Source organism: Mauremys mutica, chromosome 2, assembly GCF_020497125.1.
Source record: "Mauremys mutica isolate MM-2020 ecotype Southern chromosome 2, ASM2049712v1, whole genome shotgun sequence".
Classification (NCBI taxonomy): Eukaryota; Metazoa; Chordata; order Testudines; family Geoemydidae; genus Mauremys; species Mauremys mutica.
Window position 1 is genome coordinate 3,158,507 of NC_059073.1, and position 133,267 is coordinate 3,291,773.

General features: G+C 63.0%; 2 protein-coding genes across 5 annotated transcripts; both read right to left on the reverse strand.

Moving 5' to 3' along the window:
• Positions 1-19,308: 19,308 nt before the first annotated feature.
• LOC123364828 (microtubule-actin cross-linking factor 1-like) lies at positions 19,309-110,190 on the reverse strand. 4 transcript variants are annotated; one of them, XR_006577293.1, is made up of 34 exons: positions 109,952-110,190; positions 105,505-105,624; positions 102,456-102,563; positions 102,006-102,224; positions 92,079-92,282; positions 91,455-91,686; positions 90,104-90,330; positions 83,912-84,034; positions 81,436-81,537; positions 77,972-78,073; positions 77,290-77,436; positions 74,945-75,100; positions 74,014-74,211; positions 72,198-72,326; positions 69,958-70,128; positions 69,223-69,378; positions 68,035-68,241; positions 67,815-67,934; positions 57,427-57,596; positions 37,848-38,007; positions 36,072-36,269; positions 34,682-34,807; positions 33,207-33,350; positions 31,966-32,154; positions 30,903-31,017; positions 28,656-28,825; positions 27,763-27,925; positions 27,251-27,405; positions 25,123-25,197; positions 23,085-23,202; positions 20,740-20,924; positions 20,403-20,517; positions 20,053-20,273; positions 19,821-19,833 (listed from the first exon to the last, which is right to left on the reverse strand). XR_006577293.1 is itself a non-coding variant. In XM_045007275.1 (33 exons), exons 1-33 carry the CDS (start codon positions 110,162-110,164, stop codon positions 20,248-20,250), a joined length of 5,037 nt encoding a protein of 1,678 aa, XP_044863210.1. In that variant the 5' UTR covers positions 110,165-110,190; the 3' UTR covers positions 19,309-20,247. The 4 variants fall into 4 exon arrangements, 3 of the variants coding, with proteins under 3 accessions (XP_044863210.1, XP_044863208.1, XP_044863211.1); XM_045007275.1 differs by having other exon boundaries at positions 19,309-20,273; positions 74,945-75,094; XM_045007273.1 differs by having other exon boundaries at positions 19,309-20,273.
• Positions 110,191-111,809: 1,619 nt separating this feature from the next.
• LOC123365135 (microtubule-actin cross-linking factor 1, isoforms 1/2/3/5-like) lies at positions 111,810-121,197 on the reverse strand. Its single transcript, XM_045007791.1, has 5 exons — positions 120,631-121,197; positions 117,849-118,019; positions 117,129-117,295; positions 112,187-112,346; positions 111,810-111,965 (listed from the first exon to the last, which is right to left on the reverse strand). Exons 1-5 carry the CDS (start codon positions 121,147-121,149, stop codon positions 111,810-111,812), a joined length of 1,173 nt encoding a protein of 390 aa, XP_044863726.1. The 5' UTR covers positions 121,150-121,197.
• Between the last annotated feature and the right edge of the window lie 12,070 nt (positions 121,198-133,267).

Here is a 133,267-nt window from a genome sequence, read left to right on the forward strand (position 1 = left end):
CAAGGGGAGCATACAGGTGTTACCTACTAACAGTGTGGAAATTTGTAGCAAGAAGGAAAAGATTCCTGAGCTTGTGTGTGGCAAAGGGAAGGAGAAGGCTTCTGACTTTTTGACTATGAAATCTAGGAGTTTGCCTGAAAGGGGATTGTGTAGGAACCCGCCTGATGAGCCCAAGGTGATCCTGAATGTACGTAAGACCCAGAAGGAGTCTGTGCTGGCTCAGGGAAGTGTTCCTTTAGAGCAAGCCCTAGGTGAAGAGGGGAAGGGCAGAATTTCTGTGAGGGGTGAATAGTTGCTTAAAGAAGTTCCTGGGGAAAGGAATCCTCATGGTAACCTGTGCAAGCAGTGATTTAATCAAGGAAGTTTCAGTTCCTAACAGCCAGAAATTTTCTGTTGTGAATGGATCCACTAACTTTCCTTTTGAGAGATCCAGTGTGAGTAGCTCTGAGAAGGTCTCAAATGGAGTAAAAGCTGTTAAGAAATTTAAACAGCCCTATGACCAAATGGCTGTGTTTGACCAGCTTGTTGGGAAGACAATGGTGTTGGGACAGGAATGTCTCCATGCTAATTCTTTAAATGAGCAGTCTATGCTTCAGGGGCTGAGGACAGATTTGGTTACAGGTGTTTCAGAGCAGAACATTTTTATGGCTGAATGCTCAAGGATGCAGGGGAGAGCACGCAAACTCTCACCCTTAGGTACTTTGAATTGCTTTGGTATGCTTTAAAACAGAGTCCAGTCTCTAAATTGCTCGGGGTGGTAGATTAACAAGCAAGCATGCAGGAGAGTATCTGTGTAGATGTTTAAAATACAGAGGGTTTGTAGTTGGTAAACACACCTAGCCAGTGAAGAAATTCCTGTGAGCAGGAAGTTTCAGTTTTCAACCTTCTAGAAAAATGGGTGCGTGGGGAAAGAACCCAATCCTGCAGAAGGGAAGAATGAGTGTCCAGCCTTGAAATTGGTAGCAGCCGAGAATTTAAAAGCTAATGTTTGTGTTGATGCAAATTACCTGACTGACTAGGGGGAGAAAGACTTGTTAATAGCTGACAGGTTTCAGAGTAGCAGCCCTGTTAGAATTGTTGAAGAAAAACTCAGTTCTCACTTTTTGGTTGGGTGCAGCAAAATCAAATACTTCATTTTCTCTTTACAATTGTATAGAGGAAGGGAGTGCGCTAGGACATAGGGTTGCCCCAGTCCCAGGCAGGTCTCTCTATAGGTAAACAATTCCAGCAGCATTTATACCTTTTGTTACATACAATACTGAGCAACAGCTGCATTTTGTTTATACATAGGCCATCTTGATATCTTATTTTTCTTGCTTCTATTTAGACGCCAGTCTACATTCCTCATTATCGACACAAGGTTGCAACAACTTCTCCCACAGTTCTTTCCCCTCGCCTCACACAATCCTCGCTTCTACAAATCTCCCGTTAGTAGGGTTACTGCTAGCCTGACCCTTGCTAACAGAGACTGTCATGCACTGACATCCCTGCCAGTTCTTGCTCTACTTCCACAGTCTGTATCTGCAAAAAGAACAAGAGTCCTTGTGGCACCTTAGCGACTAACACGTTTATTTCAGCAGAAGCTTTGCGCTGTAGCCCATGAAGACTTATGCTCAAATAAATGTGTTAGTCTCTAAGGTGCCACAAGGACTCCTGCTCTTTTTGCTGACAGCTGTTAGCACAGAGGGCCCACCTTGTCAGCCAGTGAACTCTGTTAAGCAAGAGAAACCAGGGGTTGATCCTACAGGACAAGGAGAAAAAAGAAAACTTAATTTTGCAAAGGGAAGCCATAGAGTAACCCTAAAAGGCCCAAACCCCAATGGTATTGAGCCAAAGGTGTGGCATGACAAACATGATTGTAGATGGACACTTGCAATGGATTTGTTGTTATTGCTGAGGGTGATTTTTGTAACTAATGTGTTGCTGTTACCAATAACTGTAAGAATGTACAATGTGCCTAATCTTGTGGAAAATCCCTTGAACATGTTGAAAGGGATACATGAGAACACACTTTATGTTAAAAGGCCTTGTAATGCTGATGTTTCACAGTTAATGCCTGTAAACAGTATTGGAACTTTTCACAGGGGAAAAGACAGTCCAGACCTGATGTGCTGTATGAAAAGGGAAACTGAGGCACACTACCATATTGCTTGCATGGCTAAATGCCAAGATTCCTGTACTATGAACAACATTAGTATCTGCATTGACTCAATGTTAAGTGGGTTCCAAACATTGGCCAGAGCTTGTATGGATAAATTAGCTGTTTTCTTTAGCTCTTGGCAAGATCACATGAGACATACAGGAACCACACTGCAAGAGCAGATCCAATCCACTATTGTTCTTGTGATGCAGTAGGGACTGTCTGCATGCGGGATGGGAGAGCAGGGGAGGACTTTAGGTGATGGACAATACCTGAGCCTGTAACCTGAGCTTGGAAGTGTCAACACCTTTCCCCAGGAAGCTAGACAAAGGCAGGGAGCCGGCTGGAGAGGGTTGGGTCAGTTTCGGTTTGGGGCTGGGGGGTGCAGTGTAGGGAATCCCAAGCTGAGAACTAAGCTCCCTGCACCCCCAGAAGGACCAGATTGAGGGGTCCTGGCTGTGCCCACAAGTTCTGCTGTAGCCTGTGTTCCTGTTGTCCAATAAACCTTCTGTTTTACTGGCTGGCTGAAAGTCACTGTGAGTCCCAGGAAGAGGGGTGCAGAGCCGGACTCCCCCACACTCCGTGACAACTGGTGGCAGTGGCGGGAGATACTGCACCCCGTGGACGGCGCTTCCTGCAGTAAGTGACTGGGGAGCAGTAAAACGAAGGGACTATTTTAGGGGTGATTAACCCTTGGGAGTGTGTGCCCAGTGAGAAGGACTTTGCAGTAACAGGGTCCCCCGGGGGATTGCAGCGAGCGGTCCCAGGGGCGGAGGAGTCTGCAGCTCGATCCTGGCAGAGAGGTGGTGACCTCAAGGACTGGCACACTAGGGGTCCCCCTGGAACCCGTGGGGAGCGGCGAGCACCCCGGCCTGTGAGTGGCCAGCAGGAAGATGTTTGCCAAGCGGCGCAAGTGTGACCTGGTGGAGCTGTGCAAGCGGAGGGGGCTGCGCAGTGGGAAGCTCACCAAGGACCAGCTGATTGCCCAGCTGGAGGAGGGAGATTGCTTGAATGAACTGATCCCTGTCCCTGAGGGAAGCAGCCTGGCAGATGCAGCGCAGGCACCAGTGTCTGTCCCCGCTGGGAGTGGTCAGCCGGCGGCTGAGGTCTTCCTGAGACCCCACCTTCCTATGCCTAGGGGGAGGAGGAGCCCAGCTACCGAGGGCACCGTGACCCCCCCGGCCAGCAGGGGATCCTCCCGACGAAGCTCACCGCCCAGCAGGGGATCGTCCCGGCGATGCTCGGCATCCGTGGAGCGCAAGCGGCTGGAATGGGAGAAAGAGATACAACTGAGAGAGCTGGAGGATCGTGAGAGACAGAGAGAACATGAAGCGAGACAGAAGGAACATGAGGCGCAACAGAGGGAGCGGGAACTGGAGGAGAAAGAGCGACAGCGTCATCATGAGCTGGACCTGGCGAGGCTGGGGGGCAGCAGGCCCCGGGCGGCGGTGAGTGAGGGGGGGCCCAGGACTGCGCGGAGCTTTGATAAGTCCATCCTGGCCCCGCGCAAGGAGGGGGAGGACATGGATGACTTCCTGGATGCCTTTGAGACAGCCTGCGAGCTGCACCAGGTGGATCCTGCGGACAGGCTCCGGGTTCTCACCCCCTTACTGGACCCCAAAGCCGTGGCATTGTACGGCCAGCTGGGAGAGGAGGAGAAAGGGAACTACGACCCATTCAAGCAGGCCCTGCTGCGCGAGTTTGGGCTGACCCCTGAGATGTACCGGGAGAGGTTCCGGAGTCAGGATAAAACCCCTGAGGTCTCCTATCTGCAGCTGGCCGTCTGCATGGAGGGGTACGCCAGCAAGTGGGCAGATGGGGCCCAGACGAAGGGGGACCTGGTTAAACTGCTGGTACTGGAGCAGCTGTATGAGCGGTGCCCATCCGACCTGAGGCTGTGGTTGAGGGACCAAAAGCCAGAGAACCCGCGACAGGCAGGGCGGCTGGCTGATGACTATGTGAAGAGCCGGTTGGGGGGGTGGCAGGGAGGAGCCCCGAAGGAACAGGCCCGTCGCGATGCAGAGACAGAGTCACCCTGGGACCTCCCAAAGGGGGAATAGGGAGAACCCCCTCCCAAGGGGAACGGCCAGCGCCAGGGACAACCGACCGGTCCGAGGGGACCAACGGGACATGAGCTGCTATCACTGTGGCCAGAGGGGCCACATACGGGCCCAGTGCCCCAGGCTCAAGGACAGACTGAGCAGACCGACCCCACACCGGGTTAACTTGGTAGAGACCCAGTCGGATGAGGGGCAGCGTTCGCAGTAAAGGGGGGCTGGACGCATACCGCCTGCGAAGGAGGGAGGAGGGCCCCAGCTCAGCTCCTCCGAGGGGCTGGATGCTCCCCGCCCTGAGTTTTTGGTTTACAGGGTGGGCACGAGGCTGCCCCTCCGGAGCGAGTGCCTTGTTCCCCTGGAGGTAGACGGGAGGGAGGTCACTAGGTACTGGGACACAGGCGCAGAAGTGACCGTGGCCTGGCCTGAGGTGGTGGCCCCAGATCGGATGGTGCCCAACACCTACTTGACCCTGATGGGTGTGGGCGGGACCCCATTCAAGGTGCCTGTAGCGAGGGTACACCTGAAGTGGGGGGTCAAGGAGGGCCCCAAGGATGTGGGGGTGCACCCCCATTTGCCCACGGAGGTGTTAATCGGGGGGGACCTGGAGGTCTGGCCAAGCAACGCCCAGGGTGCCCTGGTCATGACCCGTAGTCAGAGTCAGCGCAGGGCACTACGCCCTGACAACGGGGAAGGTACCCTGCCCGAGGCGCAGGACCCTAACCTGGTGGGGAGGGAACGCCCAGGGACATGGCTCAGAGAGGCTGCGGCCTCAGACCCAGTCAGCGGGAGAGAGCAGGTCCCCATCCCTGTCCCAGCTGCTGAGTTCCAGGCCGAGTTGCAGAAAGATCCCTCCTTGCGGAGGCCCAGGGACCTGGCCAACCTCAGTGCGGTACAGACCATGAGGAGAGGTTTCAAGGAGAGGTTCCTTTGGGAGAAGGGGTTCCTGTACCGAGAATGGGCTCCCCCCGGGGAAGTGGAGTCATGGGGGATCAGGAGGCAGCTGGTGGTTCCCCAGAAGTTTCGCCACAAGCTCCTGTACCTGGCCCATGACATCCCCCTCGCAGGGCACCAGGGAATCCGGCGCACCAGGCAGAGGCTGCTACAGAACTTTTACTGGCCTGGGGTTTTTACCCATGTCCGACAGTACTGCCAATCCTGTGACACCTGCCAGCGGGTGGGGAAGGCCCGGGACAAGGGGAAAGCAGCTTTGAGGCCTTTACCCGTCATAGAAGAACCTTTCCAGAAGGTGGCCATGGACATAATGGGACCTCTCAGCAAGGCGACCCGGTCGGGGAAGAAATACATCCTGGTGGTGGTAGATTTCGCCACTCGCTACCCCGAGGCGGTGGCCTTGTCCTCTATCAAAGCAGACACCATGGCAGATACGCTGCTGACCATTTTCAGCCGGGTGGGGTTCCCCAAGGAAGTCTTAACGGACCAGGGGTCCAACTTCATGTCGACCCTGCTCCAGTCCCTGTGGGAGAAATGTCGGGTCCGGCACAACTGGGCCTCAGCGTATCAACCCCAGACCAATGGGCTGGTGGAGAGGTTCAACGGGACGCTAAAGATGATGCTAAAAACATTTATGAACCAGAACCTGCAGGACTGGGACAAGTACTTACCTCACCTGCTGTTCGCGTACAGGGAGGTACCCCAGGAATCTACTGGGTTTTCGCCTTTCGAACTGTTGTATGGAAGGCGGGTAAGGGGGCCCCTGGACCTGATGAGAGACGAATGGGAGGGGAAGACCGCTCCCGATGGGGAGTCAGTGGTGGAGTATGTCCTGACCTTCTGGGAAAGACTTGCCAAGCTCATGGGCCTGGCCAGGGAGAATCTGGCCCGAGCCCAGAGGAAGCAGAAGGTCTGGTACGACCGCACGGCGCGGGCCCGTGCCTTCGCCACCGGGGATCCTCCCGACGAAGCTCACCCCCCAGCAGGGGATCGTTCTCATCCCCGTGAGGAAAAACAAACTCCAGGCTGCCTGGGAAGGGCCCTTCAAGGTTATCAAGCAACTACATGAGGTAAACTATGTGGTGCTGTCGAACCGGGCGCACCACCGCCGGGTGTACCATGTGAATATGATGAAGCCATACTATGACAGGGGGAATGTGGTGTTGGCCGTGTGTGGACATTGGGAGGAGCAGGGAGATGACCCTTTAGTGGATCTATTCCCTGGGACAAAAGCTGGTCCCCCCCTGGAGGTGCTTCCCCTCTCTGATCAGCTGACCTCGGCCCAGCACACTGAGATCAGAGGGGTTCTGCATCTGTACCGACAGCTGTTTTCCAACCAGCCTGGGTGCACTAATTTGACTGTCCACCGGGTGGAGACCGGGTCACATCCCCCTATACGATGCTCCCCTTTTCGGGTCACCGGGAAAACTGCCCAGGACCTAGAAAGAGAGGTCAGGGACATGCTGGCTTTAGGGGTGATCCAGCCGTCCGCCAGCCCTTGTGCCTCGCCGGTGGTGCTGGTCCCCAAGAAGGACGGGTCGATCTGGTTCTGTGTGGACTATCGAAAGCTCAATGCCATCACCGTATCTGATGCCTACCCCATGCCCAGGCCTGACGAGCGCCTAGATAAGCTGGGAGGTGCTCGGTACCTCACCACCATGGATCTTACAAAGGGCTACTGGCAAGTGCCACTGGACGCAGATGCCCGGCTGAAATTGGCCTTTATCACCCCTCTGGGGCTCTACGAGTTTCTGACCCTGCCCTTCGGCCTCAAGGGAGCGCCGGCCAACTTCCAGTGCCTGGTGGATCAGCTACTGCGGGGGATGGAGAGTTTTGCCGTGGCGTATATTGACGACATCTGCGTCTTCAGCCAGACCTGGGAAGACCACGTGTCCCAAGTTAAACAAGTGCTGGACCGACTCTGAGAGGCTGGGTTAACCGTAAAGGCTGAGAAGTGCAAGGTGGGGATGGCTGAAGTATCTTACCTGGGCCATCGGGTGGGGAGCGGCTGCCTAAAGCCGGAACCAGCCAAGGTGGAGGTGATCAGAGACTGGCCCGCTCCCCAAACCAAAAAGCAGGTCCAGGCCTTTATCGGGATGGCGGGGTACTATCGAAGGTTCGTGCCCCACTTTAGCGCCATAGCCGCCCCATCACTGAGCTGTGCAAGAAGGGGAAGCCAGACAAGGTGGTCTGGACCGAGGAGTGCCAAGAGGCTCTCCGGGCACTGAAGGAGACTCTGGTTAGTGGCCCAGTTCTGGCAAACCCAGACTTTGACAAGCCCTTTATGGTGTTCACCGATGCCTCAGACACAGGACTGGGGGTGGTGTTGATGCAGGAGGATGAAAAGGGGGAGAGACACCCCATCGTGTACCTGAGCAAGAAGTTGCTACCCCGGAAGCAGAACTATGCGGCCATCGAGAAGGAATGCCTGGCCATGGTGTGGGCCCTTAAGAAACTGGAGCCGTATCTCTTTGGGCGCCACTTCACCGTGTACACCGACCACTCTCCCCTGACCTGGCTGCACCAGATGAAAGGAGCCAACGCCAAGCTCCTGAGGTGGAGCCTGCTCCTGCAGGACTATGACATGGACGTGGTCCATGTGAAGGGAAGTGCCAACCTGATAGCGGACGCGCTGTCCCGGAGAGGAGGCCCTGAACTTCCCCAGGTCACTGGGCAGAGTGACCCCGCTCAGTTCAGTCTCGAAGGGGGGAGAGGTGTGATGGAGCAGGGACTGTCTGTGTGGGGGATGGGAGAGCCGGGGAGGACGTTAGGTGAGGGACAGGACCTGAGCCTGTAACCTGAGCCAGGCAGGGGGGAGGGGAGGTCAACACCTCTGCCCGGGAAGCTAGACAAAGGCAGGGAGCCGGCTGGAGAGGGTTGGGTCAGTTTCGGTTTGGGGCTGGGGGGTGCAGTGCAGGGAATCCCAAGCTGGCAACTAAGCTCCCTGCACCCCCAGAAGGACCAGATTGAGGGGTCCTGGCTGTATCTCCAAGCTCTGCTGTAGCCTGTGTTCCTGTTGTCCAATAAACCTTCTGTTTTACTGGCTGGCTGAGAGTCACTGTGAGTCCCAGGAAGAGGGGTGCAGGGCCGGACTCCCCCACACTCCGTGACAGTTCTAACCAGGTATTACCTTGAGTTTGTAAAGAGATTCAATCATGTTATGGAACATGACTTTGATAAACCATTTCTGTTATACACTGGTACGGCCTCTAACCCAACACTAGCTGTAGTGAGACAGAACCCAGGATGGGGAGCTCTTGGGATGCAGTCAGTGATGTTTGTGTCATCTGTGCAGCGGCGGGAGCTGCGGGGGCAGTGCTCTGTACTGTGTCAGGAGCTGGGGGGGCAGTGCTCTGTGCTGTGTCAGGAGCTGGGGGGGCGGTGCTCTGTACTGTGTCAGGAGCTGGGGGGACAGTGCTCTGTGCTGTGTCAGGAGCTGGGGGGGCAGTGCTCTGTACTGTGTCAGGAGCTGGGGGGGCGGTGCTCTGTACTGTGTCAGGAGCTGGGGGGGCAGTGCTCTGTACTGTGTCAGGAGCTGGGGGGGCGGTGCTCTGTGCAGCGGTGGGAGCTGGGGGGGCTGTGCTCTGTACTGTGTCAGGAGCTGGGGGGGCAGTGCTCTGTGTGGTGGTGGGAGCTGGGGGGGCGGTGCTCTGTGCGGCGGTGGGAGCTGCGGGGGCAGTGCTCTGTGCTGTGTCAGGAGCTGGGGGGCACTGCTCTGTGCGGCGGTGGGAGCTGCGGGGGCAGTGCTCTGTACTGTGTCAGGAGCTGGGGGGGCAGTGCTCTGTGTGGTGGTGGGAGCTGGGGGGGTAGTGCTCTGTACTGTGTCAGGAGCTGGGGGGGGCGGTGCTCTGTGTGGTGGTGGGAGCTGGTGGGGCGGTGCTCTGTACTGTGTCAGGAGCTGGGGGGGCGGTGCTCTGTACTGTGTCAGGAGCTGGGGGGCAGTGATCTGTGTGGTGGTGGGAGCTGGGGGGGCGGTGCTGTGTGTGGCAGGAGCTGTGGGGCAGTGTGCTGTGGGGAGGTGCTCTGTGCGGCAATGGGAGCTGTGGGGCAGTGATCTGTGCGGTGGGAGCTGGGGGGGCGGTGCTCTGTACTGTGTCAGGAGCTGGGGGGGCGGTGCTCTGTGTGGTGGTGGGACCTGGGGGGCGGTGCTGTGTGCGGTGGGAGCTGGGGGGGCGGTGCTCTGTGCGGCGACAGGAGCTGTGGGGTGGTGATCTGTGTGGTGGGAGCTGGGGGGCGGTGCCGTGTGTGGCAGGAGCTGTGCAGTGGGAGCTGGGGGGCAGTGCTCTGTGCGGCGACGGGAGCTGTGGGGTGGTGATCTGTGCGGTGGGAGCTGGGGGACGGTGCTTTGTACTGTGTCAGGAGCTGTGGGGTGGTGCTCTGGGGGGCGGCGGGAGCTGGGGGCGGTGCTCTGTGTGGTGGGAGCTGGGGGGGGTGGGGCTGTGTGCAGTGGCAGGACCTGGGGGGCGGTGCTCTGTGTGCTGATGGGACCTGGGGGGCGGTGCTCTGTGCGGCGACAGGAGCTGTGGGGTGGTGATCTGTGTGGTGGGAGCTGGGGGACAGTGCTCTGTACTGTGTCAGGAGCTGGGGGGGCGGTGCTGTGTGGTGGGAGCTGGGGGGGTGGGGCTGTGTGCAGTGGCGGGAGCTGTGGGGCGGTGATCTGTGGTGGTGGGAGCTGGGGGGGCGGTGCTCTGTGTGGTGGTGGGAGCTGGGGGACGGTGCTTTGTACTGTGTCAGGAGCTGGGGGGGCAGTGCTCTGGGGGGCGGCGGGAGCTGTGGGGCGGTGATCTGTGCGGTGGGAGCTGGGGGGGCGGTGCTCTGTGTGGTGGTGGGACCTGGGGGGCGGTGCTCTGTGTGGTGGGAGCTGGGGGGCGGTGCTCTGTGCGGCGACGGGAGCTGGGGGGCGGTGATCTGTGCGGTGGGAGCTGGGGGACGGTGCTTTGTACTGTGTCAGGAGCTGGGGGGGCGGTGCTCTGGGGGGCGGCGGGAGCTGTGGGGCGGTGCCGTGTGGTGGGAGCTGGGGGGGGCGGTGCTCTGTGCGGCGACAGGAGCTGTGGGGTGGTGATCTGTGCGGTGGGAGCTGGGGGACGGTGCTCTGTACTGTGTCAGGAGCTGGGGGGCGGTGCTCTGGGGGGCAGCGGGAGCTGGGGGGCGGTGCTCTGTGCGGCGACAGGAGCTGTGGGGCGGTGATCTGTGCGGTGGGAGCTGGGGGACGGTGCTCTGTGCGGCGACAGGAGCTGGGGGGCGGTGCTCTGGGGGGCGGCGGGAGCTGGGGGGCGGTGCCGTGTGGTGGGAGCTGGGGGGGCGGTGCTCTGTGTGGTGGTGGGACCTGGGGGGCGGTGCTCTGTGCGGTGGGAGCTGGGGGGGCAGTGCTCTGTGTGGTGGTGGGACCTGGGGGGCGGTGCTGTGTGGCGGGAGCTGGGGGGGTGGGGCTGTGTGGTGGGAGCTGGGAGGGTTGGGGCTGTGTGCAGTGGCGGGAGCTGGGGGGCGGTGCTCTGTGCGGTGGGAGCTGGGGGACGGTGCTCTGTACTGTGTCAGGAGCTGGGGGCGGTGCTCTGGGGGGCGGTGGGAGCTGGGGGGCGGTGCTCTGTGCGGCGGAAGCTGGGGGGATGGTGCTGTGTGCAGCACGAGGCTTGGGGGCTCTGGCTCTCAGGTGCTCGTCGGGCTGGCTCTTGCGCCCCTGCTTCGGGGCTGAGGCTCCCCCTCTCTGTGGTAGGGACAGAGCCTCCCCGCCTGCCCCTCCCCCATACCGCAGTGACCTTCCTTGGGCCCAGGGGGTTTTCACCAGCTGCTGGAGCCTGGGGTGTGGGTCCAGCTCAGTAACTGCCCCCTCCAGTCCCGCTGCATCAGCCGCCCTCGGGCGTGGTCTGTAAGTGCCGGCATTGGCCCAAGGGCCGTCTCCGGAGGCCGTCAAGCCGGCCAGGCTGCGGCACGTCAGCGGCTGTTGACGTTCTCACTTGCACTCCACCCTGTGCAGGGGCCGGTGCCAGGACTCGGGCGGCAGATGACACAGGGGAACTGCACTGCCGGGTTTGCCAGGCGTAGTGAGCTGTGCCCGGGCTTCCCAGCAGCAGGGCGGGGTGCGCTCGCTGGCTAATGCCTCCAGGGCTGCCGCGGCCTGTCCTGCCCAGCTCTGCCAAGCACTAAGCCTCTGTACAAACATTCACAGCTCTCGCGAGCAGGGGCTTAGCAGGGCTCACAGCGAAGCCAGGCGAGGAACATCCTTAGCCATGAAGCCGTCCCTGTGGGCATTGCATGGCCAGCCAGCACGGGGCTGCATCGCTGCTCGGAAGGGGCAGGGGCGGGCACAGGGAGGACACGCAGAGGGCAGGGGCTGGTACAGAGAAGGGGCAGGGGGCAGGGGTTGGCAAAGGGAGGACGCACAAAAAACAGGGGCTGGCACAAAAGGGGGCAGGGCTGGCACAGGGCAGGGGGCAGGGCTGGCACAAGGGAGCAGGGGTTGGCAAAGGGAGGATGCATTGTGACGAAGTGGGACTGTTCGTACTGGGGGCTGGGAATGCTGGGTGCAGTTCTTAAGTATCTAGCAAAGCAGAAGGCCAGTGCAACCGAATGCCTGACACTCTGTCTCCTAGCAACTGATGGCCTGGGCCTCTCCCCTGCAAAGGTGCAACTAAAGGTGTTGGAGACAAAGGGGTCAGGTGACCTCCTGGCCCGGGAAAGGGGCTGAGCAGAGAGGAGGGGCCGGAGGGGGTTGGGCAGACTGGAGCTGGCTGGGGGAGGAAGGGAAGCAGGGACAGGGCTCTGATCCCCAATGGGGGCTGTGGGGCTCCTGGGGCCCCAAGATGGACCTAACAGGGGGGATCCTGTTATCTGTGCCTGCAAGACCTGTGTTGGACTGTGCTCCTGTCGTCTAAATAAACCTTCTGCTTTACTGGCTGGCTGAGAGTCCTGGTGAATCGCAGGGAGCCCGGGGGTGCAGGGCCCTGACTCCCCCACACTCCGTGACAACTGGTGGTAGCGGTGGGATCTACTGCACCCCATGGACGGCGCTTCCTGCAGTAAGTGACTGGGGAGCAGTAAAACGAAGGGGCGATTGTAGGGGTGATTAACCCCTGGGAGTGTGTGCCCAGCGAGAAGGACTTTGCAGTAACAGGGTCCCCCGGGGGATCGCAGCGAGCGGTCCCAGGGGCGGAGGAGTCTGCAGCTCGACCCTGGCAGAGAGGTGGTGACCTCAAGGACCTCAAGGACCTCCCCCTGGAACCTGTGGGGAGCGGCGAACACCCCGGCCTGTGAACGGCCAGCAGGAAGATCTTTGCCAAGCAGCGCAAGTGCGACCTGGTGGAGCTGTGCAAGCGGAGGGGGCTGCGCAGTGGGAAGCTCACCAAGGACAAGCTGATTGCCCGGCTGGAGGACGAAGATCGCGTGAATGAACCGGTCCCTGTCTCTGAGGGAAGCAGCCTGGCAGAGGCAGCGCAGGCACCAGTGTCTGTCCCCGCTGGGAGTGGTCAGCCGGCCGCTGAGGGCTTCCCGAGACCTCCCACCCCTAGGCCTAGGGGGAGGGGGAGGAGGAGCCCAGCGACTACCGAGGGCACCGTGACCCCCCCGGCCAGCATGGGATCCTCCCGGCGACGCTCGGCATCTGTGGAGCACATGCGGCTGGAATGGGAGAGAGAGATAAAACTGAGAGAGCTGGAGGATCGTGAGAAACAGAGGGAACGTGAGGAGAAACAGAGGGAACGTGAGGAGAGACAAAGCCAGCAGGAGCGGGAGGAGAAGGAGAAGCAGCGTAAACACGAGATGGACCTGGCCCAGCTGAAAAGCAGGGAGGCCCCGGCTGCAGTGAGTGAGGGGGGACCCAAGCCTACAAAGAGCTTTGATAAGAGCTTCCTGGCCCGGCGTAAGGAGGGGGAGGACATAGACACCTTCCTGACGGCCTTTGAGAATGCCTGTGAGCTGCACCGGGTTGACCCTGCAGACAGGATCCCGTTTCTCATCCCCTTACTGGACTCCACCGCCGTGGAGGTGTACAGCCGAATGAAAGGGGCGGAGGCAGGGAACTACGAACGGTTCAAACAGGCCCTGCTCCGCGAGTTTGGGCTGACCCCGGAGATGTACCGGAAGAGGTTCCGGAGTCAACATAAGACCCGGGAGGTCACATACCTACAACTGGTCAACCGGGCGCAGGGGTACGCCCGCAAGTGGACAGCCGGGGCCCAAACTAGAGAGGACCTGCTTGACCTATTCGTACTGGAGCACCTGTATGCGCAGTGCCCATCCGACCTGCGGCTCTGGTTGATGGACCAGAAGCCGGAGAACCCGCAGCACGCAGGCCAGCTGGCCGACCAATATGTGGACAGTTGGGCAGGGGATGGCAGGGAGGAGTCTCGAAGGAGCAGGCCTGCCTCAACGCAGAGAGAAAGTCACCACGGGACGTCCCAGCGGGGCCCTATGGAGAACCCCCACCAAAGGGGAACATCCAGCGTCAGGTCCACCCGACCCCCGCGAGGGGACCCACGAGACATGGGCTGCTTTCACTGTGGCCAGCAAGGCCACATACGGGCCCAGTGCCCCAAGCTCAGAGACAGACCGAGCAGACCCAACCCGCAGAGGGTTGACTGGGTAAAGACCCAATCGGAGGAGGGGCAACATGCCCAAGAGAGGGGGGCTGGCAGCGTCCCACCTGGGAAGGAGGGAGGAGGGCCCCAGGTCAGCGCCTCTGGGGGGCTGGATGCTCCGGACACAAGGTTCTGCTACAGGGTGGCCACGGGGCTGCCCCTCCGGAAACAGTGCCTGGTTCCCCTGGAGGTGGATGGGAGGAAGGTCACGGGGTACTGGGACACAGGCGCAGAGGTGACGCTGGCCCGGCCCGGGGTGGTGGCCCCAGATCGGATGGTGCCTGATACCTACCTGACCCTGAGGGGTGTGAGCGGGACCTGTCATAAACAAATAGTTAAGGGTTAAGGTCTGTTTTACCTGTAAAGGGTTAACATGTAGTACCTGGTGACCACCTGACCAGAGGACCAATCAGAGATAAGATTTTTTCAAATCTCTGTGGAGGGAAGCCTTTGTCTGGGTGAGAACTGGTTTTGGATTTAACAGAAGACAGTCATGTCTCCAAGTTCTCCTGGAGTAGTTTCTACTAATTAATAGTGAGTATTAATTAGAAAGGCGAATTAGTCTTATGATTTGATTTCTATATTTGCAATTGTGTGTTTGCTAAAGGAAATGCTTTTATTCCTGTTTGCTGAATATTGCTTTTACTGAGAAAAGGGGGAGAGGGGATTCTCTCCAGAGATTGATAAGGTTATATCCCTATGAGTGTCCAGCTTGAATTCATAGAGATTCTGTATTTTTTCTTTTTATTCTTTAATAAATTCTTTTCTTTTCTTTGGACTTGGTTAATTCCTTCCCTTGGGGAAATTCAGGGGAAGGGGAGGGGGAAGTGGGCTGCTTCCCTGTGTGTGTGAGATTCAAGGAGTTGAATCAGGGGGGAGGGGGAAGGTTCCTCCTCTGTGAATTGATCTGTGTTCCCCAAGGAGGGAAACAGGGTGTCCCGGCCCACGGAATTGACCGGGTTGGTGGCAGCCGAAGGGGAGACCTACCCTAGGATTTTGGGGTGGGGGAAGACATGCGGGTCCTCACTTTGAAACCGCCCAGTTTCAAGTGAGGGTAGACCCTGACATGGTGGCAGTGGTGTTTCGGACCCAGAGAGAGAGGCAAGGCTTTTCTACCAGAGGCACTCTGAGGCAGTTTCAGGGTTACAAGTATTTTCAGTTTTTTGCAGGGCTTTCTGTTACAGTACTTGCGTCCATTGTGATACGAGGTACCACTCAGGATTCCTGAGGTGGGGACCCCATTCAAGGTGCCCGTGGCAAGGGTACACCTGAAGTGGGGAGCCAAGGAGGGCCCCAAGGACGTGGGGGTACACCCACATTTGCCCACGGAGGTGTTAATGGGGGGGGACCTTGAGGACTGGCCAAGTAACACCAGGGGTACCATGGTCGTGACCCGTAGTCAGACCGCAGGGCACGGCGCTCGGACACCGGGGAAGGTACTCTGCCCGAGGCGCAAGACCCTAACCTGGTGGGGAGGGAACGCCCAGGGACAGGGCTCAGAGAGGCTGCGGCCACAGACCCAGCCGGTGAGAGAGAGCAGATCCCCGTCCCTGCCCCAGCTGCTGAGTTCCAGGCCGAGGTGCAGAAAGACCCCTCCTTGCGGAAGATAAGGGACCTGGCCGACCTCGGTGGGGGACAGACCCTGGGGGGAGGTGGCCGGAAAAGGTTCCTGTAGGAGAAGAGGTTCCTGTACCGAGAATGGGCTCCCCCAGGGAAAGTGGAGTCAGGGGGGATCAGGAGGCAGCTGGTGGTACCCCGGAAGTATCGCCGCCGGCTGCTGTGCCAGGCCTATGACATCCCCCTTGCAGGGCACCAGGGAGCCTGGCGTACCCAGCAGAGGCTGCTACGGAGCTTTTACTGGCCTGGGGTCTTTGCCCATGTCCGGCAGCACTGCCGCGCCTGTGCCCCCTGCCAGAGGGGGAGGAAGGCCCGGGACAGGGGGAAAATGGCTGTAGGACCCTGGCCCAGCACAGAGGAGCCTTTCCAGAGGGGGGCCAGGATCAGAAGGGGGGCTCTGAACCAAGGGAGCCCAAATCACAGCCCCCCAGACTGGAACGCAGGGAGAAGCCCCCAGCCCAGCTTGAACCCCAGGGGTACTGGGGTGGGGAAAGGGCACGAGCTGCATAAGCCTTCCCAGCTGCAAACTGTGAGTGCCCTTGAGTCCCCCCGACCTACAGGGGGGCAGGAAACTGGAATGACCTGGGGTGACTCTTCCCCCAGAACGGGGGGGACCCTGGGGCCTCTGTGGGAATGTAGGTGGGTTCGAACTTCCCCAGGTCACTGGCTGGAGTGACCCCGCTCAGTTCGGTCTCGAAGGGGGGAGAGGTGTGACGAAGTGGGACTGTTCGCACTGGGGGCTGGGAATGCTGGGTGCCGGCCTCTAAGTATCTAGCAAAGCAACTGGCCAGTGCAACCGAATGCCTGACACTGTCTCCTAGCAACGGATGGCCGGGCCCCTCCCCTGCAAAGGTGCAACTAAAGGAGACATGCACAGAGGGCAGGGGCTGGCACAGGGCAGGGGGCTGGCACAGAAGGGGGCAGGGCTGGCACAGGGCAGGGGTTGGCAAAGGGAGGATGCACAGAGGGCTGGGAGGAGATTAACAGCACGTGCTACAGTCTGGGCCTGGCGCTGGGGTGATCAGGGAGCGGCAGCATTCGCAGCTGGCACCGCATGATTTAGGTCAGTGGCGAGGGCGGCTCTCCGGGGGACCTGACCAAGCTGGGTGAGCGGGCGGCTCCCTGGCCGCTGGCACGGGGGTGGCAGGATGCCCTGACAGCCCACCCCACGCTGGGCCTGGGGAGCCGAGGGGCCAGCCCCCGCTCAGTGCGCAGCCGGGTGGGGTGGGGGAGCGTCCTGTACATGGGTGGGATGCTGCACCCGTGGGGGGCACCACGGCTCAGGGGGTGCAGAACTGGGCAACGGGATGGTTGGGGCTGACAAGGCCCCTGACTGGGAGAGCCAACACCTGGGGCTGTGCAGCTGAGACAGGGGCCGGGATGGAGAGACACACAATAGTGACTGGGCCCGTCTCACGCCCGGGCCCCTGCCTGAGGCTGGGCTGGATTCGCTCGTCACTGCCCAGCAAGGAGTGGGGCAAGGCGGGCTGCAGTCTGGGCTCTGTGCAGCTGGTGCAGCCCCTGGGCAATGACACGTGTAAGTACCTGCCTGCGATTGTGATGATCCCAAAGCACCGTTTGCATGGGCGGGATGTTACTCCTCAGGCACCGCCCGCGTGGCTGGCTCCTGCTCACTACCCCTCGCTGCCTGGGGGGCAATGGGGCCGTGCCCTAGAGAACCGGCCGCTGCCGTGCAGGGGTGGGGGGTGGCTGTGTATGGAGGGCTGGGCTCCGGGTCTCTCGGGGCCCTGCTGCTGCAGTCGCCGGTCAGTCTGACGGCAGGGATGGCCGTGCACCCGCATGAGTGGCAGGCCCAGCCGCTGGCTCCATCCCTGCCTGAGCCCCTGGGGGAAAGGCAGGTGCAGAGCCCAGGGGGAAGCTGGGGCCCTGGCCGAGAGCCGGGCTGCGCGGGACCCCTGGCCCCGGCGAGCGGAGCTGCGGGAAGGCAGCCGCCGTTGGCTTGCAGTCCCAGCTCCTGGGCACTGAGCAGGCAGCCTGGTGCCTGCCCGGCACAACCGAGGGGCCTGATCCTGCCTCCTCCCTCCCTGCCGCACCCGGCTCCACCAGACCCACAGAAGCCCCAGCGTCAAGCTGCTCTCGTAGCAGCCCCCTGCCCCCAGGAGCCTCATCCCCTGGCACCCCCCAGGCCCGTCTGCCCCACTGCAGCTGGGCGCAGGGCATGCTGCCCATCGGGTGAAGTTAGCGGCCACATGCAAATTGGGTAATTCAATCAGCTGCGTGAGGTTCACCGGGAGCAGAACTTTTGGTTACCCCTGAAGGCTCTTTGGAGCCCTGGTGCCGGGGTGGGTGTGGCTGCAGGCCTCCGGGGCCAGGCTGCCCACAGACCCATTGAGTCCTGGGCCCCTTGTCATTGCTCTGTGGTGCCATGCGGGTGGGAGGCACAGCAGGGCTGGTGCACGGCCCAGGACGCTGGGGTTCCAGGCCGTGCCGGTGGCCGCCTAGCTCAGGTTCCTGTCCTGGGCGGGGAGCTGTCGGCTCTGGTGCGAGAGCCGTGCAGCCACAGGGCCCGAGGCGCAGGTGCCGGCTGGGCTGAGAAGCAGCAACGCCTCTTTCACAGGAATCGCAGCGATGTTTGCCTTGGCAACCGGATGAATAAGAGCCGCCGAGCACGTCTGCACCAGCCACCCGCCCGGGGCTTGGCAGTCCCTGCCCCAGTGCCGGCCCCGAGGGCAGTAGCATGTGTGGGCACGGCGCACTGGCCAGCCACAGGCACTGCTGCTCATGCAGCTCTCGCCGAGCTCCAGGCTGCAGGGCCCAGCGCTGTGCCAGCCCCAGGGAGTGCGGTGCCATCGCCGAGGGCTTCCTCCCGCCGTCATGCCCTGCTGGCGGGGCACCAGCACGAAGCGCAGGCCGGTTCTGCTTGGAGCCCTGGGCTAAGCGCAGCCTCTGCCCCCCAGCTTCCCCACAGGGGCCCGCCCGGGGCAGAGCTGGCCTGAGCCCTGAGGCCCCTAACGGCTCCCGTGACCCGGCCTCTGCAGCAGGCCTGGCTCCCACGTCTCTGCGGGCCCCAGGCGGAGCGCGAGCGGGAGCAGCTGGACACACAAACGCGCCGGGCGGCGCCGTGGGGCCAATAGAAAAACCTGCTTTATTGTCCCTGGCTGGGGCGTGGTTACATTCAGCGCTGGTGCTGGCAGGGCAGCGGGCGACGGAGAACAGGCTCGAGGCAGTGGGGGGCCCTGCTGCCAGGGGTCAGTGCTGCAGGCAGGGGCGGGGGCATGGGCTCCGGGCTGGACCCGCTGTGGGTGCAGCAGGGGGATTGGAGGGTGGCTGGTCGCCCTAGCTCAGTGGGGGGTGGGGGGGAACCCAAGGGGGCCAGAGAGGGGTTAGCACCAGATATGGGCCCTGCAGCTGGGCTGGGACTCCAGGCTCTGCCTGCAGCAGGCTCGGGGTTAGCGTCTGACCGGAGCGCAGGCTGCAGGGCTGGGGCTCTGATGCCCCCCCGCCCCCGGGACCTATTACTGGCTACCCCACACCAGGCGGGGAGGGGGTCAGGCAGCAGCTTCACTGACGGTGGGAACGCAGAGCCCAGCCTCCCAGCAGGGGAGTGGGGCAGGGTGCTGGCTGGGGGGATTCCCAGCAGGGAGTGTGGGGGGCGGGGGCAGGAATGCTGGCTGGGGGGGCAGGGCAGGAGCACGGTCTGGAGGGTTCCCAGCAGGGGGCGCTGGGGGGAACAGGGCAGGAGTGTGGGCTGGGGGGAATCCCAGCAGGGGGCACTGGCTTGGGGGGCAGGGCAGGGCACTGGCTGGGGGGCACTGGGGAGGGCAGGGCAGGGCACTGGCTGGGGGGCTCCCAGCAGGGGGCGCTGGGGGGGCAGGGCACTGGCTGGGGGGCTCCCAGCAGGGGGCGCTGTGGGGGCAGGGCGCTGGCTGGGGGATTCCCAGCAGGGGGTGCTGTGGGGGCGGAGCAGGGCGCTGGCTGGGGGGTCAGGGCAGGGCACTGGCTGGGGGGCGCTGGGGAGGGCAGTGCAGGGCGCTGGCTGGGGGGCTCCCAGCAGGGGGCGCTGGGGGGGCAGGGAGCTGGCTGCAGGGGGCAGGGCAGGGCAGGGCGCTGGCTGGGGGGGCAGTGCCAGGTTTAACGGTGCAGCACCGGAGCAGACGACGCCCATGGTGACGGGGCTGGTCCTTGCACCCGCTGTTGCAGCCCCAGGGCAGCTGAGGGCAGAGTCTTCGGGGCCGGGTGGGATCCCAGGGTCTGTCTCCAGGTGCAGGGGCTGTTGTCACCCTGAGCCGTCTCCCCACTGCGCCGGGGGAGTTAGCGAGTGCCGGAGGGGGCGCAGTCTGGTGTGTTTCATGGCAGGGTTTGCATATGTCCTGGGCCAGGCCCAGCGGCACGACAGATGGACACAGCAGAGCCCTGTCCGCGGGTCCCTCTGGCTCCCTGCCCTGTGAGCCGGGGACGGGCAGAGCCCTCAGCAGAGCACGCACACACCTCGAGCTACACACACCCCATGAGGTACATGTACACACACACACACCTCACACACACTCTGAGGTACACCCCCCCAGGTGCACACCCACACACCCCTCCCCCCCGACGTACACACACAGGTACACCCCTCCCCCATGAATTACACAAGCAGGTACACACACAGCCTGTGAGGTACACACACACACACACACCCCGAGGTACACACGCAGGTACACGTGCACACACCCCAAAGTACACACCCACACCCTGAGGGGTGCGCGCGCACACACACACACACACACACCCAGCTCTCTGCTGAAGGGTCAGGCCAGGATCCTCCATCCTCTCCAGCCTTGGAGCCACATCCCTGGCGTGGCAGTGGCGCTGCTGGCGCAGCCATTGGGAAGGGCAGAAAATCCTGCGTGGGGCTCGGGCTGTGCCGGGGAAGGCGCCTGCTGTCCCTGGTGCAGGGGGGCCGCTCTCAGGTGGGGGGGCCTTCGGGGGGCTCTGGAAGCAAAGCAGAGAGAGGGTCTGGTCCAAGAGGAGCTTTGGCAGCGGGGCAGGCCCAAGGGGCGGGGCTGGGAGGCCTCCCGGTGCCCCAGCCCAGGCTGCTGGAGTCTGCGTGTGGGCTCTCACCTGGGGGCGCAGGCTCTGTGCTGGCCTGGGGGGCGGAGAAGCTCAGCTCAGCCCCGTCAGCCAGGAGGGAGCTGCGGGGGCACCGGTCTCCGGAGCGCGTCCGGCGCAGGACAGCCTGGGGCAGAGGAGAGGCGGTTACCCGAGGACACGGCTGGGGAAGGAGCTGAGGGCAGGGTTGGGGAATCCAGCCCGGGTGTGATCCTGGGTCCCGGGGCCCCTGTCCTCCCGCCTGGGGAAGGAGTCCCTGCCCTGCCCGGCCCAGCCTTGCAGCAGGCACACACTGCCATGGGTCCCCCTCCCGTCGCTCCCCGGGCTCCCCAGGCCCGGTGGCTCTTACCTTCCTGGCCAGGGGGCTGCTGGGGGCTGAGGCACTGCTGTAGAGGCTGAGGCTGGAGTTGGAGCGGCTGGGGGACAGCACTTTGGAGGGGGGGGCTGACTGGCTGCCGGCACAGGCAGTCACGGCCCCTAAGGCGTCTGGGGACAGGTATTTCTCATTGATCTTCAGGTTGGTCCGTCCCTTCACTGCTCAGGGGAGACAGATCCGGTGAGCGAGAGGCTGTGGGCGCAGACAGCGGCTGCCCGCCGGCAGGGCCATGCTGGGCACCAGGCATGGGCTGCGGGGGGCCAGGGAGGGAGTCACCAGGGCTAACAGCTGGCCCTGGGCCCTGGCTGGGTTTGCCAGTGGGGCAGCCACAGCTGGGCTGAACTGCTGCTGCCCAGTGGATTATTCCCAGGGGACCAGCTGGGTTAGGTCTTGGCGGCAGATTCTACGAGACGTGAATTTTAGCAAGGTCGAGTGGGTAGAGCGGGCCAGGGGGGAGGACTTCTGTCCCCAGCTCTGGGAAGTGAGTGGGTTAGAGCGAGGGCTGGGGGTATCAGCAGGTAAGTATGCCCAGAGGTCTGGGATGGGATGTTAGATGGGATGGGATCTGAGTTACTACAGAGAATTCTTTCCTGGATGTCTGGCTGGTGAGTCTTGCCCACATGCTCAGGGTTCAGCTGATCGTCATATTTGGGGTCGGGAAGGAATTTTCCTCCAGGGCAGATTGGCAGAGGCCCTGGGGTGGGGGGTTCGCCTTCCTCTGCAGCGTGGGGCACGGGTCACTTGCTGGAGAATTCTCTGCACCTTGAGGTCTTCAAACCACAATTTGAGGACTTCAGTAACTCAGACATAGGTTAGGGGGTTGTTACAGGAGTGGGTGGGTGAGATTCTGTGGCCTGCATCTTGAAGGAGGTCAGACTAGATGATCATAATGGTCCCTTCTGACCTTAAAGTCTATAAGTCTATGACTCCTGGGTTCTCTCCCCAGCTCTGGGAGATGTGGGGGTTGCAGCTGGGGGCTAGGACTCCTGGGTTCTCTCCCCGGCTCTGGGAGGTTTGTTGGTTACAGTTGGGGGCTAGGACTCCTGGGTTCTCTCCCCGGCTCTGGAAGATGTGGGAGTTGCAGCTGGGGGCTAGGACTCCTGGGTTCTCTCCCCAGCTCTGGGAGATGTGGGGGTTGCAGCTGGGGGCTAGGACTCCTGGGTTCTCTCCCCAGCTCTGGGAGATGTGGGGGTTGCAGCTGGGGGCTAGGACTCCTGGGTTCTCTCCCCGGCTCTGGGAGGTTTGTTGGTTACAGCTGGGGGCCAGGACTCCTGGGTTTGGTTCATAGTTTGGCCACAGACGTGCCAAGCAGTCGGCTCTTGTTCTGAGGGCTTTGAGCACAAAACGAGCCTGCCCCAAGCCCGGCGTTTCTTGCTGCTGCGGCAGCCTGTGGCTCCGGGCCAGCGGGAGGGAATATCTGTCTGCCCGGCAGGCACTGGGACGCTCCCAGCTTTGGGACACTCGACTTCCAAGGCCGCAGCCTTCCCATCCCTCGGCCTGCGGCACCCCCTGCTGGCTGCACAGGCACAGCACAGACACCGAGCCCCCCACTCGCCCTAGCTCCATGCTACCCTGCTCCGGCCATTCTGGGGGCAGGTCGGGCCCCGCTACCCCCTGCCCTGCCCAGCCAGTCAGTGAAGCCCCCACCCAGGAGCCCAACAAGGTAGGGGGTGAAACCCTGCTAGTCTCAGCCAGTTCCCCCTCCCCTGCTGCTTCCTGCGGGCTCCAGCCCAGCCACAGCCTGGGGCCCCTGAGAGCAGTACTGGCTGGGCTGGGCCAGGGCTCCCCAGAGGGCACAGGGCAGGCGGGAGGGCCCTGCCCCATAGCCTGGGTCCCCTCCTCTCACTACTGGGCAGGGTGACCTGTGGGTTAGCAGTGGGGCCAGGGACTGCGTAAGGGAGCCGGGGGGCTGGCGAGGGGCCCTGGGGGGCCATGACAGCTGAGCAAGCCAGGCTGTGCAGGGCCCCTCCCAGGCACTGCTGTGAGTGGGATGCGGGGGGCCCACGGCAGGGGGCCCCCATCATGCACCGAGCCCTGTGCACAGGCCCTGAGTGGAGTGAGAAATGCAGGCACTAGGCTGCAGGACTCCAGCGAGGAGCAGCCGCCCTGCTCCCTGAGCCAGCCCTAGACCCACAGGAAAACCAAGCCCCTGGGGAGGGGACAGCCTGAGCCGTTTCCAGGTCGCCAGCTGGCCGGCGACCTCACCCCCAGGCACAGGGTGAAGGGGGAATTCCCCTAGCTGAGCCTCCAGGCCCCCCAAGATCTCTGGCTCTGCCCCATGTGCTGCAGGGAGCCCAGGCCCCGCCCGCTCCGCTTACCTCTGCAGGGGTCGTTCTTCACCAGGAACTCGTCGAGCGCGATCCAGCCTCCCCCCACTCTCACCATCAAGGTGCTACGCAGGATCCGCACCATGCGCAGCTGCTGCGACTCCCCGAACTGCAGGCAAAGCACGGGCAGCGTGAGTCACCGGGGCTCTGCAGCGAGGACGCGGCCCGAGACAGGGCTTGTGAGCCCCTTCCCAGCCTGCAGCCAGGGCCTGTCCGAGGGGAGCAGTGGGGTGACCAGACAGCAGGGTGACAAGTTGGGTCGGGGCTGGGGTAATAGGCACCGATAGGAGACAAAGCCCCGATTAGTAGCAGGACCTACAGTGCCTTGTGCTCGAGCGGCAGCCAGCCAGGCACGGTGTGGGGCCGTAGCCGGGGCAGGCGGCTGCAGGGGCTGTCTGGGGCACGTCCAGGGTGAGCCAGCACCTACACGAGTCGGGCCGCCTGTGAGGAGCCAAATTATCACGGTCCCTCTTCAACCCCCAGCCCCAGACTCCTGGCCTCCTAGCCACGGCTCCCGCCTGCCCCCAATCGTCCCGTCGCCGCCTCCGACCCCCAGCCCCGGGCTCCCGGCCTCCTAGCCACGGCTCCCGCCAGCCCCCAATCGTCCCGTCGCTGCCTCCGACCCCCAGCCCCGGGCTCCCGGCTCTCCTAGCCACGGCTCCCGCCCGCCCCCAATCGTCCCGTCGCCGCCTCCGACCCCCAGCCCCGGGCTCCCGGCCTCCTAGCCACGGCTCCCGCCCGCCCCCAATCGTCCCGTCGCCGCCTCCGACCCCCAGCCCCGGGCTCCCGGCCTCCTAGCCACGGCTCCCGCCCGCCCCCAATCGTCCCGTCGCCGCCTCCGACCCCCAGCCCCGGGCTCCCGGCCTCCTAGCCACGGCTCCCGCCCGCCCCCAATCGTCCCGTCGCCGCCTCCGACCCCCAGCCCCGGGCTCCCGGCCTCCTAGCCACGGCTCCCGCCCGCCCCCAATCGTCCCGTCGCCGCCTCCGACCCCCAGCCCGGGCTCCCGGCCTCCTAGCCACGGCTCCCGCCCGCCCCCAATCGTCCCGTCGCCGCCTCCCCCCAGCCCCGGGCTCCCGGCCTCCTAGCCACGGCTCCCGCCCGCCCCCAATCGTCCCGTCGCCGCCTCCGACCCCCAGCCCCGGGCTCCCGGCCTCCTAGCCACGGCTCCCACCCGCGCCCAATCGTCCCGTCGCCGCCTCCAACCCCCAGCCCCGGGCTCCCGGCCTCCTAGCCACGGCTCCCACCCGCCCCCAATCGTCCCGTCGCCGCCTCCAACCCCCAGCCCCGGGCTCCCAGCCTCCTAGCCACGGCTCCCACCCGCCCCCCATCGTCCCGTCGCCGCCTCCAACCCCCAGCCCCGGGCTCCCCGCCTCCTAGCCACGGCTCCCGCCCGCCCCCAATCGTCCCGACGCCGCCTCCGACCCCCAGCCACGGGCTCCCGGCCTCCTAGCCACGGCTCCCACCCGCCCCCAATCGTCCCGTCGCCGCCTCCGACCCCCAGCCCCAGGCTCCCGGCCTCCTAGCCACGGCTCCCGCCCGCCCCCAATCGTCCCGTTGCCGCCTCCGACCCCCAGCCCGGGCTCCCGGCCTCCTAGCCACGGCTCCCGCCAGCCCCCAATCGGCCTGTTGCCTGCCTCCAACCCTGCTCGAGTCCTCTCCATACTGACCAGTGTGGGGGAGCCGTGGCCCCTCTGTACTGACGCGGGGAGGTGGGGAGGAGCCGCAGCATCTCCGTACTGACCTGGGGGAGCTGCAGCCTCTCCGTACTGACTGGGCACCTCACCGGGCGGCTGTCTGGGGCCCAAAGGGCTGGGAGGACTCAGCCCCAAGTCTCAGCTCTGGCCAAGGAGCTGAACATCTCCCAGCTCCCCGGCATAGAGGGGTCACGGCTGAGGGAGACTCAGGATAAGTGCAGTGTCCGCGCTTGTGGACCCAGGCAGCCGAGCGGGCAGGGACACGCCAGGCTCTGGCAGTTCCAGCTCGCCGAGGGCAGGCGGGAGGCAGCACAGGCCCGGGGATGGCACTTACCCGGTACCGATTGGCACTGATCTGCTCCACCTGGAAGCGCTTGGCGCAGTTGCACTGGGCCACCTGCCGGTTTACCTGGAACACAGCACAAGGACCTGAGCAGTGTGAGGCCTGTGACCGCCCAGCGCGGCCTCCAGAGACTGGGACTCCATGCGCTGGCTGACAGCCTGGAGAGACCCAGCCCCCAGCTCGCAGCATCTGCCCTTCCTCCCGCCATCATCTTCCCCACCTGCTGTGAGCCCTGGGCCCTGCAAGCTGCCCAGCCCTGGCGTGAAGGGGCAGGAACAGCTCCAGCGTCACTGGCAGGTGGGGCATGACCCCAGAGTCCCAATTCAACTCATCAGCTACATGGAGCAGGACGGCTGTGTGGAGAGTGGGACTGTTCTTAATGTTTCCTCTAAATACTGTGAGTGCCTCAGTTTCCCCTATGCATTTCTTAAGTCTCCATTGTGCATAAATGGCCAACACTCTGACTCCTAGCAACAAATGGCCGGGGCCCTTCCACCCTGCAAGGGAATAGCTAAAGTTGAACAAAGAGATCAGGTGACCTCCTGGCCCGGGAAAGAGAGAAAGGCCAGAGAGGAAGGGCTGGAGGGGGTTTCAGTTTGGGGCTGGCTGGGGATGGGGAGTGAGGGCAGACGTGGGGGTCTGTCTCACTGACCCCCAGAATGGACCCGGCCGAGGGGTCCTGTTCTCTATACCTACAAGCTCTGTTTTAGCCCGTGTTCCTGTCATCTAATAAATCTCTGTGTTACTGGCTGGCTGAGAGTCATGTCTGACTGCGAAGTGGGGGGGCAGGACCCTGTGGCCCCCCCAGGACCCCGCCTGGGCGGACTTGCTGTGGGAAGCGCACGGAGGGGCAGAGGATGCTGAATGCTCCAAGGAGAGACCCAGGAGGTGAAGCCATGGGAGCTTCTTGCCCTGCAGACAGGCTGCTCCAAGGGAGAGGAGGCTCCCCAGAGTCCTGCCTGGCTTTGTGGGGAGCAGTTCCAGAGCATCGCCCGGGGACTCCGTGACACCCCCTTATAGTCCATTCATGCAGCCCATATTTCTTTAACTTGCTGGCAATACTGTGGGAGACCATGTCAAAAGCTTTGCTAAAGTCAAGGAATAACACGTCCCCTGCTTTCCCCTCAGCCACTTCCTTATTTGCTTTCTCCACTCCAGTGATGATCTTATAGACCTCAGTCATATCCCCCCTTAATGGCCACGGCGGGTCTGATGCAGTCTGGCAATTCCGACATTGTCAAACGACGAGCTCCAGTGAGATAAGGGACATGCGGGAATCCCCCAGAACCCGTCTCCGTGTGGCTCCGAACCTGGGTGCCTTTCTCAGGGTCAGCAGCGACTGAAGCCAACGGGGGCTTTGGCTAAAGAGTGCGCAGGGCTGCCAGGGCGTGGCCATGTCTGTGTCTCCCTCCCTCTCACCATCGTTCTACGTCCTTCTCCCCGATGCAGTTCCCAAGGCCTTGTGACAGGCCGGGCGTAAACCCTGCTAATCGCTGGCAGTGTAGTGGGGAAAACCCGCCTGGAGACCATGCCTGGCCTGCAGACACCAGCGCTGCTGCCCCATCCCATCCCCACGGCCCTGCTCTCACTGGGGAGAAGCAGAGGCCTTAGGAACTATATGGAAAACCAAACATTTCCAGTGGGGTTTGCCCAGCACACAGACAGCCTGTCTGTTGGCTCACAGCGAGCAGGCCCGGGCCAGTGGAGCACCGTCTGCGAGCACCAACACAAGGAACGAAGACTTGATAATGGGCCCTTCAGTGCAGCAGAGGAAGGGCCACCAGGTTCGCAGGGCTGGAAGCTGAAGCCAGACTAATGCAGGCAGGAGATGCGGCTACGTTTCTCACAGGGAGGGCAATGAGGCGGAGGACAATGTACCAGGGCAGTGGTGGAGTGTTTAAATCCGGGTTGGGTGTTTGTCTGCAAGCTCTGCTCTAGGAGTTAGCTGGGGGCGTCTCTGGCCTGCATGACACAGGAGGCCAGCCCAGACGCTGCCAGTGGTCCCCTTGGGCGCCCACTCGCTGCCCATCGCCCCCTGCACTAGCTGCGAACACTCCTCTCCTCCAGCTCCTGGCGCCCTCCCAGTGCCGGAGCTGCCCGGCTCCGCGCCCTGCCGTACCTCGTCCTGGATCTGGTCAGCGTCAGCGACCCTCCGCAGCGGGTCCCGGCTGGGCTGCAGAGCGCTGACGAACTCGTAGTAATCAATGAAGCCATCACTGTTCATATCAAAGATACTGGCCACGGCGCTCATCTCCAAGACATTAGTGGGGAATTCTGGGGAGGGGGGAGCGCGGTCAGAGAACCCTTCAGTGCCCCTGCAGCGGTTCCCCTGTGAACCGGGCAGCTCCCCGGCCCTGCTCTGGGTCTCCCTGGCCCCAGTCCTTCCTGGAGGGAGAAATTCCCCAGTGTCAGGGCCCTGCCCCTCCCCCACCCACCCCCACCAGTATCTGCCCTTACAACCCTACCAAAGCATCACTCCCCCATGATGCCTTCTAGTCACCATGGAAACCAGGTGATGCGGGGAGGTGCAGCGTGTATCAACCAGGTCAACTGGACCCGGGCTCCCCAGACCCCCTGGAGGGACTCCCTCCCGTCCCCCCCCCCAACTCCAGGGCCCAGACCCCTGCTCACTGGAGGAGAGGACACTCTGGACGAACTCCCGCTGGCTGATCCGCCCATCCTGGTCCCGGTCGATGCCTCGGAAAACATCCAGGATGCGGGATTTCCTGTGGCTGATCCACTGCATGTACCGCTTCCTCCAGACGCCAAAGTCAAAGTGCGCAAACTCCTCCACCTCAGAGACAGGGCGCCAGGAATGAACCACGGGGGCAGCTCGGCCGGGCATGGGCCAGGAGGCGGGACCGAGTATGTGTGCCCTGCCCCCCCCCCGGGGCAGCTCAGCCATGGGGGGGGGGACGGAGCGTCCGTGCCCTGCCCCCCCCAGGGTGGCTCGGCCAGGCAGGGGCCATGGGGGGGGGGAATGGAGCGTCTGTGCCCCCCCCCCCAGGGTGGCTCGGCCGGGCAGGGGCCATGGGGGGGAACAGAGCGTCTGTGCCCTGCCCCCCCGGCCGAGCCACCCTGGGGGGGGTTCTGTTGCCCGAAGCAGAGTGTGTGCTGTGGTGCACACTGCAGCCAGGCCCGGCTTCCATCCCATCAGCCAGCCTGCACCCACCCCAGCCTGCCGCTCCCACGGACCCCACCTGCCACCTCTGCCGGCGAGAAGGGCCCAGCCAGCGCACGGGGCCTGAGCGACACTGCCACATCAGACACACCCAGCGGGTGCCCCAAGGACCATGCCAGCCCGTGGTCCCCTGCTCTGCCAGGGGCGTCTGGCCTGTGCCGAGCTCCCAGGTCTGAGGGGCACCCCTCGCTGGCCAGCGGGCTGGGTCCGGGCACGCTCTGGCCCCCAGCATGCCCTGCTCTGACCCAGGCCCGTGCCTGTGACCTGCCTCACAGACCCTGCTGCAGGGCCCCCGGGCTGCACCACCACCCATGAGACGAGGGCAAGAGCCCAACTCCCCTACCTCGCGCAGCCGCTGCAGGGCGCTCTGCAGCCGGTACTGCCGGTCCAAGGCCAGGAGCCAGAGCTGCTGCCAGCGGTGCAGGAGCTGCGCCATGGGGGGGCTCTGGGGCTCCAGGTCGATGAGCGGCACCTGGGGAGTGGTGCGGGGGGGTTTCACAGCACTGCGTCGCCCTGCAGCCAGCCAAGAGACGGGTCTCAGTGCCCATGGGTGGGGGAGATTGAGGGGGCGGTGAGGGGAGGATTGAGGGACCGTGAGGGGGGCTCCAGGGGGAAGTGGGCAGAGGCAGAGTGAGGGGGGGTATTGAGGGGGGATCCAGGGGGCGGTGAGGGGGGCATCCAGCAGGTGGGGGGTTGGATCAAGAGGGAGGGGTGTGCCGTTGCACTCCATATGTTTTAAGGAAATATGCTTATGAGTGAATATAATGTAACTGGAATATCCTTTATGCAAAAGGTCTCTTGTAAAGTATCATTACAAAGCTTATCATCTACTGAGGGTGTTCATCCTATTTGTATAAATGTATCATTCTCGTATCTGAAACTAGACATATGAACTATAACTCTGAGGTCCTATTGTTATTATGCAAAGTGTGGGCCATTAATGGTGGTTTGGAATCTTGATGGCTCCCATCAACTAGGACAATTGGTTGTGAATGGGTTTATTTACCTGCAAGCCTTCCTGTGTAACTGACTTGGGTAATGAAGAATGAGGTCTCACAGGACATGTGACCGTGTCACCTGGTACTGGAATCCATCTTAAACCTGGTAATTTTCCATTTAGAAGGAGGGGTGGGGACCCAGAGACAAAAGATTCCCACCTTGTGCCAAAGCCATAAAAGGGGGTGGAACAGAACAAAGGGGGCTGCCAGTCATGAGAAATCCCCTAGCTACCACCTGAGCTGGAACAAGGTCTGTGCCAGGGGAAAGGATTGGGCCCAGACTAGGAAGGAGTCTGGTCTGTGAAAGAAGCTTATTGGAACGTCTCTGAGGGTGAGATTTACCTGTACTCAGTTTCTTAATGTATTAGGCTTAGACTTGCGTGTTTTGTTTTATTTTGCTTGGTAACTTACTTTGTTCTGTCTGTTACTACTTGGGAACCAATTAAATCCTACTTTTTACACTTAATAAAATCACTTTTGTTTATTAATTAACCCAGAGTAAGTGATTAATACCTGGGGGAGCAAACAGCTGTGCATAGCTCTCTGTCAGTGTTACAGAGGGTGGAAAATTTACGAGTTTACCCTGTATAAGCTGTATACAGAGTAAAACGGATTTATTTGGGGTTTGGATCCCATTGGGAGCTGGGTGTCTGGGTGCTGGAGAGAGGTGACCTGCTGAGCAGTTTTCGGTTAAAGTCTGCAGCTTTGGAGGTGTGGTTCAGACCTGGGTCTGGGTTGCAGCAGGCTGGCGTGTCTGGCTCAACCAGGCAGGGTTCTGGAGTCCCAAGCTGGCAGGGAAAATGGGCTGAGAGGTAATTTCAGCACATCAGGTGATGGTCCCAAGGGGGTCTGTGTGACCGAACCCATCACAAGGGGGCAGTGAGGGGGGCTCCAGGGGGCAGTGGGAGGTGGCAGATTGTGGGGGGCAGTGAGGGGGGCTCCAGGGGGCAGTGGGAGGTGGCAGATTGTGAGGGGGGGCTACAGGGGCAGTGGGAAGTGGCAGATTGTGGGGGGCAGCGAGGGGCAGGGCCGGCTCCAGAGCCCAGCGGGGCAAGCACCCGCCTGGGGCGGCCCTTTCCCGGGAGGGCGACAGGCTGGGCCGGCGGACCTGCTGCAGACATGACTGCGGAGGGGACGCTCGGCCCGCGGCTCCAGTGGACCTCCCGCAGGCATGACTGCGGACGGTTCGCTGGTCCCGGGGCTCAGCTGGACCTCCCGCAGGCATGACTGCGGCAGCTCAACCGGAGCCGCTGGACCAGCGAACCGCCCGCAGCTGCGGGAGGTCCAGCCGAGCCGCGCGACCAGCGGACCCTCCGCAGTCATGCCCGCGGGAGGTCCGCTGCTCCCGCGGCTCCGGGGCGCCTCCCGGGCATGACTGCTTGGGGCGGCCAAATTTGTAGAGCCGCCCCTGGCGAGGGGGGCTCCAGGGGGCAGTGGGAGATGGCAGATTGTGGGGGGCAGCGAGGGGGGCTCCAGGGGGCAGTGAGGGGGGCTCCAGGGGGACGTGGGGGGTGGCAGAATGTGAGGGGGGCTCCAGGGGGCAGCAAGGGGGGTCCAGGTGCAGGCGTGGGAGCCATTGGGGGCACCCTTACCTGCAGCCAGCCTGCGGGTGGCCGGCGGCCCCAGCTCCGGGGCCAGCTTGCGCTTGCAGCTCTTCGTGACCTTCTCCACATCCGGCTGTTTGCGGTTCAGCTCCTCCATGAACTCCTGGGCAGGAGAGTCGGCGTGAGGGGGAGCAGGGCCCGGGCTCCTCCCAGCGGGGCCCCCATGATGCGTGCGCCCCACCACTGGGGGCTGGCGGGCAGGGCCCCAGTACAAGCCAGGGCAGATCCCATGGGCCAGCTGGGCGGTTCTGCCTGGGGCCAGGCTGGTCACTGGGGCAGGGCCCTGTCGCCCCCCCGCTCCTGGACGCTCTGAGTGGGCCACAGAGCAACCAGGCCCAGCCCCAAAGAGCTTCTAGGCTGAGTGCGCCGGTGGGGGCGAGGGACATCACTGCCCCATGGGGGTGGGGCAGGGGGAGGGTCAGAGCCCCATGGGGCCAGGACAGTGCGGCGGTGGGGGCGAGGGACATCACTGCCCCATGGGGGTGGGGTGGGTCAGAGCCCCATGGGGCCAGGGCAGTGCGGCGGTGGGGGCGAGGGACATCACTGCCCCATGGGGGTGGGGTGGGTCAGAGCCCCATGGGGCCAGGGCAGTGCGGCGGTGGGGGCGAGGGACATCACTGCCCCATGGGGGTGGGGTGGGTCAGAGCCCCATGGGGCCAGGGCAGTGCGGCGGTGGGGGCGAGGGACATCACTGCCCCATGGGGGTGGGGCAGGGGGTTCAGGCCCTGGGCCAGTAGAGGCAAGAAGCAGTGATGTGCTGAGCTGGGCAGTGGATGGCAGAGGAGGGGATGGTAGGGGGGTGGCCGGGGGGGCAGGGGCAGGGAAGGTGTTGGGGGGGACAGAGGGGGCAGCAGAGGGGAATGGCAGGGGGCGGCAGGGGCAGAGGGGGGAATGGCAGCAGAGGGGAATGGCAGGGGGCGGCGGGGGCAGAGGGGGGAATGGCAGCAGAGGGGAATGGCAGGGGTGTGGCGGGGGCAGAGGGGGAATGGCAGGGGGCGGCGGGGGCAGAGGGGGCAGCAGAGGGGGCAGGTACCGGCCCCGGCCCCGTTACCACGTGCTGGGAGCTGAGCTCCTCCAGCTGCTGGGCGTCGTCGGGCAGCGTCTCCTGGTCCCTCAGGCTCAGCGACTCCTCGGCAGCCGCGATCCAGTCGACGAGCCGGCCCATCTCCTCCCGCTCTGCGGCCAGCCTGGCCGTCTGGGCCTGGAGCCGCTCACCCTGCTGCTGGGCCCAGCTCAGCACCTGCACACACGGGCAGTGACTGGGGGCAGCTTGGAGCAGAGACTGGGGGGGGCACCCCCTGGCCACAGGGGGAGCAATGAGGGCACAAGCAGGCCTGTGGGCAGAGGGCATCGAGGGTACGAATTGGGGGCCCACGGGCCCAGGGCACCAAGGACACTGACCGTGGACCCCATGGGGAAAGGGAACGGGGGACATGGACTGAGGGGCAGCAGGGACACAGACCGGGGGGCCCAGGGCACCGAGGACACGGCGTGGAGCCCCGTGGGCACAGGGTGCCGCAGGCAGAGACCAGGGCCCCGTGGGCACAGCTCTGGCACTGTGTCTGTCACTTGTCTATGTTGCACGGTGTCCAGGGGTGATTTGGCCACTTCATGTCCAGTGTTGTGACAGGCTCAGGTGGGGAGGTCTGGCAGGCTCATGGGGGGGGGGGGGGGTCACCACTCACACAGGTTCCACACCCTCCCCACAAGGGAGATGCAGCAGGAAGCCAGTGACTGTCACCTGTCAGCTGCTCTGCTGGGGCAGCCCGTGGGTGTTCTCCCGGACAGCCCCTGCTGGGTGCGAACCCACGGAAGGGTGAGGGGAGCGGGGCCACGCAGGGCCTGTCCTACTGCAGAGCGGGCTGGGAGCACAGGGCTGAGCAGGAGGGGCTGTGCGCTGCTGAGGAGGCAGGCGGGGTCTGGCCTGATGTGTCTGGCGCTGGACAGCGGGAGGAGGGCAGCCCGACCACCTGCGGCTAGAGCCCATCCCACTGGTACAGACTGCATGCCGGGCATGTGGGAATCCCCTCAGCTCCCCAGCCCCAAGCCCTGCCCCAGGGCCCACCACCACGCAGGGCAGGCACTGAAGAAGTCCCACGGTCTGGGGCAGGAAGAGCCTGGGCGAGGGGCCGAGGTCAAGGGGAAAGGGGCGATGCAGGTGGCCAGCCCAGGCCCAGTGTGGGCCGTGTGCTGGGCCGCGGGAGCCCATGCACCCCCGCTCATCCCCTGGGATGCTGGCCGGCGCCCTGAGGCTCTGCCTGCCCCGGCCCGGCGGGCTCTGCTCACACTCACCTCCTGGAAGCGGCTCTTGGCCACGGTGATCCAGGACTTGATGGTGACGACGGAATCGGGGTGGCAGGCAGACAGGATCTCCTCTCCCAGGGACGTGATGCACTCCAGCTCGAGCTGCTGGCACTGCAGAGTCTGCATCAGCTCCTGCTCCGGACGCAAGGGCAGCTCAGCTCCGCAGCGTGCCCGAGAGCTGCCGAGCCGGGCTGGGGGGGCTGCCGAGCGGGGCTGGGGGGGCTGCCGAGCGGGGCTGGGGGGGCTGCCGAGCGGAGCTGGGGGGGCTGCTGAGCCGGGCTGGGGGCGCTGCCGAGCGGGGCTGGGGGGGCTGCCGAGCCGAGATGAGGGGGGCTGCCGAGTGGGACTGAGGGGGGTTCCAGGCCGGGCTGAGGGGGGTTCCAGGCCGGGCTGAGGGGGCTGCTGGGATGGGCTAAGGGGGGCTGCCAAGTGGGACTGAGGGGGGTTCCAGGCCGGGCTGAGGGGGGCCGCTGGGATGGGCTAAGGGGGGCTGCCGAGTGGGACTGAGGGGGGTTCCAGGCCGGGCTGAGGGGGGCTGCTGGGATGGGCTGAGGGGGGCTGCCGAGTGGGACTGAGGGGGGTTCCAGGCTGGGCTGAGGGGGGCTGCCGAGTGGGACTGAGGGGGGTTCCAGGCTGGGCTGAGGGGGGCTGCCGAGTGGGACTGAGGGGGGTTCCAGGCCGGGCTGAGGGGGGCCGCTGGGATGGGTTAAGGGGGGCTGCCGAGTGGGACTGAGGGGGGTTCCAGGCCGGGCTGAGGGGGGCTGCTGGGATGGGCTGAGGGGGGCTGCCGAGTGGGACTGAGGGGGGTTCCAGGCCAGGCTGAGGGGGGCTGCTGGGATGGGCTGAGGGGGGCTGCCGAGTGGGACTGAGGGGGGTTCCAGGCCGGGCTGAGGGGGGCTGCTGGGATGGGCTGAGGGGGGCTGCCGAGTGGGACTGAGGGGGGTTCCAGGCTGGGCTGAGGGGGGCTGCCGAGTGGGACTGAGGGGGGTTCCAGGCTGGGCTGAGGGGGGCTGCTGGGATGGGCTGAGGGGGGCTGCCGAGCGGGGCTGAGGGAGGTTCCAGGCTGAGGGGGCTGCCGAGCCGGGCTGAGGGGGCTCCATTGGGATGGAGACGCAGTGCCAGCGTGGTGGCTGCAGAGACCCGGTCCTGAGGCCTGGGGGTGCAGAGGCTGCCTGGCAAGACAAGGGGTCAAAGCCCCCTCACATTGCTGGCAGGATGGGGCCAGGGCTGGGCCAAGGGAGAGCTCCTGCCTCGCCCTGCCCTGCCCGGGGCGTGGCCAGGACCAGACTTGGGACATGGCAGGGGGCAGGAGCTGACACTGGGTGGTGGGGGCCAGAGGCCAAGTGCCCCTGTCTCCAGGCCAGAGTGCGAGGCAGCGGAGCTGGCACCCCGGGCTCTGCTCCAGGCCTTGCTGCACCCAGCCAGGAGGAGAGGGGGCAGGAGCTGGGGTGGGGGGCACTCACTTGCAGCTGGCTCTGGCACTCGCGCATGGCCGCCTCCTCCTCCGGGAAGACGCCGTGCCGGAGGGTTTTCTCCGACTCAGCCAGGTGGGCCAGGAACGAGCGCACCAGGGTGTGGAACTCCTCCGCCTGCACAGGACAGCAAGGGTTGGACTTGGCAGGGACCTGGCCAGCCAACCTGCCCAGGGGCCACTGCCCCCTCTCGCCCGGCTCGAGCCCCCACATGGCCAGGCAGCCTGCTGGCCCTGCCCCAGCTGGGGGGGGCTGGGGGTTAGCTCAGCCCGACACTCTCCACAGACGTGCCAAAGGGCCGCGAGTCCCCGACGGCGTCGCGCAGACCGGCCTGGTCTCCCTGGGAAGCTGCTTCGCAGTGACCCAGGCAGCCCGGGAAGCTGGCCCAGTGAGACCGGCGCCATCCCTGTGTGGCCCCTGCGATTTCGGGCCAAGAGCAGCTCCTGGGGATTCAGCTCAAACCGACTGGGCACAGGACTGAGCTAACCCGCAATGGCCTCTCCTGGACTGAAATCGGCACGTCCACACTAGTGCCCCAGGCTGCAACCCTCCTCACCGGAGAGTGGTGCTGCTTCCCTGCCTGGAGAGGGCCTGCGATAGCTCCCTCCGCCTGCCCTAAACAACCCTTCACATGCCTCCCTAGCCTGGGCCCCCGGCCACGGCCCCCTGCCCCTCTAGCCTAGCCTGGGCCCCCGGCCACGGCCCCCTGCCCCTCTAGCCTAGCCTGGGCCCCCGGCCACGGCCCCCTGCCCCTCTAGCCTAGCCTGGGCCCCCGGCCACGGCCCCCTGCCCCTCTAGCCTAGCCTGGGCCCCCAGCCACGGCCCCCTGCCCCTCTAGCCTAGCCTGGGGTCCCAGCCTCACAGCCACGGCCCCCTGCCCTGCCTGCCCAGTCTGGGGCCTTGGCCACGGCTCCCTGCCCCTCTAGCCTAGCCTGGGCCCCCGGCCACGGCCCCCTGCCCCTCTAGCCTAGTCTGGGCCCCCGGCCACGGCCCCCTGCCCCTCTAGCCTAGTCTGGGCCCCTGGCCACGGCTCCCTGCCCTTCTAGCCTAGTCTGGGGTCCCAGCCTCACAGCCACGGCCCCCTGCCCTGCCTGCCCAGTCTGGGGCCCTGGCCACGGCCCCCTGCCCTGCCTGCTAGTCTGGGGCCACGGCCCCCTGCCCTCCCTGCCCAGTCTGGGGCCACGGCCCCCTGCCCTCCCTGCCCAGTCTGGGCCCCGGCCACGGCCCCCTGCCCTGCCTCCTAATCTGGGCCCCCGGCCACAGCCCTCTGCCCTTCCTGCTAGTCTGGCCCCCCCTGCCACGGACCCCTGCCCTGCCTGCTAGTCTGGGGTCCCAACCCCACAGCCACGGCCCCCTGCCCTCCCTCTCTCCCTCCTCTCACCTGCTGTAACGAAGCCTCCAGCCGGCCCTGCTTGGAGATGGAGAGTTTGCAGATCAGGTCCCAGCGGCCGCTCAGCTCCTCCATTTGCTTCTGCAGCCACTGGGAGTTGACGCTGCTGCTGCCCCGAGTCAGGTCCCTCACCGAGCGCTTCAGCATCTTAATGCAGCTGGCTCGCTTGCCCAGCTCCTTCTGGAAAGCCTGCGGGGGAGAGCAGCTGTGGGCGGGGGTCCCGCTGGGGTGGGACCGTGCAAGGTCCGTGTCAGAGCAGCTGCAGGGAGCCCTTGGCCCGCAGCTCTGCTTGTCCCCGGGGACCCAGGCATGGAGCTGAGTGGGACTCTCGCTGGGCACTCTCTTTGCCTGGGCGGCCGTGCCCAGCTGGGAGCCCAGGCTGCCGGGCGAGAGAGACGCCTGCCGGGGGCTGTTGCGGCTGGAAGGTGCCAGGGAGACAGAGCGTCGGCATTTCTGGACAAGCTCCCGCCCCAGCGTGCATCAGCCCCGCATCCCGGGTGGGGATTGTGCATCCTGGAGAGTGTGGGACAGGGGCAGGCAGAATCGGGGGACACGGCTGTGTCAGTGCCCCCCATAAGGCTTTATGGAAATGTACTTATGAATATCAATATGACATGACTGGAATGTTTTACGCTATGTATGCTGTGTAACGTATCTCTGTAAAGGTCATGAGCTACTGAATCTATTCATCCTATTTGTATCCATGTGTCATTGTTGTACTCGAAGTTATGAATATTGGTTGTCTACTGCTTTGATTTTAAGTAGCCTCAGTAAAGCATTTGGGCAGCTTCTTTAGAAAGGAATTGGCAAGTTAAGTGCCCAGTCAAGAAACACTTAACGGACAATGGATCTTGGAAGGCTCCAATCCACATAAGGAGCCTACCCAAGGACGTTCAAGGTAGCATGTGAACCGTGGCTGCCACCTGTAAGTTCTGAGTCATGCGTGGACATGTGACTTGCCCACGTGACTCCAAAACTCCATCTTGGAGCTGGGATTCTACACAGAGGGCAGGAGGGGACCCCTGGGAGACCCCTCCATTTTGTCTTCAGCTGGTGTAAGACATAGTCTCCCCACCTCCAAGAGATGCCTGAAAGGAACTGGAACAAAGGACACTAACCACAGCGGTGGGAGTAATTGCTGGACCCAGCCTAGAAGGAGGCTAGTCTGTAAAAGAGGCTTATTGGAACATCTCTGAGGGTGAGATTTACCTGTATTCAATTTCTTACTGAATTAGGCGTAGACTTGTGGGTTTTGTTTTATTTTGCTTGGTAATTCACTTTGTTCTGCCTGTTACTACTTGGAACCACTTAAATCCACTTAAACCACATTTTGTATTTAATAAAATCACTTTTTACTTATTAGCCCAGAGTCTGTAGTAATACCCGGGGAGGGGGCAAACCGCTGTGCATATCTCTCTATCAGTGTTCTAGGGGGCGAACAATGTGTGAGTTTACCCTGTGTAAGCTTTATCCAGGGCAAAAGGGATTTATTTGGGGTTTGGACCCCACTGGGAGTTGGGCAGCTGAGCGTTAGAGGCAGGAACACTTCTGAAGCTGCTTTCAGTTAAGCCTGCAGTTTGTGGGACGTGGTTCAGACCTGGGTCCGTGTTTGTGGCTGGCAAGCGTGTCTGGGCCAACCAGGCAGGGCTCTGGAGTCCCAGGCTGGCAGGGAAAGCAGGGGCAGAAGTAGTCTTGGCACATCAGTTGGCAACCCCAAGGGGGTCTCTGTGATCCAACCTGTCACAGCGGCACCAGAGGAATACAGACCTTGTGCTTGTCCATGAGGTCGCTGACCAGGTCGCGATCCCCCCCAACTGGCACCTCCTCACACAGCTGCGGCTCGGCCCGGTACAGCCAGTCCAGCAGGGCTTGCAGGGCGTCCGTGAACTTGCCCGAGAATAGCAGGCTCTCCTCCAGCTTGTGCTGCCTGAAAGGGAACGGGCGATGGGTAGCGACCAGGCCATGTGCAGGCCTGGGGCAGGGAGATGGTCACGCTGCCCTGGGAAGGTTCGTCCCCCAGCCGGGAGACTGTGTGTAGAGTGGGGGCCATGCCCATGCAGCGTGTGTGTGTTTGTGTGTGTGTAACGTGGGCCCTGCCCCTGCAGTGTGTGTGTGTGTGTGTGTATGTAATGTGGGCCCCGCCCCTGCGGCGTGTGTGTGTAACATGAGCCCTGCCCCTGCAGTGTGTGTGTGTGTGGAGTGGGGTCCCTGCCCCCGCAGTGTGTGTGTGGAGTGGGGACCCAGCCCCCGCAGCGTGTGTGTGTGTAATGGCTCCGCCCCTGCAGCATGTGTGTGTAATGTGAGCCCCGCCCCTGCAGTGTGTGTGTGTGTAATGGCCCCACCCCTGCAGCGTGTGTGTGTGTGTGTGTGTGTGTGTAATGGCCCTGCCCCTGCAGCGTGTGTGTGTGTGTAATGGCCCCGCCCCTGCAGCGTGTGTGTGTGTGTGTGTGTGTGTAATGGCCCCACCCCTGCAGCGTGTGTGTGTGTGTGTGTAATGGCCCCGCCCCTGCAGCGTGTGGGGGGGTGTGGAGTGGGGGCCCTGCTCCCGCACTGTGTGCATGACCCAGGGAGAGGAGAAGGTAAGAGTCAAAGGGGGGCATTTGTATGAATTTGCCGAGGTGCCAGTTAGATGTGAAAGCAGAAATCTACCTAACGAGCTGTGCCAATGCACTGAGTGTCACAGCCACTCCTGAGCTGGCCCCACAGGCAAACCCCGTTTCCCTGAGCCCAGGCAGCGCTACCTAAGTTAACACTAGGTTCATGGAAACATAGACCCACAGGGTCAGAAGGGCCCACAAGGGTCATCTAGTCTAACGCCCGCCACGATGCAGGACTGGTTGTGTCTAAACCATCCCAGACAGACGGCTCCAGCCTCCTTCAAAAACCTCCAGTGAAGGAGCTGCCACAACCTCCCCAGGCCTCTGCTCTGTCCCACTGTCCGACTGTTCTTACAGGTCGGAAGTTTTTCCTGAGATTTAATCTAAATCTGCTCTGCTGGAGTTTGACCCCATCGCCTCTTGTCCTGCTGTACAAGAGTTCACTGGGGCTCGACCCTCTCTGGGGCGGAGGGGAGCCACACCGGCTCACTACACCCCGATGGTTCCAGATGGCTCTCTCTGGCGGCTGGGCTCCTACTGAGCTCTGAGGGCCGGTCTTTATAGTTCCGGGTCGCCGCCTGACCCTCTGAGGGGCGGGCTCAGAGCTCCCTAGCTCCACCCACTCTGGCCTCTGGATGGGCTCTTCCCCCTCTCGGGCGGCGGGGAGCCACACCGCCTCACTACACCTGCCCTCTGGGGCCAGAGACAACAACTTTTCTCCATTTTGATGGCAGCCTTTCAAGTATCTGAAGACCCCGATCATGCCCCCCGATCTCCTCTTTTCCAAACTAGACATACCCAGGTCCTTCGGCCTTTGCTTCTATGGCTTGTGTTCCACCCCTTTGATCATCTTTGTCACTCGCCAGTTTCTACATCATTTCTATACATTGGTGACCAAAACTGGACACTGTTCTCCAGCTGAGGCCTAACCAGCACCAAGTAGAGCGGCACTATCACCTCCTGGGACTTGCATGCTGTGACTCTGTTAATGCAACCTGAAATAGCATCTGCTTTTTTTGTAACAGCCTCGCATTGCTGACTCATGTTGAGGTTGTGATCCACCACAACTCCCAGATCCTCCTCAGCAGTGGTGCTGCCAAGCCAGTTACCCCCCTGTGATGTTGCACTCCATATGCTTTATGGAAATATGCTTGGAGTGTGATATAATGTAACTGGAATATGCTTAAAGTCTCTTGTAAGGTATCATTACAGAGCTTATTATCTACATAAGAACATAAGAACGGCCGTACTGGGTCAGACCAAAGGTCCATCCAGCCCAGTATCCTGTCTGCCAACAGTGGCCAATGCCAGGTGCTCAGAGGGAGTGAACCTAGCAGGCAATGATCAAGTGATCTCTCTCCTGCCATCCATCTCCATCCTCTGACAAACAGAGGCTAGGGACACCATTCCTTACCCATCCTGGCTAATAGCCATTAATGGACTTAACCTCCATGAATTTATCCAGTTCTCTTTTAAACACTGTTATAGTCCTAGCCTTCACAACCTCCTCAGGCAAGGAGTTCCACAAGTTGACTGCGCTGCGTGAAGAAGAACTTCCTTGTATTTGTTTTAAACCTGCTGCCTATTAATTTCATTTGGTGACCCCTAGTTCTTGTATTATGGGAATAAGTAAATAACTTTTCCTTATCCACTTTCTCCACATCACTCATGACTTTATATACCTCTATCATATCCCCCCTTAGTCTCCTCTTTTCCAAGCTGAAAAGTCCCAGCCTCTTTACTCTCTCCTCATATGGGACCCTCTCCAAACCCCTAATCATTTTAGTTGCCCTTTGTGACGTTATTGATATAAATGGGGACCATATAGAACATGGGTTGCAACCAAGGTCCTGTAGTGGCACCAAATCCTAAGTAAAGGGGGTCATATAAGGTGTCTAAGACCAGGTTCTGGGTTGCTGATTATAATTATGCTGTCTATATGTCTGTATCATTTTTAGTTGAAGTTATGAATGTTGGCTCTAGGCTGTCTGTATTTCAAGTTTGTGCTGTGCTTCTGGGGGAAGCCTCCCAGACAAGCTGGTGTTAGCTCTGCCTAGCCTGTTTGATGGCCCATTAAGGACCATTAAGGACACAATGGACCCATGGAGAGAAGGCAGACACGCCTTGTGACTCAGCAAAGTATGCAGGGACTGGCCCATGTGACTCCAGGCTCCATTTTGCTGTAAATTTCCACCGTGAAGACAAAGAGATTCTTACACCTGGAAAAGCCTATATAAGGCTGATGCTTCATCTCCATCTGGTCTTCAATCCTGCTTCTGACCTCTGGAAGGACTTTGCTACAAACTGAAGCTTTACACAAGGGACTGAACGACCCATCCCAGTGGGGGATGCATTCCAGAGACTCAATTTGAACCTGCAGTTTACTCCAGCACTGCTGCAAGCCTGAACTAAGAACTTTGCCATTACTGTATGTAATTGATTCCATTTAACCAATTCTACCTCTCATTTTCACCTTTTTCCCTTTGTAAATAAACCTTTAGATTTTAGATTCTAAAGGATTGGCAACAGCGTGATTTGTGGGTAAGATCTGATGTGTATATTGACCTGGGTCTGGGGCTTGGTCCTTTGGGATCGAGGGAACCGTTTTCTTTTATTGGGGTGTTGGTTTTCATAACCATTCATCCCCAGGACGAGTGCACTGGTGGTGATGCTGGGAGACTGGAGTGTCTAAGGAAATTGCTTGTGTGACTTGTGGTTAGCCAGTGGGGTGAGACCAAAGTCCTTTTTGTCTGGCTGGTTTGGTTGGCCTTAGAGGTGGAAAAACCCCAGCTTAGGGCTGTGACTGCCCTGTTTGAGCAATTGGTCCTGATTTGGCACTCTCAGTTGGGTCCCGCCAGAATCGCTCCGTCACAGTGGCGTAGTCGTGCTTGGATCCACAGAACCAGGTCAATTAAGCTTTGGGTCAGAACCCCACGCTATCCAAAATTTAAATGTGGGATTGAGAGTTTGGTTGGTTAAAGATCAGTGACCATGAGACAAAAAGCAAGGAAACTGCAAGCCTTGAGAGACAGCCTGCAGTTTGATTATGAGCAAGAACTGGCAAAAATTCGAATGGAAGAGAAGCAAGTCTTGGCCCAGCTGGAGAGAGAGGCGGCTGAGAGAAAGAGAGAGGCGGATGAGAGAAAGAGAGAGGCGGATGAGAGAAAGAGAGAGGCGGCTGAGAGAAAGAGAGAGGCTGCTAAGAGAGAAGAAAAAGCTCGTAAGGGACGTCTGGAGGTGCTGGCTGCTGAGGAGGAGACTCGCAAGGTGCAGCAGGAGACTCACAAAATACAACAAGAAACTGCTAGACTCCAGCTCCAAGTCAAAAAAGCAAGGGAAGAACGGCAGAAACTGTATCCTCTTGGAAATCCAGTTTATAACTGTGTTGATATATGGGGTTACTCTGGGCAGTTTTCTGTGTTTAACCAGTTTTGCTATGGCTGGGGAGATGGGAGTTCTAACCTGGGGAGAAATATCTGTTTGTCTGTACAAGAAAGCAGTTTGTCTGGGAATGAAGTTTCTGAATGTCTGTCTGATGTCTCAGAAGTTAATCTGGAGTTAGATCAAGAGCAGAAAGATCTCATTGGGGAGGAAAATGTTTCTCAGGAGCAGATTAAAGTAGATGGTCAGGTTAAATCCCTAACTGAAGAAGGAAAGGGTAAATTTGTAATGGGTAATGGATTGGTGGCTAGTGCAGCTTGTAGAAGTAAACCTGAAATGGGTAACTGTGATTTGCTAAAAGTAGCTCAGTGTAGTGAAAAGAGCAGCAGCTTATCTGTTGGAAGAGGCAATGTGCCTGGAAGGGAAAGTTTGGAGGAGCCTAGGCAGCCTTGTGAGCTGATGGCTTTGTCTAATCAGCAGTTTGGGAAGGAAGGGATAGTGGAAGATGAGTGTCCATATCCCTTACCTGTTTCCTGTGTGGAGAAATGTGACAGTGGAGGGAATGTGCCTGTGTCTGTCAGGAGTATTGACTTGCCTATAAAGGAAGCTACCCCAGTCTCCAAGCAGTTGTCTGTGAACAGCCCTGTGTGCTGGGACAAGGGAAGTAAAATCCCAAGCTGTGTGTCTGGTAAAGGAGAATGTGTCTCCGGCTCTTCTGTGTCTGTGGAGCAGACAGAAGGGGCCTTTCAGCCTGTGATGGTTGAGGGTGATTCAGTTGTCTCGAAGTTGGTTGTAAATACAGCTAAAGCCCAGGAAGGGAATGGTCCTGAGTTTGGGTCTGCTGGGGAGAATGGCACTGTGACTAGGTTGCATCCAGTTAGTGTCTTAGCAAAATCCCAGAGAACAGACAATTCTGGTGCTTGTGGTTTGCCAGTTGCTAATGTGTGGTTGGAAAAGGGTGCAGCAACTCTGTCTGATCAGGGTGATACCCCAGCCAGGGCACAAGGAGAGCATAAAGGTGATTTAATTGTGTTACCGACTGACAGTTTGACAACTTTTAGCAAGAAGGAAAAGATTCCTGAACTTGTTCATGGCCAAGGGAAGGAGATTGTTTCTAACCTGTTATCTAGAAAGTCTGTAGGTGTGCCTAAAAGGGGATTGTGTAGAAATCCGCCTGTGGGCCCTGAAGTGAGTCTAAGTGTAGGTGAGACCCAAAAAGCGGCTGTGGTTGCTCAGGGAAGTGTTCCTGTAAAGCAAGCCCTAGGTGGAGAGGGGAAGGGCAGAATTTCTGTGAGGGGTGAATTGCTGCTTAGAGAAGCTCCTAGGGAAAGGAATCCTCATGGTAGCCTGTGCAAGCAGTTTACTGCAACTGAAGGGTGTAAAAGTGATTTAATCAGGGAAGTTTCAGTTCCTAACAGCCAGAAATTTTCTGTTGTGAATGGATCCACTGACTTTCCTTTTGAAAGATCCAGTGTGGGCAGCTCTGAAAAGGTCTCAGGTGGAGTAGAAGCTGTTAAGGAAGTTGAGCAGCCCTATAACCACCTGGCTGTGTGTAGCCAGCTTGTTGGGGAGACAATGCTGTTGGGACAGGAATGTCTCCATGCTGAATCGGTAAGTGAGCAGTCTGTGCTTCAGGATCTGAGGACAGATTCAGTTACTGGTTTTTCAAATCAGAACAGTTTTATGGCTGAATGCTTGAGGAGGCAGGGGAGAGCAAGCCAGCTCTCACCCTCAGACTCTTTGGATTTGTGTGGTATCTCTGTTAGACAAAGTCCAGCCGTGGAATCCATAGCAGCTAAGAAGTTAAAAGCTAGTGTCTGTGTTGATGCGAATTACTTGGCTGGCAGGGAGAAGAAAGACTTGCTAATAGCTGTTAGCACAGAGGGCCCACCCCATCAAGCAGTGATCTCTGTTAAGCAAGAGAAATCAGGGTTTAATCCTAAAGGACAAGAAGGAAAGAGAAGACTGAATTTTGCAAAGGGAACCCACAGGTTAACCCTAAAAGGCCCAAACTCCAATGGTATTGAGCCAAGGGTGTGGCATGACAAACATGTTTGTAGATGGACACTTGCAATCAATTTGTTGTTATTGCTAATGCTAACTGTAACAATGTATAATGTGCCTAATCTTTTGGAAAATCCCTTGAACATGTTGAAAGGAATACATGAAAACACACTTTATGTTAAAGGGCCTTGCTATACTGATGTTTCACAGTTAATGCCTGTAAACAGTGTTGGAACTTTTCACAGGGGAAAATACATTCCAGACCTGATGTGCTGTATGAAAGGGGAAACTGAGGCACACTACCATATTGCGTTCATGGCTAAATGCCAAAAGTCCTGTACTATGAACAACATCAATATCTACATTGGTTTAATGTTAATGGGGTTCAAAACATTGGCCAAAGCTGGTATGGATAAAGTAGCTGTTTTCTTTAGCTCTTGGCAAGATCACCTGAAACATACAGGAACCATGCTGCAAAAGCTAACCAAGTTATACCTTAAGTTTGTAAAGAGATCCATTCATGTTATTGAACAGGACTTTGATAAACCATTTCGGTTATACACTGGTACGGCCTCTAGCCCAACACTAGCTGTAGTGAGACAGACCCAAGGAAAGGGGGCTCTTGGGATGCAGTCTGCGATGTTTTGTCATCCCTTCCTGCATCAATTTTGCGTTGGGGGTGTGACGTTATTGATATAAATGGGGACCATATAGAACATGGGTTGCAACCAAGGTCCTGTAGTGGCACCAAATCCTAAGTAAAGGGGGTCATATAAGGTGTCTAAGACCAGGTTCTGGGTTGCTGATTATAATTATGCTGTCTATATGTCTGTATCATTTTTAGTTGAAGTTATGAATGTTGGCTCTAGGCTGTCTGTATTTCAAGTTTGTGCTGTGCTTCTGGGGGAAGCCTCCCAGACAAGCTGGTGTTAGCTCTGCCTAGCCTGTTTGATGGCCCATTAAGGACCATTAAGGACACAATGGACCCATGGAGAGAAGGCAGACACGCCTTGTGACTCAGCAAAGTATGCAGGGACTGGCCCATGTGACTCCAGGCTCCATTTTGCTGTAAATTTCCACCGTGAAGACAAAGAGATTCTTACACCTGGAAAAGCCTATATAAGGCTGATGCTTCATCTCCATCTGGTCTTCAATCCTGCTTCTGACCTCTGGAAGGACTTTGCTACAAACTGAAGCTTTACACAAGGGACTGAACGACCCATCCCAGTGGGGGATGCATTCCAGAGACTCAATTTGAACCTGCAGTTTACTCCAGCACTGCTGCAAGCCTGAACTAAGAACTTTGCCATTACTGTATGTAATTGATTCCATTTAACCAATTCTACCTCTCATTTTCACCTTTTTCCCTTTGTAAATAAACCTTTAGATTTTAGATTCTAAAGGATTGGCAACAGCGTGATTTGTGGGTAAGATCTGATGTGTATATTGACCTGGGTCTGGGGCTTGGTCCTTTGGGATCGAGGGAACCGTTTTCTTTTATTGGGGTGTTGGTTTTCATAACCATTCATCCCCAGGACGAGTGCACTGGTGGTGATGCTGGGAGACTGGAGTGTCTAAGGAAATTGCTTGTGTGACTTGTGGTTAGCCAGTGGGGTGAGACCAAAGTCCTTTTTGTCTGGCTGGTTTGGTTGGCCTTAGAGGTGGAAAAACCCCAGCTTAGGGCTGTGACTGCCCTGTTTGAGCAATTGGTCCTGATTTGGCACTCTCAGTTGGGTCCCGCCAGAATCGCTTAGTCACACCCTTCTCTGAACCTTTTCTAGTGCCAGTATATCTTTTTTGAGGTGAGGAGACCACATCTGTACACAGTATTCGAGATGTGGGCGTACCATGGATTTATATAAGGGCAATAATATATTCTCAGTCTTAGTCTCTATCCCTTTTTAATGATTCCTAACATCCTGTTTGCATTTTTGACCGCCTCTGCACACTGCGTGGACATCTTCAGAGAACTATCCACGATGACTCCAAGATCTCTTTCCTGACTTGTCGTAGCTAAATTAGCCCCCATCATATTGTATGTATAGTTGGGGTTATTTTTTCCAATGTGCATTACTTTACATTTATCTACATTAAATTTCATTTGCCATTTTGTTCCCCAATCACTTAGTTTTGTGAGATCTTTTTGAAGTTCTTCACAATCTGCTTTGGTCTTAACTATCTTGAGTAGTTTAGTATCATCTGCAAACTTTGCCACCTCACTGTTTACCCCTTTCTCCAGATCATTTATGAATAAATTGAATAGGATTGGTCCTAGGACTGACCCTTGGGGAACACCACTAGTTACCCCTCTCCATTCTGAGAATTTACCATTAATTCCTACCCTTTGTTCCCTGTCCTTTAACCAGTTCTCAATCCATGAAAGGACCTTCCCTTTTATCCCATGAAAACTTCATTTATGTAAGAGCCTTTGGTGAGGACCTTGTCAAAGGCTTTCTGGAAATTTAAGTACACTGGAAATAAGACGGTTACTCACCGTTGTAACTGTAGTTCTTCGAGATGTGTTGCTCATATCCATTCCAGTTAGGTGTGCGCGCTGCACGTGCACGTTCGTCGGAAGATTTTCACCCTAGCAACTCCCGGTGGGTCGGCTGGGTCGCCCCCTAGAGTGGCGCCACCATGGCGCCGGATATATACCCCTGCCGACCCACCCGCTGCTCAGTTCCTTCTTGCCGGATACTCCGACAGTGGGGAAGGAGGGCGGGTTTGGAATGGATATAAGCAACACATCTCGAAGAACAACAGTTACAAAGGTGAGTAACCGTCTTTTCTTCTTCGAGTGCTTGCTCATATCCATTCCAGTTAGGTGATTCCCAAGCCTTACCTAGGCGGTGGGGTCGGAGTGAGACGTGGCAGAGTGTAAAACTGCGGAGCCAAAGGCTGTGTCATCCCTGGACTGCTGGACCAGGGCATAGTGGGAGGCGAAGGTATGGACCGAGGACCAGGTAGCTGCGCGACAAATCTCGTGTATGGGCACGTGAGCCAAGAAAGCGGCAGATGAGGCTTGAGCCCTGGTAGAGTGCGCTGTGATGCGGCTCAGTGGAACATGAGCTAAAGCATAACATGTGCGGATGCAGGATGTCACCCAGGAGGAAATCCTCTGTGAGGAAACGGGTAGGCCCCTCATCCGCTCAGCCACCGCAACGAAGAGTTGTGGGGTTTTGCGGAAGGGTTTTGTGCGCTCGATGTATATTGGAGCTCCGGGGGGAGGCCTGAAACCTGCAACCACGAGAGACGTTGCATAGTGACCCCTGAGGCTAGCGTCCTGGCCGCTGAGTCCGCAGCGTCTAGGGAAGCATGGAGGGAAGTTCTCGCCACTTTTTTCCCTTCATCTAGGATAGTCGCAAACTCCTGACGGGAGTCCTGCGGGAGCAATTCCTTAAATTTGTCCACCGCCGCCCAGGTATTATAATTATAGCGGCTAAGGAGGGCTTGTTGGTTAGCCACGCGGAGTTGGAGAGCCCCTGCAGAATAGACTTTGCACCCCAGCAAGTCCATGCGCCTAGCGTCTTTAGATTTAGGGGCTGGAGCCTGCTGTCCATGGCGCTCCCTCTCGTTAACCGACTGGACAACGAGGGAGCAAGGTCGGGGGTGGACATACAGATAGTCATAGCCCTTGGAGGGCACCATATCTTTACGTTCCACGCCTTGTGCAGCAGGTGGGACGGAGGCCGGAGGCTGCCAGATCGTGTTGGCATTGGCCTGGATCGTCCAAATGAAGGGAAGAGCCACTCTCGTGGGGGCATCAGACGACAAAATGTCCACCACTGGGTCCTCCACCTCCAGGACCTCCTCGACCTGTAAGTTCATATTTTGTGCAACACGTCTGAGGAGGTCCTGCTGGGCACGTAGGTCGATTGGGGGAGGACCAACAGACGAGGTTCCGGCTACAGCCTCGTCAGGGAAGGAAGATGAGGAGAGACCCGGGACAAGCGGGTCGGTCGAGGGCTCGTCATGGTGGGTGGGTTGTGCCTCCCTGGGGAGTTGAGAGTCCTGAGGTTGGGCCGACACTCCCTCTGAAGGAGAGGGAGGAGGACGGCTTATCATTGCCTCCGGCACCTGATGTTCTGAGGTGGCAGAGCGCGACGGACCTGGGGGTACACCTTGGGCCTGATGATATGCCCACGGTGTCCAGAAACCCCACTGTTGAGGTCCCTGATCCTGAGCCTGGGGCTCGTGGAACAGTGCAGCAGGCACATCAGCGTCGTGGGCATACGCGCTATCCGCCTGTGAAGACATGGACGGGTGTCTGGACGGCCGGGGCGGGCCGAGCGATGGTATGAGGCCCTCTCCCCCGTTGGTGATCTCCTCGGTGTTGGGGATCGGTGCCTGGAGCTGTACCGGTGCTGAGAGTGAGACCGGGACCTGCGACCAGACCTGTGCCGGGAGGTCGACCTGCATCTCAACGGTCTCCGGCGGGAACGGCTGCGAGAGTCTCGGTGCCGGGATCAGCGCCGAGAGCTGGAACGGTACCGAGAGTATTCAGCAGTACGAGATAACGATCCATGCCGCGAGTACGACCGGTACCGATATGGCGATCGGTGCCAGGACTGCGAGCGGCGTCGGGACTGTGAGCGGCCATGAGAAGGCGAACAGCGCCGGGACCTAGATCGAGATCGGTGCCGGCCTGCCGAGCCAACTGATGGAGGCGTCATCATCGCAGGTTTGCCTCTCGAATGTAGTACCCGCACCGGCGGTGCCGGGGGTTGAGGCAGGACAGACTCAGTCATAGCGGTAAGGTCCCTTGCAGCTGAGAACGTCTCAGGCATAGACGGGACCGTAAGCTCAACCACAGGAGGGAGCTCTCCGGGACCGGACTCGACGGCCCTCTCGGGACTGGAGTCAATGGTACCACAGCCGTCGGTGCCACAGCAGGTGTAGGTGCCGGGCGGTCCGAACGGGGTTGAGTCTGAGTCGCTGAAGGCATCGAAGAAGTAGAGGACTTCGACCTCTTCTCTCTTGGCGAGAGGGATCGGTGTCGATCAGGGCCCTGCGCCGGAGAAGGCCGGTGCAGCGGTGTCTTGGCGGTGCCGGCACGTTCCAGTGCCAGAGGAGCGCTGCTGGCAGTGCAGTCGGCACTCGGTGCCGAGGACGGAGGGTTCAAAGCTGCCTCCATGAGGAGAGTCTTTAAGCGAAAGTCCCTCTCCTTCTTTGTCCTCAGCTTAAATGCCTTGCAAATTCGACACTTATCTGATACGTGCAATTCCCCAAGGCACTTTAGGCACGAGTCGTGGGGATCGCTTGTGGGCATCGGCTTTTTACAGGCCGAGCACGGCTTGAACCCTGATGAACCAGGCATGGGCCCCGGCACCGGGTGCGGGGAAGGGGCTAATGCCCAAACCCCGCTAACAATATCTAAACTAACTATCTAAGAACTATTTATACTAATTACACTATATATCTAAAACAACTATATACAAGAAGTTATCAATAACAAGGAGAAGCTAGGGAAGTGGAGGACAGCTAAGCCGCGCTCCACTGTTCCAATGACCAACATGGGTGGTAAGAAGGAACTGAGGAGCGGTCGGGTCGGCAGGGGTATATATCCACTCTAGGGGGCAACCCAGCCAACCCACCGGGAGTTGCTAGGGTAAAAATCTTCCGACGAACGTGCACGCGCGGCGCACGCACCTAACTGGAATGGATATGAGCAACACATCTCGAAGAAGAACTACTGAGTGTGTTCATCCTATTTGTATGTACGTATCATCCTTGTATCTAAAACTAGAAATATGAAGTTAACTCTGAGGTCCTATTGTAATTATGCAAAGTGTGGGCCATTAATGGTGGTTTAGAATCTTGATGGCTCCCATTGACTAGGACAATTAGTTGTAAATGGCTCTGTTTACTTGCAAGCCTTCCTGTGTTCCCTGTGAGTCAGGCTGGAAAGAATGGAGGCTTGGGGGGGTCTCACAGGACATGTGACCATGTCACCTGGTACTGGAATCCATCTTAAACCTGGTGTCTTTCCATGTAGAAGGAGGGGTGGAGACCCAGAGAGACAAAAGATTCCCGCCTTGTGCCAAAGCCATAAAAGGGGGTGGAACAGAACAAAGGGGGCTGCCAGTCATGAGAAATCCCCTAGCTACCACCTGAGCTGGAACAAGGTCTGTACCAGGGGAAAGGATGGGCCCAGACTAGGAAGGAGTCTAGTCTGTGAAAAAAGCTTATTGGAACATCTCTGAAGGTGAGATTTACCTGTATTCAGTTTCGTAAATGTATTCAGCTTAGACTTGTGTGTTTTGTTTTATTTTGCTTGGTAACTTACTTTGTTCTGTCTGATATTACTTAAAACCAATTAAATCCTACTTTTTATACATAATAAAATCACTTTTGTTTATTAATTAACCCAGAGTAAGTGATTAATACCTGGGGGAGCAAAGCGCTGTGCATATCTCTCTATCAGTGTTACAGAGGGTGGAAAATTTATGAGTTTACCCTGTATAAGCTGTATACAGAGTAAAACGGATTTATTTGGGGTTTGGATCCCATTGGGAGCTGGGTGTCTGGGTGCTGGAGAGAGGTGACCTGCTGAGCAGTTTTTAGTTAAAGTCTGTAGCTCTGGGGGCATGGACCAGACTTGGGTCTGTGTTGCAGCAGGCTAGCGTGTCTGGCTCAACAAGGCAGGGTTCTGGAGTCCCAAGCTGGCAGGGAAAATGGGCTCAGGGGTCATTCCAGCACGTCAGGTGACAGTCTCAAGGGGGTCTCTGTGACCGAACCCATCACACACACCCCAGTCCGTATTTGTGCATTTGGTTTTTCTTCCCTAAGTGGAGCACTTTCCATTTCTCTTTGCTGGATTTTATTTTGTTGTCTATAACCCCATTCTCAAATTTATCAAGATCCATCTGAAATTTAGCTCTATCTGCCAATGGCTTGGCAACCCGTCTCCCCCCGCTCCCCTGCAATTTGTCATCTTCAGGCTAGATCAGTGTGCTCTCTATTCCTACATCCAGCTCATTAATAAAGATGCTAAACAACACTGGACCCAGAACAGATCCCTGTGGAACCCCACTTGAGCCCTCCCTCCAATCTGACATCATTCCATTAATAGTTACTCTTTCTTTGCGGTTCTGTATCCACTTAATGGTAGTTCTGCCAAGCCGCATTTCTCCAGCTGACTTATCAGAATGTCACGTGGGACTGTGTGAAGAGCCTGGCTGAAGTCCAGATATATTACATCCACCCCATGCCCCCTATCCACCAAACCAGTTACCCTGTCAAAGAAGGAAATCAAGCTGGTTTGTTCTTGGTAAATCCAAGCTGGCTGCTAGTGATCACCCCTTCATCCTCCAGGTACTTGCAATTTTTCAGGTCACTTTTTCACTTGAACAGCATTTCTCAGCTCAGCACACTTGGCTATTCTGAACCACTCGGCAATGTATCAATTTACTCGGAACCACGTCTGTGTGCCATCAACAGTTCAGAACCCAGGGGCTGCCCAACCCTGCGGACAGCCTCTCCCCTTGTCCAGGCTCACAGGACAAAGAGAAGTCAATGGAACCAAAGAAATTGCAGCATCTCCAGTGCAACCAATGCTCAGACAAGCCAAATGGAAAGGTCTCCGCCTCGTCGCAGGGGTAAGGGACGAAGAAGTGGTCAGTTTTGTTCCCAAGACGGTATTCCTCTCTCTGGTCTTTAACAAGAATCAGGGCAGGTTACCCTGCTGAGCACACGTTCTTCAGCGGGAGCACACGGCTCCGGAGTTCAGGTTCTAACGTATGCGGTACCAGCGGTTCTCAACCAGGGCTCTGGAGCCCCTTGGGGGGCCACGGGCCGGTGTCAGGGGCCCCGCCAAAATAAACCAGAGAGCAGGGCAGATGTTAGACTCACTGGGGCCCAAGGCAGAAAGCTGAAGCCTGAGCCCTGCTGCCTGGGGCTGAAGCTGAAGCCCAAGAAACTTAGTTTCGTGGGGCCCCCTGTGGCATGGGGCTCTGGGCAATGGCCCTGCTTCATACCCCCTAACACCGGACCTGGCTTTTAATCTACTGAAAAACAGTTGTTGTGGCACAGGTGGGCCACAGACAACTTAGAGCACGTTGGTGGGGCCAGGGCCGGCTTTAGAAAATATGGGGCCCGATTTGAATACCCGGCGGTGGTCCGGGTATTCGGCGGCGGAGCCTTCACTCGCTCCGGGTCTTCCGCAGCAATGAAGGACCCGCCGCCGAAGTGCCGACGAAGACCCGGAGCGAGTGAAGGACCCGCCGCCGAAGTGCCGCCGAAGACCCGGAGCGAGTGAAGGACCCGCCGCCGAAGTGCCGCCGAAGACCCGGAGCGAGTGAAGGACCCGCCGCCGAAGTGCCGCCGAAGACCCGGAGCGAGTGAAGGACCCGCCGCCGAAGTGCCGCCGAAGACCCGGAGCGAGTGAAGGACCCGCCGCCGAAGTGCCGCCGAAGACCCGGAGCGAGTGAAGGACCCGCCGCCGAAGTGCCGCCGAAGACCCGGAGCGAGTGAAGGACCCGCCGCCGAAGTGCCGCCTAAGACCCGGAGCGAGTGAAGGACCCGCCGCCCAAGTGCCGCCTAAGACCCGGAGCGAGTGAAGGACCCGCCGCCGAAGTGCCGCCTAAGACCCGGAGCGCGTGAAGGACCCGCCGCCAAAGTGCCGCCTAAGACCCGGAGCGAGTGAAGGACCCGCCGCCGAAGTGCCGCCAAAGACCCGGAGCGGGTGAAGGACCCGCCGCCGAAGTGCCGCCGAAGACCCGGAGCGAGTGAAGGACCCGCCGCCGAAGTGCCGCCGAAGACCCGGAGCGAGTGAAGGACCCGCCGCCGAAGTGCCGCCGAAGACCCGGAGCGAGTGAAGGACCCGCCGCCGAAGTGCCGCCGAAGACCCGGAGCGGGTGAAGGACCCGCCGCCGAAGTGCCGCCGAAGACCCGGAGCGAGTGAAGGACCCGCCGCCGAAGTGCCGCCGAAGACCCGGAGCGAGTGAAGGACCCGCCGCCGAAGTGCCGCCGAAGACCCGGAGCGAGTGAAGGACCCGCCGCCGAAGTGCCGCCGAAGACCCGGAGCGAGTGAAGGACCCGCCGCCGAAGTGCCGCCGAAGACCCGGAGCGAGTGAAGGACCCGCCGCCGAAGTGCCGCCGAAGACCCGGAGCGAGTGAAGGACCCGCCGCCGAAGTGCCGCCGAAGACCCGGAGCGAGTGAAGGACCCGCCGCCGAAGTGCCGCCGAAGACCCGGAGCGAGTGAAGGACCCGCCGCCGCCGAAGTGCCGCCGAAGACCCGGAGCGAGTGAAGGACCCGCCGCCGAAGTGCCGCCGAAGACCCGGAGCGAGTGAAGGACCCGCCGCCGAAGACCCGGAGCGAGTGAAGGACCCGCCGCCGAAGTGCCGCCGAAGACCCGGAGCGAGTGAAGGACCCGCCGCCCAAGTGCCGCCTAAGACCCGGAGCGAGTGAAGGACCCGCCGCCAAAGTGCCGCCTAAGACCCGGAGCGAGTGAAGGACCCGCCGCCAAAGTGCCGCCGAAGACCCGGAGCGAGTGAAGGACCCGCCGCCGAAGTGCCGCCGAAGACCCGGAGCGAGTGAAGGACCCGCCGCCGAAGTGCCGCCGAAGACCCGGAGCGAGTGAAGGACCCGCCGCCGAAGTGCCGCCGAAGACCCGGAGCGAGTGAAGGACCCGCCGCCGAAGTGCCGCCGAAGACCCGGAGCGAGTGAAGGACCCGCCGCCGAAGTGCCGCCGAAGACCCGGAGCGAGTGAAGGACCCGCCGCCGAAGTGCCGCCGAAGACCCGGAGCGAGTGAAGGACCCGCCGCCGAAGTGCCGCCGAAGACCCGGAGCGAGTGAAGGACCCGCCGCCGAAGTGCCGCCGAAGACCCGGAGCGAGTGAAGGACCCGCCGCCGAAGTGCCGCCGAAGACCCGGAGCGAGTGAAGGACCCGCCGCCGAAGACCCGGAGCGAGTGAAGGACCCGCCGCCGAAGTGCCGCCGAAGACCCGGAGCGAGTGAAGGACCCGCCGCCAAAGTGCCGCCTAAGACCCGGAGCGAGTGAAGGACCCGCCGCCAAAGTGCCGCCTAAGACCCGGAGCGAGTGAAGGACCCGCCGCCGAAGTGCCGCCGAAGACCCGGAGCGAGTGAAGGACCCGCCGCCGAAGTGCCGCCGAAGACCCGGAGCATGTGAAGGACCCGCCGCCGAAGTGCCGCCGAAGACCCGGAGCGAGTGAAGGACCCGCCGCCGAAGTGCCGCCGAAGACCCGGAGCGAGTGAAGGACCCGCCGCCGAAGTGCCGCCGAAGACCCGGAGCTTGTGAAGGACCCGCCGCCGAAGTGCCGCCGAAAACCCGGAGCGAGTGAAGGACCCGCCGCCGAAGTGCCGCCGAAGACCCGGAGCGAGTGAAGGACCCGCCGCCGAAGTGCCGCCGAAGACCCGGAGCATGTGAAGGACCCGCCGCCGAAGTGCCGCCGAAGACCCGGAGCGAGTGAAGGACCCGCCGCCAAAGTGCCGCCTAAGACCCGGAGCGAGTGAAGGACCCGCCGCCAAAGTGCCGCCGAAGACCCGGAGCGAGTGAAGGACCCGCCGCCGAAGTGCCGCCGAAGACCCGGAGCGGGTGAAGGACCCGCCGCCGAAGTGCCGCCGAAGACCCGGAGCGAGTGAAGGACCCGCCGCCGAAGTGCCGCCTAAGACCCGGAGCGAGTGAAGGACCCGCCGCCAAAGTGCCGCCGAAGACCCGGAGCGAGTGAAGGACCCGCCGCCGAAGTGCCGCCAAAGACCCGGAGCGGGTGAAGGACCCGCCGCCGAAGTGCCGCCGAAGACCCGGAGCGAGTGAAGGACCCGCCGCCGAAGTGCCGCCGAAGACCCGGAGCGAGTGAAGGACCCGCCGCCGAAGTGCCGCCGAAGACCCGGAGCGAGTGAAGGACCCGCCGCCGAAGTGCCGCCGAAGACCCGGAGCATGTGAAGGACCCGCCGCCGAAGTGCCGCCGAAGACCCGGAGCGAGTGAAGGACCCGCCGCCGAAGTGCCGCCGAAGACCCGGAGCGAGTGAAGGACCCGCCGCCGAAGTGCCGCCGAAGACCCGGAGCATGTGAAGGACCCGCCGCCGAAGTGCCGCCGAAAACCCGGAGCGAGTGAAGGACCCGCCGCCGAAGTGCCGCCGAAGACCCGGAGCGAGTGAAGGACCCGCCGCCGAAGTGCCGCCGAAGACCCGGAGCATGTGAAGGACCCGCCGCCGAAGTGCCGCCGAAGACCCGGAGCGAGTGAAGGACCCGCCGCCGAAGTGCCGCCGAAGACCCGGAGCGAGTGAAGGACCCGCCGCCGAAGTGCCGCCGAAGACCCGGAGCGAGTGAAGGACCCGCCGCCGAAGTGCCGCCGAAGACCCGGAGCGAGTGAAGGACCCGCCGCCGAAGTGCCGCCGAAGACCCCGGAGCAAGTGAAGGACCCGCCGCCGAAGTGCCGCCGAAGACCCAGAGCATGTGAAGGACCCGCCGCCAAAGTGCCGCCGAAGACCCGGAGCGAGTGAAGGACCCGCCGCCAAAGTGCCGCCGAAGACCCGGAGCGGGTGAAGGACCCGCCGCCGAAGTGCCGCCGAAGACCCGGAGCGAGTGAAGGACCCGCCGCCGAAGTGCCGCCGAAGACCCGGAGCGAGTGAAGGACCCGCCGCCGAAGTGCCGCCGAAGACCCGGAGCGAGTGAAGGACCCGCCGCCGAAGTGCCGCCGAAGACCCGGAGCGAGTGAAGGACCCGCCGCCGAAGTGCCGCCGAAGACCCGGAGCTTGTGAAGGACCCGCCGCCGAAGTGCCGCCGAAGACCCGGAGCGAGTGAAGGACCCGCCGCCGAAGTGCCGCCGAAGACCCGGAGCGAGTGAAGGACCCGCCGCCGAAGTGCCGCCGAAGACCCGGAGCGAGTGAAGGACCCGCCGCCGAAGTGCCGCCGAAGACCCGGAGCGAGTGAAGGACCCGCCGCCGAAGTGCCGCCGAAGACCCGGAGCATGTGAAGGACCCGCCGCCGAAGTGCCGCCGAAGACCCGGAGCGAGTGAAGGACCCGCCGCCGAAGTGCCGCCTAAGACCCGGAGCGAGTGAAGGACCCGCTGCCGAAGTGCCGCCGAAGACCCGGAGCGAGTGAAGGACCCGCCGCTGAAGTGCCGCCGAAGACCCGGAGCGAGTGAAGGACCCGCCGCCGAAGTGCCGCCGAAGACCCGGACCGCTGCCAGGTGAGTATAAATTACAAAGTCAGGCGCTCTTCTTTAGGGCGCGGGGCCCTCTTAGGCACGGGGCCCAATTTGGGGGAATCGGCCTAAAGCCGGCCCTGGGCGGGGCCTCCTAAAGAAGAAGTTTGAGAACCCCTGTGCTGTACGCAGGCCCTACTCCCTCCTTCACTCCTCCAAGCCAACCGGGCTGAGATGTGAGCTCTGGCTTCTGACGTCATCTGTTCCAATGCCAGGGCCCACGCTCTTAAACAGGCCGTAAAGACCAGGGCGCCTCACTCCTGGAGACGTACCGGAAGGGGATGGTAAATACTGCACCTGAGCTTGGAGATTTGCACGGCTCCTGGGTGGGATAGCTGAGTCTCAGACCCTGCTTCATTTTTAAGGAGAGAGGAGCCAGGGCTCTGAACGGCCAGGCCCGGAGGCGCCGGAGCTGTGAACGGCCAGGCCCGGAGGCGCCGGAGCTGTGAACGGCCAGGCCCGGAGGTGCTGGGGCTCTGAACTGCGAAGCCCAGAGGTGCCAGGCTCTGAACTGTCAGGCCCGGAGGCACCGGGGCTCTGAACGGCCAGCTGTGAAAAGACTCAACCAAATGACCTTTCTGACTGGAGTGGGAACCAGGGTCCAAGCACCAGGCTCTGTGGTCCACCCATGGCTGACCAGCCAGCCCATGTTCCACAGACATCAACAAAAGCCGGATCCCCCCTCTTTCTGGTCTCCCTCGCCAGCAGCTTGTGCCAGTCTGGCTGGAGACGGGCGCACCAGGACAGTGTGAATTACCCTCCCCTGGGCAGCACAGCAAGGTTATTCTGGGAATAAATGGCTCTGCTAGTTCGAGGGTGACTTGCAGGGTTTGAGTCCGTTTGTTCTGCACAAACGTAAAGGCTGGTTTTCAGTTCCTGTGCTCGATGAACTTCTCCTCTGGGGTGTCTGCCAAGGAGCCGAGATCCCCGGGTCACTGCAGAGCAGAGCCCCGAACCTGCATCACCAGCCTCGTGCTGCACACGGGAAGATTTACAACTTTAACTCTTTGGACCCTTGACATTCATCCAACATATCCCATGGGCGGGGAGGGGAGGAGAAGGAGAAGATGGGGGCACAAGCACCAGCAGGGTGGGGGGTGGCAGGGTCTCAGGCCCTGCACAGGGACCTGCACTCCTGGGTCCTGGCCCAGCAGAGACCAGTGCCAGCAGGACGAGGGCAGAACACCAGCCTCACCTCTCCACAGCCCGGCCACCCACGTCGTCCCAGCGCTCCTTCAGCTCCCCCAGCAGCTCCTCCAGCGGCTGCACGTCCTCGGCCAGCTGGGCCTTCTCCCGCAGCAAGCGCCCGCTGCGCAGCGTGGCCTCGTACACGGGACGCTTGGCGCGCAGCAGCTTCTGGAACTCCTGCAGCACCGGAGAGGGCGGGTTAGTCCAGGAGAAAGGGGCAGGGGCTTGGTGGGTCAGTCCCAGGGCGATGGGTCAGGGGAGCAGGCGGGTTGGCCCAGGGGAGATGGGCAGGGGCTGGGTGGATGGAGCTGGGGAGCAGGTGGATCAGCCCAGGGGAGTCTCCTGCAGCCCAGGAGTCCTTGCTAAGGTGAGCAGTCCCTGAGGGGGGAGAGGGCTCCCGCAGAAATGCCCCAGTTCTGCCTGGGCCGGGCCAGCCTTGAAAGCTGGAGCATCGGGGGAAGCTCCCTCAGCCCCTTTGTGGAGAGGAGGAGGCTACGCGACTCCATTCTCAGTGTGGAGCAGCTTCCCCGTGGCAATTCCTCCCTAGGCTCTGTCCCCTACCTCCCACCCCCTGCAAGCCCCCGCAGCACCCCCCAGCAGGCCCAGCCCCTCACCCCAAACCTCCTTGGGCTGAGTGGGGCCTGGGAGTGCAGCTGGCCAAAGGGAGCGGTACCAGCGTGTCACACAGAGACAGGGAGCCACTGGCCAGTGCAGATCTGGGCACCCACTCCCCAAGGCAGTCCCTGATCTTGCACACAGGGGCCCCAGTGTGACGAAGTGGGACTGTTCTAATGTTTCCTCTGAATACTGTGTGGGTGCCTCAGTTTCCCCTATGCATTTCTTAAGTCTCCAGCGTGCATAAATGGCCGACACTCTGTATCCTGGTAACAAATGGCCGGGGCCCTTCCCCCCTGCAAGGGAATAGCTAAAGGTGAACAAAGAGATCAGGTGACCTCCTGGCCCAGGAAAGAGACAAAGGCCAGAAAGGAGGGGCTGGAGGGGGTTTCAGTTGGGAGCTGGCTGGGGACGAGGAGTGAGGGCAGACGTGGGGGGGTCTGGCTCACTGGGCCCCAGAATGGACCCTGCTGAGGGGTCCGGTTCTCTGTACCTACAAGCTCTGTTTTAGACCCTGTTCCTGTCATCGAATAAACCTCTGTGTTACTGGCTGGCTGAGAGTCACGTCTGACTGCAGAGTGGGGGTGCAGGACCCTGTGGCCCCCCCAGGACCCCGCCTGGGCGGACTCGCTGTGGGAAGCGCGCGGAGGGGCAGAGGATGCTGAATGCTCCAAGGAGAGACCCAGGAGGTGAAGCCGTGGGAGCTTCTTGCCCTGCAGACAGGCTGCTCCGAGGGAGAGGAGGCTCCCCAGAGTCCTGCCTGGCTTTGTGGGGAGCAGTTCCAGAGCATCGCCCGGGGACTCCGTGACAACTGGTGGTAGCGGTGGGATGTCCTGCACCCCGTGAATGGCGCTTCTTGCAGTGAGTGACTGGGGAGCAGTAAAACAAAGGGGGGATAATGAGGACCAGGCGTGCTGAAGGCTCAGTGAGGGACGGTTTCAGGGGGCGATTTACCGCTGGGCGTGTGTGACCAGCGAGAAGGACTGTTGGAGTAACTGGGTCCCCCTGAGGACGGCAGTGAGCAGTCTCAGGGGCGGAGGAGCTGCCGCTCGACCCTGGAAGAGAGAAGGACTTTTGCAGTAGCAGGGTTCCCCTGGGGCAGTGGTCCCCAACGTGGTGCCCGCCAGAGCATTTATGTGTGCCCGCCTAGTGCCCAGCAGGGGAGAGAAGCCACGGCCCCACACCTGCCGGCAACCGAGAACTCCGGGGCTGCAGGCTGCGGGCACCGGTATTCTCGGTCCCTGGCAGGCACGGGGCTGTGGCTTCTCTCCAGCTTCTCCAGGGCTGCAGGCTGCAGGCGCTGGTGTTCTCAGTCCCCGGCAGGTGCGGGGCCGTGGCTTAAGCCGGAGAGAACTCTGGGGCTGCAGGCTGCGGGCGCCGGTGTTCTCTGTCCTCCTGGCTTCTCTCTGCACTGCCCAGAACTGGTGCCAAAAAAACCAACACCCCGACTCTGCAGAATGGCCGGAATGCCGCCCCGTAGCATGTGCTGCCCCAGGCACGTGCTTGCTCCACTCATGCCTGGAGCCGGCCCTGTATGTGAGTAATTGTTGGCACCTGCCACACTCTTCTGAAAACATGAATGTGCTACTGGCCACAAAAAGGTTGGGGACCACTGCCCTGGGGATTGCAGTGAGCGGTCCTAGGGGCGGAGGGGTCTGCAGCTCGACCCTGGGAGAAAGAAGGATTTTTGCAGTAGCAGGGTTCCCCTGGGGATTGCAGGAGCCTAGCGAGGAGGGCTTTAAACTAGGTTCACAGTGGGAAGGAAACCAAAGCCCCGAGGTAAGTGGGGAAATGGGATACCGGGAGGAAGCACGAGCAGGAGAGCGCAAGAGGGGAGGACTCCTGTCTCAGACCGAGAAAGCGGGACAATCAGCGAGTTATCTTAAGTGCCTAGACACAAATGCAAGAAGCCTGGGAAACAAGCAGGGAGAACTGGAAGTCCTGGCACAGTCAAGGAACTATGATGTGATTGGAACAACAGAGATTTGGTGGGATAACTCACATGACTGGAGCACTGTCAGGGATGGATATAAACTGTTCAGGAAGGACAGGCAGGGCAGAAAAGGTGGGGGAGTTGCATTGTATGTAAGAGAGCAGTATGACTGCTCAGAGCTCCGGTATGAAACTGCAGAAAAACCTGAGAGTCTCTGGATTAAGTTTAGAAGTGTGAGCAACAAGGGTGATGCCATGGTGAGAGTCTGCTATAGACCACCAGACCACGGGGATGAGGTGGACGAGGCTTTCTTCTGGCAACTAACAGAAGTTACTAGATCACAGGCCCTGGTTCTCATGGGAGACTTCAATCACCCTGATATCTGCTGGGAGAGCAATACAGCGATGCACAGACAATCCAGGAAGTTTTTGGAAAGTGTAGGGGACAATTTCCTGGTGCAAGTGCTGGAGGAACCAAGTAGGGGCAGAGCTCTTCTTGACCTGCTGCTCACAAACAGAGAAGAGTTAGTAGGGGAAGCAAAAGTGGATGGGAACCTGGGAGGCAGTGCCCATGAGATGGTCGAGTTCAGGATCCTGACACAAGGAAGAAAGGAGAGCAGCAGAATACAGACCCTGGACTTCAAAAAGCAGACTGACTCCCTCAGGGAACTGATGGGCAGGATTCCCTGTGTTGGTGTCACTAGGCATAACCCTAGGTAACTCAGGAGGGTGGAAAGCCATAAGTGTCAATAAAGCCTTCTGTAGTAGGCCTGAATGAACTAAAGTCACTCCATGTCTGACCAAAGCGTTTCCATGTTTATGTTTGAACTTTAATCAACCTAGCAGGCCAGTAACCGAGAATGGAATGTACAACAGCTAGCTCAACCGTGGTACTGCCAGGAGATAATGATGAGGCCTGCTTACACCTGGCTATGGGTGGGGGGCAGAATAACAGATCAAAGAAATAAAACAAGATAACTGTTCACAGAAGAGTTACTAACGAGCTAAAGTGGTTTTTGCCAAGTATGACTTAACTGCTTAATGTAATTGCTATTGCAAAGTGTATTTGCTGCATGGGAATGAAAGGTGGGGGGAGAGGAGGAGTGTGGGGGTGATGGGAATGCTTAGCTGAAGTTATGTATAAAGAGAGAAAAACCGCTTGTATCTGTGTGCAGGATTTGAGAATGCTTTTTCTCCCTGGCACCTTTTTGGGCTCAAATAAACCTGGTTTGCTTCTCCACCCTGGTGTGTTAATTAGTGCGGCACACACCGGGCAACGAACCCCCACTGTTGCTGTCCTCGGCCCTCTGTGCTGGCAACACCTGAGAGAATAAAATGACGGGGAAAGGAGTCCAGGAGAGCTGGCTGTATTTTAAAGAATCCTTACTGAGGTTGCAGGAACAAACCATCCCGATGTGTAGAGAATAGTAAATATGGCAGGCGACCAGCTTGGCTTAACAGTGAAATCCTTGCTGATCTTAAACGCAAAAAAGAAGCTTACAAGAACTGGAAGCTTGGACAAATGACCAGGGAGGAGTATAAAAATATTGCTCAGGCATGCAGGAGTGAAATCAGGAAGGCCAAATCACCCTTGGAGTTGCAGCTAGCAAGAGATGTTAAGAGTAACAAGAAGGGTTTCTTCAGTTATGTTAGCAACAAGAAGAAAGTCAAGGAAAGTGTGGGCCCCTTACTGAATGAGGGAGGGAACCTAGTGAGAGGATATGGAAAAAGCTGAACTACTCGATGCTTTTTTTGCCTCTGTTTTCACAAACAAGGTCAGCTCCCAGACTGCTGCACTGGGCAGCACAGTATGGGGAGAAGGCGACCAGCCCTCTGTGGAGAAAGAAGTAGTTCGGGAGTATTTAGAAAAACTGGACGAGCACAAGTCCATGGGGCTGGATGCGCTGCATCCAAGGGTGCTAAAGGAGTTGGCGGATGTGATTGCAGAGCCATTGGCCATTATCTTTGAAAACTCATGGCGATCGGGGGAGGTCCCGGATGACTGGAAAAAGGCTACTGTAGTGCCCATCTTTAAAAAAGGGAAGAAGGAGGATCCGGGGAATTACAGGCCAGTCAGCCTCACCTCAGTCCCTGGAAAAATCATGGAGCAGGTCCTCAAGGAAGCAATTCTGCCTGACTAACCTAATTGCCTTCTATGAGGAGATAACTGGGTCTGTGGATGAGGGGAAAGCAGTGGGTGTGTTATTCCTTGACTTTAGCAAAGCTTTTGATACTGTCTCCCACAGTATTCTGGCCAGCAAGTTAAAGAAGTATGGGCTGGATGAATGGACTATAAAGTGGATAGAATGCTGGCTAGATCGTCGGGCTCAACGGGTAGTGATCAACGGCTCCATGTCTAGTTGGCAGCCGGTATCAAGTGGGGTGCCCCAAGGGTCGGTGCTGGGGCTGGTTTTGTTCAATGTCTTCATTAACAATCTGGAGGATGGTGTGGACTGCACCCTCCGCAAGTTTGCAGATGACACTAAACTTGGAGGAGTGGTAGATACGCTGGAGGGTAGGGATAAGATACAGAGGGACCTAGACAAATTAGAGGACTGGGCCAAAAGAAACCTGATGAGGTTCAACAAGGACAAGTGCAGAGTCCTGCACTTAGGAAGGAAGAATCCCATTCACTGTGACAGACTAGGGACTGAATGGCTGGGCAGCAGTTCTGCAGAAAAGGACCTAGGAGTGACAGTGGACGAGAAGGTGGATATGAGTCAACAGTGTGCCCTTGTTGCCAAGAAGACTAACGGCATTTTGGGCTGTATAAGTAGGGGCATTGCCAGCAGATCGAGGGACGAGATCATTCCCCTCTATTCTACATTGGTGAGGCCTCATTTGCAGTACTGTGTCCAGTTTTGGGCCCCACACTACAAGAAGGATGTGGATAAATTGGAGAGAGTCCAACGGAGGGCAACAAAAATGATTAGGGGGCTGGAGCACATGACCTATGAGGAGAGGCTGAGTGAACTGGGATTGTTTAGTCTGCAGAAGAGAAGAATGAGGGGGGATTTGATAGCTGCTTTCAGCTACCTGAAAGGGGGTTCCAAAGAGGATGGATCTAGACTGTTCTCAGTGGTATCTGATGACAGAACAAGGAGCAATGGTCTCAAGTTGCAGTGGGGGAGGTTTAGGTTGAATATTAGGAAAAACTTTTTCACTCAGAGAGTGGTGAAGCACTGGAATGGGTTCCCTAGGGAGGTTTTGAAGGTCAGGCTTGACAAAGCCCTGGCTGGGATGATTTAGTTGGGTTTGGTCCTGCTTTGAGCAGGGGATTGGACTAGATACCTCCTGAGGTCCCTTCCAACCCTGAGATTCTATGATTCTATGAGCAGTCCCAGGGGCGGAGGAGTCTGCAGCTCGACCCTGGCAGAGAGGTGATGATCCCGAGAAGGGCTGGCACACCAGGGGTCTTCCTGGAGCCATGGGGGAGCCAAGAGCACACAGGCCTCTGAGTCCAGAGCCACTTGGGAGCGGTGCAGTGATGGCCTGTCACCATCCCCTTGAGAAGGACATTGTGATCCTGTGCACACAGAGAGGGTGACGCATGGGGAAGCTCACCCAGGCCCAGTTAATCATGCAGCTGGAGGAGGAGGACAAGGACCGCTCTGAGGAGCAGATTCCTGACCCAGATGGGGCTTCAGGAGGATCTGGGAGCAGCTGGAGCAGCAGCCAGGCATCCCCGAGAGTCTGGTCCCCAACCAGAGGAGGGTCTTCACGAACGGGTTCCCCCTCAGGGGATCGGAGATGGATGGGACTGGAGCAGAGCCCGAGAGAGCGAGAGGACCGTGAGAGAGAGCAAGAGCCCGAGGAAAAGCTGCAGGAGAAGCAGCAGCCCCACGGACTGGCGATGGTGGAGCGGGGAGGCATAGGGGGCTGCCCAGGGGTGAGTGGGGATAGACCCCGGGCTGCCAGTTCCACAGGGAACCGCGACACTAAATTGCTGCCCCTGGTTAAGGAGGGGGGGTATGTGGATGCCCCCCGTGCTGCCTGCAAGCAAGCGGGTGATTTGAACCAGGGGGACCCTGCGGAAACGCCCCGGTATCTAGCTCCCTTGCTGGGTCCCAAGGCCATAGACGCCGTCAGCCAGATGGGGGGGTGGCTGACAGGCTCCCACTCCTGGCCCCGGCCGGTATGTCTGCGTGGAGTCTCCTGGGCTCAGGCCCCTCGGACCCACAGTGGGAGCGGAAGGTGGGGGTCAGTGGGGAGACCTGCCTGGGGTGGCGAGACCCTGGGACAGAGAGAACTGTTGTCAGGCCCCGGCTGGTGCAGCCCCAGATGCTGAGGGGCTGTGGGACCTGGGTGAAGGTCCCCGGGGTGAAGCCCCTGGCCCTGCCTATGGCCCGGAGCCCTGTGCAGCCCCAGGAGGGGTCGGGCTGGCTGGTCGTTGGGGTTCTCCAGGAGAGCGGCTGGGAGGCCCTGTTGGGGGGTGACTGTGTCTCTCTGGGACAGGATCCAGGCCCTGCTCCTGTAACGGCCGAGGGTTTGAATTTGAATCCAGGAAACCAATTGGCTAGGATGGAAATAGTCAGTGAAAATGCAAATGACCTGGCTGGCAGGGGGGAGGGGCTGCTGGGCTCAGGATACCTGCCTACCTGTAACCAGCCCCCTGGGGCTGAGTGGGAGGGGGAGATGCTCCCCGCCCCCCTGCACACTGGAGAGGGGGCTCACGCTGGCTCTGAGGCTGTGACCAGAGCAGAGAGCTCGCTGCCTGCCCCCACGGGGACAGCCAGGGCAGCGCTGAGCAGGGGGGGAGCTGAGACCCCAGCTGAGTGGGGGGACACCCAGGCAGGGCAGGTCGGCTGCCAACCAGGTTTGCCTGGTCCAGACGTGCTGCTGGGAAGTGATTCCACAGCAGGGAGGGAGCTACCAGGGACAGGGCTCAGGGGGGCTGTGACCCCAGGCCCAGCCAGCGAGAGGGAGCAGGTCCCACTCCCTGCCCCAGCAGCTGAATCCCAGACCGAGCTGCAGAGGGATCCCTCCTTGGAGAAGCTGAGGGAACTTGCTGGCCCCAGCGCTGCAAACCCCCTTGGGGAAGGCTGCAGGGACAGAGTCCTGCAGGAGAAGGGATCCCTGTACCGGGAATGGGCTCCCCAAGGGGAAGTGGAACTGTGGGGAATCGGGAGGCAGCTGGGGGTGCCCCAGGAATCCACAGGGTTCTTCCCTCTCGAGCTGCTGGATGGGAGGAGAGTGAGGGGACCCCTGGACCTGGAAGGGGAGGATTGGGAGGAGAAGGGGGAAGACCCCCTGGGGGAATCTCTTCCCTGAGGTGGGAGCCAATCTCCCCATCAGGTGTTCCCCGTTCAGAGTCACTGGGGAAGCAGCCCAGAACCTGGAGAGAGAGGTCAAGGACCTGCTGGCTTTAGATGGGATCCAGCCGTTCAACAGCCCATGGGCCTCACCCATGGGGCTGGTCCCCAAGGAAGACGGGATGATCTGGTTTTGTGGGAACCATTGGAAGCTTAAAGCCATCGCGGTGTCCGATGCCAACCCCATGCCTAGGCCTGGCGAGATTCTAGGCAACCTAGGGGGGGTGGAGAACTTGGCCCTGGCATACAATGACGTGTGCATCTTTAGCCAGACCTGGAAGGAACATGTGTCCCAGGTGAAGAGGGAGCTGGGCTGCCTCAAGGAGGCAGGACTGACGGTAAAAGCCGAGAAGTGCAAGGTGGAAATGATCGGAGATTGGCCCATTCCTCAGACCAAGAAACAAGTCCAGGCCTTTATCAGGATGGCGGGGTGCTACTGGAGGTTGGTACCCCACGTTAGCCCCCTAGCTACCCTCACCCCTGAGCTATGTGAGAGGGGGAAGCCAGACGAGGTGCTCTGGACCGAGCAGGGCTCTCTGGATACTGAAGGAGGCTCTAATTCTGGGCCCGGTAAATCTGGTAAACTCAGACTTTGCCAAGCCTTTTGAAGTGTTCACCGACGCCTCAGACGCAGGGCTGGGCATGGTGCTGATGCAAGCTGATGCTGAGGGGGGGAGACACCCCATTGGATACCTGAGCAAGAAGCTGCTGCCCCAGGAGCAGCACTCTGCGGCTCAGAGAAGAAATGCCCGGCCATGGTGCCGGCCCTTAGAAAGCTGCAGCTGGATCATTTTGGGCGGCGTCACATGCAAGGGGCTGATGCTGAGCTGCTGGAGACAGAGACACCTGTTCAGAGGGTGGCCAAGGTCCAGCTGGGGGCTCTTAACCCAGAGAGCCTGAATCACAGCCTGCAAACTGGAGCGCTGGGAAAAGACCCAATCCCAGTTTGAACGCCAGGGGTATTGGGGTGGCAAAAGGGCACAGGCTGCATAAACCTTCCCAAATGCAGCCTGCAAGCGCCCTCAAGCACACCCGACCCACGGGAGAGCGTGAGACTGGACTGTCCTGGTGTAACTCCCACCAAGGAATGGGAGAGATGCTGGGGCATCCATGGGAACATTGGTGGGTTCGAACTTCCCCAGGTCACCGGCTAAAGTGACCTCGCTCAGTTCAGTCTCGAAGGGGGGAGAGATGTGACGAACTGGGAATGTTCTTAATGTTTCCTCTGAATACTGTGTGGGTGCCTCAGTTTCCCCTATGCATTTCTTAAGTCTCTAGGTGGTGGGATAAAGGCCAGTGTGCATAAATCACTGACCCTCTGTCTCCTACCAACGATTGGCCAGGGCCCTTCACCCTGCAAGGGAATAGCTAAAGGTGAACAAAGAGATCAGGTGACCTCCTGGCCCAGGAAAGAGACAAAGGCCAGAGAGGAGGGGCTGGAGGGGGGTTTAGTCTGGAGCTGGCTGGGGACGAGGAGTGAAGTGCAGACGTGGGGGTCTGGCTCACTGCCCCCAGAATGGACCCGGCTGAGGGGTCCTGTTCTCTGTACCTACCAGCTCTGTTTTAGACCCTGTTCCTGTCATCTAATAAACCTCTGTGTTACTGGCTGGCTGAGAGTCACGTCTGACTGCAAAGTGGGGGTGCAGGACCCTGTGGCTTCCCCAGGACCCCGCCTGGGTGGACTCGCTGTGGGAAGCGCACGGAGGGGCAGAGGATGCTGAATGCTCCAAGGAGAGACCCAGGAGGTGAAGCCGTGGGAGCGTCTTGCCCTGCAGACAGGCTGCTCCGAGGGAGAGGAGGCTCCCAGAGTCCTGCCTGGCTTTGTGGGAGCAGTTCCAGAGCAGCGCCCGGGGACTCCGTGACACTGAGCGAGGGCCGGCCCAGGCCCTGTCCCAGCTGACTAGTAAACCCTGCGCGGTTTGGAACCGCGGCCGGGTGTCACTGCAAACGCTGGCTGGGGCACCCATCCCTGCACGTCTCTCCCAGGGTCTGGCTCAGGGCAGAGCTCCCGGCATGACGCAGGAGCGCTGGAGCCTAGTGGCTCAGGAAGGAGCCGATGAGACTTGGAGGCCTGCCCTCGAGGAAGAGTGGGACCCCTTGGGGGGCTGGCACCCGGAAGGGGCATTGCTCAGAGCCCATGGGGACACACCACATTCTTGGGAGTTTGGCAGCAGGGGGCAAAGGCTGCAGGCTCCTGAGCAGGCACTCGATCCCCCCACTCGACCCCCCCCCCCCAACAGCTCCCCTAGGCCTTGCACCTCCCAGCCCGGAGGCAGGGGTCACCTCTGCTGTCTCCCAGTTCCGCCCAGCCCTGGGGACGCAGCAGCCCTGGCCCTGCTGAGAGCAGAGAGATGGGCATAGGGACCTCGTGCTCGGCACAGGGGAAGCCCGGGGCACCCCAGGAGAGCCTTAGGGAGCACCGCCCTTGGGGGCATCTCAGAGTCCGGGGAATCTGCAAGCCGCTGTGTGCTGGCGTGACAGCCCGGGGCAGACACATGGCCCAGGGGGCTGGGGGAGGGGAGTCACGGCACCGCACCTTGTGCTCAGCCAGCTGGCACTTGATCTCCTCCTGGCTCATGGCGGCATCACCGGAGATCTCCAGAGTCTGCTCCACCTCATCCATCCAGTCCAGGAGCAGCTGCCGGGACTCACTGAACTGAAAGCGAGCGAGAGGGCGCGTCAGCAGGAGCCACCGGGAACGCCAGAGACCAGCCCGCCTGGCGACAGGGCCCGCTCCCCCCCACACCGCACGGTACCTGCTTGGCACGCTTGCGAGCGTCCTCCAGCGCGGCGCCCCGCTCACCAGTACACCGGAGCACCTTGGCCACCCGCTCCTTGGCCGTCAGCACCAGGCTCTGGATCACAGCACAGTCCTGCTTCCTGCTCACCTCCTTCAGGCGAGCGGCCACCGCCTCCAGGCTGGACAGCTGCTCCCCGCGAGCGGTCACCTCCTTCAGCAGCGCCTGCCGAGCAAGCCAGAGCTAGCCAGGGCCCGGGGCAGGCCGTGGCCAAGGGGCAGCAGCCCAGCTCGGCAGGGGCCTTCTCCGAGCAGGCTCCAGGCACCGAAAGAGCCGCGGTGCTGGGAGCAGTGTGAGTGTGGTGACAAAAGGGTTAAAGCGACCAATTAACCTCGGAGGGGTGGGGGTTAGGCCGAAGCTGGGAGCTGGGTCTCCAAGGGCTGCTCTGGGAGGGGCCAGCAGGGAGCCCCAGGTGAAAGGGAGCTGGGAGCCTGCCTGGAGCCAGGCTGATCAGGGCCCCTGCCGGCCTGAGCCCAGGGTCGAGGGGGAGTGGGACAGTCCCAGGACCTGGGGACCGGCTGGGACGGCCGGAAGCAGGGGCGAGCTGGCAAAGGAGAAGGCTCCCGGGGAGCTGAAGCGTCGGTTGTGCTGCGTTCTGTGGCTTTGGAGGCCGTGTGAAGGGCTGGGCTGTTACCCGGCTTGGCTGCAGGGCCAGACAGCTGTTGCAACGCCACATATAGACACTGGGGACGTGGTATTGCAGCAACCTTGCCACGCACCCACCCCTGTACTGCCAGCATCTCCCCGGGGAGCCCCCTGCCCGCCCCAGTGCCCCCAGAGACTGGCACGGACGCAGCGCCCGCCGGGGCCCCTCAGGCCAGACCCTGTTCCTGGCTGGCCCTGGCTGCAGGCCCTGGGGGCTCACACGGGGCACCACCGGGTGAGACCAGGTCCCTGCAGCCACGCACCAGACCGACCAGGCTGCTCCAGGGGGCCCCGTGCCCCGGGCTGGGCCCTGCGACCCCTGGGTCAGCGCGGAGGCAGGGCCCGGTGCCAGCCCACAGGCCGAGCTGCAATGCAGGGTCTTTCGGGCGCCCTTGGCGGGGAGTCCCTGGCGGCAAGGCCTGCTGGGACTCTGAGCAGAGGCAGGTGGGTTCCGTCTGGGGTCACGGCCCCCAGGCTAGCCGCTGGGCCAGCCGCACTCACCTTGTGCTCCTGGACCTGCCTGAGGACCGTCTCCAGCAGGAAGCTGGGCGGCTCTGGGGCACTCAGGCTCTCCTCCGTCTGCCCCAGCCACTGCAGCAGCTCCTGGGCCGTGCTGTGGAAATCGGTGCTGAGAGTCAGCCCCTCCGCCAGCCGCTCCTGGGGGAGAGGAGCCCCGATCAGAGACACGCCGGGCCAGAGGGAGAGCCGGCAACCGCCCGTGGGGCAGTGCCTGCTGCAGCCTAACCCTCTCCCCTCCAGCCCCCCTGCCCCCCGTTCCAGCCAGGGAACCGACCGGCTGCGTCTGCTACAGCCTAAACCATGCCCCCGTTCCAGCCAGGAGGGACAGACACACACACAATCCCAGCCATTGGAGACACACACGCATGCACAAGTGTATAACCCCTCCTCTAGCCCAGCCATCAGGGACACACACACACACACACAAGCACACACCCCTGTGGAGGCACAGACATGCACGTGTTCACGCACAGCACACAGCCAGTGGGACCACACACACACGCCTGTGTGCACCCCTCATCCCATCATAGCCAGCAAACAAACACTCACACTCCCAGACTGTGTGACACACACACACACACACACACACACACTCCCAGCCTGTGTAACACACACACTCCCAGCCCCTGGGACACACACACACACGTACACTCACTCCCAGCCCGTGGGACACACACACACTCCCGGCCCATGGGAAACACGCACAGACACACACACCTTCCTCTCCTGGACCTGGCTGTGGACGCTCTCCCATTTCTGCTGCAGGATGCGCAGGCTGTGCTCGGTGCTGCAGGCCCGGGGCAGGCTGCAGGAGGCCAGCAGGCGCTGCAGCCGGTCCCTCACGCTGTTATACGCCTGCTGCTTGGACTCCAGCTCTTTGGCCAGCTCCTGCGGAGGCACGGCAGGGGGGCAGTGCCGGCCCCGGCTCTCCGGCAGCACGGTGCAGCCAGGGGCTCGGAGCTGGGCCGGGGACGCCTCTCGCGCTGGGCGGGTGCATGGGACCCTTCTCCTCTAGGCAGGGAGCGAAGGGCCCAGGGAAACGCCCCAGGACTGCGGGCTGGCAGCTTGGCAAGGAAAGGCGCAGGCATGCGGGATCAGCCCCAGGGCCTCTGCTCTGGCATGGCAGGAGGGGGCTGGGGCAGTGTGACAAAGTGGGGTTTTTTTGGGGGGGTTTCCGTGTTTCCCAGTGGGTTGCATGCAGAGGGGGTGGGACTCAGTGTCCCCGGGTGTTACTGGTTTAACGAGGGGAGGGGAGAGGTTGGTACACAGGACTGGAGAGGGACTCGGGACCCCGGCCGATGGCCTGGAGGATGGAGACCCCAGCGACTGGTGACCTGGTGACCCGGAGACCCAGCTCAGGAGACACAGCCGGTTCTGGCCAGTGGGGGACAATGGGCTGCGGGGAGAGGACCCCGGTGACCTGACCAGCCGGATCCAGCCAGAGGGGCCAGAGGGGGGCTGAGAGGAGAGGAGACCCAGGCCTGCCTGTTTACGACCCTGTTTCCCTGGAGAGAAGACAATGGACAGAGGGGGCTTGGGGCCGGGGATATCGGAGGCCCAGCTGGGAAGCAGGGGTGCTCGGGGCTGGAGACGGGGAGCAGGCAGAGCCCACCTGGCTGCAGGGAGACTGGGATGTGCTGGGCTGAGGGAGGCCAGGCCTGAGGCCAGGAGAGTTTCCTGTGCTGGGTTCAACGCTCAATAAACCCTCCTGTGTTACGCTGGCTGAGAGTCGCTCCGGGCTAGAGAACAGGGGGCATCGTCCCCTTCGGGGGTGAGGAGGCCCAGGAGGGCCCAGAGCATGTGGACTCCCTGAGGGGCCCACGGCACAGACAGACGTGCTGAGGCTCAGAGAGGTGCGGCTCCAGGAGGTGGAGGGGCCTGACCCCGAGAGAGAGTGGACCCCTGAGAAGGGCTGTCTCACTGAAAGGGGCACCCTTCACGGACCGCACGGGGCCATGAGTGAGTCCGTGACAGGCAGACATGGCCCGGGGGGAGCTGGGGCAGACGTGGAAAAGGGGTGAGCTGGGGCAGACGTGGCACTGGGGAGAGCTGGGGCAGATGTGGCACAGGCGGGAGCTGGGGCAGATGTGGCTTGGGGTGGGCTGGAGCAGACGCGGCAAAGGGGGGAGCTGGAGCAGACATGGCTCGGGGGGGCCTGGGGTAGATGTGGCAAAGGGGGGGGCTGGGGCAGATGTGCCCCAGGGGAGCTGGGGCAGATGTGGCAAAGGGGGGAGCTGGGGCAGACGTGGCAAAGGGGGGAGCTGGGGCAGACGTGGCAAAGGGAGGAGCTGGGCAGATGTGGCCCAGGGGAGCTGGGGCAGACGTGGCCTGGGGGGAGCTGGGCAGACGTGGCAAAGGGAGGAACTGGGCAGACGTGGCAAAGGGGGGAGCTGGGGCAGATGTGGCCCAGGGGAGCTGGGGCAGACATGGCAAAGGGGTGGGCTGGGGCAGACGTGGCCAGGGGGAGCTGGGGCAGACGTGGCAAAGGGAGGAGCTGGGCAGATGTTGCCCAGGGGAGCTGGGGCAGACGTGGCCTGGGGGGAGCTGGGCAGACGTGGCAAAGAGAGGAACTGGGCAGACGTGGCAAAGGGGGGAGCTGGGGCAGACGTGGCAAAGGGAGGAACTGGGCAGACGTGGCAAAGGAGGGAGCTGGGCAGATGTGGCCCAGGGGAGCTAGGGCAGACGTGGCAAAGGGGGGAACTGGGCAGACGTGGCAAAGGGAGGAGCTGGGCAGATGTTGCCCAGGGGAGCTGGGGCAGACGTGGCCTGGGGGGAGCTGGGCAGACGTGGCAAAGGGAGGAACTGGGCAGACGTGGCAAAGGGGGGAGCTGGGGCAGATGTGGCCCAGGGGAGCTAGGGCAGACGTGGCAAAGGGGGGAACTGGGCAGACGTGGCAAAGGGAGGAGCTGGGCAGACGTGCTCCGGGGGCTGCTCAGGGGCTGCCAGGAAGTGCTCACCAGGTGCGCTGCCAGCTTCTCCTTGGTGGTTTCGGGGTGGTCCCAGACGGGCTTGGAGAAGAAGAGCCGCAGCTCCACGTGCTCCAGCCACTGCAGCAGGTCCATGATCTCTAGCGTGACGTCCTGCACCTGTGGGCGGCCTGGGCACTGAGTGAGCGTGTGCCCCCCGCCGAGCCGGGCCTCGGACGCCAACAGGGCATGGAACTGCGTGGGACCCAGACCCGCGGCCACCAGCAAAGCACCGGCCAGCCCCCCGCCCCCCCCCCCCCCCCCCGGAGCCCCAGTGTGCCACGGGGTCCTGGCACAGGCCGGCTCCCTCCCCCCCCACAAGCCCCAGTGTGCAGCGGGGTCCTGGCACAGTCCCCGCCCCCTGCCCCTAAGCCCCAATGTGCCACGGGGTCCTGGCACAGGCCAGCCCCCCCCCCCCCCCCGCCAAGCCCCAGCGTGCAGTAGGGGCCTAGCACAGCTCTGTGGCTGGTGAGCCTGGAAACATTCTGTGGCTTCCCAGTGACATGAATACACAGTGTGTGGGGCCTGGCCCCGGGAGCTGCCCAGGGCCCGGGGAGGAGCTAGAGAATCATGGAATAGCGGGGTTGGAAGGGACCTCAGGAGGTATCTAGTCCAACCCCCGGCTCAAAGCAGGACCAAACCCAACTGAATCATCCCAGCCAGGCCTTTGTCAAGCCGGGCCTTAAAAACCTCTAAGGAAGGAGATTCCACCCCCTCCCTAGGGAACCCATTCCAGTGCTTCACCACCCTCCTAGTGAAATAGTGTTTCCTAATATCCAACCTAAACCTCCCGCACTGGAACTTGAGACCATTGCTCCTTGTTCTGTCATCTGCCACCACTGAGAACAGTCTAGATCCATCCTCTTTGGAACCCCCTTTCAGGTAGTTGAAAGCAGCTATCAAATCCCCCCTCATTCTTCTCTTCTGCAGACTAAACAATCCCAGTTCCCTCAGCCTCTCCTCATAAGTCATGTGCTCCACCCTCCTAATCATTTTTGTTGCCCTCCGCTGGACTCTTTCCAATTTTTTCACATCCTTCTTGTAGTGTGGGGCCCAAAACTGGACACAGTAACTCCAGATGAGGCCTCACCAGTGCTGAATAGAGGGGAATGATCACGTCCCTTGATCTGCTGGCAATGCCCCTACTTATACAGCCCAAAATGCCATTAGCCTTCTTGGCAACAAGGGCACACTGTCGACTCATATCCAGCTTCTCATCCACTGTCACCCTTAGGTCCTTTTCTGCAGAACTGCTACCTAGCCATTCGGTCCCTAGTCTGTAACAGTGAATGGGATTCTTCCGTCCTAAGTGCAGGACTTTGCACTTGTCCTTGTTGAACCTCATCAGGTTTCTTTTGGCCAATCCTCTAATTTGTCTAGGTCCCTCTGTATCCTATCCCTACCCTCCAGCGTATCTACCACTCCTCCCAGTTTAGTGTCATCTGCAAACTTGCTGAGGGTGCAGTCCACACCATCCTCCAGATCGTTAATGAAGATATTGAACAAAACTGGCCCCAGCACCGACCCTTGGGGCACTCCACTTGATACCGGCTGCCAACTAGACATGGAGCCATTGATCACTACCCGTTGAGCCTGATGATCTAGCCAGCTTTCTATCCACCTTATAGTCCACCTTATAGGTACTGGCCCCGGGAGCTGCCCTGGTCCCGGGCGGCACTGTTGGCAGGACCCGCGAGCACGGCCGCATGGAGCTCCCCCGGCATGTCTTGTCTGTGGCTGAGCCATGGGCCTGGTGAGTGCCCCGTGTCCAGGCAGTGTCGTTGCAGGGGACGGGGGCTCCACGTACCTGGCTGAGGTTGTTCTCCAGCTCCAGCTGGCGGCTCTCGGTCTCACTCCGCACAAAGTCCCAGCGCTGGTTGAGCTGCTGGAGGCTGCACTGCAGCGCGTCCGTGCTGTCCCCAAGGCTGGAGAGCAGCAGCCCCTGGCCGGCCTCGTTCACAGACTGGACAGTCCGGGCGTGGGACATGACATCGTTTCTCAGCACCTGCAGGGAGGCGCAGCCTGGGCATGGGCAATCCCCCTCACCCCAGCTGTGCCTCTGCCCAGGGGAGGGGCAGCCAGGCGCCTTCTCTGCCTCTCACCTGCCCCGCCAGCCCATACTAGCACGGCCCCTGAGCAGCTACCAACGTCGGCCCCGCTGCAACGGGCCCCAGCGCTGCGGGCGCTGCCCTGTCTCTGGGCCTGTCAATGCTGATCAGCAGGGCCCTACCGAATTCACGGCATGGACCCTGAAATCTGCTTCCCCTGTGAAATCTGGTCTTATGTGTGCTTTTACCCTGTACGATACAGATTTCACGGGGGAGACCAGCTTTTCTCAAATTGAGGGTCCTGACCCTTAAGGGAGCTGCGAGGGGGGGGGGTCACAAGTTTACTTCAGGGGGGTCACGGTATTGCCACCCTTACTTCTGCGCTGCCTTCAGAGCTGGGCTCCCAGCCAGCAGCCGCCGCTAGCAGCACCGCAGAAGTAAAGGTGTCAGCACCATACCATGCCACCCTTACTCTGCGCTGCTGCTGGTGGCGGCTCTGCCTTCGGAGCTGGGCTCCCAGCCAGCAGCCGCCGCTCTCCGGCTCCCCAGCTCTGAAGGCAGCGCCGTCGCCAGCAGCACCGCAGAAGTAAGGGTAGCAGTACTGCAAACCGCCCCCCACATAATAACTCAGAACCAAGAGCAATTAGCTGTCAACTCACGACTCCTGAGCCGTTCTCTGCTGCTCCTTACCTTGTGCTTGGCCAGCTCGATCTCACAGCTCTGCAGATCCAAGCTCAGCGGGGTCCGGCCCTGCAGCTGCTCTGCCGTGTGGGAAATCCACTGCAGCAGCTCCTCCAGCTGGTTCTGGAACTGCCCCAAGCCCAGGAGCGCCGCTTCCAGCTGGTGCTGGGAAAAACCAATTGTGATGTTATCGATATAATCTGGGACCATATAGAACACGGTTGCAACCAAAGTCCTGTAGTGGCACCGAATCTTGCATAAAAGAGGTCAAATGAGGTGTCTAAGAGCAGGTTATGGGTTGCTGGTTATGATTATGCTGTCTGTGTGCATGTGTCATTTTGTAGTTGAAGTTATGAGTATTGGCTCTGTACTGTCTGTATTTCAAATTTGTGCTGCGGGTGACACCCAGACAAGCTGGTGTTAGCTCTGCCTAGCCTGCTTGATGGCCCATTAAGGACCATCAGCTACACAACTGACCCATGGAGAGAAGGCAGACACGCCTTGTGACTCAGCAAAGTGCAGGGACTTGCCCATGTGACGCCAGACTCCATTTTGCTGTAATTTTCCACAGTGAGGACAAAGAGGTTCTTACACCTGGAAAAGCCTATAAAAGGCTGATGCCTCATCTCCATCTTGTCTTCAATCCTGCTTCTGACCTCTGGAGGGACTTTGCTACAAACTGAAGCCCTGAACAAAGGACTGAATGACCCATCCCAGCGGGGGATGTTCCAGAGACTTGATTTGAACCTGCAGCTAATTCTATCACTGCTACAAGCCTGAACTAAGAACTTTGCCATTACTGGATGTAATTGATTCCATTTAACCAATTCTAGCTCTCATCTCTACCTTTTTCCCTTTATGAATAAACCTTTAGATTTTAGATTCTAAAGGATTGGCAACAGCGTGATTTATGGGTAAGATCTGATGTGTATATTGACCTGGGTCTGGGGCTTGGTCCTTTGGGATCGAGAGAACCTTTTTCCTTTACTGGGGTGTTGGTTTTCATAACCATTCGTCCCCAGGACGAGTGGGACTGGTGGGGATATAAGGAAACGGGAGTGTCTAAGGGAATTGCTTGTGTGACTTGTGGTTAGCCAGTGGGGTGAGACCAAAGTCCTCTTTGTCTGGCTGGTTTGGTGCCTTAGAGGTGGAAAAACCCCAACCTAGGGCTGTGACTGGCCTGTTTGAGCAATTGGTCCTGAATTGGCACTCTCAGTTGGGTCCTGCCAGAACCGCACCGTCACACCAATGGACCCATCAGACGCAGCCTCCCTGGAGCCGTGGCCCCCTGCCCCGCAGACCCCTGCAGTCAGCTAGGCCAGCTCCACAACTGAACAAGTAGAACCTGTTTGTGCCAGGCACAGCAGGAGCCCCAAAGGAGAGAAATCACGTGACCAGCACCCGCAGACCCCGGCCCCCACCTCCCTGGGCCTGGCAGCTGGGTGACCAGCACCCAGAGACCCCGGACCCCGCCTCCCTGGGCCTGGCAGCTGGGTGACCAGCACCCAGAGACCCCGGCCCCCGCCTCCTTGGGCCTGGCAGCTGGGTGACCAGCACCCACAGACCCCGGCCCCCACCTCCCTGGGCCTGGCAGCTGGGTGACCAGCACCCACGGACCCCCGCCTCCTTGGGCCTGGCAGCTGGGTGACCAGCACCCACGGACCATGGACCTCACCTCCCTGGGCCTGGCAGCTGGGTGACCAGCACCCATGGACCCCGGACCCCGCCTCCCTGGGCCTGGCAGCTGGGTGACCAGCACCCACAGACCCCGGACCCCGCCTCCCTGGGCCTGGCAGCTGGGTGACCAGCACCCACGGACCCCGGACCTCGCCTCCCTGGGCCTGGCAGCTGGGTGACCAGCACCCACAGACCCCGGCCCCCATCTCCCTGGGCCTGGCAGCTGGGTGACCAGCACCCATGGACCATGGACCCCGCCTCCCTGGGCCTGGCAGCTGGGTGACCAGCACCCACGGACCCCGGACCCCACCTCCCTGGGCCTGGCAGCTGGGTGACTAGCACCCATGGACCACGGACCCCGCCTCCCTGGGCCTGGCAGCTGGGTGACCAGCACCCACAGACCCCGGATCCCGCCTCCCTGGGCCTGGCAGCTGGGTGACCAGCACCCACGGACCCCGGACCCCGCCTCCCTGGGCCTGGCAGCTGGGTGACCAGCACCCACGGACCCCGGACCCCGCCTCCCTGAGCCTGGCAGCTGGGTGACCAACACCCATGGACCCCCCCTCCCTGGGCCTGGCAGCTGGGTGACCAGCACCCACGGACCCCAGACCCCCCATCACCGTGGGCCCAGTGGCTGGCGAGTGACGCTCATGACTCGGGGAGCCTGAAAGCCCTACCTGGCGGCTGACAATCTCCTCCTCCAGGCAATCCCAGCGCTGCCGGAAGTCACTCAGCAAAGCTGGGGGGCCTCTGTCCTCAGCCCCCGCATGGTGCCGCAGGCTCTCCACATCCACCTTGCACTGGTACAGCTCCCTCTTGAACTCCTGGTGGGACGGGACCACGAGCATGGGGCTTGAGGGCACCTCCCAGTACAGCAGCCCCATGGCGCCCTGGCTTGGCACCCACCCAGCTCTCTATCGGGGATTCTGCTCTGGGCAGGCGCTCCCCCTCCCCATCTCCCCGAGGATGCGTGGGTCTGGCCAGGCCCAGGCGGCTGCCCCATCAGAGGGGCAGGGGTACCAGCCCTGCACCAACCTGGTACCAACCTCCCCAGACCTACATGGGACCCAGGGCCCACATTTCCATCTGTCCAGGGCACCAGGTGCAGCCTGGATCCTGGGCCCCTCCCCGTGGGGAAAGCAATCCCACTGCACAGCACCCGGCACAGCTCCCCACACCCTGCCCCCCCGGCTGAGCCGCCACCCCCCACACTGCCAGTCTCTACGGTGCCTCACAGGGCACAGTGCTGGGTCTCCTGTGACAGGTGAGGGGCAGTGCAGATGGGTGCCAGCCATGCCAGCAGATCCAGCCCCACCCCAGCAGTGTCTGCGAAGGGCAAAGACCCAGAGCATTTCCCACCTTCAGCTCCGCCAGCTGCTGCCTCACCAGCTCCAGGTCCCCCCCAACCAGGAACTCCTCCGCCATGCGCAGCTCGGCCGTGGCCAGCCAGTCACAGAGCCCCTGGGGAGGAAGGCAGGGAAAGGGGGTTAGGGAGGGGAAGCCCCCGTGATGGGGGCACGGCCATGCACACACTCGCTGGTCCCTAGGCTGCCCGAGCACGAGAACAGTGCCAGCTGCAATTCCTCCAGCTGGAACACGGGCACGGAGCAGGGACTGACAGCACCTGCATGGCCAAGAGGGCAGCTCCGGAGACAGCAGGGCCTGCTAGCTCCAGCAGCTCCAGGGAGCGGGAGCCTGTACAGCTGTCCAGGTGGGGTGATAAGCCGGCCCCAGCCAGCCAGGCTCCCGGCTCTCCTGCCAGCCAGACCCCGGCCCTGCCAGCTCTCCCCGGCTCTCAGACCCCGGCCCCGCCAGCTCTCCCCGGCTCTCAGACCCCAGCCCCGCCAGCTCTCCCTGGCTCTCCTGCCAGCCAGACCCCGGCCCTGCCAGCTCTCCCTAGCTCTCCTGCGGGGCAGACCCCGGCCCCGCCAGCTCTCCCCGGCTCTCAGACCCCGGCCCCGCCAGCTCTCCCTGGCTCTCAGACCCCGGCCCTGCCAGCTCTCCCCGGCTCTCCTGCCAGCCAGACCCCAGCCCTGCCAGCTCTCCCCGGCTCTCAGACCCCAGCCCCGCCAGCTCTCCCCGGCTCTCAGACCCCGGCCCTGCCAGCTCTCCCCGGCTCTCAGACCCCGGCCCCGCCAGCTCTCCCCGGCTCTCAGACCCCGGCCCTGCCAGCTCTCCCCGGCTCTCCTGCCAGCCACACCCCGGCCCTGCCAGCTCTCCCCAGCTCTCCCCGGCTCTCAGACCCCGGCCCCGCCAGCTCTCCCCGGCTCTCCTGCCAGCCAGACCCCGGCCCCGCCAGCTCTCCCCGGCTCTCCTGCGGGGCAGACCCCAGCCCTGCCAGCTCTCCCCAGCTCTCCTGCCAGCCAGACCCCGGCCCTGCCAGCTCTCCCCAGCTCTCCTGCCAGCCAGACCCCGGCCCTGCCAGCTCTCCCCGGCTCTCAGACCCCGGCCCTGCCAGCTCTCCCCGGCTCTCAGACCCCGGCCCCGCCAGCTCTCCCCGGCTCTCAGACCCCGGCCCCGCCAGCTCTCCCTGGCTCTCCTGCCAGCCACACCCCGGCCCTGCCAGCTCTCCCCAGCTCTCCCCGGCTCTCCCCGGCTCTCAGACCCCGGCCCCGCCAGCTCTCCCCAGCTCTCCTGCCAGCCAGACCCCGGCCCCGCCAGCTCTCCCTAGCTCTCCCCGGCTCTCCCCGGCTCTCAGACCCCGGCCCCGCCAGCTCTCCCCAGCTCTCCTGCCAGCCAGACCCCGGCCCTGCCAGCTCTCCCCAGCTCTCCCCGGCTCTCCCCGGCTCTCAGACCCCGGCCCCGCCAGCTCTCCCCAGCTCTCCTGCCAGCCAGACCCCGGCCCCGCCAGCTCTCCCTAGCTCTCCTGCGGGGCAGACCCCAGCCCTGCCAGCTCTCCCCAGCTCTCCTGCCAGCCAGACCCCGGCCCTGCCAGCTCTCCCCGGCTCTCAGACCCCGGCCCCGCCAGCTCTCCCCAGCTCTCCTGCGGGGCAGACCCCGGCCCCGCCAGCTCTCCCCGGCTCTCCTGCCAGCCAGACCCCGGCCCTGCCAGCTCTCCCCGGCTCTCAGACCCCGGCCCCGCCAGCTCTCCCCAGCTCTCCTGCCAGCCAGACCCCGGCCCTGCCAGCTCTCCCCGGCTCTCAGACCCCGGCCCTGCCAGCTCTCCCCGGCTCTCAGACCCCGGCCCTGCCAGCTCTCCCCAGCTCTCCTGAGGGGAAGACCTTGGGGTACAGGGGGGTGAGGGCTCCAGCTGGGGGTGTGGGCTCTGGGGTGTAGGAGGGGCTCTGTGCTGGGGCAGGAGGTTGGGGTGTGTGGGGGGGGCCCAGGGCTGAGGCAGGGGGTTGGGGGGGGGGACAGGCTCTGGGAGGGAGTTTGGGTGGAGGAGGGGACTCCAGTCTGGGGCTGGGGTTGGGGTGTGGGAGGGGGTTCGGGGTCCTGGCAGCGCTTACCGCGGCTCCCGGGAAGTGGCGCCAGGTCCCTGCAGCCCCTAGGCCATGGGCAGCCAGGAAGGCTCCGCACGCTGCTTTCGCCCCTGCAGGCACCACCCCCGCAGCTCCCATTGGTCACGGTTCCTGGCCAATGGGCACTGCGGAGCCGGCACTGGGGGCGGGGGCAGCGCGCGGAGCCTCCCTGGCTGTCCATGTGCTCTCGGGATCCGCGCGGAGCTAGGGCAGGCAGGGAGCCTCCCTTAGCCCAGGTCCCCGCTGCGCCGCCGACCGGACTTTTAACGGCCCAGTCGGAGCCACCAGGGTCGTTCCGGTCGAAAAACGGACGCCTGGCAACCCTACCAGTGGGGCAGCCCCGGGCCCAGCCACCCTCTCCCGCTGGCCCATCCAGCCCCGCTCCTGTCTCCCTGGGGGGCAGCCCCTGGCCCAGCCAGCCAGCACCCCCCCCTCCCGCCTGGCCCAGCCAGCCCCGCTCCTGTCTCCCTGGGGGGCAGCCCCCAGCCCAACCAGCCCCTCCCTGCGGCCCAGCCAGCCAGGCTCCTGTCTCCCTGGGGGGCAGCCCCTGGCCCAGCCAGCCAGGCTCCTCTCTCGACAGTGTGGGGCAGCCCCCGGCCCAGCCAGCCAGGTTCCTGTCTCCCAGGGGGGCAGCCCCTGGCCCAGCCAGGCAGCACCCCCCCGCCCCCCCGCCTGGCCCATCCAGCCAGGCTTCTGTCTCCCTGGCGGGCAGCCCCTGGCCCAGCCAGCCAGCACCCCCCCCCCTCCGCCGGGCCCAGCCAGCCCCGCTCCTGTCTCCCAGGGGGGCAGCCCCCGCCCCAGCCAGCACCCCCCGCCCCCCCGCCTGGCCCATCCAGCCAGGCTCCTCTCTCGACAATGGGGGGCAGCCCCCGGCCCAGCCAGCCAGGCTCCTGTCTCCCAGGGGGGCAGCCCCTGGCCCAGCCAGGCAGCACCCCCCTGTCCCCCCCGCCTGGCCCATCCAGCCAGGCTTCTGTCTCCCGGGGGGGCACAGCTGGGTCAGAGGAAGGGCGAGGCCCAGCAGAAGCAGCCGGGGAGACTCGGCCTCGGGGACGTCCCTCTCGAGGGGGGCTGGTGCCCAAGGGGTCTCTCCCTCATTCGCAATCACAATCGCCATAGTCCTGCTACTGGCACCAGCCCATGAGCCGCCGGCTCCGCAGGCCGGGACCCCGGTTGCAGCCCCAGCGGCTGCAGGGACCCTTCCCCTCCGGGCCGGAGGCTGGTGCCTACAGACCCCGTGGGCTGCCCCTTCCCCTCCCTGCCACAGGCTCGACCTGCCCCCGCCCCTGCTGGCGCCCCATGGCGGCAGGGTGGGGCCGGGGCTGTGCGCGTCGGGGGGTCCCGAGGGCAGGGCTGTCCACGCACCTGCATGGCCTCCTGGTAGCGTAGCGAGGCCTGGAGCTGCTCCTGCAGGCGGCCCTGCCGCTCCGTCCACACCTTGCTCAGGCTGTGCCAGGACGAGTAGAGCTACACAGGAGGGAGCGGCACCAACATCAGCCTGGCACTGCCCCACGGAGCCCCCCGAAGTCCCCCCGACTTCCTCACGGAGCCCCCCCAACTGCCCCATGGGGCCCCAGCCCCAGGGACCTGCCAACTGCCCCACGGAGCCCCCCGAAACCCCTCCAACTGCCCCACAGAGCCCCCCGAAACCCCCCGACTGCCCCACGGAGCCCCCCAACTTCCCCACAGAGCCCCCCGACTTCCCCACGGAGCCCCCCCAACTGCCCCATGGGACCCCAGCCCCAGGGACCTGCCAACTGCCCCACGGAGCCCCCCGAAACCCCTCCAACTGCCCCACAGAGCCCCCCGAAACCCCCCGACTGCCCCACGGAGCCCCCCAACTTCCCCACGGAGCCCCCCCAACTGCCCCATGGGGCCCCAGCCCCAGGGACCTGCCAACTGCCCCACAGAGCCCCCCGAAACTCCCCCGACTGCCCCACAGAGCCCCCCAACTTCCCCACGGAGCCCCCCGACTTCCCCGTGGTGCCCCACAGAGCCCCCTCAACTGCCCCACGGAGCCCCCCGACTTCCCCACGGAGCCCCCCCAACTGCCCCATGGGGCCCCAGCCCCAGGGACCTGCCAACTGCCCCACGGATCCCCCCGAAGTCCCCCCGACTTCCCCACGGAGCCCCCCGACTTCCCCACGGAGCCCCCCCAACTGCCCCATGGGGCCCCAGCCCCAGGGACCTGCCAACTGCCCCACGGAGCCCCCCGAAACCCCTCCAACTGCCCCACAGAGCCCCCCGAAACCCCCCGACTGCCCCACGGAGCCCCCCAACTTCCCCACAGAGCCCCCCAACTTCCCCACGGAGCCCCCCCAACTGCCCCATGGGGCCCCAGCCCCAGGGACCTGCCAACTGCCCCACAGAGCCCCCCGAAACCCCCCGACTTCCCCACGGAGCCCCCCCAACTGCCCCATGGGGCCCCAGCCCCAGGGACCTGCCAACTGCCCCACGGAGCCCCCCGAAACCCCTCCAACTGCCCCACAGAGCCCCCCGAAACCCCCCGACTGCCCCACGGAGCCCCCCAACTGCCCCACCGAGCCCCCCGACTTCCCCACGGAGCCCCCCCAACTGCCCCATGGGGCCCCAGCCCCAGGGACCTGCCAACTGCCCCACAGAGCCCCCCGAAACTCCCCCGACTGCCCCACAGAGCCCCCCAACTTCCCCACGGAGCCCCCCGACTTCCCCGTGGTGCCCCACAGAGCCCCCTCAACTGCCCCAGGGAGCCCCCCCACTTCCCTACGGAGACCCCTGACTTCCCCACGGGGCCCCACAGAGCCCCCTCAACTGGCCCACGGAGACCACCCAACTGCCCCATGGGGCCCCAGCCCCAGGGACCTGCCAACTGCCCCACAGAGCCCCCCGAAACTCCCCCGACTGCCCCACAGAGCCCCCCAACTTCCCCACGGAGCCCCCCGACTTCCCCGTGGTGCCCCACAGAGCCCCCTCAACTGCCCCATGGAGCCCCCCAACTTCCCTACGGAGACCCCTGACTTCCCCACGGGGCCCCACAGAGCCCCCTCAACTGGCCCACGGAGCCCCCCGACTTCCCCACGGGGCCCCCCCGACTGCCCCACGGGGCCCCAGCCCCAGGGACCTGCCAACTGCCCCACGGAGCCCCCCGAAACCCCTCCAACTGCCCCACAGAGCCCCCCGAAACCCCCCCGACTGCCCCACGGAGCCCCCCAACTTCCCCATGGAGCCCCCCAACTGCTCCATGGGAACCCCAGCCCCAGGGACGTGCCAATTGCCCCATGGAGTCCCCCAACTCCCCACGGGGCCCCACGGAGCCCCCTCAACTGCCCCACGGAGCCCCCCGACTTCCCCACGGAGCTCCCCCGACTGCCCCACGGGGCCCCAGCCCCAGGGACCTGCCAACTGCCCCACGGAGCCCCCCGAAGCCCCCCCAACTGCCCCACAGAGCCCCCCGAAACCCCCCCGACTGCCCCATGGAGCCCCCCGACTGCCCCACGGGAACCCCAGCCCCAGGGACCTGCCAACTGCTCCACAGAGCCCCCCGACTGCTCCACGGAGCTGCCGACTGCTCCACGGAGCCCCTCCGACTGCCCCACGGGAACCCCAGCCCCAGGGGACCTGCCGCCTGCCCCACGGAGCCCCTCCGACTACCCCACGAGACCTCCAGCCCCAGGGACCTGCCGACTGCCCCACGGAACCCCACTCACTCTGCCCACAGAGCCCCATCCGGCCCCTGGGGTGCCCCACCCATTTGACCCCACAATGGCCCCACACACATGCTCCAAGGGGCCCTCTTAGGGGACAGGTTGTGCGCCCCACTTCCCACCCTTCGGGGGCCCGGGGCCCTGTCACACTCCCTCACATCATCCAGGCTCTTGGTGACATCTGGTTTGTCCGAGTCGCCGCAGGACGACATCAGCTCCACGCCCAGGATGCCCAGCGTGTCCAGGTCGTTCTGCAGTGCGTCGATCTCCTCTCGCAGCGCCTGTGGGGCAGGGACAGGGGCTGGGTGTCACGGAGTGTGGGGGAGTCTGGCCCTGCACCCCTCTCCTGAACTCACAGTGACTCTCAGCCAGCCAGTAAAACAGAAGGTTTATTGAACAACAGGAACACAGGATACAGCCCAGCTTGGATTCAGAACCGGGGCCCCTCAATCTGGCCGTTCTGGGGGGGGGTTCAGGGTGCCTGGATCCCAGCTTAGGATCCCCTGAAACCCACCACCCAGCTCCCAAAACCAAAACTGATTCCACTTCCCCCCTCCCTTTGTCTAGCCACAGCCAGAGGTGAGACCTCCCCTCCCCCAGCCAGGCTCATGTTACAGCTGCATACCTGTCTCTGCCTACCAAGCACAGAGACAGTCCCTGCTCTCACCTACCAGCCACACAAACCTCCCTATTCCATCACACCTCTCCCCCCTCCGAGACTGAACTGAGCGGGGTCACTGCCCAGTGACCCGGGGAAGTTCGGGGCCCCCTCTCCGGGACAGCGCGTCCGCTATCAGGTTGGCGCTTCCCTTCACATGGACCACGTCCATGTCATAGTCCTGCAGGAGCAGGCTCCACCTCAGGAGCTTGGCGTTGGCTCCTTTCATCTGGTGCAGCCAGGTCAGGGGAGAGTGGTCGGTGTACACGGTGAAGTGGCGCCCAAAGAGATATGGCTCCAGCTTCTTCAGGGCCCACACCATGGCCAGGCATTCCTTCTCGATGGCCGCGTAGTTCTGCTCCCGGGGTAGCAACTTCTTGCTCAGGTACACGATGGGGTGTCTCTCCCCCTTTTCATCCTCCTGCATCAACACCGCCCCCAGGCCCGTGTCTGAGGCGTCGGTAAACACCATAAAGGGCTTGTCAAAGGTTGGGTTTGCCAGAACTGGGCCTCTGAGCAGAGCCTCCTTCAGCGCCTGGAGAGCCTCCTGGCACTGCTCGGTCCAGACCACCTTGTCTGGCTTCCCCTTCTTGCACAGCTCAGTGATGGGGGCGGCTATGGCACTAAAGTGGGGCACGAACCTCCGATAGTACCCCGCCATCCCGATAAAGGCCTGGACCTGCTTTTTGGTCTGGGGAGCGGGCCAGTCTCTGATCGCCTCCACCTTGGCCGGTTCCGGCTTTCGGCAGCCGCTCCCCACCCGATGGCCCAGGTAAGATACTTCAGCCATCCCCACCTTGCACTTCTCAGCCTTTACGGTTAACCCCGCCTCCTGGAGTCGGTCCAGCACTTGTCTAACCCGGGACACGTGATCCTCCCAGGTCTGGCTGAAGACGCAGATGTCATCAATATACGCCACAGCAAAACTCTCCTTCCCCCTCAGTAGCTGATCCACCGGGCGCTGGAAGGTGGCCGGCGCTCCCTTGAGGCCAAAGGGCAGGGTCAGAAACTCATAGAGCCCCAGGGGGGTGATGAAGGCCGATTTCAGCCTGGCATCTGCGTCCAGCGGCACTTGCCAGTAGCCCTTGGTAAGATCCATGGTGGTGAGGTACCGAGCGCCTCCCAGCTTGTCTAGGAGCTCATCAGGCCTTGGCATGGGGTAGGCATCAGATACGGTGATGGCATTGAGCTTCCGATAGTCCACGCAGAACCGGATCGACCCGTCCTTCTTGGGGACCAGCACCACTGGGGAGGCCCAGGGGCTGGCGGACGGCTGGATCACCCCTAAAGCCAGCATGTCCCTGACCTCCCTTTCCAGGTCCTGGGCAGTCTTCCCGGTAACCCGAAAAGGGGAGCAGCGTATCGGGGTGTGTGTCCCAGTCTCCACCCGGTGGACGGTCAAATTAGTGCGTCCAGGCTGGTTGGAAAACAGCTGTCGGTACAGTTGCAGCACCCCTCTGATCTCAGCATGCTGAGCCGGGGTCAGCTGATCTGAGAGGGGAATCGCCTCCAGGGGGGAACCAGCCTTTGTCCCTGGGAATAGATCCACTAGAGGGTCATCCCCCGGCTCCTCCCAGTGGCCACACACGGCCAACACCATATTCCCCCGGTCATAATATGGCTTCATCATATTCACATGGTACACCCGGCAGTGATGAGCCCGGTTCGACAGCTCCACCACATAGTTTACCTCATTTAGCTGCTTGACAACCTTGAAGGGCCCTTCCCAGGCAGCCTGGAGTTTGTTTTTCCTCACGGGGATGAGAACCATCACTTGGTCCCCGGTGGCGAAGGCGCGGGCCCGCGCCGTGCGGTCGTACCAGACCTTCTGCTTCCTCTGGGCTCGGGCCAGATTCTCCCTGGCCAGGCCCATGAGCTCGGTAAGTCTTTCCCGGAAGGTCAGGACATACTCCACCACCGACTCTCCATCGGGAGCGGCCTTCCCCTCCCATTCGTCTCTCAGCAGGTCCAGGGGCCCCCTTACCCGCCTTCCATATAACAGTTCGAAAGGCGAAAACCCAGTAGACTCCTGGGGTACCTCCCTGTACGCAAACAGCAGGTGAGGTAAGTACTTGTCCCAGTCCTGTGGGTGCTGGTGCATGAATGTTTTTAGCATCATCTTTAGCGTCCCGTTGAACCTCTCCACCAGCCCGTTGGTCTGGGGGTGGTACGCTGAGGCCCAGCTGGGTCGGACCCCACATTTCTCCCACAGGGACTGGAGCAGCTCCGACATGAAGTTGGACCCCTGGTCCGTTAAGACTTCCTGGGGGAACCCCACCCGGCTGAAAATGGTCAGCAGTGCATCCGCCACGGTGGCTGCTTCGGTAGAGGACAAGGCCACCGCCTCGGGGTATCGAGTGGCGAAATCTACCACCACCAAGATGTATTTCTTTCCTGACCGCGTCGCCTTGCTGAGAGGCCCCACCATGTCCATGGCCACCTTCTGGAAAGGCTCTTCTATGATGGGTAAAGGCCTCAGAGCTGCTTTCCCCTTGTCCCGGGCCTTCCCCACCCGCTGGCAGGGGTCACAGGATTGGCAGTACTGCCGGACATGGGTAAAGACCCCAGGCCAGTAAAAGTTCTGTAGCAGCCTCTGCCTGGTGCGCCGGATTCCCTGGTGCCCTGCGAGGGGGATGTCATGGGCCAGGTACAAGAGCTTGTGGCGAAACTTCTGGGGAACCACCAGCTGCCTCCTAATCCCCCATGCCTCCACCTCCCCGGGGGGAGCCCATTCCCGGTACAGGAACCCCTTCTCCCACAGGAACCTCTCCTTGCAACCTCTCCTCATGGTCTGCGCTGCATTGAGGTCAGCCCGGTCCCTGGGCTTCTGCAAGGAGGGATCCTTCTGCACCTCGGCCTGGAACTCAGCAGCTGGGACAGGGATGGGGACCTGCTCTCTCTCACCGGCTGGGTCTGAGGCCGCAGCCTCTCTGGGTCGTGTCTCTGGGCGTTCCCTCCCCGCCAGGCACTCGGGCAGAGTACTTTCCCCGTTGTCAGGGTGCAGAGCCCTGCGCCGACTCTGACTACGGGTCACAATCAGGGTACCCTGGGTATTGCCGGGCCAGGTCTCGAGGTCCCCCCCCATTAGCACCTCTGTGGGCAAATGGGAGTGCACTCCCACATCCTTGGGGCCCTCCTTGACCCCCCACTTCAGGTGCACCCTCGCCACGGGTACCTTGAATGGGGTCCCGCTCACGCCCATCAGGGACAGGTAGGTATCAGGCACCATCCGATTTAGGCCCACCACCTCGGGCCGGGCCAGCGTCACTTCTGCGCCTGTGTCCCAGTACCCAGTGACCTTCTTCCCATCCACCTCCAGGGGAACCAGGCACTGTTTCCGGAGGGGCAGCCCCATGGCCACCCTGTAGCAGCCCCTTGGGACCGGAGCATCCAGCCCCCCAGGGGCGCTGACCTGGGGCCCTCCTCCCTCCTTCCCAGGTGGGACGCTGCCAGCCCCCCTCTCCTGGGCACGTTGCCCCTCCTCCGATTGGGTCTGTACCCAGTCAACCCTCGGCGGGTTGGGTCTGCTCGGTCTGTCTCTGAGCTTGGGGCACTGGGCCCGTATGTGGCCTTGTTGGCCACAGTGAAAGCAGCCCATGTCTCGTGGGTCCCCTCGAGGGGGTCGGGAGGATCTGACGCTGGACGTTCCCCTTTTTTGGGGGTTCTCCATAGGGCCCCGCTGGGAGGTCCCGTGGTGACTCTCTCTCTCTGCGTTGAGGCAGGCCTGCTCCCTCGAGACTCCTCCCTGCCATCCCCCGCCCGATTGTCCATGTATTGGTCGGCCAGCCGGCCTGCATGCTGCGGGTTCTCCGGCTTCTGGTCCATCAGCCACTGCTTCAGGTTCGACGGGCACTGCTCATACAGGTGCTCCAGTACGACTAGGTCAAGCAGGTCCTCTCTAGTTTGGGCCCCAGCTGTCCACTTGCGGGCGTACCCCTGCGCCCGGTTGACCAGTTGCAGGTATGTGCCCTCCCGGGTCTTACGTTGACCCCGGAACCTCTTCCGGTACATCTCCGGGGTCAGCCCAAACTCGCAGAGCAGGGCCTCTTTGAACAGGTTGTAGTCCCGCGCCTCCGCCCCTCTCATTCGGCTGTACACCTCCACGGCGGTGGAGTCCAGTAAGGGGGTGAGGCGCCGGATCCTGTCTGCAGGGGCAACCTGGTGCAGCTCGCAGGCATTCTCAAAGGCCGTCAGGAAGGTGTCTATGTCCTCCCCCTCCTTACGCGGGGCCAGGAAGTTCGTATCGAAGCTCTTTGTAGGCTTGGGCCCCCCCTCACTCACCGCAGCCGGGGCCTCCCTATTGTTCAGCTGGGCCATGGCCAGCTCATGACTGCGCTGCTTCTCCCTGTCATCGTATTCCCGTTGCTTCTCCTTCTCCCTCTCATCGTATTCCCATTGCTTCTGCCGGTCCTCCATCTCCATCTCCTTCAGTTTGATCTCTCTCTCCAACTCCAGCCGCCTGCGCTCCACGGAGGCCGAGCGTCGCCGGGACGATCCCCTGCTGGCCGGGGGGGTCACGGTGCCCTCCGTAGCTGGGCTCCTCCTCCCCCTCCCCCTAGGCCTAGGGGTGGGGGGTCTCGAGGAGCCCTCATCCGCCGACTGGCTACTCCCAGCGGGGACAGACACTGGTGCCTGCGCTGCATCTGCCCGGCTGCTTCCCTCAGAGACAGGGACCGGTTCATCCCTGCGATCTCTCTCCTCCAGCCGGGCAATCAGCTGGGCCTTGGTGAGCTTCCCACAGTGCAGCCCCCTCTGCTTGCACAGCTCCACCAGCTCACACTTGCGCTTCTGGGAATACATCTTCCTGCTGGCCACTCGCAGGCTGGGGTGCTCGCCGCTCCCCACGGGTTCCAGGGGGACCCCTAGTGTGCCAGTCCTTGAGCTCACCACCTCTCTGCCAGGGTCGAGCTGCAGACTCCTCCGCCCCTGGGATCGCTCGCTGTGATCCCCCGGGGGACCCTGTTACTGCAAAGTCCTTCTCTCTGGCCACACTCGCCCAGGGGTGACTCGCCCCTTCGTTTTACTGCTCCCCAGTCACTTACTGCAGGAAGCGCCGTCCACGGGGTGCCGCCGATCCCACCTCTGCCACCAGTTGTCACGGAGTGTGGGGGAGTCTGGCCCTGCACCCCTCTCCTGAACTCACAGTGACTCTCAGCCAGCCAGTAAAACAGAAGGTTTATTGAACAACAGGAACACAGGATACAGCCCAGCTTGGATTCAGAACCGGGGCCCCTCAATCTGGCCGTTCTGGGGGGGGGTTCAGGGTGCCTGGATCCCAGCTTAGGATCCCCTGAAACCCACCACCCAGCTCCCAAAACCAAAACTGATTCCACTTCCCCCCTCCCTTTGTCTAGCCACAGCCAGAGGTGAGACCTCCCCTCCCCCAGCCAGGCTCATGTTACAGCTGCATACCTGTCTCTGCCTACCAAGCACAGAGACAGTCCCTGCTCTCACCTACCAGCCACACAAACCTCCCTATTCCATCACACCGGGTGCCCGGCCTCAGGCACATGGACAGGGGCCCACAGCGGGGCCCTGCCCCACAGACTGAGCCTGGCGCTCTCAGACCTGTCTGCTGCCCCGGGTGCTGAGAGAGCGCTGCCAACCATGGGGGCCATGGCCGGCCAGGCACTGCACCCCCCGGCTCCCTGCCCTCCTCCCCCATCGCAGCCCCTGGGCCGCTCGCTGGTACCTGCATGGTGCAGAGCCGCGCCCGGACAGCTTCGGGGTCGGAGTCGGCTTCCTCCAAGTCCAGCACCATCTGCTGGGTGTCTGTGAGGCTGACGGCCAGCTCAGCGAGCCCCTGCCAGAACCGCTCGGCCAGCGCCAACAGGCCCCTGAGCCACCGCTCCCGCTCCTCGGCCTGCCCGCGAAGGCAGCGCCACTGGCTGCACAGCTGCTCCGTGCGCTCCTGGATCACTGCGGGACAGGAGACAGGCATGAGGGGCTGGAGAGAGGCAGGGTCCCGCAGCAATGCCACCCCCCGGTGCCACACCCCAGCCCCAGGGGCACCCCCAACAATTCCCCCATCCCCAGGGTCCCGCAGCAATGCCACACCCCGGTGCCACACCCCAGCCCCAGGGGCTGTGACGAAGTGAGACCGTTCTTAATGTTTTCTCTGAATACTGGGTGGGTGCCTCAGTTTCCCCTATGCAGTTCTTAGGTATCTAGGTTGGGGGATCAGGGTGTGTGATTGCTGCAGAGCCCAAGAGGGCCCATGTGATGCCGTCTGCACAGAGAATGGCGACACCCTGTCTCCTGGCAACTGATGGCCTGGCCCCCCTCCCCTGCAAAGGTCCCAACTGAAGGTGTTGGAGAGCAAAGAGGTCAGGTGACCTCCTGGCCCAGGAAAGAGACAAAGGCAGAGGAGAAGGGGCTGGAGAGTTTCAGTTTGGAGCTGGCTGGGAAAATGGAGGGGAGGCCAGACAGGCCTCCTGGCCTCTCCTGGCCCCCCAAGATGGACCTGACTGAGGGGGTCCTGTTGTCTGTGCCTGCAAGACCTGTCTTGGACTGGGTTCCTGTCGTCTAAATAAACCACCTGCGTTACTGCCTGGCTGAGAGTCCTGGTGAATCGCAGGAAGCCGGGGGTGCAAGGCCTTATCTCCCCCAAACTCTGTGACAGGGGCACCCCCTACAATTCCCCCCTCCCCAGGGTCCAACAGTGCCACCTGCAATCTCCCAACCTCAGGGGCACTGACCTCCCGTCTCCAGGGTCCCACAGCACCACTGACCCCCATCCCAGGGGTGCCTCCCAGTAATTCCTACATCCCCAGGGCCCAGTAGTGTCACCTGCCCCACCTCAGCCCCAGCCCCCGCCCCCAGTAATCTCCCCACCCCGGGGCCCTGCAGTGCCACGCTCTCTCCCCAGTTCCGGGCTCATGCAGCTTTCACTGTGCAAAGGGGCTGGTGTGTGGGGTGGAAGCAGCCTGGCCCCCGTCTGTCTCCCCCCCTGGGGCTCTCTCGGGGTCGGGAGCTGCTGGTGCTGAGTGCCTGTGCCATGGGGCGACCCAGGGCAGAGCCTCGCGGGCTGCAGACACCGGTACCTTTCGCCGCAGTATCGGCGTGAGCCATCTGCATGCTGGCCAGCAGCTCGGCCCCCTGGCTGCGCACGGTCTCCAGTGTCACCCCCAGCTTCTCCAGCTCGCCCAGCGCCAGGCTGTTCTCGCAGATCTGCTCCCGGAGGTGGGCTGCGTCGCCCCGGACCACGGCGGGGTTCTGCACACGGCCCTGGAGCCGCTCCAGGCTCTCCAGCAGAAAGTCCATGCGCTCCGTGAGCTGTGGGAAAGAACGGGGGGCCGACCGGGGGTTTCTTGGGGGCCCAGCTGCTGGGTGGGGATGGGGATGGGGCAGGCTGAGAGCTGGGGTGAGGCTGCCCCGACCAGGGTCCCACCCCGCCTGGGCAGCACCCAGGGACCCATCGGTCCTTCAGGCTCTCCGAGGGCCAGCTCCCCGGCCCCTGGCCCTTCCTGGGCATCGAGCCACGGCTCTGGCCAGCCCATCGCTCGCTACCCAGAGTGTGTGGGGTGGGGACACCGGGCTGGCTGTGCCGCTGGAGACACTGGGTGAGGTGCCCACTGGCCAGGCCAGTGCACATGGGGGCCACATGCCGGGCTCAGCGGGCCCATGGGCCTGGGCCGGGGGCTCTGCCACGGAGCTGCCCTGTGTACCTGGCTGTAGCGCGGGATGGCATCTTCCAGCACCGTGGCTGCCTGGCGCACGTGCTCCCGGATGCTGCCGTACTGCTCCTCTGCCGCCTGGCACCGCTGCTGGAACGGGGCCCCCTGCTCCGGGCTCAGCTCCGCCAGCTGGGCAGAGACGCGCTGCAGCTTCCCCATCAGGGGCCGGTGCTCGGCAAGGGCCTCCCGCAGGCACTGCGGGGAGAGGGGTAAACACCCGTCCCGCGGGCACGGGGGAGGGGTAAGCACCCAGCATGGGGGGAGGGGTAAGCACCCGGCATGGGGGGAGGGGTAAGCACCCGGCGCACGGGCACGGGGGAGGGGTAAGCACCCGGCAGGGGGGAGGGGTAAGCACCCGGCATGGGGGGAGGGGTAAGCACCCGGTGTGCGGGCATGGGGGGAGGGGAAGCACCTGGCGCGCGGGCACGGGGGAGGGGTAAGCACCCGGCAGGGGGGGAGGGGTAAGCACCTGGCACGTGGGCACGGGGGAGGGGTAAGCACCCGGCCCGCGGGCACGGGGGAGGGGTAAGCACCCGGCGCGCGGGCACCGGGGAGGGGTAAGCACCCGGCGCGCGGGCACGGGGGCGGGGTAAGCACCCGGCGCGCGGGCACGGGGGAGGGGTAAGCACCCGGCGCGCGGGCACGGGGGAGGGGTAAGCACCAGGCGCGCGGGCACGGGGGAGGGGTAAGCACCCGGCGCGCAGGCACGGGGGAGGGGTAGGCACCCGGCCCGCGGGCATGGGGGAGGGGTAAGCACCCGGCACATGGGAACGGGGGAGGGGTAAGCACCCGGCATGCGGGCAAGGGTGGGGGGGTAAGCACCCGGCGCGCGGGCAAGGGGGGAGGGGTAAGCACCCGGCACGGGGGCAGGGGGGAGGGGTAAGCACCCGGCACGCGGGCACGGGGGAGGGGTAAGCACCCAGCACGGGGGCAGGGGGGAGGGGTAAGCATCCGGCACGCGGGCACGGGGGAGGGGTAAGCACCCGGCACGCGGGCACGGGGGAGGGGTTAGCACCCGGCCCGCGGGCATGGGGGAGGGGTAAGCACCCGGCACGCGGGAACGGGGGAGGGGTAAGCACCCGGCACGCGGGCACGGGGGAGGGGTAAGCACCCGGCTCGCGGGCACGGGGGGAGGGTTAAGAACCCGGCACGGGGCCAGGGGGGAGGGGTACCCACCCGGCACGCGGGCACGGGGGAGGGGTTAGCACCCGGCGCGCGGGCACGGGGGAGGGGTAAGCACCCGGCATCGGGGGAGGGGTAAGCACCTGGCGTGCGGGCACGGGGGAGGGGTAAGCACCCGGCATGGGGGGAGGGTAAGCACCCGGCGCGCGGGCACGGGGGAGGGGTAAGCACCCGGCATGGGGGGATTGTTAGCACCCGGCGCACCGGCACGGGGGGAGGGGTAAGCACCCGGCATGGGGGGATTGTTAGCACCCGGCGCGCCGGCACGGGGGGAGGGGTAAGCACCCGGCATGGGGGGAGGGGAAGCACCCGGCGCGTGGGCACGGGGGGAGGGAACACCCAGCGTGAGGGTGGCAGGGAAACCAAGATCACACATGGGAGCGAGGGGAGCTCTGCTCTCTCCAGCTGCCCCCCGCGCCCACTGGACGTGATTAGCTTGGCCTCCCCTGCCCCAGGGCCCTCTGCCCACCCCACTCTCCCATGTCCCGGCGATGCTCCTGTCCATCAGTGCCCGGACAGGTGGCAGCCCTGCCCCCATCTCTGCCCATCGCCTCCCCTGGCCCCAGCCTGGCCTGATTCCCCGGTCATGGCAGCCTAGAGAGCGGGGCCCAGGCACCGCAGTGGACGGCACCGCCTGGGCCCGCAGTGCACCGTGGGGAGAGGTGAACGCGGCTGCTCCTTAGCGCTCAGGTGACAGACCCTGCACGCTGCTGCAGACACTGGGTGGGGTTGCCAACTTTCTGATCACAAGTATCAGAGGGGAGCCGTGTTAGTCTGGTTCTGTAGAAGCAGCACAGAGTCCTGTGGCACCTTATAGACTAACAGACGTTTTGCAGCATGAGCTTTCGTGGGTGAATACCCACTTCTTCGGATGCAAGCAGTGGAAATGTCCAGGGGCAGGTGTGTATATATAAGCAAGCAAGAGGCAGGCTAGAGATAACGAGGTTAGATCAATCAGGGAGGATGAGGCCCTGTTCCAGCAGCTGAGGTGTGAAAACCAAGCCAATTACAGAACCAGTTTCTCCTCCCTTGGTTTTCAAGGGAGGAGAAACTGGGGTGTGGGACAGGGTGAGGGCTCCGGCTGCGGGTGCAGGCTCCAGGTAGGGCCAGAAATGAGGAGTTCAGGGTGCGGGAGGGACTCTGGACGCAGCAGGGGGTTGGAGCGCGGGAGGGGGTTCGTGGTGCAGGCTCTGGGAGGGAGTTGGGGCACAGGAGGGGACTCTGGGTGGGGCAGGGGGTTGGGGTGCGGGAGGGGGTGAGGGGTGCAGGCTCCGGGAGGGAGTTGGGTGCGGGAGGGGACTCTGGACGCGGCAGGGGGTTGGGGTGCGGGAGGGGACTCTGGGTGGGGCAGGGGGTCGGGGTGCGGGAGGGGGTGAGGGGTGCAGGCTCCGGGAGGGAGTTGGGTGCGGGAGGGGACTCTGGACGCGGCAGGGGGTTGGGGTGCGGGAGGGGACTCTGGGTGGGCAGGGGGTTGGGGTGCGGGAGGGGACTCTGGGTGGGGCAGGGGGTTGGGGTGCGGGAGTGGGTGAGGGGAGCAGGCTCGGGGAGGGAGTTGGGTGCGGGAGGGGACTCTGGATGGGGCAGGGGGTTGGGGTGCGGGAGGGGGTGAGGGGTGCGGGCTCCGGGAGGGAGTTGGGTGCGGGAGGGGACTCTGGATGGGGCAGGGGGTTGGGGTGCGGGAGGGGACTCTGGATGGGGCAGGGGGTTGGGGTGCGGGAGGGGGTGAGGGGTGCAGGCTCTGGGAGGGAGTTGGGTGCGGGAGGGGACTCTGGATGGGGCAGGGGGTTGGGGTGCGGGAGGGGACTATGGATGGGGCAGGGGGTTGGGCTGCGGGAGGGGGTGAGGGGTGCAGGCTCCGGAGGAGTTGGGTGCGGGGAGGGGACTCTGGGTGGGGCAGGGGGTTGGGGTGCGGGAGGGGACTCTGGATGGGGCAGGGGGTTGGGGTGCGGGAGGGGGTGAGGGGTGCAGGCTCTGGGAGGGAGTTGGGTGCGGGAGGGGACTCTGGATGGGGCAGGGGGTTGGGGTGCGGGAGGGGACTCTGGGTGGGGCAGGGGGTTGGGGTGCGGGAGGGGACTCTGGATGGGGCAGGGGGTTGGGGTGCGGGAGGGGGTGAGGGGTGCAGGCTCCGGGAGGGAGTTGGGTGCGGGGTGGGGACTCTGGGTGGGGCAGGGGGTTGGGGTGCAGGAGGGGACTCTGGATGGGGCAGGGGGTTGGGGTGCGGGAGGGGACTCTGGATGGGGCAGGGGGTTGGGGTGCGGGAGGGGAATAGGGGTGCAGGCTCCGGGAGGGAGTTGGGTGCGGGAGGGGACTCTGGGTGGGGCAGGGGGTTGGGGTGCGGGAGGGGACTCTGGATGGGGCCTGGGGTAGGGGTGCGGGAGGGGGTGAGGGGTGCAGGCTCCGGGAGGGAGTTGGGTGCGGGAGGGGACTCTGGGTGGGGCAGGGGTTGGGGTGCGGGTGGGGACTCAGGATTGGGCAGGGGGTTGGGGTGCGGGAGGGGGTGAGGGGTGCAGGCTCCGGGAGGGAGTTGGGTGCGGGAGGGGACTCTGGATGGGGCAGGGGGTTGGGGTGCGGGAGGGGACTCTGGGTGGGGCAGGGGGTTGGGGTGCGGGAGGGGAATCTGGGTTGGGCAGGGGGTTGGGGTGCGGAGGGGGTGAGGGGTGCAGGCTCTGGGAGGGAGTTGGGTGCGGGAGGGGACTCTGGATGGGGCAGGGGGTTGGGGTGCGGGTGGGGACTCTGGATGGGGCAGGGGGTTGGGGTGTGGGAGGGGTGAGGGGTGCAGGCTCCGGGAGGGAGTTGGATGCGGGAGGGGACTCTGGGTGGGGCAGGGGGTTGGGGAGCGGGAGGGGGAGAGGGGTGCAGGCTCTGGGAGGGAGTTGGGTGCGGGAGGGGACTCTGGATGGGGCAGGGGGTTGGGGTGCGGGAGGGGACTCTGGATGGGGCAGGGGGTTGGGGTGCGGGAGGGGGTGAGGGGTGCAGGCTCCGGGAGGGAGTTGGGTGCGGGAGGGGACTCTGGACGCAGCAGGGGGTTGGGGTGCGGGAGGGGAAGATGGAAGCAGCCTCGGGGAGGGAGTTGGGTGCGGGAGGGGACTCTGGGGGGGGCAGGGGGTTGGGGTGCGGGAGGGGACTCTGGATGGGGCAGGGGGTTGGGGTGCGGGAGGGGACTCTGGACGCAGCAGGGGGTTGGGGTGTGGGAGGGGGTGAGGGGTGCAGGCTCCGGGAGGGAGTTGGGTGCGGGAGGGGCCACGGGCTGGGGCAGGGGGTTGGGGTGTGGGAGGGGGTGAGGGGTGCAGGCTCCGGGAGGGGGGTGGGTGGGGGAGGGGACTCTGGTGGGGCAGGGGGTTGGGGCACAGGAGGGGACTCTGGGTGGGGCAGGGGGTTGGGGTGCGGAGGGGGTGAGGGGTGCAGGCTCCAGGAGGGAGTTGGGGCACAGGAGGGGACTCTGGGTGGGGCAGGGGATTGGGGTGCGGGAGGGGGTGAGGGGTGCAGGCTCTGGGAGGGAGTTGGATGCGGGAGGGGACTCTGGGTGGGGCAGGGGGTTGGGGTGCAGTAGGGGGTGACGGTAGCAGGCTCTCCGAGCTAGATGGTTGCGCGAGGGGACTCTGGGTGGGGCAGGGGGTTGGGGTGCGGGAGGGGGTGAGGGGTGCAATCTCCGGAGGGAGTTGGATGCGGGAGGGGACTCTGGGTGGGGCAGGGGGTTGGGGTGTGGGAGGGGGTGAGGGGTGCAGGCTCCGGGTGGGAGTTGGATGCGGGAGGGGACTCTGGATGGGGCAGGAGGTTGGGGTGCGGGAGGGGGTGAGGGGTGCAGGCTCGAGGAGGGAGTTGGGTGCGGGAGGGGACTCTGGATGGGGCAGGGGTTGGGGTGCGGGAGGGGACTCTGGGTGGGGCAGGGGGTTGGGGTGCGGGAGGGGGTGAGGGGTGCAGGCTCCAGGAGGGAGTTGGGTGCGGGAGGGGACTCTGGATGGGGCAGGGGGTTGGGGTGCGGGAGGGGGTGAGGGGTGCAGGCTCCGGGAGGGAGTTGGGTGCGGGAGGGGACTCTGGATGGGGCAGGGGGTTGGGGTGCGGGAGGGGCTGAGGGCTGCACGCTCCGGGAGGGAGTTGGGTGCGGGAGGGGACTCTGGATGGGGCAGGGGGTTGGGGTGCGGGAGGGGACTCTGGATGGGGCAGGGGGTTGGGGTGCGGGAGGGGGAGAGGGGTGCAGGCTCTGGGAGGGAGTTGGGTGCGGGAGGGGACTCTGGATGGGGCAGGGGGTTGGGGTGCGGGAGGGGACTCTGGATGGGGAAGGGTGTTGGGGTGCGGGAGGGGGTGAGGGGTGCAGGCTCCGGGAGGGAGTTGGGTGCGGGAGGGGACTCTGGGTGGGGCAGGGGGTTGGGGTGCGGGAGGGGACTCTGGATGGGGCAGGGGGTTGGGGTGCGGGAGGGGTGAGGGGTGCTGGCTCTGGGTGGGAGTTGGGTGCGGGAGGGGACTCTGGATGGGGCAGGGGGTTGGGTGTGCGGGAGGGGACTCTGGGTGGGGCAGGGGGTTGGGGTGCGGAGGGGACTCTGGATGGGGCAGGGGGTTGGGGTGCGGGAGGGGGTGAGGGGTGCAGGCTCCGGGAGGGAGTTGGGTGCGGGTGGGGACTCTGGGAGGGGCAGGGGGTTGGGGTGCAGGAGGGGACTCTGGATGGGGCAGGGGGTTGGGGTGCGGGAGGGGACTCTGGATGGGGCAGGGGGGTGGGGTGCGGGAGGGGGTGAGGGGTGCAGGCTCCGGGAGGGAGTTGGGTGCGGGAGGGGACTCTGGGTGGGGCAGGGGGGTGGGTGGCGGGAGGGGACTCGGGGTGGGGCAGGGGGTTGGGGTGCGGGAGGGGGTGAGGGGTGCAGGCTCCGGGAGGGAGTTGGGTGCGGGAGGGGACTCTGGGTGGGGCAGGGGGTTGGGGTGCGGGAGGGGACTCTGGATGGGGCAGGGGGTTGGGGTGCGGGAGGGGGTGAGGGGTGCAGGCTCCGGGAGGGAGTTGGGTGCGGGAGGGGACTCTGGATGGGGCAGGGGGTTGGGGTGCGGGAGGGGACTCTGGGTGGGGCAGGGGGTTGGGGTGCGGGAGGGGACTCTGGGTGGGGCAGGGGGTTGGGGTGCGGGAGGGGGTGAGTGGTGCAGGCTCTGGGAGGGAGTTGGGTGCGGGAGGGGACTCTGGATTGGGCAGGTGGTTGGGGTGCGGGAGGGGACTCTGGATGGGGCAGGGGGTTGGGGTGTGGGAGGGGGTGAGGGGTGCAGGCTCCGGGAGGGAGTTGGATGCGGGAGGGGACTCTGGGTGGGGCAGGGGGTTGGGGTGCGGGAGGGGGTGAGGGGTGCAGGCTCTGGGAGGGAGTTGGGTGCGGGAGGGGACTCTGGATGGGGCAGGGGGTTGGGGTGCGGGAGGGGACTCTGGATGGGGCAGGGGGTTGGGGTGCGGGAGGGGGTGAGGGGTGCAGGCTCCGGGAGGGAGTTGGGTGCGGGAGGGGACTCTGGACGCAGCAGGGGTTGGGGTGCGGGGGGGGGTGAGGGGTGCAGGCTCTGGGAGGGAGTTGGGTGCGGGAGGGGACTCTGGACGCAGCAGGGGGTTGGGGTGTGGGAGGGGGTGAGGGGTTCAGGCTCTGGGAGGGAGTTGGGTGCGGGAGGGGACTCTGGGTGGGGCAGGGGGTTGGGGTGCGGGAGGGGACTCTGGATGGGGCAGGTGGTTGGGGTGCGGGAGGGGACTCTGGACGCAGCAGGGGGTTGGGGTGAGGGAGGGGGTGAGGGGTGCAGGCTCCGGAGGGAGTTGGGTGCGGGAGGGGACTCTGGATGGGGCAGGGGGTTGGGGTGTGGGAGGGGGTGAGGGGTGCAGGCTCCGGGAGGGAGTTGGGTGCGGGAGGGGACTCTGGGTGGGGCAGGGGGTTGGGGCACAGGAGGGGACTCTGGGTGCGGCAGGGGGTTGGGGTGCGGGAGGGGGTGAGGGGTGCAGGCTCCAGGAGGGAGTTGGGGCACAGGAGGGGACTCTGGGTGGGGCAGGGGATTGGGGTGCGGGAGGGGGTGAGGGGTGCAGGCTCTGGGAGGGAGTTGGATGCGGGAGGGGACTCTGGGTGGGGCAGGGGGTTGGGGTGCTGGAGGGGGTGAGGGGTGCAGGCTCAGGGTGGGAGTTGGGTGCGGGAGGGGACTCTGGGTGGGGCAGGGGGTTGGGGTGCGGGAGGGGGTGAGGGGTGCAATCTCCGGGAGGGAGTTGGGTGCGGGAGGGGACTCTGGGTGGGGCAGGGGGTTGGGGTGTGGGAGGGGGTGAGGGGTGCAGGCTCCGGGTGGGAGTTGGATGCGGGAGGGGACTCTGGATGGGGCAGGAGGTTGGGGTGCGGGAGGGGGTGAGGGGTGCAGGCTCTGGGAGGGAGTTGGGTGCGGGAGGGGACTCTGGATGGGGCAGGGGGTTGGGGTGCGGGAGGGGACTCTGGGTGGGGCAGGGGGTTGGGGTGCGGGAGGGGGAGAGGGGTGCAGGCTCCAGGAGGGAGTTGGGTGCGGGAGGGGACTCTGGATGGGGCAGGGGGTTGGGGTGCGGAAGGGGACTCTGGACGCAGCAGGGGGTTGGGGTGCGGGAGGAGGTGAGGGGTGCAGGTTCTGGGAGGGAGTTGGATGCGGGAGGGGACTCTGGATGGGGCAGGGGGTTGGGGTGCGGGAGGGGACTCTGGATGGGGCAGGGGGTTGGGGTGCGGGAGGGGACTCTGGACGCAGCAGGGGGTTGGGGTGCGGGAGGGGGTGAGGGGTGCAGGCTCTGGGAGGGAGTTGGGTGCGGGAGGGGACTCTGGATGGGGCAGGGGGTTGGGGTGCGGGAGGGGACTCTGGATGGGGCAGGGGGTTGGGGTGCAGGAGGGGGTGAGGGTTGCAGGCTCTGGGAGGGAGTTGGTGCGGGAGGGGACTCTGGATGGGGCAGGGGGTTGGGGTGCGGGAGGGGGTGAGGGGTGCAGGCTCCGGGAGGGAGTTGGGTGCGGGAGGGGACTCTGGGTGGGGCAGGGGGGTGGGGTGCGGGAGGGGACTCTGGACGCAGCAGGGGGTTGGGGTGCAGGAGGGGGTGAGGGGTGCAGGCTCCGGGAGGGAGTTGGGTGCGGGAGGGGACTCTGGATGGGGCAGGGGGTTGGGGTGCGGGAGGGGACTCTGGATGGGGCAGGGGGTTGGGGTGCGGGAGGGGGTGAGGGGTGCAATCTCCGGGAGGGAGTTGGGTGCGGGAGGGGACTCTGGGTGGGGCAGGGGGTTGGGGTGGGGGAGGGGGTGAGGGGTGCAGGCTCCGGGTGGGAGTTGGATGCGGGAGGGGACTCTGGATGGGGCAGGAGGTTGGGGTGCGGGAGGGGCAGAGGGGTGCAGGCTCTGGGAGGGAGTTGGGTGCGGGAGGGGACTCTGGATGGGGCAGGGGGTTGGGGTGCGGGAGGGGACTCTGGGTGGGGCAGGGGGTTGGGGTGCGGGAGGGGGTGAGGGGTGCAGGCTCCAGGAGGGAGGTGGGTGCGGGAGGGGACTCTGGATGGGGCTGGGGGTTGGGGTGCGGAAGGGGACTCTGGACGCAGCAGGGGGTTGGGGTGCGGTAGGAGGTGAGGGGTGCAGGTTCTGGGAGGGAGTTGGATGCGGGAGGGGACTCTGGATGGGGCAGGGGGTTGGGGTGCGGGAGGGGACTCTGGATGGGGCAGGGGGTTGGGGTGCGGGAGGGGACTATGGAAGCAGCATCTGGTTGGGGGTAGGGGGGGGGGGAGGGGTGCAGGCTCTGGGAGGGAGTTGGGTGCGGGAGGGGACTCTGGATGGGGCAGGGGGTTGGGGTGCGGGAGGGGACTCTGGAAGCAGCAGTGGGTTGGGGTGCAGGAGGGGGTGAGGGTTGCAGGCTCTGGGAGGGAGTTGGTGCGGGAGGGGACTCTGGATGGGGCAGGGGGTTGGGGTGCGGGAGGGGGGTGAGGGGTGCAGGCTCCAGGAGGGAGTTGGGTGCGGGAGGGGACTCTGGGTGGGGCAGGGGGGTTGGGGTGCGGGAGGGGACTCTGGACGCAGCAGGGGGTTGGGGTGCAGGAGGGGGTGAGGGCTGCAGGCTCCGGGAGGGAGTTGGGTGCGGGAGGGGACTCTGGATGGGGCAGGGGGTTGGGGTGCGGGAGGGGACTCTGGATGGGGCAGGGGGTTGGGGTGCGGGAGGGGACTCTGGACGCAGCAGGGGGTTGGGGTGCAGGAGGGGGTGAGGGGTGCAGGCTCCGGGAGGGAGTTGGGTGCGGGAGGGCACTCTGGATGGGGCAGGGGGTTGGGGTGTGGGAGAGGGTGAGGGGTGCAGGCTCTGGGAGGCGCTTACTTCGGGCAGCTCCCCGGAAGCGGCAATATGTCTGCTCCGAAGCGGAGATGTGGCCAGAAAGCTCTGCGCGGTGCGGGCAGCCTCTGCCCACAGGCACCGCCCCTGCAGCTCCCATTGGCTGCGGTTCCTGGCCAATGGAAGCTGCGGAGCTGGCGCTCGGGGCTGGGGCAGTGCGCGGCGCCCCCCTGGCCTCACCTCAGAGCTCAGGGACATGTCACCGCTTCTGGGAGCCGCATGGAGCCGGGCAGGGACCTGCCTTAACCCTGCTGTGCTGCCGACTGCACTTTTAACGGCCCGGTCAGCGGTGCTGACTGGAGCCACCAGGGTCCCTTTTTGCCTGGGCGTTCCAGTCCAAAACCAGACACCTGGCCCCCCTGCTCCCATTCCACAGGGCACCTCCCGGTTCTTGGGCTCTGTCCCCGCATCTTCGCTCGCCCTCCAGCCCTGCTCACCTGCAGCAGGTCCTGCTGCTCCTTGAAGGCTTCCCAGCTGATGGCGTCCGGTGAGAGCCGCGCGGCCACCAGCTGCGTCTCCTCCAGCCAGGGCGTGAGCTCGTCATGGGCCTCAGCCAACTGGGCTAGCAGGGCCTGGGCCCGCTCCAGCTGCACCGCGCAGGCTGCGCTCTCCAGGAAGAGCCGCTCAGCTTGCTCCTGGAGGGACTGCGCCGATGGCTGGGGCAGAGAAACAGCTCACAGGGGGCGTGCACCAGGCCGGGCAGAGCATGGGACATGGGCCTTCTCCCTGAGCGCACTGGCTCTGCCAGCCCAGGCCACGGGCCGTGGGGCTTTCCCCCATGTCACCCGGTGGCTGGCTGGGGAACGCAGCAGGTCAGGCACCCGAGGGGACACCCCGTGCTGCCCATCACCCACGGGCCCCTGGCCAGAGGCTGTGCCGGGTCTCACCTGCGGGTGCTGGTGTGAGGGCAGGGGCCAGGCGCGGAGCAGTGGGTCGGAGATCCCCAGCAGGCGCTCCACCAGGCCCCGGTGGTGCAGAATCTCGGCGGAGAGGAGCTAAGAGGGAGAGAGGTGTTAGCACAAACCCTGCTGCTGCCCTCCCCCGTGGGGAACACAGGCAGGCGAGGGTCCAGCTGCCTCTGCCCCGCTGGCAGTAGCCCCACTATACACCTGCCAACTCAGCCGCTAGGCCCTCGCTCACTTCCCCAGCCTCCAGGCCCCGGGGGCTCCCCTTGGCAGACAGGCAGGCCAAAGCCCAGCTCTGTGGCCGCCACTCACTGCCCGGCGCTGGGCACGGTGCCTCTGCCGTGGGCGGCCTTTTCTCCATGCCCCAGCAGCCCCAGAGCCAGAGAAGCTGGACCCCAGCTCCAGGGAGCTCTGCATCGGAGCTCAGGCCCTACCCCCTCCAACGGGGCACTGCGGGCTCTGCTCTGCCACACACGGGCAGTGCCCAGGGAGCAAATCGGGCTGAGCACCTCGCTGACCTGAACGTACTGAACTGCTTGGGAGAGACGCCTGCACTCAGTCGGTGTGTCTGTGTGTGTGCATAGGCTAGAGTGGTGCAGTCCGTGCAAATCGGCGGGTGCTTTGTATGTCTCAGTCGGCGTTTCTGAGTGTGTGTGTGCACAGATTTCAGAGTAGCAGCCGTGTTAGTCTGTATCCGCAAAAAGAACAAGAGTACTTGTGGCACCTTAGAGACTAACAAATTTATTTCAGCATAAGCTTTCGTGAGCTACAGCTCACTTCTTCGGATGCATAGAATGGAACACGCAGAATCTCTTATTGCCCTTATATAAATCCATGGTACGCCCACATCTCGAATACTGTGTACAGATGTGGTCTCACTTCAAAAAAGATATTCTAGCACTAGAAAAGGTTCAGAAAAGGGCAACTAAAATGATTAGGGGTTTGGAGAGGGTCCCATACGAGGAAAGATTAAAGAGGCTGGGACTCTTCATCTTGGAAAAGAGAAGACTAAGGGGGGATATGATAGAGGTATATAAAATCATGAGTGATGTGGAGAAAGTGGATAAGGAAAAGTTATTTACTTATTCCCATAATACAAGAACTAGGGGTCACCAAATGAAATTAATGGGCAGCAGGTTTAAAACAAATACAAGGAAGTTCTTCTTCACGCAGCACACAGTCAACCTGTGGAACTCCTTGCCTGAGGAGGTTGTGAAGGTTAGGACTATAACAATGTTTAAAAGGGGACTGGATAAATTCATGGTGTCCATAAATGGCTATTAGCCAGGATGGGTAAGGAATGGTGTCCCTAGCCTCTGTTCGTCAGAGGATGGAGATGGATGGCAGGAGAGAGATCACTTGATCATTGCCTGTTAGGTTCACTCCCTCTGGGGCACCTGGCATTGGCCACTGTCAGTAGACAGATACTGGGCTAGATGGACCTTTGGTCTGACCCGGTACGGCCGTTCTTATGTTCTTATGTTATGTTCACAGGCTACCGTGACTCAATCTGTGCAAATCGGTGCATGCTGTGTCTTGCAGTCGGCATGTGTATGTGACTCAGTCCATGAGAATCGGTGTGTGCTGAGTATTACAGTCAGCGTGTGTATGTGACTCTGTCTGTGTGAATTGGTGCGTGCTGTGTCTTGCAGTCAGCATGTGTAAGTGACTCGGTCCGTGGGAATCGGTGCATGCTGCATGTTGCAGACAGCATGTGTATGTGACTCAGTCCGTGTGAATTGGTGCATGCTGCATGTTGCAGACAGCGTGTGTATGTGACTCAGTCCGTGTGAATTGGTGCGTGGTGCGTGTCTCAGTCGGCTTGCGTATGTGACTCGGTCCGTGGGAATCGGTGCATGCTGCATGTTGCAGACAGCGTGTGTATGTGACTCAGTCTGTGTGAATTGGTGCGTGGTGCGTGTCTCAGTCGGCTTGCGTATGTGGCTCAGTCTGTGCGAATCGGTGCATGCTGTGTATTACAGTCGGCGTGTGTATGTGACTCGGTCCGTGCAAACCAGTGTGTTCTGCATGTTGCAGTCAGCATGTGTATGTGGCTCAGTCCGTGCGTGTACGTGTGGCCATGTGCCTGGCTCAGTGTGTGTGTCCAGGGGAATCCAGAGGGGAGAGTGTGAGGAAGTGGGAATGTTTGTGCTGTGTTGTGTGAATGCTGAGTGGGGAGTATTGACCTGGGAAGGTTGCAGGGGAGTTGTGCTGGGACTGGCTGCATTGGGGAAGGGAGGAGACCTGAGCATGTAACAGAGACCCCAGGAGGGGGGTGGGAGGCCAGGTAACATCTCTGCCTGGGGAAACAACAAGGGACACAAAGGCTGGGGGAGGAGCCGGGGGGAGGCTGAGTGAGAGGCTGGAGGGAGTTTCAGTTTGGAGCTGGCTGGGAAATGGAGAGGGGCACCCTGAGGGGGCTTGGGCTTCCCAACGGGGCTGTGGCCTCCCTGGGGCCCCAGATGGACCTAACTAAAGAGGGCCCTGTTGGCTATACTGGCAAGACCTGTCTGGGACTGTGTTCCTGTCGCCTAGATAAACCTCTGTGTCACTGGCTGGCTGAGAGTCCCGGTGATTTGCAGGATGTGGGGGTGCAGGGCCCGGACTCCCCCACACTCCGTGACACAGAGGAAATGCCAGGGCCGCCCAGAGGATTCAGGGGGAGCTGTGGCGCTTGTACTCACCCGGCGGTGGTCCGGGTCTTCGGAGGCAGGGGGGCCCTTCAGTCACTCTGCATCTTCGGCAGCACTGAAGGGCCCCCCGCTCACTAAATGCCGCCGAAGACCCGGACTGCTGCCAGGCCAGGGCTCGCGGGGCCCCTGCGGGGCCCAGGGCCTGGGGCAAATTGCCCCACTTGCCCGCCCCCCCTCCCCCTCCCCCTCCCAGGCGGCCCTGGGAAACTCAGCCTGAATTCCCGGCGCTGGCTGGGGCAGGGGGAACGCCGGGTGCCTTTGGCTGCTGCCCTGGGCGCGTGCTGCCTCCCTCTGAGTGACTGGGAGCACGGGGCTGGGCGCTGGGCCGGCGTCCCTACCTGCTGAGCGGAGAGCTGCGAGCAGATGGCCTGGGCGTCCAGCTGGACCTGCCTGAGCTCCTCCAGGTGCTGGCCGAGCCTGGCCAGGTGGGCATGTTCGGCCCCCAGGACCTGCTCAAACTGAGACAGAGACGCCCCCCAGGTCAGACGCCAGGTGTGTTGGCGGGGGGGGGAATCGAGTGTGCACGAGGTGCTGTGCAGAGGGGAGTGGGGCGTGCACGAGGTGCTGCGGGGGGGAGTGGAGCCTGCACGAGGCGCTGCAGGGGAGGGGGAATGGGGCGTGCACGAGGTGCTGCGGGGGAGGGGGAATGGGGCGTGCACGAGGTGCTGCGGGGGAGGGGGAATGGGGCGTGCACGAGGTGCTGCGGGGGAGGGTGAATGGGGCGTGCACGAGGAGCTGCGGGGGGGAGTGGAGCCTGCACGAGGTGCTGCAGGGGGGGGAGTGGAGCCTGCACGAGGTGCTGCGGGGGCGGGGGCATGGGGCGTGCACGCGGTGCTGCGGGGGGGAGTGGAGCCTGCACGAGGTGCTGGGGGGGGGAGTGGAGCCTGCACGAGGTGCTATAGGGGGGAATGGGGCGTGCACGAGGTGCTGCGGGGGAGGGGGAATGGGGCGTGCACGAGGTGCTGCGGGGGGGGGAGTGGAGCCTGCACGAGGTGCTGCGGGGGGGGGAGTGGAGCCTGCACGAGGTGCTGCGGGGGGGAGTGGAGCCTGCACGAGGTGCTGCGGGGGAGGGGGAATGGGGCGTGCACGAGGTGCTATGGGGGGGAGTGGAGCCTGCACGAGGTGCTGCGGGGGAGGGGGAATGGGGCGTGCACGAGGTGCTGTGGGGGAGGGGGAATGGGGCATGCACGAGGTGCTGCGGGGGAGGGGGAATGGGGCGTGCACGAGGTCCTGCAGGGGAGGGGGAATGGGGCCTGCACGAGGTGCTGTGGGGGGGAGTGGAGCCTGCACGAGGTGCTATGGGGGGGAATGGGGCGTGCACGAGGTGCTGTGGGGGCAGTGGAACCATTGGGTAGCTCAGCTGGTGAACCCCTGCCTAGCAGGGCCCGGAGTATTTCACCCCCTTCCCCTGTGCTCAGCCCGACCACCTGCGCTTGGCTAAAGCAACACTCCCAGGGGCGTGTGAAGCTGAGAGCTGGAGACACCAAGGGCTGGCCCACACTAAGAAGGGGGGTCGAACTAGGGTTCGCAAGTTCAGCTACGTGAATAGCGTCGCTGAATTCGAAGTACCCTAGTTCGAACAACTCACCCGTCCAGACGCGGCGGAATCGAAGTCCGCGGCTCCAAGGTCGACTCCGCCACCGCCTTTTGCAGTGGTGGAGTACCGGAGTCGACCGCGGCGCTTCCGGAGTTCGAACTATCGCGTCCAGATCAGACGCGATAGTTCGAACTCCGAGAAGTCGAACTCACCGCGTCGACCCGGCTCGTAAGTGTAGACTAGCCCCAAGAGATGGAGAATCCCCCTCCCCCTCCATTACTCGGGAGGTCATTTCCCTCCCTGCTAAACACTGTCTGCTCCAGCTTCCAGCCGTCGGTCCCTGTTCTGCTTTGCTCAGTCCCAGAGCCCTGCGCACCTGCTGTGTGCTCCCCGCCACGGTGCCTGGACACGGCGCCCGAGCCACCTCTCAGTCTGCGTTTGCACAAGCTAACAGCCTGCGCGCCTTGCGTCTCCCGCTGCCAGGCATTTTCTCCAGCCTCCAATCAGTTCCGTGGTTAATCTGCACCTCTTCGGTTTAACAACACCCTTTGAAATGCGGCCCCCAGCACTGGGCCTGTTATTCCACCACTGGTCTCAAATCACCTCCCTGCTCCTGCTCGCTTCCCTGCTCATACAGCCACAGGTCGCACTAACCTTTCTTGGCCCAGCATCGCTATGAGTAACCATGAGCTGCTTGGCCACTCTGACCCCTAATAGCCCCGTCTCGAGGGACGCCGGCGCTCCTGGGCCCCGGACCTACGGCCTTGAGATCGCTGCTGCCCAGGGCACAGCCCCGTCTCTAGGGCCGCCGGCGCTCCTGGGCCAGGGACCTACGGCCTTGAGATCGCTGCTGCCCAGGGCACAGCCCCGTCTCTAGGGACACCGGCGCTCCTGGGCCCCGGACCTACGGCCTTGAGATCGCTGCTGCCCAGGGCACAGCCCCGTCTCTAGGGCCGCCGGCGCTCCTGGGCCCCGGACCTACGGCCTTGAGATCGCTGCTGCCCAGGGCACAGCCCCGTCTCTAGGGACGCCGGCGCTCCTGGGCCCCGGACCTACGGCCTTGAGATCGCTGCTGCCCAGCGCACAGCCCCATCTCTAGGGACGCCGGCGCTCCTGGGCCAGGGACCTACGGCCTTGAGATCGCTGCTGCCCAGGGCATAGCCCCGTCTCGAGGGACGCCGGCGCTCCTGGGCCCCGGACCTACGGCCTTGAGATCGCTGCTGCCCAGCGCACAGCCCCGTCTCTAGGGCCATCGGCGCTCCTGGGCCCCGGACCTACGGCCTTGAGATCGCTGCTGCCCAGGGCACAGCCCCGTCTCTAGGGCCGCCGGCGCTCCTGGGCCCCGGACCTACAGCCTTGAGATCGCTGCTGCCCAGGGCACAGCCCCGTCTCTAGGGACATCGGCGCTCCTGGGCCACGGACCTACGGCCTTGAGATCGCTGCTGCCCGGGGCACAGCCCCGTCTCTAGGGACGCCGGCGCTCCTGGGCCCCGGACCTACGGCCTTGAGATCGCTGCTGCCCAGGGCACAGCCCCGTCTCTAGGGACATCGGCGCTCCTGGGCCAGGGACCTACGGCTTTGAGATCGCTGCTGCCCGGGGCACAGCCCCGTCTCTAGGGACGCCGGCGCTCCTGGGCCCCGGACCTACAGCCTTGAGATCGCTGCTGCCCGGGGCACAGCCCCGTCTCTAGGGACGCCGGCGCTCCTGGGCCCCGGACCTACGGCCTTGAGATCGCTGCTGCCCAGGGCACAGCCCCGTCTCTAGGGACGCCAGCGCTCCTGGGCCCCGGACCTACGGCCTTGAGATCGCTGCTGCCCAGGGCACAGCCCCGTCTCTAGGGACATCGGCGCTCCTGGGCCCCGGACCTACGGCCTTGAGATCGCTGCTGCCCAGGGCACAGCCCCGTCTCTAGGGACATCGGCGCTCCTGGGCCCCGGACCTACGGCCTTGAGATCGCTGCTGCCCAGCGCACAGCCCCGTCTCTAGGGACGCCGGCGCTCCTGGGCCACGGACCTACAGCCTTGAGATCGCTGCTGCCCAGGGCACAGCCCCGTCTCTAGGGACGCCGGCGCTCCTGGGCCAGGGACCTACGGCCTTGAGATCGCTGCTGCCCAGGGCACAGCCCCGTCTCTAGGGACGCTGGCGCTCCTGGGCCCCGGACCTACAGCCTTGAGATCGCTGCTGCCCAGGGCACAGCCCCGTCTCTAGGGACGCCGGCGCTCCTGGGCCCCGGACCTACGGCCTTGAGATCGCTGCTGCCCAGGGCACAGCCCCGTCTCTAGGGACACGGCGCTCCTGGGCCCCAGACCTACGGCCATTTCACCTGTGCTTCTACAGCGCTAATTGTAGGGAGCCTGGCGGGCTGTACCGCCAAAGACCTCCCGAAATCTATTACATTTGTGCAGCTGCTTTTATCAACCAAACTGTAACCTCATCACAAACAAGTCCAGGGTTTGTTTGACAAGACCCACGTCCCATAATGCTGCGGTGACTGGCAGTAATTCGGTTCCCCCCCGTATCAATGGTTCATTATTTAGCCTGGGAAGGAGCCGCAGACTGAAAGGCCAGAAGGGATGCTTGTAATCATCTCGCCTGACCGCCCGTGTGACACGGGCCAGAGGCCTGCCCCATGGCAATTCCTGTTTGAACTGGAGCAGAGCGTTTAGGAACATCCCAGCCAATCTGGATTTTAAAACTGCCAGTGATGAGGAACCCTATGGGACGTTGTTCCAATGGTTAATTGTCCTGATGGCTTCTGGAATGTCTCTGGTATTCCAAGATTTTGGGCCAGAGAGCTCCTCCGCCGACTCTTTTAGGACTCTTGGCTGGGAGTTACCTGGGCCTGCTGATTTTAAAATGTTTCTCCCGAGTAGATGCTGTTAACATGCGTCTTAGTTACTTTGTCGCCCTGGTGTGCTCAACGCACGTCACCCCGCAGCTCTCCGAAGTCAGAGCAGCACTATTTACTGAACCCTTCAGCCTTTTCACCATCTCCACCGGGCCCCTCGGGGTCAGGCCGAGGCATAGGGGGTCCCTTGCCCAGCTGCTGCCTGGGCTGTACACACCCTGGGGAGACAGAGGATTGGGTACACTTTGGAACCTGGCGGGACGATTGCATGACTGGAATGTTACGACACTGGGCCATGGGTGCCCACCAGAGGGGAGGAGGCGAGATCGGGGATGGGGGTTGAGTCTCAGCCCGGGACTGATCCTGGGCCCTTCCCCTCGCCCCCCTTGCCCTCAGTACCTTTTCTCTGTCGCTGGCACTGACCGGGTGTGGCCCATCAGCTGGCTGGCTGTCCCCAGAGGCTAGCTCCTTCTCCATTCGACCCAGCCAGAGAGCCAGGTCCTCCTGGGCAGAGTCCACATGGGATGAGGCCTCCAGGGTCTGCGCCAGCCGGTGCTGGATGTCACCGCTGCTCTGCCCCATGATCAGATACCTCATCTTCAGGGACTCCATCTTCTCCTGGGCCAGCTGGGCTTCCTCGCCTGCAGAGGGGTCGGACGTCAGGAGGGAGCACAAGACCATCAGGTCTGACCTCCTCCGTTGCACAGGAGAGACCCATCATCCCTGCCCTGAGCCTGGCTGAGCAGGAGCAGAGCTTTTGGAAGCTCCAGGCTGGGTTCACAGATGCCAGGTGATGGAGAAGCCACCACGGCTCGGTGGGCTCTTCCAATGGTCAATTCGCATCACCACTAACCACTGCCCCTTAGTTCTAGTCTGCATCTCTCCCTTCTGCTTGCAGCCATCAGACCTTGGTCTGCTGGATCAAAGAGCTGCCTGCTCCCAGGGTGTGACTGTGATCTGCTCCCCAGGCACAGCCCCCAACCTGAGCTACAGTCTAGCTTCTCTTGTCAATTATCTGCCTTTCTCACTGCTGATTTGTCCTCGCGGCTGTCAGCTTCCCAGATTGTCCTTGCATTTGATATTAAAGCACCTAAATGAATCCATAAATAATTGTTACTGCTTCTTTAAATACTTCCTGCCAGTCAGTTTTGCTCAGAGTTGTTTTACACTTTGGACGCTTGTCCGTTTCCAAGTGCCCACTCTGTGTATTACCACGCTGAACTTAGACCGTGATCCCCGGCACCTAGACAAGCCTCAGGTTTTCCTGTGATCAGTTCATCTTTGTCACAGTGAGGTCGCCTGTGTGTGTCTACACACAAATCCCCGAGTGGCTGTCAGATCTCCAGCCTAGAGTTGTTAGATAGTGAAGTGAGCCCCTGAGGGGCTGATTGGAGCAAACTCTCCGGGAGGAACAGGCTGAGAACAGCCCGTGGGGAGGAGAGGTTCAGGGTGAGCACTGGGACAGGAATGGGGCAAGGGGAGCACCAGGGGATGAGTTAATCCAGACGGGATTGTGCTGCACACAGGGAAGGAAGGGATCAGGGTGGCCTGTGCTGGAGGAGTGAACTGGGGCGAGCAGTTTAGGAAAAGCAAATTTCAGCAAACTCCCACGCAGGAGTGGATTGTAGAGAGCGCCCGGTGAGAGGGTAAGCGCCCGGGCAGGAGCCCCCAGCAGTTTGGCTGGACGATCCAAGCGCGTCCCGCTGGGGAATGGGGGGTGGTAGGATCCGAGCGCCCCCTGGTGGGGAATGTGGGAAGGGGGGATCCGCGCGCCCCCTGGTGGGGAATGTGGGAAGGGGGGATTCATGCGCCCCCTGGTGGGGAATGTGGGAAGGGGGGATCCGCGCGCCCCCTGGTGGGGAATGAGGGAAGGGGGGATCCGCGCGCCCCCTGGTGGGGAATGTGGGAAGGGGGGATTCGCGCGCCCCCTGGTGGGGAATGTGGGAAGGGGGGATTCAAGCGCCCCCTGGTGGGGACTGTGGGAAGGGGGGATGCTTGCGCCCCCTGGTGGGGAATGTGGGAAGGGGGGATCCGCGCGCCCCCTGGTGGGGAATGTGGGAAGGGGGGATCCGCGCGCCCCCTGGTGGGGAATGTGGGAAGGGGGGATTCGCGCGCCCCCTGGTGGGGAATGTGGGAAGGGGGGATTCATGCGCCCCCTGGTGGGGAATGTGGGAAGGGGGGATCCGCGCGCCCCCTGGTGGGGAATGTGGGAAGGGGGGATCCGCGCGCCCCCCGGTGGGGAATGTGGGGCAGGGATTCACCGCTGGGCAGCCTGGGCCTGGGGGCTGCAGTTCCCAATTCTCAGCAGCCAGCTGCTCTGCCACTTGCCTGTCACCAGCTCCAGCACCTGCTGGCCCCGCTCCAGGGCTTGCTCCAGGTCGCCCAGCCTGGAACGAATCTCCTCACAGAGACCCTGCAGGAAAAGGACAGGTGAGACTCACCAGACCTGCTCAGCCCAGCCCCACAGCCTGGCCCCTGCACCGCCCCCCCGTGCCTCCCCCCCGTGCGCAGGAACGGCTGGGGCGTTCTGCAGCTGGGGGCTGCTCCATGCTCTAGGGGCCCTGCCCCTGTACCCGTCCCTCCCCTCGGCCATGCTGTGGGTCCCAGCCAGGCCAGCCACCCTCCTGCCCTCACCTGGCTTTGCTGGTGGGCAGCCTGCAGCTGGGCCACGCAGCCGTTGGCCTGCCAGAGCTGGGCCAGGCGCCTCTCTGTGGCGCTCAGCCACTCCTGGAAGGAATCCACAGACTCCTGGAAGTGCTGAGCAGCCGGCAGGATCCGCTCCAAGCAGCTGTGTCTGTGGGGAAAGGAGGCTGGGGAGAGCCAGGCGGGGGCCGTGCCACGTGTCCCCCAGCAATGGGGGAAGGGCTGAAGGTCCCCAGGATCCCCAAAGAGCAAGTACCCCACTGGCATTTCGCCCAGGGGAGCCCCTGGTGCCAGGAGGCTCCAGGTTAGAGCTTCTCCCCTTTGCTCAATGGCTCCTTGCCCCCATTTCCCCTGTGACCCCCCTCTCCTCAAGCACCCCCTCTCCTCTGCCAGCCTCCAGGGCTCACCTGCCCCTTCCATGCTGCGCCCCACCCGTCCTGTGCTGCCTGGCCCCCCGAGCTCCCCAGGGCCTGTGCCCCTGCCCCACAGAGAGGCATGAGCAGTGCTCCTCTGGTTCCCAGGCAGCGCAGCCCCGAAGGGCGACGTCCCTGCCGCAGAGCAGGTGGGGGGCCCAGCCTGGCTCAGAGCTCTCCCCCAGGCAGCCCTGACTTGGTGGACCCAGGAGGTGCCTGGCAGAGCAGCCCAGGGGCTAGCCAGGCCAGGCTCTGAAAGAGGAGACCCTCATTGGGATGGTCCCTCCTAGCCAGACAGCGAGGGGCTGGCTCCTGTCGAGGGCAGGCAGGACTAGTGCCACTGTTACAGCCGCTGGGCTCTTCCCCCAGGTAAGCACCTGGTCCTCTGCTAAATCCTGCTGCGCTCCCGGCATCATTGCTACCTAATGGCAGGGAGTTCCCCAGGAGACTCCAAGGGAGGAGACATGAGCAGCTCCATAAACAAAGTGCCCCAGGCGCCGTGCTCTGGTGAGGCCTGGGGCAGTGAGTGATGGCCAGCACCTACCCATCTGCCCCATGGGGGCTGGGGCAGGCAAGGGACAGAAAGCTCCTCTGATTGGTCCCTTCATCCTATAGCACGGGAGCTCAAGTCACAGCAGGGGCCCTGGCGCCAAGCCCCCCACCCCCCAGTTCCAGTTCCAGCCCTGCCCCTGCATGCTCGTGGGCAATTCACGGCCTCACTCCGTGCCTCAGTTTCCCTCTGTACCATGGCCAGCAGGCGTTAGGGGGACCTTGGGGAGAGTGTGCAGAGTGGGCTGGGATCCACGTCCCCCAGCAGGACCCCCTGCAGCTCCCTCAGCACTGCTGCAGCAGCTGTGGTCTGTCTAGGACGGCCTGAGCCTCACCCAGGGGCACTTTGTATCCTGGTGCAAATTGCAGCACAGTCAGCCAGAAAGCACAAAGGCCCTTTCACCCCACAGCCCACCGGCCCTGCACCCCAGGCTGCACCCCAGCACAGGGTGTTCTGGCCATTGGGGGGGTGAGGCCGTCGGAGTGCTGGGAAGAGTCTGGCTGGGCCATGCAGTGGGGCCCAACGCAGGTTACACTGAACAAGGGGAACTTTATGAAACCTCATGGGCTGCTGTGTCCGTGTGGCTGAGCCACTGCCAGGTGAGCTCCCTGTTCCACCGGTGTCCCTGCCACACCAGTGGCCTCTGGCCCTGTGCCACTGACCCTGAAGCAGGCGCATCCCCAGTGTCCGTCCCCCCGCCCAGGCTGGCAGGTTGTGTGAAGCTGATAGGCCCGTAGGAAGATTGACAGTTCTGGCTCCTCTCTTCCCTGCCCCACTCCACCACCTGTTCGTGTGCCCCCACCCCAAACGTCCATGAGCCTCTCCCCACAGAACGCCCTCCCCGACCCGGCCACAAAGCCCTTCTGCCCCGCAAGGCCTGAAAGTCACCCCCCCACATTCCTTCTAAATTACATTCAATGTCATATCAGGCTGTTCCGAAGGCTCCTGTCCCAATAGCACCCACCATCACCGGATAAAGCTGGTTAAAGAAAACTGTTTGTGGGCGTTCTGCCGGCAAGGACTCCCGGATCGGCAGCTGTGGGTGTGAAATCCCTACTTCTTTATGGGCCCCACTTCGCCAGTGTTTGTCTGTCTGGTTTCTGTCGGGTCGTTGAGTGTTTCTGTCTCTTGCATAATTAATTTTACAAGATTTAAAACAACTAAGGTGTGGGGTATGACTGGGTAAAGAGTTATGTCACAATACGTTAGGATTGGTCAAAGACTTACTTTGGAATATCTCAGTAAAATCATTGGCTAAGGCACAGCTAAGCGGGACTCAAGATTCTATATAAACTGAGGCCCAAGAAGGAGACCAGCTGGGAAGGAAAGAGAAAGGAAAAGGGAAAAGAAGAAGGAAAGACCTGAAAAGAAAAACTCCCCCCCAAGAGAGCCTAAAATCAGAGCTGCTAAGAATCCTCTGCATGACCGTGAGGTGCAGCAGCCAGAATCCAGACAAGACCAACCTTGCCTGCTGTGACGTTAGGAGTGTGATCTAATATCTCATTGGAAGGTGACAGGGCCAGAAAGAGTTAATTAACTCACGGACTAACCTGACCCATGGGCGAACTTTAAAAACTTGTTAGGAAGATCTGTAAATGACCAGAGCTTTGGAATGCAGCCGCATTGGTAGTGGTAGAAGGGGAGGTGTTTGCTCAGGGCTTGGGATGTCAGCAACCAAGGCTTGTCTATCGCTATAGCTTTGATTCAAAGATTAAAAAAGGAATATTAACATTTAGGAAGACACTGGAGTGCAATAGTATTATTGTCTCTGTGTCTCTTTGCAGGTTGTGGTCACCTGTATCTGAACTGTTAATGGATAAATTACCCTGTGCTAACTGCCAGGATGTTTGAGAGAAGGAGAGTTGAATTGAATTCAAGTCTGTCTGTATATTGATCTTTAAACCAACACTCTCTCTCGTTTCTTTTTAAATAAATTTTAGTTTAGTTAACAAGAACTGACTATAGCGTGTATTTTGGGTCAGATCTAAGTTATAATTGGACCTGGGTGTGTGGCTGATCCTTTGGGGTTGGAAGACCCTTTTCTTTTAGATGATGAGAGAAGATTTTCAGGGATCATCATCATATCTGACATGTGTGTCTGGACAGAGGCCTGAGGCTGGGCACTCTAAGGGAACTGCATTATCTGGACTTCTGAGTAACCAGTGAGGTACTAGAGAAGCTGTTTTGGTAAATCCAAATATTGGAATATCCACCAGTGTTTGGGGTTTGTCTGCCCGGTTCTGTTTGCAGTTCACCTTGATTGAGTGACCTCAGCTGGCTCCCACGGGCAGCATCCTCACACCTGGCCAACAGGGAAAGTCCACCGGCCTGATCAGGACAGGTGAGCAGAGCGCTGTGTGCTCAGCGTGCATGTTCTGCTTGGTGATTGTTAATAACTAGAGGATCAGGATAGTGCTGTGTGAGGTTCTTTCTCTGGTAAAAAGATCTTGCAAACCTGCAGAGAAGTAGCCCTGAGCCCTAGGAACTGGGTGTGATGAAGTGGGGGGTTTTCTTGGTTTTTCCGTGTTTCCCAGTGGGTTGCATGCGGAGGGAGGGGGACTCGGTGTCCCCGGGTGTTACTGGTTTAACGATGGGAGGGGAGAGGGAGTTTGTTGGTACACAGGCCCAGAGAGGGAACTCGGGACCCCGGCCGATGGCCTGGAGAATGGAGACTCCAGCGACTGGTGACCTGGTGACCCGGAGACCCAGCTCAGGACTCACAGCCGGTTCTGGCCAGTGGGAGGACAATGGGCTGCGGGGAGAGGACCCCGGTGACCTGACCAGCCGGTTCCAGCCAGAGGAGGGCTGAGAGGAGAGGAGACCCAGGCCTGCCTGTTTACGACCCTGTTTCCCTGGAGAGAAGACAATGGACAGAGGGGGCTTGGGGCCGGGGATATCGGAGGCCCAGCTGGGAAGCAGGGGGGCTCGGGGCTGGAGGGGGGGGGCAGGCAGAGCCCCCCTGGCTGCAGGGGGACTGGGATGTGCTGGGCTGAGGGAGGCCAGGCCTGAGGCCTGAGAGTTTCCTGTGCTGGGTTCAACTCTCAATAACCCCTCCTGTTGTACGCTGGCTGAGAGTCGCTCCGGGCTAGAGAACAGGGGGCATCGTCCCCTTCGGGGGTGAGGAGGCCTGGGGGGTCCAGAGCGAGGGGACTCCCTGAGGGGGCCCACGGCAGAGACAGACGTGCTAAGGCTCAGAGAGGTGCGGCTCCAGGAGGTGGAGGGGCCTGACCCCAAGAGAGAGTGGACCCCTGATAAGGGCTGTCACATTGAAAGGGGCACCCCCCACGGACCGCACGGGGCCACAAGTGGGCACGATCTGTGAGTCCGTGACACTGGGTAAAGGTGGGTGCCCTGGAGTGTGCGGGTAACACCACCCGCCCTCAGCTCCCAGGTCAAGATGGTGACAGGAATCCACATGGCAGCATTGGGCAGGGGATTGGCATGTCTGGGGCCACTGCCTAGCTGTACCCTCTGCCAGTGGTTTGGGGCAGCCTGCAGGGACAGGGACCACAGCACCCAGCACGGGCAGTGCCGCGCACCGAGCCCCGAGTCTGCAGCTCCCAGCACGGGCAGTGCCGCGTACCGGGCCCCGAGTCTGCAGCTCCCAGCACGGGCAGTGCCTCACACTGGGCCCCGAGTGTGCAGCTCCCAGCACGGGCAGTGCCGCGCACCGGGCCCCGAGTGTGCAGCTCCCAGCACGGGCAGTGCCGCGCACCGGGCCCTGAGTCTGACCAATCACTGTCCCAGCACAAACAGCGACTGACTGACCCAAAGGGAACTGCTGTGAGGTCCAGAACCTGCACCCCAAACGCAGCACCAGGAAGGGGCACTTAAGGGCAGGAAAGTGGTTAGCATGGGAGGCCAGAGCCTACAGAACCCCCTGGGCCCAGCGTGCCCACCTCACCCACGCTAGCAGCGGCACTGGCCCCCACAGAGCCTCGCCGCACAGATCGCAGATCCGCTAACTCACCTGGCGTTCGCCTTCTGGATCAGTTCTCCCCACTTCTCCTGCAGGTCTGAGAGGCCCCCGCTCGCCTCCTGTGCGTTTGTCCTGGCAGCATGCTCCCGGGGCAGCCGTCTGTCCTGCAGGACACACTCCACTCGGGGTCTCCGCTCCTCCAGAAGCCGTTTCAGGAGCTGTTCAGGAATCAGGGCATGGGGTGATGGCGGCACTGTCCTCATGGCGAACCCAAGGGACTCTCCTCCAGAGCCTAGGCGCGTCCTGGCCCTCAGCCCCCGCCCTGCACAGCACCGTGCACCCAGGGGACCAACCCACTGCCCCCCCACCCCGCCCAGCAGGGCCAGCCGCAAGCAGCAGTCAGTTCTCCCCAGCCCCGGGGGGCAGGCAGACTGCAGGCAAGGCAGGGGCAGTGAGAGCGTGGCCGGGGGGCGATGCCTGCCCCAGCCCCCAGTGCAGAGAGGCTGTTCGGCCTCCAGCAGGAGCAGCTGCCGAGGCTGCCATGGAAGGGCTCACTCCTGATGCGCTGCCCGGCACTGGGCCGTGGGCTGTATGCGGTGCCTCCTTTTCATGCCCTTCCTAGCAAGAGGAGCGGGCAGCACCCTTCCTGCAGGCAGGCCATGCTCAGCCACACGCAGCCGGGATGCCATGTCCTGGCAGCTGCCCCAGGACCCACAGGCACTGCCCACCTCTCCCCAGAAACCCCGGGAGGGACCCCAGGGGCTTGCTCACCTTCTGCTCCTGCAGCTGGGCTTTCAACACCTTCACTTCAGAAGACGGGGGCTTCTGGTTGCCAACCAGGTCCTCCATGTCAGCCACCCACGTCAGCAGCGTCTCCAAAGTATCCTGGGCCTGCTCTGCACTCGGGGAGCCCTCTGGGAGCGTGACGGCCCGCAGGGCACCCTGGGGAGGAGAGGTGAGAGCCTGGGGCTGCCGGCTGGTTCTCATGGGCAGGACGCAGCCCCGCGCTACGTTAGCCCCATGGCACCGACGGCCCCGGTGAACAGCAGTCCCAAGCCTGGGCACCCCGTCACTTTCAGCAGCATCCTACCCCCTGCCCCACGGTAACCGCAGTGCCAGGCACACGCGGGGCCGGACCTCCCCTCACCCCACTTATCGGGGTCGTTGCTCACCCTCGGGGCAGCTGGTACCTTGCTGCTGAGCACGGCCCACTGCTCCCACGAGCTGCCCGGTCGGCAGGCAGGGACCCGTTGCTCTGGAGCTGGTGAAGAGTCAGTCACAGAACAGCGGCTTTACACCCCCTGGACCAAGCCCCAGGGACTCCGACCCTCCGCTCCCAGCCGTGCACAGCAGCTGGGAGAGCGAGGCAGAGCCCGCACGCACCACGGCTACTGCCTCTGCTGAGAGCCAGCGGCTGCATGGGCAAAGCCGGGGCGCAAGGCGATCCCCCCCAACAGCTTGTCGCTGGGAAGCAGCAGCCACGGCCCAGCCCCGTCGGGGCACAGGGATGAACTGAGCTTCCTGGGTGCTCAGAGGAGGCTCCGCAGCTGGAGTCGGGTGTGTGAGGAAGTGGGAATGTTTGTGCTGTGTCTGTGAGTGCTGAGTGGGGAGTATTGACCTGGGAAGGGGGCAGGGGAGTTGTGCTGGGACGGCCTTGGGGAAGGGAGGTACCTGAGCATGTAACAGAGACCCCAGGAGGGGGGGTGGGAGGCCAGGTGACACCTCTGCCCGGGACACTGGACAAAGGCTGGGGGAGGAGCTGGGGGAGGCTGAGTGAGAGGCTGGAGAAAGTTTCAGTTTGGAGCTGGCTGGGAAATGGAGAGGGGCCCGGATGGGGCTTGGGCTTCCCAACGGGGCTGTGGCCTCCCTGGGGCCCCAGATGGACCTAACTAAAGAGGGTCCTGTTGTCCGTGCCTGCAAGACCTGTCCTGGACTGTGTTCCTGTCGTCTAAATAAACCTTCTGTTTTCCCGGCTGGCTGAGAGTCCCGGTGAATCGCAGGAAGCCGGGGGTGCCGGGCCTAGTCTCCCCCACACTCCGTGACTGGGTGCCACGTCCCTGGGAGCTCTCCCTACAGGCTGCATCCGGGGAGGGTCTCAGACCATTCAGCCAGGGGTCACTGCACAGCCTGGGCACAAGGTAGGAAGGATTTGCTGGCCCGCCCAGGTGAAATGCAGGAGCAAGGAGCCAGAGAGACATGGACAGAAACCAGGTTCCACAAGCCCACGCTGAGCTCCAGTGCAGGGGGCTCGGGCTGTGCCTGTGACGGGCTGGAGCCAGGACACCGTGCAGCGCCCTGAGCCCCGGGGTGACAATGTCTCCTGTGAAAGGGACACGACGGTTCACTGTATCAGGGGAGCCGTGTGAGTCTGGATCTGTAAGAGCAGCAAAGAGCCCTGTGGCACCTTATAGACTAACAGACGGATTGGAGCGTGAGTGGGTGAATACCCACTTCGCCGGTTCGCTGCGAACATGGTCCCTGCTCAGCACCCAAACCACAGCACGAGCCACAAGAAACAGCCCGGCCAGCCCAGCCCAGCCCAGCCCCCGTAACGCACCCAGCCCGGCCAGCCCAGCCCAGCCCAGCCCCCATAACGCACCCACCCGGCATTGGAACCCACCCAGCGCAGCCCAGCCCGGCACTGGCCCAGCCCAGCCCAGCCCCCATAACACACCCAGCCCGGCATTGGAACCCACCCACCCAGCGCAGCCCCGCCCAGCCCAGCCCCCGTAACGCACCCACCCGGCACTGGCCCGGCTCAGCCCCCATAACGCGCCCACCCGGCATTGGAACCCACCCACCCACCCAGCCCAGCCCAGCCCAGCCCAGCCCAGCTCAGCCCCCATAATGCGCCCACCCGGCATTGGAACCCACCCACCCAGCCCGGCCAGCCCAGCCCAGCCCAGCCCCCATAACGCACCCACCCGGCACGGCCAGCCTGGCCCCCCCAAACACCTGCCCGGCCTGGCCCGGCCCAGCCCTCATAATGCGCCCACCCGGCATTGGAACCCACCCACCCAATGCACCGACCTGGCCCAGCCCAGCCCCCCCAAAGCACCTGCCCAGCCCCCCTAATTCAACCTGCCCAGCACCAGAGCCTGCCTGGCCCGGCCCCCCCAAAGCACCGGCCTGGCACCAGAGCAGGCCCAGCAGGGTCCTGTAATGCCCCCTCCCAGTACCACAGCCTGGCCCTCCTCACACACCTGCCCAGCACAGGCGCCCAGCCTGGCCTGGTGCCCCTGAGTTGCACCTGTCTGGCACCACAGCCCAGCCATGAGAGCAGAACCTGCCCGGAGCCGGGCTGTCAGGGACGCTCTGAAACGGCCCCGCAGCTGGCGATCACTGGGACACCCTCCCCCCACCCCTGTGCAGGCAGTGGGGCCATGGAGCGTTACCGGAGCCTGAAGCCGCTCCCCACCCCGCCCCACAGGATAGAGGCCAGGACTCCGGGCCTGCTGGGGGGAACCGCACAAGCAACCAGCTCCTGGGCAGCGAGCCCCGTGCAGAGCCCTGCAGCCACAGCAGCCCCGGCCTGCGGGGATCCGCTATTAACCTCCGTCCGCTCCCCGGCACACTCCGCCAGCACCTTCACCGTCCTGGTGACAACGGGCTCCCCGCCCGGGTACTCGGTCACCTCCACGATCTCCGTCACGATGGTCTCCGTCACCTCGGTCACCTCGGTCACCTCCCTGGTGCTGACGGGCTTCCAGGCCCAGCTGCTGCCCGAGTCCCTGGGGGGGGCTCCTCTCGGGGGGGTCCAGGCAGCCCCAGCCGCCTCCAGCTGGGCTTTGAGGGGGTTGCAGCCCCTGCTCCCGTTCTGTACCTTGACCTCCATGTTGTTTTGCTTGGGCAGGGGGCTGCTCGGCTGGCTCTTAGCCGAGCCTGGGCTCAGGCTCCAGCCGTTCTCGATCACCACCGGGTTCAGGGGTGACTTGTCGGGGGCCCCGGCTCTGGCGTCACAGTTGTTCCTCCCCGCCGGGTGCTCGGGGCCAAGCCCCACGTCCTTCAGGAACTCCTCCGGCTTCTGGCTCGTGTCTCCCAGGCAGCTTGGCCTGCCCAGCGCGTTCCCCATGGCCAAAGGGTGGCCTGGAGCCGGCCGGCCAGGGGCCGAAAGCTCAGCCCTGCCACTCAGAGCCAGCCTAAAACAAACGAGGGGCAGCCACGTTACTGGCCACTCAGGACACGTCAGCAGGCACCTGGGGGCCTGTGTCCCGCCTGCATCTCACCTGCGGGCCCAGGTGCCCCCTGGGAGCATGGGCCGTTCCCACCCCCCGGGAACCTGCCCCAGGAGCCGCCTGCTGCTGTGGCGCTGAGGCTGCCTGGCGTGAGAGGGGCCCGGGCTGAGGCCCATCCTGCCACCCCGGGCACCAGCCCCCAACATGGGAGTTTCAGCCCTTCCAGCAGGTCCCTTCGTTTCCTGCCCCAGTTCCTGCCGTGGGGGCAGTGCAGCTCCCAGAGCCTGGGCGCGCACCTGAGCCGGCACCGGGCTGCGACGGGCTGAGCTCCCGGCGAGGGGCCTGGGGCAGAGCAGGGCGAGGAAAGAGGCTTCGGGAGAGGGGACAACAGGGCGCAGAGGGATTTCCGGGGCTGCCGACTCCAGGCTCTGCCCCAGGCCACCTCTGGGCTGGCAGGGCATTCCCGGGACCTGTGTGGCAGGCGATGGCAGTGCTTAGGGGGCTCGTCTCGCTAACGGGAATGTAAACGAAGGGGAATGAGGCAGGCAGCACAGGGCACCAGGCAGACGGGCAGCTGCTTCCAACCGGCATCGCTTTGTACCATTGGATTAACTCCTGGGCAAGCTGGAGCCGGGAGAAAAGAGCCATCTGTCTGCAGCGCCCTGACAAAGGCAGCACCGGGGGGTCTGAAAGGGGCGAGCTGCCACAGACAGTGGGGCTGGCAAACCATCAGTCACTGAAACACCCACACTCCAGACTGGAGTCAGACAGCCGACCCCATTCTGCGTTCAGCCAGCCACAGCCCATAAATCCCAGCATCCCTCGGACACGGCCCCGCCATCCCTGCGCAACCCCCCAGCCTCGCCATCTGCACCGTGCAGCCGTTACTCAGACACCAGGGCTCGACGTGTCCCCCAGACACGGAACGCCTGACCCCACCCCCACCACCACCACGGAGCACCTGCCACCAGACACCAACCTGCTGCTGAAACACCCCCACCTTCCCCAGCAGTCACCCATGGGTGGCGTCCTGCACCACAACACACACCCGCAGGCAGAGTCCCTACACCCTGCAACACAAATACACACACACACACACACGAGTCCCTACACCCTGCAACACAAATACACACACACACACACGAGTCCCTACACCCTGCAACACACACACACACACACACACACGAGTCCCTACACCCTGCAACACACACGAGACCCTACACCCGGCAACACACTGCCCTGTGAATTGGAGCCTATATATCCTACTCGCCCACACACACGTGGCAGCCCCCACACCCTGCAACCAATAACCCCCCTGGAGTAAATCGGCCTCTGCACTAGACCCCTATCCATGGAACGCAAAGTCTGCCTCCATGGGAGTCATACAGGAGCCACCGGCACCCTGCGACTGACACACACTGACACACGCACACACACACTGACACACACACACACAGAGACATGCACACACACACCCCGACACACAGACACACACACACACTGACACACACCGACATGAACGCACACACTGACACACACACACATACACACACTGACGTGCACACACACACCCCGACATGCACACACCCTCACACACACAGATGCACACACACTGACACGCACACACACACACACACACACCCCCCCAGGAACTACTTACCCAGCTCTAGTCACCTCTGAAAGGAGCCGCCCACCCACCCAGCTCCTCTCCCTGCACCCGCCATGCCCCGGGCGCTCAGCCAGCCACACCCTGCCGCCCTGGCAGGAGCCGCCTGGCACTGAGCTGTGTCCGGGGGCAAAGCCTCAGTGGTTAGAGCAGGTGGCCTGGGGCCCAGGACGCCTGGGTTCTGTCTCGCCGGCGTGGGTCAGTCACTCCCTGCGCTGGGCACAGGTTCTCCAGCTGGTGGGAGGAGAATGAGACTTACCCCTCGGTAAGGTGCCCTGAGCGCCGCGGGCCGAAGGCTGGTACAGGGAGAAAGTCAAACGGCTCATTCCAGCGTGTGACAGACCCACGGGCAGCCTGTGGCCTGGGACAGGCCCGAAGGGAGGAACAAGCCGGCGAGTCAGTCGCTGCTCCCTCTGCAGCGTCCGGCCAGCCGGGGGCACGCCGGGGGCTCCTGCGGCCTGACCTCGGGGCTGCCGCGTGAGGCTGGCAGGGCCGGGCCCGCCGCACGGGGCGGAAGCGTGAGCACCGACTCCAGCAGAGACTTTGGCTGAAGTTACAGAGGCAGCGACATCGCCTGGGCTGCCTGAACTGGCCTCACGCAAACCTGGTGGTGCCGGGGGGGCCTTTTGCGCCACTTCAAAGGCACTTGGCTGGCGTCAGTGGGGTCTTCTCAGCCTGGCTCGGCGCAGGCTGCTGGGAAGGGCCCAGCGGGCCCCTGAGGCCGGCCCAGCGGGCCCCTGAGGCCAGCCCGGCCCCGCTCTTCGCTTCACACGCTAGCTGGTGGCTTGGAGCTGTCACTCTGCGCTGCTCGCCATGGGGACAGGGCCGGGAGGGGCTGCTGGCAAACCAACTTTCCCGACCCTCCAGCCTCACGCTGCCCAGGGCCGGGCCTGCAGGAATCCTGGTGCCAGGCCCTGCTGCCCGCCCTGCTGCCAGGGGCAGGTAGCAAGGTGCTGGCTGGGCCGGAGGAGAGGGTGGCCTCTCTCTGCACGCAGGGAAGACCCTCCCTCGCCCCTCGCCACCTCCCCTCCCCCCTGACCCCTCTGCACACTCGCACTAATACAATAAGCCCGTCCCGTTAACTCTTTGCTCACTAATTCACAACTGGCCCTGTTACCGGGGAAACCCTCCGGGGACTCTCAGCCATCCTGGGAGGGGGAGGGGGGCCAGGGCTTCTCACTAACAGCCCATGGTGGAGCGGCAGCTTTCCCATAGGATTGCGGCAGGTCCCCCCGGGGCCGGGACCGTCCAGCCCCAGTGCAGCCTGTGCCAGTGCCCCAGCCCTGGGCCAGATGCACGAGGGGACGATTTGGTGGCACTTGTGGGGGTGGGGCTGAGGCGTGGCTGGGATCCAGCTCACCCCGATGGGGCACACGGTGGCCCAGAGCCTGGAGGGGGCTGCCCGTGCTAATGGAACAGATCCGGGGTCTCTCTCACACGGCAGAGAGGTGGGCTGGGCACAGGATCCTTCTGCTCCACTGGGGGAGTCCTGGCCAGCAGCTCCAGTGACTGCGCCACGGCCTCCGGCTGGGCACCCTTGGCCTGCTCAGCACCATGGGACGGGAGCCCCCCATTGCCGGGGCTGGGGCTCACCCCCTGGCTGCTCCTGGCTCCCTGCAGAGGGAATGTCCCAGCTGCAGGCCTGGCTGGCTAACAGGATTACAGGGGAGCCATCGGACCCTGCCCCCGTCCCCGGCTGCCCCCAGCCCCCCTCACTCCCCCGGGGCTCGGGCAGTCTGCCAGGCACAGATGGGCACAGCGCCCCCCCCCCCAGGGCTGTCACGCCAAGCACTTCCTGGTGTGGCCCAGCTCTGCGCTGGGCCGGGTGCTGCTCCTCCCACTGCAGAGATGGGCCTGGCCTGAAGGCAGCTCCTGGGGCTCAGACCTGTCATCCAGGAGCCGCTGCCCTCTCAGTGCCAGGACCAGTGCCCTGAGCGGGGCAGTACTGGGAGCAGGATCCTCTGCCCCTCCCTGGGATGGGAGCCCCACAACCCCACTGGCTTTTGCACTGTGCACACCACACCCCACTGCAAACCCCGCTCTGATTTGCTGCCCCCTCCCTGTTCCCCCCCTCTGGCACAGCCCTCATTGGGGGGGAGCGGCTGGTGCATTGGGCCTCGCTGCGTGGAAGGCGAGCGTGGGGGGCGTAGGGGCCGCCGAAGGGGGAGCCCCCAAAGCAGATTCTGGCAGGATGACCAGGGAGTGAGGGGCCGTGAGTGCCTAGCTGCCCTTCGGACAGGCGGTTCCCAGGGAGCCCAGAGCTGATGGGTGGGACTCGGTCAAGCGCCCCCCCGCCCAGCGAGGGCTGGGCAGACGAGGGGGACGGTGGGGGGGGGGCAGCAAGTCAGAGCGGGGTTTGCAGTGGGGTATTAGCACATTGTGGGGCCCCCCTTGCGGCGGGCGGGTGCCTGAGCTCTCGCTGACCAGCTCTGTCCCATCCCGCGGCTCTGCAGCCCGCCTGCTGCCCTGCTCTGAGCGCCCGGCCAGGGGCTGGGAGCCGAGTGCCAGACAGAGCCAGCGGGCAGGACCCCTCTGTGCCTGGCCCCCACGTCCCAGACTCTGTGGCTGCTCCTCCTCCAGCCCCGGGTTCATCCACCCAATGCCCCTGCCCCTGCCAGCCGCCCTGCCCCCCACCCCCCTCGCCCTGCCAGCCCCCACTCAAACCCTTTGCTCCGTCCCCGTGGCCCACAGGAGCGCAGGCTGAACGCCGCGCAGGCGCAGGATGCTCCTTGAGCCCCATGTGCCGGGGGCTCTCCTGCCTGCTAGGGAGGGGCAGGCCTGTGCTCTCCTTCCCCAGGGCAGGGCACACTCCCCCCCCCTGGGCAGGGGGCTCCGTCCCCCCCCCCCCCCCCGTAGGCCAGGGGGGAGTCGAGCTGAGCCCAGGCGGCTGGGATCTGCGGCCTCGGATCTGGGCGTTGGGTGGGGTTTGCGGCTGGCTTTGTCTGTGCGGGGGCTGGGATGAATGGCCCTTTCAGTTTGTGCTGTCATGGATGCGGAGGGAGCCGTGTGAGGCCAGGCCGGAACAAAGGGCAGCGGGGAAGGATCCCATTCACCCCGCTGCCTGGCGGGGAGGGGCCGGCCAGGGCAGCGCTGGGCAGCTGGGCTCTCCGGCAGCCTGGCCAGAGGAGGGGGACGCGTTAACTCCCTGCACACCACGCGGCAGGGCCGGGCAGGACACAGGCACTTCCACCTGGGGGCACAGGCTGGGCAGGGACCCACGGGCATGGGGGGGAGTGGAGCGGAGGCTGGGCAGGGACACATGAGTCTGGGGGGGGTGGGGAGCTGGGCAGGGTCACCTGGGGGTACGGGCTGGGCAGGGACACACGGGTCCAGGTCGGGGGGGGGGGAGCTTGGCATGGTCACATGGGTCTGGGGCCCGGGGAGGTGAACAAGGCCACATGGGTCCAGGAGAGCAGCTGAGTTGGGACAAATGGATCGGGGGGTGGGAGGGCTGGGCAAGATCACATGGGTCCAGGAGGGCAGCCTGGTAGGGACACACGGGTCTGGGGAGGGCTGGGCAGGGACACATGGGTCTGGGGGGGGGATAGGCAGGGACACATGGATGGGGGGCGGGGCAGGACACAGGGGTCTGGGGGGGGAGGGCTGGGCAGTGACACATGGATGGGGGGCAGGGCAGGACACATGGGTCTGGGGAGGGCTGGGCAGGGACACATGGGTCTGGGGGGGGGATAGGCAGGGACACATGGATGGGGGGCGGGGCAGGACACATGGGTCTGGGGGGGGAGGGCAGGGCAGGGACACATGGATGGGGGGCAGGGCAGGACACATGGGTCTGGGGAGGGCTGGGCAGGGACACATGGGTCTGGGGGGAGCGGGGCAGGACACATGGGTCTGGGGGGGGAGGGCTGGGCAGGGACACATGGATGGGGGGCAGGGCAGGACACATGGGTCTGGGGGGAGCTGGGCAGGACACATGGGTCTGGGGGGGGAGGGCTGGGCAGGGACACATGGGTCTGGGGGGAGCTGGGCAGGACACATGGGTCTGGGGCGGGGAGGGCCCCCTGGCAGCGCTGCCTAGGGCGGGTAGCAAAGGGCCCGGGATGGGCTGTGCCCGTCACCCCCCATGCAGCCCAAGCGTGTGACGGCAGGTGGGGCCGGGCCGTGGGGCCGGGCCGTGGGGCCGGGCTGGGCAGGCTGAGCCCCCTCGGGCAGGGAGGCTGGATGCTGGGCAGCCCCGGGGAGCCCGGCAGGTGGAGATCCGGTGGGAGCCCTGTGGCCAGCTGGGCTCCCAGCGCGCTGCCGGGGGCTCCCAGCCCCCAGCTCGCCCCGGCTCTCACCTCTGGGCCGGGGTCTCCGTGGGGCAGGGCCGGGAGCCTCTTCTCCATGGCGTCCAGCCAGCGGCGCAGGGCGAGCAGCTGCTCCCGCACCCCCAGCCTCCAGGCCTGCCACTCGCTCCTCTTCCAGTCCCTGGGCGCAAGGACAGGGCACGGGGAGCGCTATGGGGGGCAGCGCCACAGGGTGCCCTGCAGGGAGCAATCGGGGCCCCTCCCCACCCCCAGCCCCCGGGGCCGCCTGGGGCCGGCCCCTCCCCACCCCCTAGGATCCCCACCCCCAGCCCCCGGGGCTGCCTGGGGCCGGCCCCTCCCCACCCCCTAGGATCCCCACCCCCATCCCCCGGGGCCGGCCCCACCCCACCTCCAGGGCCCCCACCCCCATCCCCCGGGGCCGCCTGGGGCCAGCCCCTCCCCACCCCCTAGGATCCCCACCCCCAGCCCCCGGGGCTGCCTGGGGCCGGCCCCTCCCCACCCCCTAGGATCCCCACCCCCATCCCCCGGGGCCGGCCCCACCCCACCTCCAGGGCCCCCCCCCCCATCCCCCGGGGCCGCCTGGGGCCAGCCCCTCCCCACCCCCTAGGATCCCCACCCCCAGCCCCCGGGGCTGCCTGGGGCCGGCCCCTCCCCACCCCCTAGGATCCCCACCCCCATCCCCCGGGGCTCCCTCGGGACTGGTCCCACCTGGGTTTTTGCAGCGTAGCTGCACCTTAGATCGGGGGTCTCACACGCCTCCTTGATGAGCCCCCCCCCCCAAGATACTATAAGAAACGCCAGGGCCCTGCAAGGTGGGGGGGACCCTTGGGCAGAGTCACAGTTTTACTTCTATTTGCGGGGGCAAGGGCTGGCGGGGCTCGAGCCAAGTCCGCACAGCGGGGTCCAGGGAGGCAGCGTCACCTCCACCCCGACTCACTCACAGGTCACCCAGCCTGGCCAGGCTCTGGGGAGACGCAACCAAAACATAGAACTCAAAGCGGAGACTCAGTGCAAACAGCCTGAAATCCGCTCGGGGCGGCGAGGGGCTGTGCGGGTGGGGGGCAGGGAGGGGGCTGCGCAGGCGGGGGGCAGCTCAGGGGGCAGGGAGGGGGCAGCGAGGGGCTGTGTGGGGGCAGGGGGCAGGGAGGGGGCGGCGAGGGGCTGGGTGTGGCTGGGGGGGCAGCTCAGGGGGCAGGGAGGGGCTGTGTGGGGAGGGGGTAGCTCAGGGGGCAGGGAGGGGGCGGCGAGGGGCTGGGTGCGGGTGGGGGGGCAGGGAGGGTGTAATTAGGGGCTGTGTGGGGGCAGGGGGCAGCTCAGGGTGCAGGGAGGGGGTTGCTCAGGGCTGTGTGGGGAGGGGGTAGCTCAGGGGGCAGTGAGGGGGCAGGGAGGGGGCGGCGAGGGGCTGTGTGAGGGCAGGGGGCAGGGAGGGGGGCAGCGAGGGGGCCGCGCCGGGCTGGGTGTGGCTGGGGGGCAGCTCAGGGGGCAGGGAGGGGGCGGCGAGGGGCTGTGTGCGGGTGGGGGGCAGCTCAGGGTGCAGGGAGGGGCTGTGTGGGGAGGGGGTAGCTCAGGGGGCAGGGAGGGGGCGGCGAGGGGCTGTGTGGGGGCAGGGGGCAGGGAGGGTGTAATTAGGGGCTGTGTGAGGGCAGGGGGCAGGGAGGGGGCGGCGAGGGGCTGTGTGGGGGCAGGGGGCAGCTCAGGGAGGGGATAAGTAGGGGCTGCAAGGGGATGCTATCGGAAGCTTAAAGCCATCACGGTGTCCGATGCCGACCCCATGCCTAGGCCTGGGGAGAGTCTAGACACGCTGAGGGGGATGGAGAACTTGGCCCTGGCAGACACTGATGACATGGGCGTCTCTAGCCAGACCTGGGAGGAACAGGTGTCCCAGGGGAAGAGGGGGCTGACTTGCCCCCAAGGATGCAGGACTGACGGTAACAGCTGAACAGTGCAAGGTGGGGATGGCAGAGGTGTTGTATCTGGGCCACAAGATGGGGAGCGGCTGCCCAAGCCCAGAGCTGGCCAAGGCCAAGATGGGGGCTCTTAACCAAGAGAGCCCGAATCGCAGCCCAGGGTGCTGGGAGAAGACCCCGTCCCAGTTTGAACCCCAGGGGTATTGGGCTGGCAAAAGGGTTCGAGCCGCATAAACCTTCCCACATGCGGCCTGCAAGTGCCACCAAGCCCACCCGACCTAAGGGAGGGCGTGAGACTGGACTGTCCTGGAGTAACCCACACCAAGGAATGGGAGAGATGCTGGAGCATCCCTGGGAACATTGGTGGGTTTGAACTTCCCCAGGTCACTGGCTGAAGTGACCTCGCTCAGTTCGGTCTCGAAGGGGGGAGAGGTGTGATTAATTGGGAATGTTCTGAATGTTTCCCTGAATACTGGGGGGGGTCTCAATTTCTGGCCGACCCTCTGTCTCCATGACAACTAAGGGCCAGGCTCTTCCGCCCTGCAGGGGGATGCTAAAGGTGTGGGAGAACAAAGAGATCAGGTGACCTCCTGGCCCGGGAAAGAGACAAAGGCCAGAGAGGAGGGGCTGGAGGGGGTGTCAGTTTGGGGCTGGCTGGGGACGGGAAGTGAGGGCAGACGTGGGGGTCTGGCTCACTGCCCCCCAGAATGGACCTGGCCGAGGGGTCCCGTTCTCTGTACCTACAAGCTCTGTTTTAGCCCCTGTTCCTGTCATCGAATAAACCTCTGTGTTACTGGCTGGCTGAGAGTCACGTCTGACTGCGCAGTGGGGGGGCAGGACCCTGTGGCCCCCCAGGACCCCGCCCGGGCGGACTCGCTGTGGGAAGCGCACGGAGGGTCAGAGGATGCTGAATGCTCCAAGGAGAGACCCAGGAGGTGAAGCCGTGGGAGCTTCTTGCCCTGCAGACAGGCTGCTCCAAGGGAGAGGAAGCTCCCCAGAGTCCTGCCTGGCTTGGTGGGGAGCAGTTCCAGAGCAGCGCCCGGGACTCCATGACACAGGCCAATGCTCAAACCACTGAGCAATCCCTCCTCCCTTTGATTGATTGATTATTGATACAGAACATGGTTGCAACCAAAGTCCTGTAGTGGCACCAAATCTTGTATAAAGGGGATCAAATAAGGTGTCTAAGACCAGGTTATGGGTTGCTGGTTATGATTATGCTGTCTGTATGTCTGTGTATCATTTTGTAGTTGAAGTTATGTATTGGCTCTGTACTGTCTGTATTTTATATTGTGCTCTGCTTCTGAGTGACACCACAGAAAAGCTGGTGTTAGCCCTGCCTAGCCTGCTTGATGGCCCATTAAGGACCATCAGCTACACAATTGACCCATGGAGTGAAGGCAGACACGCCTTGTGACTCAGCAAAGTGCAGGGACTGGCCCATGTGACTTCAGACTCCATTTTGCTGTAATTTTCCACAGTAAGAACAAAGTGGTTCTTACACCTGGAAAAGACATAAAAGGCTGATGCCTCATCTCCATCTTGTCTTCAATCCTGCTTCTGACCTCTGGAGGGACTTTGCTACAAACGGAAGCTCCGAACAAAGGACTGAATGACCCATCCCAGCGGGGGATGTTCCAGAGACTTGATTTGAACCTGCAGTTTATTCCATCACTGCTACAAGCCTGAACCAAGAACTTTGCCATTACTGTATGTAATTGATTCCATTTAACCAATTCTAGCTCCCATCTGTATCTTTTCCCTTTTATGAATCAACCTTTAGATTTTAGATTCTAAAGGATTGGCAACAGCGTGATTTGGGGGTAAGATCTGATTTGTGTATTGACCTGGGTCTGGGCCTTGATTCTTTCGGATCGAGAGAACCTTTTTCTTTTATTGGGGTGTTGGTTTTCATAACCATTCATCCCCAGGACGAGTGCACTGGTGGTTATACTGGGAGACTGGAGTGTCTAAGGGAATTGCTTGTGTGACTTGTGGTTAGCCAGTGGGGTGAGACCTAAGTCCTCTCTGGCTGGCTGGTTTGGTTTGCCTGGGTGTGCAAAGGAACCCCAGCCTGGGGCTGTAACTGCCCTGCTCTGAGCAATTTGTCCTGAATTGGCACTCTCAGTTGTGTCCCACCAGAACCAGCATCGTTACAGGGGCTGTGTGTGGGCGGGGGAGCCGCTCAGGGTGCAGGGAGGGGGTCGCTAGGGGCTGTGTGGGGTGGGGGGGCAGCTCAGGGTGCAGGGAGGGGGTGGCTCGGGGCTGTGTGGAGAGCGGGGCAGCTCAGGGTGCAGGGAGGGGGTGGCTAGGGGCTGTGTGGGGTGGGGGAGCAGCTCAGGGTGCAGGGAGGGGGTGGCTCGGGGCTGTGTGGGGAGGGGGGCAGCTCAGGGTGCAGGGAGGGGGTGGCTAGGGGCTGTGTGGGGTGGGGGAGCAGCTCAGGGTGCAGGGAGGGGGTCGCTAGGGGCTGTGTGGGTGCGGGGGCAGCTCAGGGTGCAGGGAGGGGGTAGCTAGGGGCTGGGTGCGGGGGCAGCTCAGGGTGCAGGGAGGGGGTGGCTCGGGGCTGTGTGGGGGCGGGGGTCGCTCAGGGTGCAGGGAGGGGGTCGCTAGGGGCTGGGTGGTGGCGGGGGTAGCTCAGGGTGCAGGGAGGGGGTCGCTAGGGGCTGTGTGGGGAGGGGGCAGCTCAGGGTGCAGGGAGGGGGTCGCTAGGGGCTGTGTGGGGGCAGGGGGTAGCTCAGGGTGCAGGGACGGGGTGGCTACAGGGTGTGGGCAGTGGGCTCCCGGCTTCAGCATTGGAGCTGGGGGGAACCAGGTTTCAGCCGCAGGACTCCATAGCCCCCTGAAAGGGCTCCCCGACCCCCAGCGGGCTGCGGACCCCCGGTGAGGTGGCCATTTAACCCCTTCCAACAGCAACTGCGGGAGCCTCATTCCTGACTCCCGGGGCCTCCACTCTTGTGCTGACCTGGAAAGAAAACCAGGGTGCAGTTCCCAGGGCTCTGGCCCCCCGTCGCTCTCTTCCCCGCCTGCGCCTCGTGTCGCCACGTACACCTGTGCAAGGGGCGTGGGACATGCTCCCACGGCAGATCCCCTTCGCCGTCACCCAGGGCAGGAGTGGTGCACGGCCCTTCGGGCCAGGTATGAGTCACCCCGGGGGGCGCTGGCCAGGGCAGAATCCCCCCCCCCCCCGGGAAATCTGTCTTTCCTAAAGCAACCTGGCAGAGCGACCAGTGCACGCAGGAAGGGAGCCCAGCCCTCTGCTGTGCCAACTCATGGACCTAGCCAGGGCTTGCAACTGCCATCTGGCAGGGCCAGGGGCCCGTGTTCGCTGCTCCCCAGTCTGCCCATCCGGGATCCATACCTCTCCAGCCCCTCGGGGCCTGGCGTGGGGGTCTCCGGGCTCGTTCCAGAGAGACCAGCGTCGTCCACAGCAAAAAGCTTCTGCAAAGATACCGCAGGGAAAGGGACACAGTTACAGCTCTTCTCCAGCCGCTCTGCGCCTTAGCAACCCGGGGCTTGGAGCGGGTGACAGCCCAGAGGCCAGCATGCCACTGCAGACGGGGCAGCGCCCGCTCGGTAGGGAGCAGGGACCAGGCCTGGGACAGGCACAGACTGGGCTGACGCTGCAAAGCCCAGTGAGGACAGAGAATGCCCGAAGAGGGGACCGGGGCACGATCTCGTGTCCGTCCCTCTCATTCCTGCAACTACAAAGTCCCTCAGCAGGGCTGCAGGCCGGGAGCAAGGATCCCCCTCTCCTCCTCGCACCTACTCCAGGCCATGCAGTGCCACTGCTCTTCCCCCGGCTCTCTGCGGGTTCTCACTCAATCCGCTCCTCCCCGCCGCTCGCCCGACCCCCCGTCCTGCCCGCCCGTCCGACCCGCTCCTCCCCGCCGCTCGCCCGACCCCCGTCCTGCCCGCCCGTCCGACCTGCTCCTCCCCGCCGCTCGCCCGACACCCGTCCCGCCAGCCCCTCCGACCCGCTCCTCCCCGCCGCTCGCCCGACCCCCGTCCCGCCCGCCCGTCCGACCCGCTCCTGCCCGCCGCTCGCCCGACCCCCGTCCTGCCCGTCCGTCCGACCCTCTCCTCCCCGCCGCTCGCCCGACCCCCGTCCTGCCCGTCCGTCCGACCCGCTCCTCCCCGCCGCTCGCCCGACCCCCGTCCTGCCCGCCCGTCCGAC

What these genes read in the sequence shown, in the direction of transcription:
- LOC123365135 (XM_045007791.1), bottom strand. Translation starts at nt 121,149, where the DNA reads ATGGGGAACGCGCTGGGCAGGCCAAGCTGCCTGGGAGACACGAGCCAG. An exon ending in CCCAGCTGCAGGAGCAGAAG is followed by an intron (nt 117,296 to 117,848) that starts GTGAGCAAGCCC and finishes ATTCCTGAACAG; the next exon opens with CTCCTGAAACGGCTTCTGGA. An exon ending in CTGCCCACCAGCAAAGCCAG is followed by an intron (nt 111,966 to 112,186) that starts GTGAGGGCAGGA and finishes CTTTTCCTGCAG; the next exon opens with GGTCTCTGTGAGGAGATTCG.
- LOC123364828 (XM_045007273.1), bottom strand. Translation starts at nt 110,164, where the DNA reads ATGGAGTCCCTGAAGATGAGGTATCTGATCATGGGGCAGAGCAGCGGT. An exon ending in CGCGGCTCTGCACCATGCAG is followed by an intron (nt 84,035 to 90,103) that starts GTACCAGCGAGC and finishes CCTGCCCCACAG; the next exon opens with GCGCTGCGAGAGGAGATCGA. An exon ending in AGGAGATTGTCAGCCGCCAG is followed by an intron (nt 75,101 to 77,289) that starts GTAGGGCTTTCA and finishes GGTTTTTCCCAG; the next exon opens with CACCAGCTGGAAGCGGCGCT.